This window comes from Acanthochromis polyacanthus, chromosome 3, assembly GCF_021347895.1.
Source record: "Acanthochromis polyacanthus isolate Apoly-LR-REF ecotype Palm Island chromosome 3, KAUST_Apoly_ChrSc, whole genome shotgun sequence".
NCBI lineage: Eukaryota > Metazoa > Chordata > Actinopteri > Pomacentridae > Acanthochromis > Acanthochromis polyacanthus.
Window position 1 is genome coordinate 26,857,704 of NC_067115.1, and position 124,054 is coordinate 26,981,757.

The 124,054-nt window shown below is 39.1% G+C and overlaps 10 protein-coding genes, 2 long non-coding RNA genes and 2 other non-coding genes across 15 annotated transcripts in view; 7 read left to right on the forward strand and 7 right to left on the reverse strand.

Moving 5' to 3' along the window:
- The window catches only part of LOC110964614 (uncharacterized), an 885-nt gene extending 183 nt beyond the window's left edge, over positions 1-702 (reverse strand). Inside the window, exons 1-4 of the long non-coding RNA XR_002596611.2 lie at positions 654-702; positions 485-558; positions 302-370; positions 1-187 (exon numbers count right to left, since the gene is read on the reverse strand). The exon at positions 1-187 is cut by the window's left edge and continues 183 nt beyond it. This is a non-coding gene — a long non-coding RNA (uncharacterized LOC110964614). The remainder of the gene's footprint in view (positions 188-301; positions 371-484; positions 559-653) is intronic.
- A 2,951-nt stretch (positions 703-3,653) lies between these two features.
- odam (odontogenic, ameloblast associated) lies at positions 3,654-5,875 on the reverse strand. Its single transcript, XM_022213386.2, has 9 exons — positions 5,816-5,875; positions 5,685-5,720; positions 5,538-5,585; positions 5,150-5,398; positions 4,982-5,038; positions 4,769-4,891; positions 4,037-4,069; positions 3,861-3,944; positions 3,654-3,775 (listed from the first exon to the last, which is right to left on the reverse strand). Exons 1-9 carry the CDS (start codon positions 5,873-5,875, stop codon positions 3,740-3,742), a joined length of 726 nt encoding a protein of 241 aa, XP_022069078.1. The 3' UTR covers positions 3,654-3,739.
- A 6,699-nt stretch (positions 5,876-12,574) lies between these two features.
- sparcl1 (SPARC-like 1) lies at positions 12,575-19,880 on the reverse strand. The gene is made up of 11 exons (XM_022213389.2): positions 19,737-19,880; positions 18,648-18,703; positions 18,446-18,511; positions 17,352-18,347; positions 16,846-16,954; positions 16,017-16,138; positions 15,809-15,929; positions 15,581-15,717; positions 14,208-14,356; positions 13,527-13,675; positions 12,575-13,207 (listed from the first exon to the last, which is right to left on the reverse strand). The coding sequence occupies exons 2-11, from the start codon at positions 18,699-18,701 to the stop codon at positions 13,179-13,181; spliced, it is 1,932 nt and encodes a 643-aa protein (XP_022069081.1). The 5' UTR covers positions 18,702-18,703; positions 19,737-19,880; the 3' UTR covers positions 12,575-13,178.
- Positions 19,881-21,784: 1,904 nt separating this feature from the next.
- On the reverse strand, positions 21,785-23,319 carry LOC127533236 (uncharacterized). The gene is made up of 4 exons (XR_007941021.1): positions 22,862-23,319; positions 22,660-22,733; positions 22,482-22,544; positions 21,785-22,379 (listed from the first exon to the last, which is right to left on the reverse strand). It is a non-coding gene; the product is annotated as an uncharacterized LOC127533236 (long non-coding RNA).
- A 1,599-nt stretch (positions 23,320-24,918) lies between these two features.
- On the forward strand, positions 24,919-30,690 carry scpp1 (secretory calcium-binding phosphoprotein 1). The gene is made up of 9 exons (XM_022213391.2): positions 24,919-25,802; positions 26,014-26,068; positions 26,739-26,786; positions 27,150-27,203; positions 27,311-27,337; positions 27,437-27,484; positions 28,200-28,241; positions 28,345-28,404; positions 29,579-30,690. Exons 2-9 carry the CDS (start codon positions 26,015-26,017, stop codon positions 30,044-30,046), a joined length of 801 nt encoding a protein of 266 aa, XP_022069083.1. The 5' UTR covers positions 24,919-25,802; position 26,014; the 3' UTR covers positions 30,047-30,690.
- A 936-nt stretch (positions 30,691-31,626) lies between these two features.
- On the forward strand, positions 31,627-31,700 carry trnai-aau (transfer RNA isoleucine (anticodon AAU)). The gene has a single exon. It is a non-coding gene; the product is annotated as a tRNA-Ile (tRNA).
- Positions 31,701-35,039: 3,339 nt separating this feature from the next.
- aptx (aprataxin) lies at positions 35,040-40,882 on the reverse strand. 2 transcript variants are annotated; one of them, XM_022213383.2, is made up of 8 exons: positions 40,732-40,882; positions 39,907-39,970; positions 39,145-39,191; positions 38,631-38,909; positions 38,442-38,501; positions 36,835-37,061; positions 35,572-35,675; positions 35,040-35,484 (listed from the first exon to the last, which is right to left on the reverse strand). In XM_022213383.2, the coding sequence occupies exons 1-8, from the start codon at positions 40,867-40,869 to the stop codon at positions 35,330-35,332; spliced, it is 1,074 nt and encodes a 357-aa protein (XP_022069075.2). In that variant the 5' UTR covers positions 40,870-40,882; the 3' UTR covers positions 35,040-35,329. The 2 variants fall into 2 exon arrangements, with proteins under 2 accessions (XP_022069075.2, XP_022069076.2); XM_022213384.2 differs by lacking the exon at positions 39,907-39,970.
- A 54-nt stretch (positions 40,883-40,936) lies between these two features.
- On the forward strand, positions 40,937-50,520 carry dnaja1 (DnaJ heat shock protein family (Hsp40) member A1). Its single transcript, XM_022213382.2, has 9 exons — positions 40,937-41,066; positions 43,870-44,021; positions 44,107-44,296; positions 45,361-45,465; positions 45,663-45,890; positions 46,344-46,458; positions 46,827-46,942; positions 47,701-47,801; positions 48,556-50,520. Exons 2-9 carry the CDS (start codon positions 43,890-43,892, stop codon positions 48,787-48,789), a joined length of 1,221 nt encoding a protein of 406 aa, XP_022069074.2. The 5' UTR covers positions 40,937-41,066; positions 43,870-43,889; the 3' UTR covers positions 48,790-50,520.
- Positions 50,521-53,883: 3,363 nt separating this feature from the next.
- Positions 53,884-65,802, reverse strand: smu1b (SMU1 DNA replication regulator and spliceosomal factor b). Its single transcript, XM_022213390.2, has 12 exons — positions 65,544-65,802; positions 64,359-64,569; positions 64,124-64,276; positions 63,178-63,294; positions 61,983-62,108; positions 61,089-61,208; positions 60,785-60,901; positions 60,498-60,625; positions 57,846-57,972; positions 57,551-57,712; positions 55,557-55,709; positions 53,884-55,334 (listed from the first exon to the last, which is right to left on the reverse strand). Exons 1-12 carry the CDS (start codon positions 65,567-65,569, stop codon positions 55,236-55,238), a joined length of 1,539 nt encoding a protein of 512 aa, XP_022069082.1. The 5' UTR covers positions 65,570-65,802; the 3' UTR covers positions 53,884-55,235.
- A 1,645-nt stretch (positions 65,803-67,447) lies between these two features.
- trnas-cga (transfer RNA serine (anticodon CGA)) lies at positions 67,448-67,529 on the forward strand. Its single transcript has one exon. It is a non-coding gene; the product is annotated as a tRNA-Ser (tRNA).
- Positions 67,530-68,551: 1,022 nt separating this feature from the next.
- On the forward strand, positions 68,552-72,964 carry LOC127533252 (perilipin-2-like). The gene is made up of 6 exons (XM_051945855.1): positions 68,552-68,572; positions 69,501-69,705; positions 70,735-70,817; positions 70,904-71,153; positions 71,245-71,378; positions 72,538-72,964. Exons 1-6 carry the CDS (start codon positions 68,552-68,554, stop codon positions 72,871-72,873), a joined length of 1,029 nt encoding a protein of 342 aa, XP_051801815.1. The 3' UTR covers positions 72,874-72,964.
- Positions 72,965-73,748: 784 nt separating this feature from the next.
- Positions 73,749-79,319, reverse strand: rps6 (ribosomal protein S6). The gene is made up of 6 exons (XM_022213388.2): positions 79,252-79,319; positions 78,425-78,556; positions 76,836-77,046; positions 75,994-76,140; positions 74,329-74,486; positions 73,749-73,885 (listed from the first exon to the last, which is right to left on the reverse strand). Exons 1-6 carry the CDS (start codon positions 79,255-79,257, stop codon positions 73,790-73,792), a joined length of 750 nt encoding a protein of 249 aa, XP_022069080.1. The 5' UTR covers positions 79,258-79,319; the 3' UTR covers positions 73,749-73,789.
- Positions 79,320-82,616: 3,297 nt separating this feature from the next.
- On the forward strand, positions 82,617-105,261 carry acer2 (alkaline ceramidase 2). The gene is made up of 6 exons (XM_022213393.2): positions 82,617-82,997; positions 83,396-83,510; positions 89,238-89,379; positions 92,200-92,337; positions 101,369-101,506; positions 102,556-105,261. The coding sequence occupies exons 1-6, from the start codon at positions 82,884-82,886 to the stop codon at positions 102,740-102,742; spliced, it is 834 nt and encodes a 277-aa protein (XP_022069085.1). The 5' UTR covers positions 82,617-82,883; the 3' UTR covers positions 102,743-105,261.
- Positions 105,262-107,539: 2,278 nt separating this feature from the next.
- LOC110964610 (tetraspanin-5) lies at positions 107,540-121,509 on the forward strand. Its single transcript, XM_022213385.2, has 10 exons — positions 107,540-107,993; positions 112,022-112,072; positions 113,481-113,627; positions 113,723-113,893; positions 114,033-114,158; positions 116,737-116,784; positions 117,429-117,545; positions 117,633-117,694; positions 119,635-119,687; positions 119,790-121,509. Exons 1-9 carry the CDS (start codon positions 107,910-107,912, stop codon positions 119,645-119,647), a joined length of 819 nt encoding a protein of 272 aa, XP_022069077.1. The 5' UTR covers positions 107,540-107,909; the 3' UTR covers positions 119,648-119,687; positions 119,790-121,509.
- The last annotated feature ends 2,545 nt before the right edge of the window (positions 121,510-124,054 follow it).

Genomic DNA, 124,054 nt, shown 5'->3' on the forward strand with positions numbered 1-124,054 from the left:
TTCCCTATTTACCGGCAGCTGGTGTGGTAGCGGGGGCTGCAGTCGTTGCAGCTGTTGTTGTAGTTGCAGCTGTTGTTGTGGTCGTAGTTGCAGTTGTAGTAGTCGCCAGTTGTGAGATGATGGCAGCAAGTAGCTGGACAAGCTGTTCCTGAGACAGCGTAGTGCTGGTCGTAGTGGTACTGGTAGTCTTTGAGGAAGATGGAAACATTTGTCAAACACACAGCAGAGGATTCTCTCAGAAATTTTACAGTAACAGATGTTCATGTGTGGTCTGAATCTAGACAACGAAGAAGGAACTCACCTCATCAGAATCAGAATTAGAATCAGAACCAGAGTCTGAACGGGCAAATCGTTTGTGCCCCCCGTCCACCTGCAGGAAATACACAAGTTACATGTTGGATATTACCTGCATTCTACTTTATTACAGTAATTATAATGGTAACTACAAATATAATCACTGACAATGATATTGAGTCACACTTACAGGATTGGCCAGAGCGAGGCTCAGGAGGCATCCAAGCACAAATACTATCTTCAGCATGATTTCAGTGATCACAACTTTTGAAAGCAAAAAAAAAAATTACAAAGACTTGATCAAATTAACTGATTGGTCAAAGTAAAAACTTACAAAAAGAAGAGATTTGTATAGTTACCGTCAGGTCTTAGCTTCAGCAGACTGTCTCAGATGATCAGGGAGGTTGTTGTGGTGTTGCTCTGAACGTGGAGCTTTTCTTATATACACTTTCAGGAGCAACATTGTCGGAAAAACTGTAATTATTTAGGAATTTCCCACCAACCACGTTTCAAGGTGTGTCTATTGATGAACCGGATTAATGTGTTCCCCCCTCATGTAACACCCTGCATCAGAAAATCACATAATTACGTTTTCAAGTTTTATTTCGTCAAATTTTCATCACATTTGTCATTGTGTACTGTTGCTCAGAAAAGGGATCAAAATGGATTCTTTTGCATTAGCAAACAAAGTGTTTCGGATATCCTGGTGAGACCATAATTAGGGATGACTACGCTGTGTTGTTTTGCGAAATCTGTGCTGTCTCAATACTAGATGTCTGAGGTGTCAACACATAGTGGGCATGCACATAATTGCACAACGAGTGCGGCAAGTGCTACACTCGGTACGGCTAGACAAACCAAAAATTACAGACACTCTGACTTTTGTTTGATCTTTTAAACTGGTCATTTAGAATTTTGCTTTGCCTTTATGTCTTTCTGTTGCATTTCATGTCAAGACGGAAAGCTTCCATCTTCAGGTAGACCCATGGATGCAGACCCTGCAGAATAGACTTAGTAGACATTCCCATAAAGCATTGCTTCTTCGCTCTGCATATTGTTTTCTTTTTTTGCTTTATTCATTTTCGTTTCCATGGCAACAGCTGATGAAACAAGCCCTAGAAGATGGCGATGAAGAGTTATTTGGAGACTGGTCAGAAGGAAACTCCTGACATCCAGAATGTGGTGTTTAAATTCTTGTGGTCGAATTGTGATGGTATTTACAAATTATTTGGGATTCCTCTATCTTTTCTTGATTTGAGTAGCTACAACAGATAAATCCTTGGCTGCCAAACAGACCCACTAGAAGAGTTAGAAACAGAAATCCACTTTGACTTACATAACCGTTCAACAGTTTTGGGTTACTTGAAAATGTTCTGATTTTTGAAAGAAAAGCAGTTTTGTTCAATGAAGATGGCATTAAATGAATTAGAAATACAGTCTAGACATTGTTAATGTGGTAAATTGCTATTCTCGCTGGAAACGGTTGATTTCTATTTCAGAATATCTGCATCGAGGTACAGAGGAACATTTCCAGCAACCATCACTCCTGTGTTCTGATGCTATATTGTGTTAACTAAAAAGGTTAATGGTTAGAGAACCCTTATGCAATTATGCTAGCACATGAATAAAAGTGTGAGTTTTCATGGAAAACATGAAATTGCCTGGGTGACTAAACTTTTGAATGGTAGTTCAATGATAGTGTATGATAGGGATGGATGGGAATGACTCCCAATGAGTCCTATTGAGGAAATAGTTGAAAAAAAATCTTGTTCATTGTCTTTAATAGAGCTTCATCAATAACATCCTTTTTTTAATTGATTGAAAAATATGTCACTGTTTTGTGTCCACACAGCGTTGTCCCAGTGAGGTCAACCGGCCTCTCCCATGTCTTTGTTTTTGCTTTGAATTTTGTTAGATAACTCGTGATGTTTACATAACAAGTGGTTTCTGAATTGCTTTGGTTAGTAATGAAGGTCATTTCTTTGCAGATGGCCTTTATTCATCCAGAAAGAGAAAGATGACGAGTCATAACCTACATACAGTTTAATGCACCATCTCACGCAAATTAAAATGAAACAAATAAACATCAAAATGGGCTTTTTGACTTAGCTTAGTGCACTTAACAGTTAACAGTGTGCTTTACAAGGACCATTAAACTGATTTCAGACATCTAGAGATGACAAGATATCATGATGCTAAAGAAAGAAAATTACAGGCAATGAGGTGTAAGAAGAATAATGATTAACACATTATATGTGGCATCTTATCAAACCCAGAATATCACCAAAAAAAACCTTTGAAGGAGGTCAAGATATGACTTTTATTAGGTAATTATTCAGTTTATGCCACAACACCACAGTTGTGAAACTCCATTAGGGAGAGTCCATTTCTTATGCCAAAGAAAGATGCAATGCAAACAATTTTATAGAAGATGAAGAAGAAGAAACACTTTTTGAATTGAATACCAGTATCTAATGTCTTATACAGCCTGGTGGAAGAGGATCTCACCAATTTATTCAAATCTTCTGGTGTCTACTCTGGGTTATTTATGTTTTATTTACAGGGTTTGTGGGGAATTCTGCTTGGTTTGCTCTTTGGTATAGACACTGTAATTTTTGCATCTCTTCATTTCAATTTCCAACACCCCAGATGCTCTTATTTCCTTGCTTAATGCAGAAGCAGAATGTAGGTAATTTCTGTTTACTGCACGTATACGGTTTTTTTTTTACTGTCTCCATAACGGTAATCATGATTTCTCTCTTCTTTTTTCTTCTCCATGAATGAGTCTTCATGGTGAAATGGGCTCTGAAACCTGTAAGTATACATAATTTGTTTACTTTTTGTGTAATATTTATCATTTAAATGTATAATTCCTGGTTTCCTCCAGAGTCTAGACTCAAGACTTTCTGTTGGATCGTTGTTATTCAGCCGGATATTTTGTCAGGTTTGCTGGTTTTTCCCTTGTATTCAAACAGGTTTTAGGTGGAATCTTCAATCTTTAAATCATTTTTCACACATTTATTCATATGCTGACAGATGATCTTAATTTCAAGATAAAGGTCAATGTGAATGTCAGACAAGAAGACGATCCAAAAGCAGCTGTCTGATAAAGATAAAGAATCTAATACACTTGCACTTATTGAATTGGCCTAACTGTTGTTTCTTGTTTCGCACTTTTTTCTTCAACTTTGTGAAAGTCTTAAGTAGCATAAATATTCACATTTTCTTTGGCATATTACAAAAAAATCATTCATGTAATTCAGAAATTTCCAGTCAAGCCAATACTTTTGTGTACAACAATAAAAATCCTCACATCATTTAATTTGGCAACATTCTTTATTTAACATGTGAAAAGACAGGAGCAACTTCCAGCATGTGTCAGCGCACCAAACACATGGTAATGAATTTTTGCCAAGTCACTTTGTAGTCATTTCTCAGATGACATCTAAGGCTCAAACAGGAAGGGAAAGCCGGCGTTAGCCTGTAGAAATAATTTAAAAAAAAAGCTGATTATCAATCCAGAATCAAGATAAAATAGATTTTAAGGTTGTAAAAATATAGTGTACCTCATCAATCCCAGGCCCAGATGTGTCGCCACGAGCATCAGGAGGTATTGTAGTAGAATCTTTCTGTGTCCCCTGTGGCCATGTCTGTCATCAATCACAGTTAGACAAACAGTGTTACAAGGACGCTCAGCAATTAAACTGATGACGATTCTCAAGCGGCAAACTGAGGAACTTACTTTTTCTGTCTGTAGGTTCGGCTTGGAACCCTGCTGAAATGAGATGAGACACATGAAAAGTCAATTATAAGACGTTAAAAGTACACATACCGTTTACTCATATTAGCCAAGAGGCAGCAATGCTCGTCAGCATCTGTCATCTCATTTTAGGTTCCCTAAAAACACAAAGCTATTAACAATCCATAAAACAACAAATCTATCAACACACATCTTAAAAGGAAACCAGACCAACTAAATCATCAGTCAGTTACAAACACCATCTACACAAAAGTTATTAGAATTATCCTGAACAAATGAACTTATATCTGTTTTACTGATAAATAAATAAAATCTACATGTTGTCGTTACAAAATATATCTTTAGTTCTTTTAGCAGTCCATAGCTGAGACAGACAGACAGAGAGACAGTGTGGTCTCTAGGGCAGACAGCTGTCGTTGCATCACAGTCACCGCATCCACAGTCATGACTCAGCATCTGCAGCTCTGTTATTATCATTAAGCCTTTGAGTCATCATTGTCTGTATAAGTTGTAAAACCTAAATCAAAGCAAGGCTGATGCTAGACACACTGTGTTTTGATGCTTTTATTCATTTTAGTTATTTCTATGAATATTTCTGTTGTCACTGAAAACACATACAATCAATTAATTCAACAAAATGTCTTTAAAAATCTCTCCTGGTTAGTTCAGATGAGCTCCTCCTTTCTTTACTCGAGGTTATCTGTCATGTCTGACCTGCAGAGGGAGCTGTGGTCTCTGTGTGGTTCTCTCCAGGTTCCGCTGAGCGTTGTTGGGCTGCAGCACTGCAGTATTCCTCTGCTGAGGATAGCCATATGGTGGAACAAAGTAAGGGAAGCCCTGTGATGACAGAAGCAATTCAAATAAGCAGGGAGAACATAAATAAAGAGACTGACATTTGCACACAGATCTGTATGTTTAACTTCATACCTGCTGCCTGTGAATCTGAGGAAATCTGTAAGATGGATACTGGAACTGTGGAAACATCTAAACAGGATTTAGAGCAAATATTAATTCCTGTGTGGAGCCTTGCAGCTGCTCCAATGATAACACAAAGTCATGATGCTATTTATGCGTTCCAAGGCCGCTTTGTTGTACCTGCACGGGGTTTTGGGCCTGCTGAGGGACGTTGGCAGTGTTGGGGTCCTGTGAAGGCCCGAGCTGCTCCTGCTGGCCGTTAGGGACCAGCATAGGTGTTAGCTGGTTGCCCTGGTTGGGAAGCAACAGCTGGGGCCCCTGGGGACCAAAAGGACCTGCAACTTGAGGGTTTAGGTTCACCACCTGCGGGGTGAGCAACACCTCAGGCTGCTGCTGCTGCAGCACATACTGGGGTATTATTGAAGAGCCCTGCAGAAAAAATGAGTAAAACAGATATTATTTAATTCAATTGAATAAGACACAGAGTACTCAGGGTAGTAAACGGCCATGTGGTATTTAGATAAAAGCATCTGATTAGCGGTACAGTTTTTGGAGGCACAGTAGGTACCTGTGTTTGTCCAAGAGCTGCAAGAGTTAATCCATTCAGTCTTAGGATCTGAACACACACAAAGGTTGAATTAGAGGTAGTATTTCCTATCTGACAGAAACTTTGACATGACATCCAACAGATACAGATTCTTAAAGTGCTATTTACCTCATTGCTATTGCTTGCAATGATTCCAATCTGCACCTGTAAAAGAAAGATTAAAAGATGGCGATGAAGCTGTTCTTTAAGATGGTAGAATATGTGCATGTGTTACACAGAAGCATAAGGATGCAACTGACCGGCAGAGCAAAGCTTGTCCTAAATAGACAGATCAACAAAAGGGCAGTTTGCTGCTTCATGATGTCCTGCAGGGTGTAAAAACATGAGACATAAATGCATATATTTTTTAAGTTTTATGTAACCCTACTTTAGAGTGTACCAAGAAATCTATCTTACCGTTTCTCAGGTTCTACTCTCCCTTTCTGTGTCTGTCTCCTCACCTTGTCCAGATCCCTTTTAAATTCTCTGCATGCGAGCTGTTATAGTCCACCACCAGCCCATCCAGACAATATGCGGTCAGTGTGACAGACATTTCTCATGGCATCAGACTCAGACACTTACAACACAGGATAGGTAAGTATGTCATTAGGTGTAAGTCATGTCTCTAAACACCATGACATGGCCTGTTTCAGGTTGTTAGCAAGTCTCTGAAGAATGTCCATTTAAAATACAATGCACATTTTACCTACAGAGATTGCAAAATTACCAGATTTTCACTGTTGTGCTTGCATAGGCCAGAACCAGTTTATATAATTCACTTTTTTAGATGTTGTCTTGGATCGATTTTATGTGTGTGTGTGTTTAAATGTAGCACTTCAGTGTGTAATTATGGACAGAAGAAGAAAAAAAAGAAAAACAGGACTTGGGAGCTTATAGTCAGACATGTGTTCATCATGCTCAGACTGATGTTGGCATCTATTTGGAAAAATCATCACACTAATGGTTGACTTTGTTGGGATTTACACTACTGTTCAAAAGTTTGGGATCACTTAGAAATGTCCTCATTTTTGAAGGAAAAGCAGTTTTTTTCAATGAAGATTACATTAAATTAATCATATATAAAGTCTAGACATTGTTAATGTAGCAAATGACTATTCTACCTGGAAATGCTGATTTTTAATGGAATATCTACATAGGGGTACAGAGGAACATTTGGTACATTGCGTTAGCTAATGGTGCTGAAAGGCTAATTGATGATTAGAAAACCCTTTTCACGGTGAACATTAAATTGCCCGGATGACCCCAACCTTTTGAATGATAGTGTTTGTTAAGGATAGAAAAACAGCAACAGTTTGAATAAGATGGACTGATTTTGCACTTGTTCAGTTATAAAAGTTACTGTTTTTTAAAAAACAGATAATTTTGTGTTTGATGTTGTTTCGTTCTGACTGAAATCACAACTGAGCTTGAACTTGCTCTTGAATGTGGCCAGGAGGTTTTCTTCATAGCAGGAAAAAGTGCAGATCTTATGAACAGTGTGAACAACCTCTGCTCTGTTCAAGTTGTCGTGACAATCATGCAACGTGGACAGTACCAGGATACTGAAACTGAATTTCTGTGTTTTTCCTGTCTTCCATGAAAACAGCCAATACTGTGTCTGACAGATTTTCATGCTTCACCAGCTCAGATCTGAGTGAGTTATGTGTTCCGCGTCCTCCAGCCTGTTTCATGAAACACTGCTTCAGCTTCAGAAAGTGAAACCGAGAGAAGCTCTTTGTAATTCAGGCCTCATTAAGTCTCTTCTGGTGCTATTTTTCACAATAGCACAGCTAGAAAAATTATATGCAACATGCTAGTATAGAAGCTCCTGAGAACCTGTATTTCATTTCTCCCTCATGGTGACATTTTGAGGATAAATGTTTAATAAAGGTGCATGTAGATTATGTTTTTGTAGATGTTTTCTGGCATTTATAACATGGAGGTGCATGCTTTTTGTCTGTTTTTTTGTGCAGTTATATGGCAACCCTTCATTCTGTATATTGAAGTTGTGGTGGGTTTTCTTTGTTGCAATTTATCTTTTAGATGGTAGCAAAGATCCATTATAATAATATATATGTTGGTGTGAAATTATTACAGGACACATTTTCATTTCAAGTAGAATTCCTTCATTAAGAACAAACATGAAAATCGATTAATTGATTTTGTCACCGAAATACTTTTATTGTTGAATCTCAACATAAGTAATACATAAAGTGAGCCAATGTATTCATCCTTCATTTGGTCATAGAGATGTGCAATCACAGAAGTCAAGTTTTACTGTGATATTGAATATTATCAATGTCTTGCATATTTTATTACAAGCTCATGTTAAAGCAACAGTGTCTCTTTAATTATCCTCATAATCGTTGCCACAGGGGGCTTCTGTTGTTGACACAGAAGGGGCAGGAATCTGAGGAAATAATGAGGAAACGGTGAGTGAACAGAGCAAGACAATGTAGATGATGTTTTTGAAACTTTGTTAAAGATGTTGTTTGTGCTTTCACCTGAGTATCCACAGTAGCCTTCAAGGTGTTTTCTGATTTCACATTCTCACGCTGGAGAGTCACAGAGCAACATTTAGTCAATGTAGTCACAATTCATATCACACAAAGTCTATGTAAATAAAAAGTGACTGTTTCTTACCCTGAATCTTCTGAGTGGATCAGCCTGAAGAGGAAGCTGCTGTGGCACAGCACCACCTGGGAACACCTAAAGGTACAACAAGGCAAGTTTATTTGGATTGCACAATTCATAAGGCAATTCAAGGTGCTTTACAGTGGCAAAGAAATGCTTTTAGAAAGAGTATTTAAAGGTAGACATACATTAAAATCACAGAACTAAAACAGAAAAATAGACATTAAATTCATAAAAGTTTAGAAAAAGTCAAGGAAATAGATTGAGTATCCAAGAGTAAGCTGCAGTAAACAATCTGGTTTTCAGGCCTGATTTTAAAAAGCCGACAGTCTGAGCAGACCTCAGGTGTTCAGGAGGTTTGTTCCACAGGTGAGGAGCATAATCACTGAATGCTGTTTCACTAGTCTTGGTTCTGGTTCTGGGAGCACACAGTAAACCTGTCCCTGATGACCTGCAGGCTCTACATGCTTCATATGGAGCTAATAAGTTTGATATATTTTGGTTCAAGACCATTCAGTGCTTTGTGGACCAGGAGTAAGATGTTGAACTCTATCATTTGACTAACATTAAGCCAGTGTAGTGATTTGAGGACCGCCGCTTCATCGATTTCTTATTAAAAATCGAAGACAGCAACACTTAGTAATTCCTGAAATTTCAACAAATGAGAAACAGTGACTGATGTTGCAAAAGGGGTGAGAGTTTACCATCAGAGGCTGCTGAGGAGGATTCACTGGGGCCATTTGAGGAGCTCCCATGAAAGGAAGCTGGTGGTAAATAAGAAAGATCCAAATCAGCACCATCAGTTAAGCAATATTACATGAGTTTTGTGTTGTTAACACACTGACCGTATTGACTGCAGGTATAGGATACACATTGGGCACGGGGGCTGGGACTGCAAACACTGGAACAAACTGTGAGATGAGAAATATCAATATTATTCAGTATTACGACAGAAAGCTCATAATGAGGTTCAGATTTCACTATTAACTATCTCTGTTGACTTTTCAACTATTTGAATACACATCAGTTAGCTTAAAATTGGGCCAAATATGCACCAGATATGCCATGAAGCTATGTCAGTTTTCTAATAACTGACAATATGATGACCTGATTGACTGACCTGAGCGAACTGGGGCTGCCCGATAACACCGGCTCCACCACCAGCTACCACAAGTGGGTTCAGACCTCCAGCCATCATCCCCGGGTTCACTCCATTTACCTGTCCACCGTTCACACCTGGCAACATGCCTCCATTCATGGCCAGAATCAGCCTCTGTATGGAGCAGGAAAAGGAATGTCTTATTGACTACAAGCTGACTTTGATTAATGTGCTTAAGGTGAAAGTCTGATTGTAGCTCACCTTGCCTGCACTGACCTGCAATGTAAAAGATAAAAAGATGTTCAATTGTAGATAGATAGACAGACAGGCAGACAGATACATAGATAGATAGTCCATACTCACATAACAGATGGTTGCTACAAACGTGGCGAGGAGAAGAAACTTCATTTTGCCGCTTTAAACCTGTTAAAACAGAAAGACTTCACAGACCGTATCTCTTGTTGCTTCAAAGCCTATGTGCCCAGGAGGACCACAGTAACTCTCCGTATTTACAGCAGCTTTTATCGGTCCCAGAAAATTGTTAGGAGCCAATTAGAGTGGAGAACACTGACTCGTTCACGCACTATATTTGTCACCTGTGTGTCATAGGAACTTGTGATATATGACACCTTCATTTCCTACAATATGAGATGTAAAGAAATGTAATTCGCTGAGCTTTCTGGTTTCAAAGACTCTTGACCCCGTTCAACCTCTGACATTGTTCTCCACACAGCTGAGCGACCGCAAAAAATAACAGAATGATTCAGTGTCTTGTTGGGGTCTCTGGAGGTTTCTGGACGCTACTGACTTAAAACCAGAAAGAGTCATTTAAGAGTTGAGGGTTGTGGTCATGGGAGGCAAACAAGTGACATCACTCTCAAGTGCTTTTATGGATCAAATCATGAAAAACGTGTGCGTCCTTGAAACATTTAAGTAGTGAGAAACTTCAGCCAAGCTAATATTTAATGAAATCTTGTCATCTCTATAAATGGTCTGTATTTATATAGTGCTTTACTATACCTGCAAGGTACCCAGAGTGCTTTACATGTTACGTCACATTCACACACAGATGGCAGAAGCTGCCATGCAAGGCCCTAACCATGACCCACCAGGAGGAATTAGGGGTTAGGTGTCTTGCTCAGGGACACCTCGGCATAAGCACAATGGGCCGAGGATCGAACCGGCAACACACCGGTTGCAAGACGGCCACTCTACCCACCGAGCCATGCCGCTCTAGAGTGCAGATTTATAATTCAGCAATACAAACTTAAAACGCTTGCCTCAGGCATGACTGAAGGCCAAACCATAATTTGTGATGTGCTTATAATTGTCTCAATTTAAATTTCTCTTACCATTTTGCCATCTCAGCCCTAAAGAACATGCTGCAGCTCTCACATCTTTTAATTTGTAAAATCCTCAAATGCTCCTGATAGACAGCAACAGATTCAGAGTGTCATGTAACCTCAGCACATTTTCTCAGCATGCTTGGACACATTACATCCATTCCCTGTGTGGTTGGCTGGTTATTTGGTCACATACTGAGGCTGTCTGGGAATGGTTTTTCTGCTGCTGACAGGGCAGCCCACAGCAGACCAGGTAAACACCCTGCTCCTAGTCTGGTCTGGAGCTTTGTACTAATTACATACTGTCATGCAGTTCCAATTAAGAAACATTTTCTTCCTGTTTGCAGTTTTATGTTGTGACAAATGGTATTTCCTCGTGCAAATATCATTTTGAGGTTAGATTTATTTTTTTTCTCGTAGCATTGCAGATTTTATTCAACAGGAATCAGTTACGCAAAGAATTCGGCACATGATGGGAATGACGGGTTCAGGATGTTTCTCAGATTTAGAAACACAAATCACCATGTTGCAATAAGATGCAAACAGTGTACTCTAAATAGAAGCTTGCGTATATTTTGACCAGTCCCTTCCATGGAAATAACAGCCATCAGAGGAGCCACACCCATGATGATGGTTGATTTTATTCAGTGTTTTGGTCAAGCACACTTTTGGACTACGGATGATTACGTAGCAAAATAAAAGAAGCAACAAGAGCTCAGAAGTTCAAATTTCAATCATTTATTGGCTTTCACTTGTGATGACAGTGATTTATAGAACTGAAGCATTAACAGCTTTGGGTACATAATCAAAATACAGGAATGAATGGTGAGACTTTAGTGACAGCTGTGTGGTCTCATTTCTCTGGCTTCTCCTCCTTCTCCATCCCAGAGCATTCTTCCTCCTCTTCTTCATCCATCACCTTCACCACCGGAGGCTGTGTCCTCCTGAGGCGAGCTGCAACTGACCGCTGAAACCTCACTCTGCCAGCTGGCTTTCCACCACCACCAGCACCACCCAGCTGCTGCTGGTTATTCAACCCGGCCATGGAGATCAGCTGGGCTTGGCCTGGCATCAACACGGCATGCTGAGGGTCTCCTCCAGCATTTCTCTGTGGCAGCACTGCAAACACTGTGACCGGCCCACCCCTGGCTTGCTGAGCCACCTGCCCCTGTAGATTCAGGTTAGCTCCGCCTGCCTGCCCCACAGGAATCGCCCCACCTTGCTGGAGGGCTACAATGGGGATTAGCGGCTGTAGAGGAGCCTGGCCTCCAAGGTTCCCGACTGGCTGGAGAAAGTACGCCCCACCGAGTTGGACTAAGTGCGCCAAAATGGGTTCAGCGTTCAGCGGAGCCCCATTCTGAGCCCCAGCATTGGCGTTGTTGGCAGCTGCTGCTCCGCCATTGTTATTCGCTCTCCCCTTGGCAAGGGCCTCAGCACTCCCTGAAGACACACCACCCTCCACCGCAAGAGCCAGGGTCTGAAAGATAACCCACAGTATGCAGAACATGTTTGTGTCTCAATGGAAGCAGACGGTCGACAAGCGAAGAGCTGCTTCTTTCTTTACTTATATAGAGAGCGTCGGGTTCAGTGATCACCCAGGAAGGTCCAATCAGAGTCCGATGCTTTATCTCAAAACAACGACTTACTGTAATCATCGTGACCAAGCTGAAGGCTATTTTTTGCTTTGTTGCCTTACAGAGGGCCATTATTCAGGATTAAGTGGCAAACCAAACCCAGGTATCAGTGACTTGCATTTTAAAGCTATTGTTGCAGAGGACATCCATTCATGTCACAGAGACACACAGAAACTGATCAGTGAATAAAACATGATGTTGTATATCATAAAGAAGGGCTTCCCAGGGTCTTTGGGGTTCACTGGGATCAACCAATATGATGCTAATTCTTTACTTCAGGAAAACAAGAAATGGCACTGAAATGTCCTGTCTTTTTTTTTACTGTCCATAAAACTTTAATTAGAACTATATATAAGATCAGAAGACAAACATTTACAGCATTTGTTTCTCAGTTAAGCAACACAGTTACTGATTTACATTTACTAGTATAACACAAGGATTTGAAACGGTCTACTAAACCTTTATAATTTAAAGAGTAATTCTGTACTAAATCACTCTAACAGACAAACCACAGTTTTTTTTTAAAGCACGGCATGCTGCCTTTTCTATTAATATGCTGTTGTAAACTTTCCCCCCAGGTTGGAATGCATCAGAAAGCAGATTCTGGATAAAACTGGCTAAACATACTTATATCCTAAAAAAGAAACACTTCTAGCAGCTTAGTCTAAATTACCGATGAACCACTTAAATGTCCAAGCTTAGCCTGACACAAAATAACAGCCGTGATTACCAACATCTGTTCTTTACAGCAGGAGGTAAAAGGGGTTCCTTTGCCAGGGTGTATTTTAACATTTTGACCTGAAAAAATATAAAAATAAAAAGAGCCAATTGGTACATGGAGGCTTCAGTTTCAAGCTGGAATGCTGGAGCAGCTTCCACGAGCTCGTATGGTTGACATGGTGCAAAACAAAGCTCAGAAAAGCAGGTTGACATCCATATCCTCTGTGGAGAAAAAGATTAAAGAGAATATAAGGGGACATCATCACTAAAATTTTTACACATGTTGCACGTGTTTTCAGTAATGAAGAAAAAGCTTTTTTTCTTTTATCTATTTCGTTAAAGGGAAAACAGTTAACAAAAATAATTAGAGCTGCTTGTGAAATATATTCAAACATATTTTTACAGCAACATTTACAGCTCGTAATCTCTCTAAATATAACATTTCACATAGTAGAACAGTTTCTTGCTAATATGAGGGCTTTGTTGTTACATTTCAGAGCTAAAGTGTATGATTTAATTAAAGGCATGATGGTGTTCTCACCATTATTGATACCAAAGCAAGTGGTCCACTCTTTAAAGGAAACCTGCTTGTCTTTGTCGGCGTCACACTCCTGGAAGAAGCGAGAGGTGCAGTGCTCCATCGGCACCAGAGGAACCCTGAGTGGGGCCAACTCTGAGTGGGACAAGAATCTGCACAGAATAAGCAGAGATTAGATTTGGATCATCATGACTGAGTAGAGGGCGACACTGGACCAGAATTAGTTTTTATACATTTGATTAGATGTGACACAGAATGCTTCCAAGTTCAGGAATATGAAGTTTTACCTTGATCACTAGTAGCAGTACAGCCTATCCACGAGTGTTAGAGGTAATATAAGTGGGTCATTTAGTAGTCTATTATTTTACTACAATCTCTGCTACCCATGCAATATATGTAAACTCCCACATGTGCAATAAAAAAGGCAATAGACTGTAATTCATGATGTGGTTTTCTAATAGGGGGCTGATCCAGATAACAGCTAAAAAGTCATCAGAATCCAGAGTACTGGTGTCTAAAACCCATATTGCTACAAAACCCAGTGCACCAAATTAGATCTTAGTCTCAGTAAACACAGACAGCTGGAAGCTAACTTTGCTGTGATTGCTTTGAATTTATTAGCAACCCCTGCAAAAAAAAAAAAAAAAAAAAAACATAAATTAAGGTGAAACAGTTGAAATGTACCTGTCAGATGGATGCTGGTCCAACTGGGCAAACTGCCAGTGTACTGGGTAGATGTACATGTTGTAGTTTTTCTCAAAGTCCTGTGCGAGAAGCTCAACAGAGTGATCACCAGCGTGAAGGCGCCTCTCGCTCTCAAAGATTTTCTTTACCTAAAGGGGACAAAAGACCACAGTTTGATGCACTGGCACTGACAACATACTGTTCTTTATCACAGGCGTGTCTATTCGCCTATCTGTCAAACTCACTTAAATGATAACAAACAACAAACATAGCTTAAAGCTAACTCTGGTACAATGCATCAAATGGAAACATTTATGTTTAATATTGTACATGGTCCCTTCTTAAATAAACTCATAATAATAATAATAATAATAACTATTTGTTTTAAGTAATGCAGGAAATTTAACGTGGAGCAAACATATTTTTAAGATTTATGAAGGCATAATTTCTACCCATATTTACTCCTCCAAGAAATGTGGCGGAGTTATGAGACGATTATCGTTGGTTTGTCTGTATGTTTGTTCGTCTGTTAGCAGCATTACTCAAAAACAGAGTGAGAGATTTGAATTAAATTTTCAGGGAAGGTCAGAAATGACACAAGGACCAAGTGATTACATTTTGGCAGTGATCCACAGATTTGTTAACAATTTCTGTATCACTGCAAGATAGTAGCATGGTGTCACTGTAACCATGACAACAAGTAAACGCTACATCAGCTGCCTGCTGATGATCACATGATTGCACTCCTACTACTTAGTGGAATTTTTCCATCGGAAATGATACAAGGAACAACTGATTAAATTGTAGAGGTGTTTCTGAGTCTCATCAATTCTTCCCGCCCACTACATATTTAGGTCACGCGATTCCATACATAACATACACATGTGCTCAGCACAAGGGCATTTTGTTTGTGGGTACATCTATATTAAATGGTTGCATTATATCTTGCTGTGACTTCTGATCATCAATAACTAATAAACAAATTCTGCATTTATTTTTTAAAAACACTGCATTTCTGACAATGCCATATGATGGAATGAACAGCCTTGGCAGAGTGCTGTGCTCTCTGAGTGCTTTTCTAGCTTATTATGCACTCATATGGACACATTTGATACAGTATATGTACACAATTTTTTTTTTTTAAAGTGGCTTTGGTTGATGCATTTCTCTTACACAGCAGGTTTGAAACATAGAATAGTAATCTCTCTAAAAGTGTGCTACATGCAGAACAAAATGACAACAAGGTTAACTCTCCAACAGCTTCTTCCTAAATGTGGTTAGTTCAGTTGGACACAGATGCCTGAGGAGCTTTGCTTTGTATCAATTGGTAGATTTCTATATATTTTCTTCTTAATTTCAGAGGTGTATCTTACTCTAAAGCGCTGTTTAGGAGTGAGGAAGCCATGGGATACGGAGTCATGCTCATACAGCTGCAGCAGCACATTTTTCAGCCAATCCCTCATACGCAGAGGAAACTGGATCAGCTCAGTGTCCACACATGCAGGTATCACTGACAAAGAAGAAGAAAAAGAAGGGTCAAACACCTGTTTTTTTCCCCCTCCAACCTATAAAAGCTTAACCTATACAGTCTAAATTCTTACATTTGCATGCCCCAGTGTAGTCCAGATGCAGTCTGTGTCCTCTCTTAGTGCCCTCCAGATTGCATTTAGTGGCAAAAAGTTCACATGAGGTGTCATATGTTTTGTTGTCTGTCCCACAAACCTTATTAGAAACAAAAACGTTGAAACATTAATGCAAACAGAAGCTACATTTTCCAGTCTAGCGATGAAAAAAATTGCGTGGACTCACATGATCAAATTCATTCATGCTGGGAGGACACTGTGACGGCTCTTGACACACACAACCTGGCTTATTGTCTGCATCAAGTTTACACGTTTTCCCACGTTTGCAGCGGAAACTGTCACATGGATCTAGAAGAAAAGGCAAACACTGAAATTATCTCTGGCCCTATAAATTATCTAGCTGTTAAAAACAGAGATATAAATCATATATTTTCCTGACAGTTGGCACCAGTGTGTTATAACCGCTCCACATCGTCCTCCACATTCCTCTGTCATTAGAGTTGGTACAGTGATTAAATTCAACTTGATCTCTCTTATTCACTCCTTAAGCCTGCAGAGCTGTGTTTTGGTAGTGACTGTGAAGCGGAGTGGCACTATTCATGCGGAAGTTTGAGCAAAATGATCCAGTCAGCAGATTCCCCTGTGGGACTGTTGGGATAGTGCATTAGTGGCTATACGGAGAATGCTGCTGACCAGACACTATGGAGGACATAGTATCCGACAAAACTAAGAACTAATTATGTGAAAGATACAGTTTCATGAAGAACTACATCAGTCCATGACATTTTATAAGCCTACATTAACTGCATTTCTAGTTTAAAACATTTAAATCCGCAAGTGAAATGACTAAAAGTTAATATGAACATCTACTGTCCATCTGTCTTTGGATCACCAATGTTACTAAGCATCCTTTTTGTTATTTTATAATCCTCTTGCATTTTTCTTTAGCAGAAGCCAACCTAACATATTCAACTTGTCCCATGCATATATGGGTGTATGAACCAACACAGAAATGCCAACTTTTCAGCAATAAACAATCAACAATCAACACCAACCAGCAGGGGTCTCTGAGGGATGCAGGCCTTCATCAGCGGAGGGTCTGGACCTGGGGTACAAATCTACTGTCGCTCTTATCTGCACTGGATTCATACCTACTAAAGGACCCTGGAAAAGCACAGAAGATATGTAAAAATGTATAGAAATTATTCAGTGACTTATAAGATCAGATTTCAGCAGCACAGCAAAGATAAACATCAAATTATCCTGATGAAAACTCTAATTGTATATTTTTTGGCAGCTTTGGGGCGGTGAAAATCGTCTGATTATAACATAAACATATTAACACCTTTAGTTACCAGTTTACACATCCAGAAGATCCAGAACAACATCAAGATTTTATTTGTAGGTGTGTTTCTGGCCATATATTTTAGTCTTATTTTGGTGTCCACTCACGCCATTTAAAGCTGGATTAGAGGGAATCAAATCAGTGAAACTGTTGGCTGCAAAACTAAAATAATAGAATGGAAAAGTTCTTAAAATGTGAAGTTCATGTGAGCATTACCCATTTTCCTGCCCTTCTCCTCTTGGCCTTGTGCACTGTGTTGTCGATGTTGCTGCCATCAGACTCCGGAGCATCCTGCTGGCTCTGCTCTTTCCCAGCTTGTGTTTCGTCCCTCTGTGCAGAATGCTTCTTTTCTCTCTGGTTCTTCTTTTGCTTTCTCGTCTTTCTCTTGGTGTGACTTCCACTGTCATTCTTGCTCTTCTCTTCCTCCTTCTCAGACAGCCGAGACCTTGATTCAAGCTCTGCACTGCCTTTTGCTTCCTGAGGGACTTTTTCCTGATCAGACGCTTCCTCGCTGTCTGCTGCCTCGGTGTTTTGCATTTCTTGTTCATAGTCGTCAGCAATGCTCGGCAGTTCTTCCTTCTCTTTAACATCTGCTTTTGAATTTGCCTGGGTGTCATTGTGGGCTTTGACTTCAGCAGGTACAATCTGCAGAGGCTGCAAAAGGCCACTATCAGCAGCATAGTCGAGATCGACTGGGATCTCTGATTCTGTGCTGCCATCTGCCTCATCCAGAAGTGCCGCTTGCTCTTCTGTGTCAGCCATTTTGCCAGTAGATTCTTTCTGCTCTTTCTCTAGGGGAATCTTCTCCACCTCTTCCTCTTCTTCATCTTTCCCGCTCTCTTCCTTCACCTCTTCCTCTAACTTGTCCATCTTCTTCTTCTCCTCCCCCTCAGTTTTCTCACCAGTGATCTCCTCAGCCTCACTAGACTCCACCTGGCCTTTGTCAGCCTCCACTTCTTCCTCCAGCTCTCCTTCTTCTGCTTCTTCTTCCTCTTCTTCTGCCTCTTTCCTCAGCAGGTCTACCAGTTCCTCCTCACTCAGCAGGACCGCAGTGCTTTTCTCTCTCTTTTCGGTCACCTCTTCGTCCTCCTTGTTAGCGTTAGCGTTGTCTTCGGAACTCAGTTCCTCATCTTCCTGCTCCTGGCTGACAGCCATAAAAGTGACTAAAGTAGGCAAGATCTGAGGCTTATTGGCTTCCTCTGTGATGACATCCTGAACAAAGTGAGAGGAAGCAGGTTCATTTAAGGCTGTTATATGTTCTGACATTCTTTAAAAACTACATTTTAATATGATTCAATGTGCCACCCTACCTTTTCCTTGGCTGTGTGTAAAGTCTTATGCAATCTGTGATGTTTTCCATGAGGTTTACTTTTTACCTAAACATAATGGGGAATCATTTCAGGTATTCATAAGTACAGTGATTGCCAACACAAAGAACACATTACATCTTCCACATTTCCACAGACCTTAATGACAAATTTCACTTAGAAAAGCAGTAACTTTGCTACTCACAGACAGGGCAAGAGTCGCTGCCAGTAAGCAAAGGAACACCAAGCAGGCCCTCATACCTGTAACATGGAAATTAATGTTTTCAACATAGGGTAAAACAGTTCAGACACTGATGAAATGCAACTCATATTATTGTGCAGCAACTGAATATCTGCGAAACCTTGTTAACAAAAGGTTAAAAAGCAAGTCATGAACAATCAGTGTATTATGTTCTGACTTCTAACTGGTCACAACAAAGATGAGAACTTGGCAAATCTTTCAAAGCTGAGACAGATGAATGCATCCGTATGCTGCCAACACATTCATGACAAGAGGAGCTGTGGGACGGGCCTCCACCGTTGTCACGGCTACGGGCCTCTGAGATGCGCTGGGCTCTCAAAAGTCACATTCAGAGCTAAAGTAAACATCAGAAGCTACCAGACTGGAAAAAGTTGACTAAGTCCACAAACTTTTTGTCTCTCTGGACAGAAACAAAACAGACATTACTGGATCTGTCCAGTGGAATAAAAGCTCAGCACAGTAAACCTGAAATAGGTGCAGGCAGGAGGGATGTGCGTATGAAAACTCACCAAAAGCAAGAAGTCACAAAAATTCTTTGACCTTTATATATAATTAATACAATTTGGATTGCAAAAACACGAGGTGATTTAATTATATAAGCTACCACTCCTGTTACATGGTAGTTGTAAATCTATCTCACATATTTTGATTTTAAAAAATTAGGATATTTTATAGCTACAAAAAGTATGTAAGAATACAGACTAAGCACAGCTGTGTGAGCATCATTTACAATTTCATTTCGTGTGCATTATATTGGTACATGACAGTAAAGGCAGTATTTTAGCAGTCACCCTTTCTTGATAAGTATAAAAATAACTGTAAAATCATTTTTAAAAGTTCAACAAAGTTAAGTTTTCCCAAAAGAGGCTGCAGCATAATCGAGCCAGCATCCGCTGCAGACAAACCCTCAACAGTTTCATTGCAAAGTAATTAGTTAAAAAAAAACATGTCCCACGCACAAATACCTCTACTGTTTCATGAATAAATTGAATTGCAAAACAGTGTAAAGGTTTCGGTATTTAGGATTTTTACCTGAGGCTGGCAGTTTCCAGAAAAATGAGAATCCCGCACAAACACCAGTACGTGCCTGTGTTGAACCTGTGAAGATGTCCTTTTGTATTCAAGACAGCACACACACTGTCCACACAAACTGGCATGCTGTGAGTGCTCTCTCTCACACACACACACACACACACACACACACACACACACACACACACACACACACACACAGAGAGAGAGAGAGAGAGAGACACACACACACAGTTTTTTTTTGTTTTTTTTTTGCCAATGCTAACTTTGGGAGGGTCTTTGGTCTACAGAGAGACAGACAATGAAAAGCCCACACACTGAACTTCAACCTAATATACATATATATACATAATAACATAATCTGCACCAAATCATGTGTTTTCCAAAAAAACACAAGAACTCTAAAAAGGGTCACTCCAGACTTAAAAAAACAACATTTGACAAGTTTAAAGAAATTCTGTTTTATTATTGGAATAAGTTCATTAATTTACCAGCATGTCTAGGCCTGCTGTTAAATTCCAGTTTTCTGGCTATTTTTTTTTCCCTTTTGGTTAGTGAAAATTTGAAAACTGCTATACTGTAGGCTGTTTATGGCAGAATAAAAACCAATCCAAACCAATCTGACCACAGAGTTTTAGTACAGGCACAATGTATTATCCTGGCCACTAGATGTCCCTCCATCACCGTCTGTACTCCTGAAAACTAACAACAGCTACAATTAGAAGTCGGACAAACAGTTGTCTGAAAAGAAGCCTATTCACCTAAAGAACCCGTGAGACCTGGCTTTTAGGTCATTTTTTACTTCCTAGAAACATTTTGAGTTAATTTATAGTGCAGGAATCCGTCACATCAGGTTAAAAAAAACAACTTTTTCACCAACAAAACAATCCTGGTGATAGAACAGCACTTTGATTCTGTAGCATCATCCAACAAAAGAGAAAAGTTTCAATTTACATCACTTGATATCCAAATTTATTCCAGTGACAACTTGGTGATGCTGATGATGAGGATAATGTGATATGATCTATAACTTCAAGCAACAGTGAGACTACGCTGTTTGCATTGTCAAGAAAATTCTATGAACCTCAGCTGCTTCTCAATGTTTTATCCATCCATCCATTATCTACACACCACTTAATAATCGTCATTAGGGTCACAGGGGGCTGGAGTCTGTTCCAAACACCCAGCATCTTCTGGGCAGTGCTGTGATCAGACAGAGGAGTGTGTTCAGCTCCAGGTTGCTGTCTCTGACCTGCTCCACAAACAGGCTCGGGAACTCTATTGTCCTCCTGGCCATCAGACTGTACAACTTATCACTCAGTCTCAGTCATGATCACATTAGGACTGATCCAGTGTGATTGTAGAATGTCTATGCACCTCATGTAGTTTACTGCAATGGTTTTTCTTACTATCTGTCAAATGAGATTGAATCAATATGGAATTTCCCTTCAGGGATAAATAAAGTTCTTGTATTATATTGTATCACTTTAGATCACTTTAAACCACTTTAAATCAATTGCCTTGAAATGTGTAAATACTGTACATCGACTTTTTGTACATTTAGTATTCTATAGATTTTTTTTTAAATAGATGTGTTTTGTTTACAGCATTGTACAGCAAGATTTTTAGAGTATAGATTAGTATGTATACTAATCTATTGTTGTTGTACGTAAGCTGCAAAATATTTGAATTTCCCTTGGGATTAATAGTATAATATATAGTAATAGTATCTATCTATCTATCTATCTATCTATCTATCTATCTATCTATCTATCTATCTATCTATCTATCTATCTATCTATCTATCTATCTATCTATCTATCTATCTATCTATCTATCTATCTATCTATCTATCTATCTATCTATCTAATCTTTTGTAAACAGTCATAAATGTTTACTAACATCAACCACCAGTGGTATTCATAGCTGGAGGTTGGGAATTAAAAGGAGAAATAATCGTATTATAGTGTAACACAGCTGCAATTAGCACACAAACAGAACAGAGTCCATATATTTTACATTTATGAACTTTATTTGGCAGTGTGGTCAGGTGAAAAACATGATTTAAACTTGAGAGCAGAAAATTTGAACAAATTCTCAAGAAACATTTCAAACCAACAGGAAACAGAGCTGACATTGAAAATCCACTTCAAACTGGTTTTCATTCACTTCTTGGTTCCTGGTTACATTTCAGATATTAGAATGGAGCAGCTGTTGTAGTCGTTGCTGCTGTAGTAGTTGTAGCAGCAGTAGGAAACAGGAGGTGTGTTTCAGGACACATTTTAAGATCTTGCTGTTTACTTCTTAAAGCATACTTTCCTGATTTTACGGGAGATGTAGTTTCCTTTGAACTGTCTTTGATTTCTCTCAAAAGTTTTTTATTTACTTTTTCCAACACTGATTTTCATCCATCGAATTGTGTTGTTTTTTTTTTTTCAATCTGACAATTTTTTGATTTCTCTGTTTAATTTCTTTAGTCTTGTGAAGCACTTTAATGAACTTGGAATTTGAAAAGTGCTCCATAACTGAAGGTTATTATCCTTGTAAGAGGGCAAGAAGAGCCTGGAGGATTTGTGTTAGTTGTGCTGGAGACAAAGTGGTAGTAGCACCAGCAGCAGTAGTTGTAGCAGTTGTAGTGGTAGCCTTAATGGAAAACACAAACATTTTGTTGTCAAACAATCAGAAATTTTATAGTAACTGATGTTCATGTGTGGTTTGATTCGAGAGGATGGAGAAGGAACTCACCTCATCAGAAGTAGAATCAGAACCAGCGCTTGAGCGGGCAAATCGTTTGTGTCCTCCATCCATCTGTAGAAAATCCACAAGTTGCAAGTGGAAAATTAGCTGCATTCCACTTTATCACAATGACAATATACTGTACATATTTTATATATTATCATGAATATAATAAAGCCACACTTACAGGATTGGCCAGAGCGAGGCTCAGGAGGCATCCAAGAACAAGTGCTACCTTCAGCATGGTTTCAGTGATCACACCTGAAAACAGAAATAAGAATGAAAACTTGCTCAGATGAACTGTTTGATCAAAGTAAAAACTAATTAAATAAAGATTCTACCATGCTCCTTCAGAAAACACCGCAACAAATAGCATTTCATATAATTACCGTCAGGTCTTAGCTTCAGCAGACTGTCTCACAGATGATCAGGGAGGTTGTTGTGGTGTTGCTCTGAACGTGGAGCTTTTCTTATATACACTTCCAGGAGCAGCATTGTTGGGAAACCGCAGCTGATAAGAAATCTTCCACCTCCACATTTCAAGGTCTGTCTAATGATTACAGACAGAAACCATGTCCCTATTAGATCGAAGCAGAAAAATCAGGGCTCAATAAGTCTTTCTACCTGAGATGACAGGTCTGTTCCTATTATTGTGGCTTATAGGATTCCCTGCTCAGTAACCAACTGATCCAGCTGAACCAGCTGCTCTAGAGGATGCTGACTGACAAACTTTATCCAGCTGGTTTCAAAGATTTTCCAAAAGATGGAAATAACATCCCAAAAGACAGTCCATTCAAATGACTTTATGTTCAGAAATTTGAATTCAGGTCTTTTTCTCATGGTCCTGACTTTATTTTTGTTTCTGCTTTCATTTACATATATTTTTGTAGTGCATTAAGACAACTATCAACCCTATGGATGAGGCTGCTGAGGATATTTTCAGGCTCAGCGTTTACAGTTTGTGTCTCATGTTTGTTTTGCTGTGGAGCTGTGTGTAAAAGAATTTCCAACACACATAATTGAGGATGGTTACTAAACAAGGCCAAAATTTTGAAATACTGGGAGACTGATAAGCTCAAACATTAACATTCTTGCTCATGGCGCTTTAGGAAGTTAGAAGAACCTTGTGTTGGACATTCTATGTCGTAATTGTATGACAGAGTTCTGTTTGTTGGAGTCTATAGCTCTAACACATGGATAAAACACTTACCACATACTGACAAATGTTTGACTGCTGAGCTCGTAGTTCATCACTCAGTAACCAGGTATTTTATGTCTGCTAGCAGCCTACACATGGAGCTAACTAATCTATACAAACATGGGCTAATGATTAAATTTCAGCATTCTCCATCCATTCGTTTGTGGCTGGGTTCATAAATTTAATGTGGGTTCAAAATGCTGAACCCTGTTGTTGCGGTTTTCTCAACAGGGTTTGTTCAACTGCTGAGAAGAACATCACACTGGTTTTTGTTCATTTAGATGAGTTGTTTCTGTTTTAATAATCATCCTGTCTTGGCAGCTTACAGTGGTGGAAAAAGTTTTCAGACACTCCATGCATTTGTAAAATATTGTAATGAGAATCCCTCTTAGGTCTTCAAGTGCATTTTCTTTCAATGTGGTCAAGCTAAACAAATTTGAAAAAACATTCATTAAATACTTAAAATCGAATGGGTCCATAAAACTACCTAAGAAATGTTAAGTTTCTACTCCGTGCTAATGGCAGGACTACTAAATATTAATTTTATAATGTGATGGTTTATTTATTTTTTTGTTCAGTTTTGAACACATTCTCTGTTTTTTTTTTTTTACTTCAATACTGAAGGCCGGGTACACCCTGGACTGGTAGCAAGTCCATCACAGGACTACATATACACACAAACAAACACTCTCACATCCACACCTATGGAAAATTTAGAATGAGCAATTTACCTCAGCATGTCTATGGACTGTGGGAGGAAGAAAACCCACACATGAACGAGGGATGTTCTAGCTGCAAAGCAAAAGTGCTGACCACCAAACCACTGTGCAGCCCCTCAATGATTAGTGACCTTCAGTAACATCAGACTCATTTCCATCACTGGTTTCGAGTCTGCAGACTGTTACTGCACTGTTTTTACATGATTCACTAATAACCCAGATCTTCACTATCTATCTCTACTACCAATCTGATAAGTGTTACATTAAGAGTATCACTAAGAAGGTGCGACAGATGTCAGGGTGAAGGGGTGAATGACATCGCAGACATTGTTGACTGTCTGTGTGCCACAACAAGCATCAATCATCCTCTCCTCCCTCCTCCCCTTGCGGCTTTGGCAGAAAACTCTGCACTGGTGAACATTTAGTCTAATTACAGGCTTCTTTTGCATGGTTAAAATCCAAAGTGAGGTTAAACAAGGAATTCTGTAATCTTATTTTGGGCCTGGCCATATAAGGACATCCAGGAAGCAATTATCAACCTCAGGGAGGAAATGCAGAAGTCTTTATTTAGGCTTTCTACTGTACATGCCCCGTTTCCAAGAACTTGTTCTGTTTCCACTGCCAAACCAAAAGGCAATGTGTTACGAAATATACTTTTGAGGGTTTTTTTATTCATAAATAAATAAATTAGTGCATTTAACGTTAATGAGGTGTATAACTCAGGATATGTGAAGCTGCAAGTTCAGCCCTTATTATTAGAAAAATACCACAGGGCTAATTTTCCCAATTTTAGATGTCTTTTTTAGATTGCCACCCCTGCATTTCCTCTAACCTGTTCTTTGTAATTTAATATTTGACAAAAACAAAACTATTAACAACAAAAAAAAGCAAAGATAAAAACCTTAATTTCACCGGAAACAAGCATTACGCTGTCTGGAACTTCTTTTTTTTTCCCTCTCTGAGTGGGTGAGTTTGTTTTTTCAGCAGGCCACAAACCCTATGGTTGAGTATGCTACACTATATTTCACTAGACTTCAGAGGGGGTGGAGGAAATTTACTGACTGAATGAAACAGTTGTGCGTGTGTGCGTGTGTTTCTGTGTATGCAAAATCTTGAACGTGCCAGTGTGTGTTTGTTTTGAGCTCGCTCTCCGGAACAAATACACCTTCGCATGTCGACAAGATGGAGACGCCCGGAAGGAAGTGATGCAATCGCCGTAATGGAGGCGACTTATATAGAGTGCTCCTCGGAGTTTCCTACAGCAAATCCACACATCGAGCTTTTACTGCCTCAACCACCAGCTTCCATACGTGGCTCAGAACAGACTGGAATCTCCTGTTTGCTGCTACATACCATCTACCAGGACCACTAACAGCACCTTTTCCAGAAGCTCTGACTCTAACAGACAGAAAGGTAAATGAAACTTCACTCATTGATTTGAATTTTTATTCATAATTTGTGTTTTTCTCACAGCAGCATGGGATCTCACTACATGGTCACTGCATTTTTCTGATAAAACTCAACGCATTTTACATTTTTAGATTTTTTTTTTATGTGTTAATGCCAATAAACCACCAAAATCAACTGAGTCAATAACAATATCATTTACCTCTGTCTGTTTCAGAATGAAGGTTACCGTTATAATTGTGTGCCTGATTGGAGCAGTCTTTGCCAATCCAGTAAGTATGAAACTATTTTAAAAGACATGTCAGTTGCTGTAACATTATGCAACATTTCATAACTTAAACATGTTTTCATAATGGCTTTTTGAATTAAAAGAAAAGTCAATTAAACATGCAGAGCATTTTCATATACACTACCATTCAAAAGTTTAGGGTCACTTAGAAATGCCCTTATTTTTGAAAGAAAAGCATTTTTTTCTCAATGAAAATAACATTAAATGAATCAGAAATACAGTCTAGGCATTGTTAAGACATTGTTCCTGTGTTCTAATGCTACATTGTGTTAGCTAATGGTGCTGAAAGGCTCATTGATGATTAGAAAACCCTTATGCAATTTATGTTAACACATGAATAAAAGTGTGAGTTTGCATGGAAAACATGAAATTGTCTGGGTGACCCCAAACTTTTGAATGGTAGTGGATATAATATGTGCATTAGTACAGCGCAGTTTAAAAAATAACAGCACAATAAGCGTAAAACATCGCCCTTTTCCTGTGTTTTTTCTTATTTTTACACATCTGTAAGCTGTTGCCTCCCATTGTAAAATATTTGCTACATTATTCCATGTTGATCTTACTCATATAATGGCTACATGCATGCCTGGAAATCATAATTATTGCAGGGTTTTATCCCGTAATGACAAAGCTCTCTGTTTCCTTCTTAACAGATTTTACACAATGTTTCTCTGGCGTCAAGTCAGCTTGACTCAAACTCAGTAAGTACCATCAGATAAACTGTTATCTGTCCAAATTGTATTACACTTGGTTTTAACAGTACATTGAGGGAACCACACATAATTCATTTGATGGCACTGAAGATACATTCCTCTGTCACAGTCAGCAGAAAACCAAACAATAGGTGTGGGTGCTCATAGTTTCTTCAGACCTCAAGACAATTCCCATTTCAGAGACTATTGTTTACAGCATGCTCTGTCTGCACCCATATATGCAGCAATAGCTAGACCAAGCGAGGGTTGACATGAATGAATCTTAGATGGATGTGATGATTGTTTCGGTAGCAGCTATAGGGTGTAATTAAACACACTGTGGTGTGTGCTTACTTTGTTTTTCCTCCCCAGACTGAAAGTTTGTCTGTTTCACAATCATCTGAAAATGATACCTCAGAGCTTCAGGTAACACATACCTTTATTCCGATAATGAGTAAATGATTATTTTCTGACTTTTTGCCTCATTTTTAATTGCTGATGTTTATCTAAATGATTTTCTCTTTGTGTTGCAGAGTTCTGAGGAAAACACCTCAAATCAAGTAAGTCAATTCTCAAATATCTGCAGGACGCTTAAAGAAACATCTAACAGCAGATCTGAATAGACTAATGTTCTGTAACTGTGTTTCTTTTCTGTGCAGAGTTCAGAGTCAGAATCAGAATCATTGGAATCCACATCAGAGGACAAGGTGAGTTGTACAAGCATTTAGTTTCACTGCATACACTTTACTGTTTGCAGTCTCCTACACTGAGGATTCTATTGGTGGGTTCTTGGCTTTAAAGTTAGCATATTTTTACAGTTATGGGCGTAATTCTGAAAAGTCCAGTAAAAAAAGATACACAAGCAGTTTTTCAATGAAGATAACATTAACTGAATCAGAAATACAGTCTAGACGTTGTTAATGTGGCAAATGACTATTCTAACTGGAAACAGCTGATTTTAATGGAATATCTCCATAGGGGTACAGAGGAACATTTCCAGCAACCATCACTCCTGTGTTCTAATGCTACATTGTGTTAGCTAATGGTGTTGAAAGGCTAATTGATGATCAGAAAACCCTTGTGCAGTTATGATAGCACATGAATATTAATAATATTGAATTTCCCTTTGGGGATTAATAAAGTTATTATTGTATTGTATTGAATAAAAGTGTGAGTTTTCATGGAAAACATGAAATTGGCTGGGTGATCCCAAACTTCGCAACAGTAGTGAAATAACTATCTTAAACGAAAAGAAAAAAGAAATTAGAAAAAATGTGCCCAGAAGTCCAGCAAGACTTTGGCTTACTTAGAAAGAAACATGTATATGTTTCTAGATGCGTGTTCTTATGGCACTACTGCTTTTCCTGTGCTATGTATTTAACATCTGCAGTACTAAAATTTTGCTTTGCTTTCCACAAACAGACTTCAGAGGAGAGTGACAGTCAGTCAGATGAGGACGACGCGGTAAGATGAAATGCAACCCACTATGCTTGTCCAACATTATTATATGGTACAGTATTTTTCTGATGTCCTTTTGGCTCATTTCATTCACTGTCTTTTTTCACAGAATGACTCTATGCCTGAAACCCAAGACGACAGCATGGGTAGCGAAGAGAATGTTCGAAAGGTGAGATAGACATTTTGCAACCTCACTCAGTTATGGCTCATTCCAGAGTTAGAGGACATTTGGGCTTCAAAATTTTGGAAAATACACCTTTTCTTTGTCAATTTTCTGCTACATATTCATCAATAATAGGTAGCAAATTATCAAAGGCTTGATTGGCTCAGCTTACACATCAATAGTGCCATTTTTATTCCATGTTTTATTTGTTTTTTGCCAACATTACTCTAATCACAGTAACAGGGTTGCTAATCCATGCTAATGTTAGCTTTTTGTCAGGAGTAGAACCTAGACATTTAGCTAGCTGTTACTGCTGACCAAGAGGACAAACTTTCTGATGGAAAAAATGAAGAAAGAGGAAAACTAATTAATCTTATTCTAATAATACGCATAACAGGCTTGCATGAGGTAGAGTGAAACATTCAATAAAAGCTGATAATGTTATGAAAATATGACAAATAGAAGAGAGGACATAGCTTTGATCTACCCATTCTTTTGAAAAACTGTTTGATGATGGTAATTCCAGCGTTTCATATGATTCACTGTTTTCTTCTTCTTCTACCAGCTAAGAAGGTTATGCTAACAGGGTTGTTATGGGGCACATATTCCAAGCATAATAATTATTATTTAACCCATAAAAACCCCCAGACCCATTTTTCCTTAAAGGACTGAATGAGTTAAGGTCAGACATAAAGCTTTACAAGGAAGAGACTGGAGCACTCAAAGTGCTTGTTACACTGGTGTCACCGTGGGTTCTTATGGGTTAAAATATTATGTTGATTAAATATAACTTTCCCACAATTACAAGAGACATCAATGAAAAAAATAATACAAAAAAGGAGACTTAAATTTTATTTTAACTGTTTTATTTGAGATTTTGGTCTTGAGCAGGGTGAGACAAGAGAAAATGTCATTTTAGGGGGAACTTCAGACTTATTTGGTATTTTTGAAATATTTTCAAACATTCTTTTCTTCTAGTTTTTTTTTTTATTTTTTAGATTTGGTCTCAGTAAGTTTAGCCAACAAATGCACATTTTAATATTTTGTTGCATGGATTATTTGAAATTTGATGGGTGGGACGTAAAATGTCCTCCAGTTCTGAAATGATTCTTATACTGCACCTGGCTTTAGCTGAGGATACAGCAGGGTAACACTATACTCTGCTTTTTCCCTCCATCAGAGTTGGGCGCGAGTGTTTGCAAGCGTAGTCAAAGTCCTGAGCGCAGAGGACAACAGCAGCACAGAGGTCAGAGGTCAGCCGGAGTCCCTGAGCAACGAGCTGGTGGAGAAGCAGTCCAAGAGTCGCACGAACCTGGAGAACCCCACGGACAGCAGCGACACCTCCAGCAACAGCGCCGACACCAGCGACAGCGCTGACACCACGGCGGCCACCAGTGACAGCAGCGACAGCACCAGCGAAGAAAGCGACGAGAACACCAGCAACAGCAGTGAAGCCAGCAAGAGCGCAGAGGACAGCAACGCCAGTGACAGCTCAGAGCTGGCACAAATCAAAGACTGTGTGAACGGCACGCAGAGCTGCGAAAGTGAAGAGTATTTCTTCCAGAACATTGGGGATGACGGCCATTTCTCAGTGGACAATCTGATGGTGCCGGAGGAGGATGAGAGGCAGTTGAGCCTAAGAAGATGATGACATGTGCAGCTTTAAGCTTCCCACTATGAACTACAGCACTATTACACGACCAGCCTGAAGAGTTCAGGATGACACATTTGCTTTTGCCCATTGCTTCTGAACATTCATTTTGACATTATGTTACTTGTAGCTGAATATTTTTTTAATGCGTGTGAATATTATTATGGTGATAACTACAGCATTTACTTTGTTTTGATAATAAACAATAAAGAAATTATATAACCACAATATTGGAGGCTCAAATGTTTTTCTACGCAACATATCGTACTTGCACAGTGTCAAAACGCCATGAATGATTTTGTATTTTTGCTACTTATTTCAATATGTTATATGAGGAAATATTGCCCTGTGTTTGAAGATTTAATAAACAAAACATGCAGTCTCTAATATATGATTAGCTATAAACAAGCAGGAGTTAATATGTAAAAGGGTCATTCCATAATTGGAGGGCATGTTACATCCCACTCATCAAATTTCAAATAATCCATGTACAAAATATTAAAACATGCAGTTGTTATGTAAATGTACTTGTCCACAGATCAAATCTAAAATAAAACTAGGCCGAAAATGCCATTTTTCTCTTGTTGCACCCCTCTGATGACCAAATTGTATCTCAAATAAAACAGTTAAAATGAATTTAAATCTCCTTTTCTTGGTATTGTTTTTTCATTGACGCTAGTGTAATTGTGAGAACTTTTTTTAAAATCAAAATAATATTTTAAATAATAATTATTAGCCATGGAACGTGTATCCCACAAAAACCTTGTTAGCAAAACTTTTTTTATCTGGTAGAAGAAGAAGAAAACGGTGAATCACATGAAACGCTGCAATTAACATCATCACATAGTTTTCCTAAACGCTGGGTAGAGCAAAGCTGTCCTGTCTTCTATTTTTCATATTTTCATAACATTGTCAACCTTAATTAAGCGTTTCACTCTACCTCATGCAAGCCTGTTATGCATATTATCAGGATAAGACTAATTCTTTTTTACTTTTTTGACTGTTTTCCATCAGTCAGTTTGTCCTCTTGGTCAGCAGTAACAGCTAGCTAAATATCTAGCTTGTACTCCTGAGAAAAAGCTAACATTAGCATGGATTAGCAACCCTGTTACTGTGATTAGAGGAGGGTTAGCAAACAACAAATAAAACATGGGATAAAAATGGTACCATTGATGTGTAAGCTGAGCCAATCAAGCCTTTGATAGTTTATTACCTACTATTGATGAATGTGTAGCAGAAAATTGTAAATGAAAAATTTTCCAGAATTTTGAAGCCCAAATGTCCTCTGCAATGACCCAAAAGCTGTTGGAAATAGCGCTCTCTGTATCTACAAGCAAAATGCATCATATTTACACATTTTCCTCAGAAGATTTTACCATGAAAAAAAGCCAGAATCTGTTTCAGACCTAACCAGATACAGATAATGTTGTCAGTTCTTCTCTCTAATGTTAATAGCTATATGTAAAGCTTTTGGATGAATCGTATTATTCATTATTCTTTTGTTTTCAACAGTAAATCGAAACTACCAGTGTCATCGGACTTCCTTGTAATAGTCACATGTTCCCCTGCGTCGTCGTGGCCGGTTAGCTCAGTTGGTTAGAGCGTGGTGCTAATAACGCCAAGGTCGCGGGTTCGATCCCCGTACGGGCCAATACACTTTTTTTTTTTTTTTTTTTATCAGAAACTTTAGGGTCCGAGCACCGAGGGTCCCAAGGAATCGACGGTGCCGAAGGACCCTATTGAAACCCTAAGGTTTCTTTTTCTTCTTCTTCACTCTTTTCCCGTCTTTTCAAACTCCACTTTGGCGGCTCAAACATACTCCAAAACCTGTCAAACTTTGCATGCACATCAGGACTGGCGAAAAATTTGATATTTTCTGGGAGTTGCTCCATAGCGCCCCCTGTAAAATTGAAAAAGTGGTCATTAGGCCAACTGCCACGACGTTTCATCTACAGCCACAACAATTGGGGGGCGTATGCAACACATCATCCATTCATCCATTCTCTATACACCGCTTAATCTTCATAATCAATTAACCTCAGCATATTTTTGGACTGTGGGAGGAAGCTGGAGTGCCCGGAGAAAACCCACGCATGCACAGGGAGAACATGCAACTGCAACACATCAGGACACACGAAAAGTCAATCACGGCCACACCCCAAACCTAACAGGAAGTCCACCATCTTGAATTAGCTGTAATTTTTTTCTGATTAATAACTCATCAGGGGTAAGTCCGAGAGACCTCAAATTTGGCCAGTATATGCTACAGTCCTTCCTGATGAAAAGTTATCAAAATGCTCCACAAAAGTCAAAAGGTGTGGCCATGGCGTCTCCCAAAAATATTGATCCTTCACCATGAAACAGGAAGTGTTGTCTAACTCTCCTGAACATTCTCCAATCTGCCTGAAATTTTACATGTATGGTCAGAGTCCCGCCCTGATGACATCCATGTAGTTATATACATTCACAGTCATAGGGCCACCTTGTGGTATCAGAAAATATCCAAAGTAAATCAATCCACTGGACTTTAAGAAAGTTCCTTGAAGACGTTTCACCTCTCATCCAAGAGGCTTCTTCAGTTCTGGTAGTGGTTGAATTCAATTCAATTCAATTCAATTCAATTTTATTTATATAGCGTCAATTACAGTCAAATCGTCTCAAGACGCTTTACAGAACCCATATGCCTGACCCCCAGAGCAAGCCCAAAGGCGACAGTGGCAAGGAAAACACCCTTTTAACAGGGAAGAAACCTCGAGCAGAACCCGGCTCTGTATAGGGGGGACCCATCTGCCTGCTGGCCGGGCGGGTTGAGAGGGACAGAGGAGGGCAAGGGGGAGGGATGGGAGAAGAGGGAGGGGTTGGAAAGCAAGGAAAACACAACACACATTTGGATACATGTATGACAAGATATGTGACACAAACAAAGTATAAGCTAGCATTGAAAACTGACTCATAGTTTACTCTTATGATGTACGGCTCTGATATTAAACATACTCCATATATAGCTAGCAGTAAAATTCAAACAGTATGTAAGTTAGCATAACAAGTATAGTGAAGGCGATGCAGAGTTGACTGGTGGAAAAAGGGGAGCTGGAAGCGGAGGGCTGGAGGAAGGTCAGCAGCAGCATCCCACAGTGGACATGATGGAGACTGGACCAGTTGGTGGAACATCGACCGCAGATCTGAAGCATCCAGCTCTGGGACCAGGGACACTCGGAGAAATAGCACAGGGGGAAACAGAGTGAATGTACTGCAATAACGGTATACATATTAAATGTAATACGCTCACCGTAATGTCAGACGTCGCCTGCAGGTTGGTGTTGCCTCAGCTTTTAAACCTCTGTGAGGTGTGTCCAGGGCTATTATTCCAACGACTGCTACCAAAACTCATCTGACTACTTAACGATGGTCGTTGTATCGGAGTATCCCATTGACGTGCAAATGTCCAGCCCATATGACCATAAATGCCCACAAATGACCATAGTCCTGCCCTGATCACATCCATATGCTGATATAGTCACAGTCATAGTGCCACCTTGTGGCTAGACAGTAAGTAGTCTATAAGTGGCCTATACATGCTCCAATCTGACTGAAATTTCCCATGTATGATCAGTTTGGTCCTGATGACATCAGTAGACCAATATGCAGTCAGAGTAATAGCGCCACCTGGTGGATGGACAACAAATGCTGTGTAACTGCCCCATACGTGCTTCAGTCTGCCTGAAATTTTACATGTGTGATCAGAGTCCAGTCCTGATATCCACATGCCGAAATACACTCTTGGTCTCAGCGCCACCTGGTGGACATGTGTGGATTCGCCAAACAGCAACAATGCGAGGACCCGTCCAACGCCGCTTGCAGCTTTCATTTATTTTGTGTTTTCTAGCCCAAGCATCGTTTACCTGCTCAAAACACTCGATCATGCAACAGATGGGCAAAGATTGAAGTCCAGAGCTTTGTATTTTTGTGTCCTTTCCTATATAAAACCCTAACACTAGATGGCGACAAAGGTTCGCTTTGCAGCTGTGCTTCCTGATACAGTCATAGCACATAAAACAATACAAGCTCTGCTTTTGCAAGAGTGTAACAAGAAATGTGCTGGAGACGACAATCAAGTGCTGTATCAATGTTGTTTTAAACTGTTCTTTTTTATATATAACTAATTTGACTTTTAATCAGATATTTAATACACAAGAACACATTGAACAATACGAACAAAAGGGAGTGATCCACCTCATTATTTATATATTCATAGATGTGTAAAACTAAAGTCTGGTCTTTGTGGCATTATGTAATTAACTCAGTTCCCCTGTTGTGATACAAATACTTCCAGTTTATAGTTGACATGCTGTCATCCTCTCCATCCTGTAGATGTCAATTGTTACGTTCATCCATGTATTTAGAGTTGGTCTCTACTGTGATAGCCATTCCCTTGTGGTCGTCTTTCTACCAGCCACCATCAATATATTATATATAAATATTTGCCTTTTTTCAGCCATTCTTGAGTCCGCAATTAAAAGTTTTACTCTCCAAAGGAACATAACATCTGAAATGAAAATACCGTGTAAGGCACTATGACGCTGTCTGCAGAAGTGTTGAATGACAGGACAGTCCCAGAAGGGTTTAAACTTAACTTCTTACAATGTTTTAGACAATCAGTCAAAGCACCAAATGTCTTAAATACTGACTGTTTATAAAGCTTAGCAGGGGCTCTGACAGCAAACTCATACTGTGTGAAACAGTAAGAGATTCGTAATCTTCACAGCATCCCACTCCAGCATCACACTTAAAGGGCGGAATCCTGTAAATCAGTAAAGTTTTCAAAAGTTAAACTTTTTTTGAAAGAATGCAGCAACTGCTTTGATAGTTTCTGCTTCATTTCTGAAAATGCAGGAAATTCTAAAAATTATTTACAAAAGCAGATGTTCTGTAAGACTTACAACAAACCTTTGTTTTTCTTTAATTGGAAATGACCAAAAAATAAAATGTATTTAGTTTTTAGAAAACTTTTAATGAAGCTTATTTAAACATGTTTGAAATTTTAGAACCAACCTGTCCTTGCATCTGGCTTTCAGCATGAACTATGTGCACCCACACATTAACCATCCTCTTGCACATTGCTGAAAATGCAACCACAGCTCCACTCACATAATTAGGAAACTAAAGTAACTTAACATTTTTATAGAACCAGCATCACAATTAACAAACAATTTCAACATAGTATGAATCCTACATTGAACCAATGAGAAGCTGAAGTACTGGAATCTGAGGTCACTGTTGTTATCTGGGAAAATGAGACTTCAGATGCTCCTTCAGAGCTGGTATAGTGGGAAGTTCTTTGCGACACATGTGGCAGCGGAGAGGAAGCTTCAACAGCTCACCGGTGCCTTCTGTCACAGTGATCTTTCCGTCTGTTTCCAGCATCTGAATGACATCTGTGTGAAGGAAAACACTGTGTTGAGGCCAGAGCATGTCAAAACTGTTAGCAACTCTTAGAAATATATAAATAGAATTTTTCTTACCGTGAGATTCGATGAAATAGTCGGTTGTAAATGAGTTCCAGTGCTTTTTGTTTTTTAAGCAGGGAGAGTCAAAGTCCTGGCTGATCACATGGAGGTGAACATGACTGTAAAAAATTTGCAAAAAGTTTTCATATTATTACCGTTTCTGGTGTGTGTTGAGCCTCATTCTCCTCATGAACATCATGCTTTTATTGCATTTCAAGTATCAATCTGTATTCAAGCTTAACTTGCTAAAATTTTACTAAAAAATTACAAATACCTCACGCTTCATAATACTTTACATACTATGGAATTTATGTGTATCTGAGCAGCTGCTCCCTAAGCCCAATGTTTACTTGAGGTGGAAGGTCACTTTACCTCTTGTGTTTGTGGTGTTTAATTACTATCTGCAGTAAAAGTTGGCAATCAAGAAAAGTGTAACTGGACGATGTTTCACAATCATTCCTGTTTCCCCTCTGTCATATTAGGCTCATTACTTTTGCCACTAGGTGTCGGTAGAGTGCACATTTTAGTGTAACAAGCACTACAGAAACAAGAACGAAGCTGCAATAAGCTAAAGGTAAAAATAAAAGCATTTTTCTGAATTTCTCTCTGATGCTTCTGTGCTTAAAGGGGAACTTCAGTTTTTTTCAACCTGGGGTCTGTTTTCATATGTCATTTCATACACGTGAGTGATGGAGAAATGAATTTTCGACATAGCTCCAGGCAGGCAGCTTCGCAGTTCAGCTAGCGAAAAGTATGGGGCAACTTGCCCCCCCCCCCCCCGCGTCAAAGTCCGCCCCAACGTGCTTTTTTCCCCACACTGACTGGCTCAGATAGTCTCAATGAGTGTCCCACAACATACTAGAGATGGGAAGTGAACGAAAACCTCCACATTACCTGGCGATCGCTCTTTGTTGTGGTCTGTATCCAAATCTCTGGATGCTAGAAAGCAAATCTCGTTCCGAAATCGCGCGAGAGCTCGCGAAATCGCGTGATTTTGGAACGACATTTGCTTTCTTTCACTTTGAAACATGAAGAATCTTAATGCCTGCATGCTTAGTGAAATGTCTGGCCCATTTTAAGCAAGATTCAAATCAGATGAATCAAATCACTGGCTGCCTGATATTAAAAATCATTAACTAATATAAAACCTACAGTTGCCTCAGAAAATAGCTGGCAGTGATATAAAGTATAAATAATTAGCATTTTTGTAATGGTTTAAAAAGAACACCAGAGTGGTCTTTCAAAGTAAAAAGCACCATTCAAACAGTTTTTTCTTACCTCATACTTGGGATGGCATGGTAACCTGTGCGGAAGCGTAGCGAGCTGGAATCTGGGCACTGCTGGATCATTTGGTCTCCAACTCGCTGCATGTGTTTGACCAGATCACAGTGTTCCTCACACAAAGCCTTCAGACTGGGAATCGACTGCCAAGGGAGGACTAGCCAGTGGTGCCGAGCTTTGGGGTATTTATCTTTAATTACTACTACTTTGTCATCCTTGTATACCTAGAAAAATGGAAACAAACTCATTAACACTCAAACTTTTTGAGAATCGCATTCAGTCAAACATTCAGCGATGATTCATTAAGTAGCACACAATTTGTAAATACAATGCCTGTCGAAAAAAAAGTTGCACACTAATATTTCATTGGAACGTCTTTAGCTTCAAGAATGACACACATTCACTGTGGCATTGTTTCGACAAATTTCTGCAATGTCACATCATTTACACCCCCTGTCAAAAGGTTTGAGACAGGTTCTAATTTATTTGAAAGATTAAGTGTCTCAAAACTTTTGACAGCGAGTGTATTTCTGACAAGAGTTTCATTAATTTTCTTTCAGGATCTTGTATTGATGATGGGAGTGTCAGGCCGCTGTGCAAAATCTTCTCCAGAACATCCCAAAGATTCTCAATTGGGCTGAGGTCTGGACTCTGTGGAGGACAATCCATAAGTGAAAATGACGTCTCATGATCTCTGATCCACTCATTCACAGTGTGAGCTCCATGAATCCTGGCATCGTCATCTTGGAACATGTCCATGTCATCAGAGAAGAAAACCTCCATTGATGGAAAGACCTGGTCATTCAGTATGTTCAGGTAGTCAGCTGACCTCATTCTTTGGGAACATAATGTTGGTGAACCTGACCAACCCCAGATTATAACCCTAATCCCCACAGACTTGTAGACACTAGGCATAATGAGTGCATCACTTCACCTGTCTCTCTTTATACTCCGATGCACCCATCACTTTGGAACAGGGTAAATCTGGACTCATCAGACCACATGACCTTCTTCCATTGCTTCAGAGTCCAATCTTTATGCTCCCTAGCAAATTGAAGCTTTCTTTTCTGATTAGACTCACTGATCAGTGGTTTTCTTAGAGCTACACAGCTGTTTAATCCTGATCTGTTGAGTTCCCTTCGCATAGTGTGTGGAAATGCTCTTACTTTCACTATTAAACATAGCCGTGAGTTCTACTGTTGATTTTCTCCGATAATCCAACAGTTTGTTCCGACCACATTAGTTCCTCAAAGATGATGCTTCACCACTATCCTTCAGGTTTTAATAATACGTTGGACAGTTCTTAAACTGATTTTAGTAGTTTCAGAAATCTCCTTAGTTGTTTTCTTTGCCTGATGCAGGCCAAAAATTTGACCCTTCTGAGACAGATTAACATCCTTTTCAGGACCACAGGATATGTCTTCTGACATGGTTGTTTAAGAAAAGAGAAGCTCCTTGCTGCATCAGCTAGAGTTAAATAAGTTGCTGCAGCTGAAACATATTCATCACTGCAGTAATTATCCAGTAGTAGGCTCTTACTTATTTGAATCCAAGTGGCAACTTTTTTTTTTGGACAGACAGTGCATTTTTTATGCAATATCTACCTGCATCTTGGGGTCTTGCATTGAAGTCTTCAGGCCTTGACTCCAATGTCCAACATTTTCCTACAACAGATTTTAGGTAATATGTTTCTTACACAAGCTCTATCAATGATTCATACAAGAGACATATTATTAGACACATTAATATGTTAAAATATTTAAAATATGTGACCATCTGCTTTTTCTTCTTACACTTATTGCTTTGGGTTCTCCGTGGCTTACTGACAGAGAGTTCTCTTCTGTCTGTTTGGCTGCTTTCATAGTCTGAGCCTCTCTCTGGCTCTCTCTGTCCTCTGAAGCCGGCTCTCGAGGTCTTTTGGTGCTGCTGTGGTTACCATTTGGATCCTCTTTGAACTGTACTGTGTATGGGTAAAGCTGATTGACAATATGGAGCTGCTGTCCAGGCTTTATTTTGATCTCATTGCCTTTACCCACCACCACAGAGTCTACAGAGGTGGGGTTCAAACCCAGCTTTGGAATAAAAATGAGATGAGAGAGAGTATTAACCAGTAGAACGGCATCTAACAATTATTCCAAAAAAAACAAAACTCATTACAGCTGACAGATGAAACATGTGCTCAAAATGCATAACAGATATGTAAAACAGCAAGGAGGACAGGAGAAATTTAAACAAGTTCAGAGTTACCCTTAATTCTATTGTTTTAACGGCTTTATATTAACAAAACCAGTATTTCATGTGTCTTACCTGTTTGACTTTGACATAACCTTTGTTGCATTCCGCTTTCAGTTCAACTAGTTAGAAAGGGACAACATGAGCACTGGTTAAAGTTTGTTTGAAATACCGGTATATACAAGCTTTTCAAATTTGATTGCTTTTCTTTCAAAATACATAAACACATACGAAAGCATGACACCAAATGCTAAAGATGAAAACAACTGAGTAGTTTTCATGGAGAGGTTTAGAAGAAAAAATATCTGCCTTTATGCGTACTAGTGATTCACCAAAAATAAAATTAAATGTACAAGGGAAATTTGTTTATTTTTAGTGCCGTTTGTTTTAGTAAAACCAAATAGCAATTAAGAACAGAATAATAAAACTAGTGTGATTTTTGTCTACAAATTCTGCTTCTGACTTGACTGTAATGGCAACATCACAACTTATAAATGCAATACTATTACAATATGTAACAATTTTCTTTTCTTGTCAATTTTGTTTCATATTTTTAACATAATCGGCTTGTATGATGATCAGCATCTTTCTATACTCTTTTCCTCATGATATCATAAGTTTTTACATATCCCGTCGCTTAAATTGAATTGACATTAATTTCCAAATAAGTAGAAGGAACAATGTACACCAAGATCAAGTGGAAATTTAATCTTAGCATGCCTAGGTGGATAACATTTGTTTGCTAAACTTGTGTGAAATTTAAGCTTGCTTACTTTTCTAGTTTAGCTACTTGGTAATGCAGCCAGACTAAAAATCTGAAATGCACAGTGTTGTTACCTCGCTGCCAAGGGCATTTTTTGTCTTTGATTGTCACTTCTAGGCTTGGACCAAAGAAAATTGTCTGTAAATGAGGCAGATGAATGGGTTTGTGATTACGCTCCTCACCAATAAGTAATCAACTCTGCATTTTATCACTTTATGAAGATTTTCTGACATTTCTATCTACATTTGGGTCACTTGTTTTGGGACTGCTTTTGTCACATCATTCTACAGTATGTCCCCATAACCATATATTTCATTGGTGACATATATTGAATTGTCAGTTTTACATGTATATAATGCAGTCTAATTACTATGGCAGCAGCCTTGTAATAACTCCTTTTGAGTTGAAGGAATTTTAGTTTAACATAATCCTAATTTTGAAGTCATATTTAATATCTTTGTTACACTAAATTGCAAAATATAGATATTTTGTAATGGCTGCCAAGACCAACAACATAAAGCATTTTGCATAATTTAGCCACATGATGATACACTTTGTTCGTACATTTACTGAAGGACTCTGCTCTCTTTCGTCACAGTTGCATGCAACAGAGACAGACTCCTACCACATTATAACTCTTTCTGAACAACGTGTCTTGACATACCATGCAGACACATTTAAGTGGAAAATGTAAATTAAAATTAAATACAACTAAGGAGAAGAAACAACATACATCATTACCACGTTTAGACGTCGCCTCAGCATATTTACTATTAAGTTTTTACGACATTGTCCTCTTTTTACTTACTTAAGGCAACGTTTTACTCTTGCTTGCTTTACAAACTTAGCTACTAGCTAGCGCAGCATGTCTATGAAATTGAAATGCATCGTGTTTTTACCTTGCTCCCGAGAGCACTTTTTGTCTTTGATAGTCGTTTCTGGGCCACGACCCAGCACAGCTGTCTGTAAATGAGGCAAACGGATGGGTTTGTGATTACCCTCTTCGCTGATAAGCCAGCAAATCGGCATTTTAGCATCTTACGGGGGCTTTTCTGTTTCTGTTGGCTTCATCTACATCACAAATCACGATTGTTTTGGGGGCTGGTCTCGTCGCATAAGAGTGACGTCACGGCGCGCGACATTCCTCCACGGTTAAGAAGCTTCTGGAAGAGTTGCTGTGAACCGACGACTGCCGCCCAGAACCTGTGAGAGTTCCAAACTGTCTTCATAAAAGGTTGGAAAAATGCCCATTGTCTGTCCTGAATACGTCTGTACAAGTGTCACACGAAAATGTTTAACTTTTGTTTGGGAAAACAGCCAGGTTAGCATGTTAGCCTTAGTCGGGCTAAGTCGCTAAAACAGCGACCTAAGGCCTGGTTAGCCCCAGTTTGTGCCCCTCATCCTGCGGGTGACGGGAGTAATTTAATCGTCGGCTTATCTAACGATTAATTTACTTGAGATGTTTTAAAATCTCCAAATGTCGTTTAAAACGTGGCACTTTTTTTTCCTGAATTTATTATGTAATTCATGAGTACTCTTCCAGTCGACTGTATTAAAAAGCATCTCGTCCACTGAATGATGAAAAAATATTTATCGTTTTACTAAGTTACAACTTTGCTTCGGATTCAAAACAAAGATGGTTACCTGACGCTGGATTGAAAACAGAGTCGCTACTAAGTGAACGAGTTTTAGTTTTTTTCCTTTTTTGTTTTCTTTTGTCCAGGGTATTGCTCTTACTCCAAACTGAGATTCTGCTATTGTTATAGGGGCAGTGTATGACAGAAAAACTTTAGCAAGTTCAGAAATAAAGGGCAAAATAAAGTTTGTGGTTTCAAATCCTGGGCATCAAAATTAAAAGGCATGTTTCTCAACCTCTACACTGTCATAGCACACTATATGAACACCTTGTCATCTTCCTATTTAGACTATTCTGCTTTGTTATTATTAGTTGAAGCTACATAGTGCATAGTAGAAGGAAAACAAATATGACATGTACTCAACATGACAAACACGTTTGCAAAAAGAAACAAACCCTAAATATTAACCTTTTTACCGGGTTTTATTTTATTTATTAAGCAACTCACATGTTCTTATGCTTAAGGTTGATCAGTAAAGCAGTGCCTGTGCAAACATATTGCATTATGCAAGATCATTCTGGCAGTAATTGTTGGTGGATTGTGCTTTACGTTTCGAAACGAATAAAATCATACCTTCTTTTGTAGTGGTAATCGCATATAAAGAATGCAAAAGAAAACGGTAGGACATGGTTGCTCAGCAGGCTTAGAGCTGCTGGCCTATTGTGAAATATAATTAGAGCAGCCAGCCCTTTACTAACTAACAGCAAGGCTTTCAGCTGTCAGCAGGGCTATAGATTACCTCTGAGACACCACAACCTGGCTGTTTGTGGAGCTGTTGGATCGTGTTGTGTTCCAGTGAGTGGTGTATTTTGTCTTTTTAAATCAGATTGAGTGGGTAGAGTAAATATTACAAGTTCAATGCAGTTCAGTGACCATTATGTTTACGTTTCAACAATAAAAAATTAAATTAGATTAGATTTTGTTGAACAAATTCAAGAAATCTGAGGACTTTAACTTTCATGAAGGTGCTATTTATTGCATGTAGCTTATAGTTCTAGATGGATGTTCCTAATAAACTGGGAACAGAGTGTAAATGTACACATTTACAGTGTTTCCCCTCCTATATGACTAACGAGGCGGGCCGCCTCGCTGGTATAGGCCACCGCCTCATTACAATTTTGCCGACATTGCCACCTCACTGGTCCGTGCCAAAAAAAAAAAGTAATGCTAAATATTAGAAAGCATTGACACATAAGTCCGGTATATTCGCTGCTGAAATCAACAAGCCAGAATGGCAGCCTTTTCTCGCCGTGGGTGAAGACAGCAAGGCACATCCCCGTTGGTCGGTAACACTCAGTTCTCGTATGACATCCCGTTGTGTTAGCTAATGGTGTTGAAAGGCTAACTGATGATTAGAAAACTCTTGTGAAATTATGTTAGCACATGAATAGAAGTGTGAGTTTTCATGGAAACCCCAAACTTTTGAATGGTATTGCAAAGACATGCAAAATAGTTCAGTGCATTGGATCGTTTTCAGAGCTGGCTTTGCACTTATCATACAGAGTTTTGCGGAACTAATTTCAATTAACTGAGATGGTTCATATTGTAGCAACAACGACACCAGAGACAGAGTACCTGTTTTTGTTACACACCATCCTCTCTGTAGCCAAAACATTTACACACAATTGATGTTTTTTTAATACAACCAAATTTTCCTGTTCAGTGTTTCTTTCCTGTATGTCTCACATGTTGCATACATGTAGTTCCTGCATGTCAACAACTTTTGTCTTGTGAACAAAGTAAAAAAACAACCTTGCATATTCCAAGCTACTAAATTAAAATGCATGTCTTGCAATGTGAATATTGCCCATGTGCAATCACAGTCATAAAGACTAAACGATATATTGTGCAGCTCTGTATTGATTTGTCAGATCAGTAATGAAATCTGTCTAATGCAGTCAATTTGCAATCACAATACTCTTGCAATAAATCTTACTTTCTGAACTTTTCTTGAATTGGAGAGGTTTTGATTCAACTTAATGATACTTTTTGAGGTTACATTTAATGTTTGTGTTGTGTTGACTGGCATTTTTGAAAATATAATTATTAGTTTGTTCATTCCCCATTGACATGCAACTTTCTGCTTTCATTTTCAAATTAAAACAGAGAAACACATCAGTTCTTGTTAAGCTGGATCAAGACTCAGTGTGTGATAGTTTCATGGCCAGCAAGATAAAATCCTCTTTCACAGTGCAGTCACATGAAGATCTCTCTTCTTCCAGTGATATGTGACAGAAATGTATTCATGTTCTACTCCTCTAAACTCGTTCTGTGTGATTATTCTGCATTCAGAGGCTGAGTATTGGCAGGCAGGATTTTCTCTGGTAGCTGTAGAAGTGTTCTGGTGTTAAGTTGGTACAGAATATTTCAATACTAAATTTGTTTTTTCTTCTTCCCAAGGTTATCAGTTAAAGGCAAACATGGTCAAGGAAACAGGTTTTTATGACACACTGGGTGTGAAGCCTAATGCTACTCCAGATGAACTGAAAAGGGCCTATCGCAAACTGGCCCTGAAATATCACCCTGACAAAAATCCTACTGAAGGAGAGAAGGTATCTACATTTTTATTACGCCCATAAACATCAGCAGCATTGCCAGATGTCTTAAAACCCTGTCTTTTTGTTTCTTTTTTCAAAGTTCAAGCAGATTTCTCAGGCATATGAGGTGTTGTCAGATGCCAAGAAGAGAGAGGTGTATGACCGTGGCGGTGAAAAGGCCATAAAGGAAGGAGGGACAGGTGGTGGTGGAGGTGGGAGCTTTGCATCGCCGATGGACATCTTTGACTTGTTTTTCGGTGGAGGCAGCCGGATGCACAGAGAACGGAAAGGTACACAAACATCAGAAAAATAATGCAGTGTATTGACATATTGTATACAGTTGTTAAAGTGACTCGGATTTGAAAGTTTTGTGGTCTGATTGTGTAGTAACGGTCTTCTTTAGTATTGAATTATCAGCTGTTGGCGGTCTTAGTGATGCTTAGCTTTTCGTCAGTCAGCAAGTAAAGTGTTATGTTAGCCGAGATTAACTTTCTGAAGGCTGGTCCAACACGTTTTGCTGCCACAGACGAAGTAAATTCATGATGACTTAAAATCAGCTCCCACCGTTTCATACCATTCAACATCTTCATAGCAGAATAAACAGAAAATCTGCCACAGGGAATAGAATTACTGATCTAGATAATAGAAAAATGCTGTCAGTGAAAATGGTTTGCACTGCTTCTAAAGCTTTCAAGAGTCTACAACTGATAAAGATAATACCACAAAGGTGGCCTTTACATATTATGGTATTTAAAGTTTCACATGAGAAAGAGTTTAAATAATAAAGCCCCTTTTTTTTCCCTTGGATTTTTTGCTAACAGGGTATTTTCAAAAGATTTTCCTCAAAGTCTTTACTCCAAAAAGCTGGCTGATTAGGTTCACTAAATATGTATGCACTAAATTGTGATCAGTTACTGTCTGTCTGGTTTGTTATTGTTCTCTAAGGATTTTCTTTTCAGTCTTTCTTAAAAATTGTGTCTGGTTTTTTTTTTTTTTTTCCCTCCATCTTCCTCAGCCACAACTCCCTCAAGACTAAATAACCTATAAGCCTGGCTCTGCTGCTCTGTGAACAGCATTTCCTGACTTATAGGTCAAAGCATTTAATCCCAAGACATTTCCAAATAATTGGTATTACATAGCACTGAAAGCCACTACACTGCCATAAGATGATTTCATCTTTCAAAAATGATTATTATTACTATTTCAAGAATGCCATTATGCTTCACAGAAATCTGGAAATTAAATAAGGTTTGAAAAAAATAGAAGCCGCTTGAGAATTTTACCTGTCCTTTTCCTAGAGTTCATATCAACAACTTCTGTGATATATCTGATAATGCAACATGTTCTTTTTCAGGCAAAAACATTGTTCATCAGATCATAGTGACACTGGAAGATCTTTATAATGGAGCAACAAGAAAACTTGCTGTCCAGAAGAATACCATTTGTGAGAGATGTGAAGGTATGACTTTACTATGGTGGTGGACTTGTTTGGTAATCCAAGAATAGTTTTTCAGCATAGTTGAGTAAAAGTATCCACTTCCTTCTTACCAGGTCATCTGAGTTTATAGGTTGAGAATAAATCAAACCTAAAACCAAAATAGTCCTTACCTTTATTATGCAGAGTGCTCACAGTTTTTTGTTCTGTTTTTTTGGAAGGTCGTGGGAGTCGTAAAGGAGCGGCACAGATGTGCATGTCTTGCCATGGAACAGGAATGCAGGTCCGCGTGCACCAGTTAGTACCAGGTATGGTACAGCAAGTGTCCACAGTGTGCCTCAGCTGCCAAGGACAAGGACAGAGACTGAACCAGAAGGACCGCTGTAAATCATGTGGAGGCCGGAAGATCCTGCGACAGAAGAAGACCTTGGAGGTCCACATTGACAAAGGTGAGGAAAAAAGGAGAACTAATATATACAATACTGTTCAAAAGTTTGGGGTTTCCATGAAAACTCACACTTCTATTCATGTGCTAACATAATTTCACAAGAGTTTTCTAATCATCAGTTAGCCTTTCAACATCATTAACTAACACAATGTAGCATTAGAACACAGGAGTGATGGTTGCTGGAAATGTTCCTCTGTACCCCTATGGAGATATTCCATTAAAAATCAGCCGTTTCCAGCGAGAATAGTCATTTACCACATTAACAATGTCTAGACTGTATTTCTGATTAATTTAATGTTATCTTCATTTTAAAATACTGCTTCTCTTTCATAAATAAGGACATTTCTAAGTGACCCTAAACTTTAGATTGGTGTTGTGTACATCTGTGTCTGCTGGAGGATGAAAGAAAAAAGTTATTTTGTACTTGTATTACCTGGTTTCTCATTTGCCACAGGAATGAGAGATGGCCAGAAGATCGTTTTCCACGGAGAAGGAGACCAGGAGCCAGGACTTGAACCAGGTGATATCATCTTGGTCTTGGATCTGCGAGAACATTCTACATTCACCAGGTAAAAAAAAAAAAAAACAGTTTTGTGTATTTTTCTTATTGATGCCATATAAATTCTTACTAAATGAGAGCAGCGTGCAGAGGCTACATGCACTGTATTTATGGTAGGTTTAATGATTGCTTTTAAATGCAAAAGTAGTTACTGAATCAAAGCTGGGGCACAAATTGTAGTCAGTGGAGATAAGAAAAAATGAGTGAAATTTTGCTTTTCATTGTGTTTGAATTTCAGTTTGTTTATAACGCAGAATACATTATTTTTTAAAAATCTTCCATCGGTAGTAGAAGCACCTTGACTCTATTGAAAAACCTAGTCCACTCGGTAAAATTACTTGTCATTTTTGTTCAACTTGTTTTTTTTGTTGTCATCAGAAAAGGGGAGGACCTCGTCATGTCAATGGAGCTGCAGCTGGTGGAGGCTCTGTGTGGTTTCAAAAAGCCTGTTCAGACACTGGACAACAGAACTATCGTCATCACGTCGCATCCAGGTAAAGAAAATCAACCTCTTAGATCATTAAATCCTATGTTAGCGATCAGACTAATGCCAGAAAGTGTTCTTTTTAGTGTTCTGAGTTTGGTAATATATAAGAAACACCAGCAGGTTGAGGGACTATTTTTTTTCTTTTCATATTAGAGAATAACACATCTGTTTTTCTTTGGAAAATTATTTGCACCACCAAATCAAAGGGATCAAGCACTAGCAAAGACAGTTTGCAAGGCTGATTAATCGAACAGACAATAGTCAGTCACCATGAATTTTACACTCTGTACAAAAAATGCAACTGGATGTACTTTTGGATGTACTTTTGACCTGATGTGTGCGCTCACTGGTGATGTCCCATGCGTGTGTGGAGAGTTGCTTGGTTTAACAGGTGAACAGTACTTTACAGTCCATCACTGTATAGACGCTCACAGTGACGTGTTTTTGCTACGGTGAAGTTGTTCAAACGTGTGCATTACGACCCTGTTGCTAATGATTGCCAACAGTTAATGTAACTATAGCAGGAATTAGACATTTAGAACACAAATATTGATAATAAATGCAAATGACAGTTTTTTTTTTTTGGCATGAGTATTTGTGCTAGGTTTAGTTCATTATGTACATTTATAAGTTGTCAGTGTGAGTTAACCTTTACATGACTTGCGTTTCTTTGCAATGAGCAGGCATGGGCAAGAATGGTTGAAATGACACAAGGATGTAGAATAGCGTATCATCCCTATTGTTACTCTTTTTTTTTTGTCACAGGTGAACTGATCAAACCTGAAGACACAAAGTGTGTCCTGAATGAAGGGATGCCCATGTATCGCAGACCGTTTGAAAAGGGACGTCTTATCATCCACTTCTCGGTAACAAGTTCCTCAACAATCCAATTCTTTAGCCTTTTTTTTTTCTTTACTCTTACTTTAGACATACACTACTGGTCAAAGGTTTGGGTCACTTAGAAATGTCCTTATTTTTTAAAGAAAAGCAGTTTTTTTTTTGAAGATAAGATTAAATTAATCAGAAATACGGTCTAGACATTGTTAATGTGGTAAATGACTATTCTAGCTGGAAATTTCTAACAGAATATTTCCATAGAGGTACAGAGGAACATTTCCAGCAACCATCACTCCTGTGTTCTAATGCTACATTGTGTTAGCTGATGGTGTTGAAAGGCTAATTGATAATTAGAAAACCCTTGTGTAATTATGTTAGCACATGAATAAAAGTGAGTTTTCATGGAAAACGTGAAACTGTGTGGGTGACTCCGAAGTTTTGAACGGTAGTGTATTTTATTAAAGCACTACTGTCAAGATCACATATACAAACATGCACACATTGAATATCTCCTCTCTTACAATAACAAATCACACACTATTCATTCTCTGTCTGGGTCATTGTCATGTGAAGTTTGTCTCTGTTTATGCTGTGCTACATTTGTCTATGTGTGATCACCTGTTATATTTGGCTACCAGTAAAATACCAACAAGCAAAAAGAGATTAGCATTTATGCACGCACACATGGTAGTACGATATATCATAATGTACCTACAATGGTCAGTGCTGCGCAGCTATGTACATGGTTGTTGTAATTCAACTGTTTGTGGTTGCTTCCTTTAGGTGGTGTTCCCACAAGCCAACTTCCTCCCCAAGCATAAGCTGAAAGAGCTGGAGCGCTACCTTCCAGAGAAGAAGGATGCGGAGCAGCCAGACAGTATGGACGACGACCTGTACATCTACGCTGACCTGGAGGACTGTGATTTTGAGAACAGAAAGCGATCCAAACATCAGTACTACTACATGGATGAAGACGACTACGCTAGCACTGGTGGTGTTCAGTGCCACACGTCCTAAATGACGGCTGATCTCTGCCTGGTCTAGGAGCCCAAATCCTCATCTCTAATGCAAAGCACCTTTTTCAGATTTTGTGCACTTTTTATTTTGCTGCCTTTGTTAAAATCATTTACTCTCTTAAGGTTTTGTTTGAAGCTGAAACTTAAAACTGTGTCTCAGTGCCCTCCTGATTTCCTCTAATATTTTTAGGATAGCGTAGTGTGTGATAAAATTCCAGGATCTGAACTCAGGTCCAGCTGAATGGGGTTCCCTATCATCTCTTGGACATAATTTTAATCCTTTTTTTCTTTTTGTTCCAGTCACACTGTGATTAAAGACGAGGGCTGGTAAAACGGGCTTCAGAGGAAAGGAGAAAAAAAAACTTTTTGCCTAATCAAGGACTGCCTGCTTTTTATGCAGTTACACTGAAACTGACGCCAATATTGATATGAAATAGCCTTTTTATAGTGTTACTAACTCATTTGTTCTGAATCACTTGTTGGTGACTCATCCAGTCAGTCCACTGTCTTTGAGGACCTGATATTCGGATGATGGTGGAGGGGGATGTGCTTTGAAGCTTGAGTTAAACCATTCATGCTGTTTTACCCTTTCAAGGGCTAATTATTTTTATTTTTTTTTTTTTTTAGAAATTTAAAAACAATCTTGAAAATGTGAATTGAGAGGAGTTGCCGGGCAGGCTAGCCTTTAGGTTTACGCCACTCAATTGTATGTCATTCCAGCTAATATTTAAGTTGAATTTAATATTTGTACTTATTCTGAGCTGTAGTCAGTGGTTTGTGCTGATGCCACGTATGCATTGCATCTTTTTAATACATGAAATCTGCGACAGTTTTGTTACATGACATGATAAATAGTCTTTGGAAAGACCCCAGAAGATTATAAAGTGCCATGCTGCACCCACATTCTATTAGTAAGAGTGTCTAATGTGAGAGAAAAGCTGTTTTAGTTGTAGTTTTTACATTATTGCAAGATTAAGAGTTCAGCTATTTCTCTGTTCTGTCTTAATTTAACTGACAAATCAAAGTGGAAAGCTAATTCTGTTGATGGGTTTTGCTGATGTTGGCAAACAAGCAAAAGAAGGTGGAGTATGCCATTCTAAATCAAGACACTTTTTTTTTGTCAGATTCAGAAGATATCTGCTTACAGACAGGTGTTGGTAAACAGAAATGATCTTGGACCAATCTACTGAACACTGTTCCACTTTGTTCTGTGCTTTGGAAGCGAGAGGAACAGCAAATCTGCACATGCTAACTATCTACATAAGCTAAATACCAACAAACTGTCTCCAGAATGGCAGGCTCCATCTTTAGTTGATCCCTTCTTTCATATTTACAGTCCTACATGTAAATGCCAAATGGGTCATGGGAGGCAAATCTGATACCTCAGAAGTGTCTGCCTGTTTGCAAGCCTTATCATAACTTGAAGTTGCTTGATAATGCAGTTTGTTTTCCTCATGATTGTTTGCCTTGGGTATTTAAAACATAGTTTTACTCAAAGAGGAGGGGGTCCTTAAGTACACTGACGGTTGTTCTTAAAAGCAGTTTTTTGTGTCCTCGTAATTTCAGGGGATGTCAGTGCAAAGTTCAACTTAAGTGTTGTCAAGTTTTTAATTTAACTTGAGTTATGTTGGGACCAAGGATCTGTTATTTGTGTTTTCTAATTAAATGTAATTTGAGAGTATTTGTAAAACGTGTTGTTGCAATGAATGCATAAAAAGACTGTTTGACATGAGCAGTCATCTGTTGGCAGATAAACTGTTAGTTTCAAGTCTTTAACTATAAATCTTTCTTTTCTAGGTAAACAGTCTGCATTTTATACCAAGAAAATTATTTTTATTAAGATTAAGACATTCTGCTACAGATTTTCAAAAATGACTCGTGTATTTTTGTCCCACCAGTTCCCTGTATGTGAAGTTAATTTTTCAAATCTAACTTTTAGGTTTTAGGTTCAAATCTGTAAAAATAAGTGTTTGCTGGGTTTTAGTTTACCGTTTTCTTACATTAGATATGTCTACACCATACAAACGGATACATTTTCATTGTTTCCTGAAACTTTGTTGATCACAACGACACAGTAACAAAAGAACACTTGAGTTACTGAGTTTTATGCAGCTCCAGAGGAAATCAAAGAAGGCAGCATGTTCATTGGTTTTCATGTTTCTCATGCTCAATGCTACACTGAGGGCATCAAAAGGCACAGATGACCCCAAAGCCCAGTGGGGTCCATGCTAAAGGTTATGGTGCTGAAGTGGATAAGGAGTCCAGTTTAACTATTCTGTGTAGCTAAACCCTGTTTGTTCTTCATTGTTGTTCTGCAAAAATGAGAGGAAGAATATTTGGTTGCACTTTACAGGAAACATTCAGTCCCTGGATGTGTTCCAGGCAGCAGAGTTCGTTTTTGTTACAATGAGAGGAGAAGTTTGAGCTTCAGTCCTGGAGATTGTTTCAGAATGAAAACTGCTGCTTTGAAATCCTTGGTGTGTGTGTGTGGTTAGTCATCAGAGAAGCTCACACTCTGAGCTCTGCAGCATCACAAAACAACTGTTAGGTATTGCTGCCTGTTTTGTTTCTCCCTGGTGTCGTACGCTGTTTACTGCAATTCTGCAGTTTCATTTAGCAGACGCTTTTATCCAACGTGATCTGAAGTAGATGCAACATACAGTAGATGTCCTTGAACACATCATCAGCTTCGTGGACTGTTTTGGCTCCTTCAGCATCACACGCCGTCATCCTGGACACCCAGGCAGACTACATCAGGCCCGGGTTGTGTCTAGGTGTCGCTGTGCCCCCCACAGGTACCTAGTACATAACATATTGCCTTAATGTACATATTGTCTTAATTTCCTTCAAAATCCAGACAATAATGAGACTCAAATGTGAAGCGTGTTAGATTCACATCTGAAACAGTGATTCTCAGTTTTCACTGAACGTAATTCTGGGATTTGCAGAAACATTATTACACCTCCTGCAGTCCTGTTTTCTGCCCACAGCTGCTGCTTGTCAGATTATTTCCTCTGACTTTAATAAACACCTGCAGCATCACGTAGCTTCTCTGCACATTTACGCACGTGGTGGCACAACAGCGGTGACTTCATTAAGATCAACAATGTTCAGTCCCTTCTACACACCAGATATGTCAGTTGTTCCACACAGATTCTAGGTTTATAGGGTTAAATGATTTGTATTAAATCTTCTGTGGATGAATCCTGAGCGCCATCAGAGCTGCAAGGAGACTGCAGCCACAATGAGTGCCTAATCAACTTGAGTGCTTCAGCTCTGACTCGGCATGATACGGGCCTCAGTGATACTGCGTGGATGCATCAGCTGCTGAAGGACTATAACGTGATTTTAGTCCAGTCATTTGCATTTCAGGATCTAGTTCCCACTATGGATGCTTCAATCAGAGGCTGATCTTATCGGGAAAGGTTCAGGTTGCTTTGAGGCTCTGTACATTTCTGACAGCTGATGGAAACTCATGAACATACATGGAAAAATGTCAACTTTAAAATTAAGAAATTGACAATATGGATCATTGATTTGGCTCCAGATCAGAATTGGTTAAGCACAGTAGCATGCGTGCATGATTTATTTAAGTCATAGCAACAGAAAGTGATGCGTACCTATACAAGGCCTGCTGACCTTCATACTTTTGCATTTGGACATTTACTTGACCCCTTGCAAATTGACAAGCCTGCTGTTAATCTAGCTATTTTTGGAAACTTTGAAGATTTTGGACACTTCACATACTTTAAAGCAGAACCTCAGCGGATTCAAGTAGAAGCTCAGCCTGCCAGAGAAGCCACCACACACCTGAAGAAACACCTGAAGTTTAGAGACCTGCCGGATCGGCCATCAGCATGAAGGTAAGAAGATTCAGTTCATGCTTTTCTCATCAGCTGATATTCTCTGACCACTTCAAAACACTTTCAGTCCCAAAACGAGAATCACTTATTGAATGTAAAGTTAGTTCATTAACACAAAACATGTATTTACGGACATTTAAATTCTGCTTTCAATTCATGCAGTATTTTGTTTAAAAATCTTGACTACAGCAACTGAAAAGTAGCCTAGCCGCGCAAGACAACCCACGGCAACGAATTTAATTCTCTGCCAGGGTCGACAACAAAAACGACAACAGTCGTTGAGCTCCATTAGCACCGACTCTGAATAATCTTTCTGTTAACATGTCTGTAATATACTTGAGCTTCACCCATTGACTGTATAAATAAGGCTTGACCGAACTACCGCATCCTCTGATTTCCAGCGCTCTAGCAGCCTATTCGTTGCGCTGATTGGTTGTATACCTACCCAATTGCTGCAGAGTGATTTGATAGACAACCTTTTAGCCCGCCTCCCTCCGTGTCGAGCGGAGAAGTGTATTGGTCGAGCGTGCCCATAGACTGTATATATCAATGACGTATATATAGAGCTCTATATATACGTCATTGGTATATATAGTGGACGTAGCATCTGGCTCCAGAATTGAAGCCAACCCGGAAGTGTCAAAAACTTGCAATATCACGCCGTCTGCTAGGGTTGGCTCCAAGAAGCTTTTTCTCCATAGACCCCAATTCATTTTTGGAAAAAATAAAATTTGATAGACTGATTTTCTACAGCTCAGGATTTTTTTCCCGTTAGTTTTCATGGTCAAAATGAGAGATCAGGTGGCCGATCTTAAAATAAATCAATACTGAATTTTAAATAATTTGTTAAAGTTGGCGGAGCCAGGGGGCGTGGCTATACTTGATAGACAGCAACAGAAGCCTCTGCGGTAAAATGTGGGCAGGATAAGAGAGTCCTCAGCCAATCCTGCCCCTAGTTGCTCTCCGGTCCAGTCTGTTTGATGACGCTTTTTACTTCACTGGCTCCAAAAAAATCCAAAACGGTGACCAGGAAGTAGCAAAATCAGGGCTTCATTTTCTCGCCGTTGAAACCAACGGGTGACGTCACGGTTAGTTTACGCCTGAGCGTGCCTAGACCCTTGCGTCTTCAGAGCATGGGTCTAGCACGGCTAGGCTAACTGAAAAGTGTCACTGATGAACAAGTCTGATATTAAAGTGAATCCTTTTAAAGGTGACGCAGAAACACTGGCAGCTGTGAAGATTTTTTGAATTTTATTGATAATCATTTTTAATGTTCAGTGTTCTATACATGTGAATGGATATACCAAAAATAGAGTGCAATGACTTCAACATTATTCTGCTGTGACAGGTAGCTGATAGCACACAGACATGGTAGTACCAGATAGTACAAATACTAAACACTGGTAGAAGGAGAAGCTGTCTCTTGCAGGCGTTGCACGTCCTACTAATGCACAGGAACACCGATTATAGTCAATGACCACATTTAACATTATTTACATACAGGATACAGAATGTGTCACTGGAGCTCCATTGAGGTTTATCAGTAGTCATCATGCATATTTTGAAGGAGTACTAAAATTATTGTAGAGCCACATTTACACAGTGCACCGAGGTAGCATGCAGGGAACACGGAGAACCAAACAAGTCATGATCATTGCATTAAAGATACAAAACATTATTATAAACCAATGCTGACCAATCGTTTACCTGATATTGTTTGTTTAGGCCCAAACAAGAGGCGGCTGTTATTAGAAATGTTTTCACGACAGTTCACCATCATGCATTTTCATGTCTAATAACGACAGAAGAGATGAAAATGGGGATTCAAACTGCACTGGTGAAGCTGGATCCACGAGTGTGTACAGCATGGAGGACCTAGACAGCGTCGCATAAGGTAATAAAGCAAAGAGTTTATCATTGAATCGATAAATAAAACTCATTTTAAATAAGCGTACAAATAGCTAACGGTAAGATTTGGTAAAAGTAGGTTATGTAGATGAAAAAAGAAAAGACATGGGAGGTAATTTGGAAAGTATAGCTGGTTGTGGTCTTTTTTTGTAGCATTTTTTGACGATAAAAAAAGTATCGATAGCTTTATATTTTAGGTTTTAAAAGACTGTTTGGGAAAAAGATTTTTCCATTTGTTGCAAAATGCTGGCATCGGCTGTACTTGTTGAATAAAGTGATTAGTAGAAATGACAATGATTTTTTTTTTTTAATTACATGAAAAGTACAGTTTAGTATCTGTCCTGATCTGCAGCTTTTGGTCATCCATTTGAATCTATGAATCTCTTTTTTCAGAACCAACATGGAAAAACAAATCCTTAAAGTTCTTTTAAAAAAAAAAACTTGAGCGTCTACAATTCCATAACTAATTGGAAAATCCACCTGCTCATGAAGATTATGTGAATTGATCAAAACGGCCACAAAATAGACCTTACCAGTGCACTATAATCATTTATCGGTGGCATCCAAGTGTTTTATTAATATTTGTTACCTGCATAGTTAAACAGAATTGAATGAGCTGCTCTATAACCGTATCAGCGGCTGTCTAGGTCCTCCTCATTACGATGCAGGCGACGGTTTAAGGTTTCCATAGCCTCAGCAGACCGTCCTCGCTGTATGTGGCGATCAGATTCTCATGTGGGTGGTGAGCGATGCCAATTACATCTTTCTCGTGAACCTGTGGGTGCAGAGGAACACAGACAAACCACACATTACCCATCAGCCACCTTGTTTCCTCGATTCAGGGTTGCTTCTCAGCTGCAGCGACACTTCATGCATCAAGTGAGACAAAGAATAACTCGATGAAAAACACTGGCCGCCCGGTTTTTAATAAGTTGGATAAAAACTGCCTCCCCTCGCAGGCTTTGATAATGTGTGAATTTTGAGCAGCGGAGCTTACAGTCAGCGTTTTCTCCAGCCTTCCTGTCGTATAGTTGAAGCAGTACAGCACTAAGTCCTCTCCCACACAGTAAATCCACTCCCCACGGGGTGACAGGGTGCAACACACAAAGTCTGCGCTTTCCTTTCTGTTTGGGCTGAAGGTCTTCACAGTCTGAAGAGAGAGAAGATATTACGTTTCTACAAATACACCCAGGTACTACGTGGGTACTAGTGAATCAAAGACACCAATAAAGACAGATAAAGAATGCACTTGTATAGTTTTACATTTTAAATACGCTTAGGTAATCACTTTCTTTGCAAAAGTATGATGAGAAGATTGAAACCACTCTACTTCACAACAAACTGCAGCAAGTACAGATAGACTACTGTTTAAAGGTTTGGGGTCGCCCAAACCTGTTTTCATGGAAAACATGAAATTGTGATGGTTGCTGGAAATGTTCCTCTGTACCCCTATGGAGATATTCCATTAAAAATCAGCCGTTTCCAGCTAGAATAGTCATTTACCACATTAACTATGTCTAGATTGTATTTCTGATCCATTTAATGTTATCTTCATTGAAAAAACTGCTTTTCTTTAAAAAATAATGACATTTCTAAGTGACCCCAACTTTCCTTTATGACAAATCTTATAGTTAGGGCTGACCTGGGTGACCCTGAGGAGATTGGTTGGAGTCTGGCTTCTTCTTCGACATCCTTTAGCTCTGCCCCTAGTTCTGCTGCTATAGTCTTTGGCTGCTGGGGGACCTCTCTGGAAGCACTGAGCCTTTCTCTCATTGCCTATGCATTTACTATATATACCGTTATTGCATTGCATTCATTCTGCTTCCCCCTGTGTTCTTCCTCTGAGTGTCCCTGGTCCCAGAGCTGGATGCTTCTGATCTGTGGTTGCTGTCCCACCTACTGGTCTAGTCTCCATCATGTCCACTGTGGGATGCTGCTGCTGACCTTCCTCCAGCCCACTTCCTCCAGCTGCACATCTCTAACAATCTACTCTGCATCGCCCTTACTATACTTGATATGCTCATCTACACACTGTTAGAATTTATATCTATATATGTAGTATATTTAATGCCAGAGCCATACACCGTAACAGTAAACTATGAATCAGTTTACATGTTGGCTTGTACTTATATGCATCATCTATGATATTCTTATCATGCATGTATCCCAGTTGTGTTCTATGTTTCTTTGTCCCTCTACCTCGTCCTCCCCCTCCCCTACCCCCTCTACCTCTTCTGCCCCTTTCAACCCGCCGGCCAGCAGATAGATGGGTCCCCCCACATAAAGAGCCAAGTTCTGCTCAAGGTTTCTTCCTGTTAAAAGGGAGTTTTTTTTCTTGCCATAGTAGCCTTAGGGCTTGCTCTGGGGGATCAGGCACACTGGTTCTGCAAAGCGTCTTGAGACAATTTGAATTGTAATTGGCGCTATATAAATAAAACTGAATTGAATTGGTGTAGTTTGGTGTAAATATTGCACATTGTTGGTTTTACTTTTTTTCTATATTAAAAAGGCATAGCGCATTAACTAGTGAACTTTAAAGGTGTTGCTGGACAACTTTTGTTTCATTTGAAAAGAGCCAGAAAAATGAGCCAGCAGCTGGCTGTAGCATCAGGATTTCTCTTCTCATCTAACTCTTGGCAAGAACGAAATGCCCAAATATTCTTTTTAAAGCTGCAACAATTAGTTAATTCATTGATCAGGGAATTTAACTGGTCGAGAACACATTAAATGCTCTTGAATTGAAAAAGTTAATGGATTTTTTTTTGTGCGGGTGAAATAAAAAAGCAATCTGAATACATTACAGTTTTGGGAAATGATAACAGGTGTTCTACACAATCTCAAACATTCTACAGACTTTTAGTGGTGATTAACTGTGAATAGGTTGATAATGAAAACAATACAGCCCTGATTCTTTTAACAAATCATACGGCAGAGTCTTCCTTCTTAGATTTGAGATAATGGTTGAGATTGGATCAGTTGCAGGTCTCTCACCTGGCCGTGCATGCTCAGGACCACCACTGTGTTTGAGTGGTTACAAACCACAAAGTGCTCTGGGTTTTGGGGCAGAGGGAGCACGTTATTGACGGGGACATCTGATGTCCTTGACAGAGACTTGAAGGTGTGGATGCATTCGCAGGACTTTGTGTTCCAAATCTAAAAAGAAGAGCACAGTGATAATTCCACATTTCTGTACACTGCAGCACTTTCCTTGTACAACAATACAGCCGCAGCACAGGCCTGGACTGCTGTGTAGTGTTTGGCTTCACACTATTAACGGTAATTGTACCTTGACAGTGCCGTCAGATGAGGCGCTGATAATGTGACATCCGTCTTGAGTGAAAGACGCATCATTTACAAATGATGAGTGGCCATTTAACTCCTTTAGCGTCTTGCCTGACCTCAGTTCATGGATTCTGAAAATGAAAGCGTTGAGTAATTTACTGGATTACAGACGCTGAAATTAAGTCGACTCATTCTTACAAGCTGTTATCTTTTTTCTTTTTTTTCTTCTGGGGAGCAGAGAAAACGTGCTGCTCGGCTGGCGTTGTGATATTTTTAGCTCCTGTGAGTGACTGGGTGCAGATTAGCTTCACTGTGACAAAACGCCTTAATGCTCGCCGATTCGCCTCGTCTCCGAGAGGATGATTTACCGTTTGTAAACATTTCTCCGAGCTAGTGGAAGTGCAAGTGGAGGAACACGTTGCAGCTTTGTGCCTGAGCACATGGCGTCTCAGCTACACCCACACAGCACATGTGCTTCCAACACAGTGGAGAGGCTCAGCTCACACCCCCCAGGAGTCAGAAATAATACTCAAGTCATCATCTGTGAAGGGGATTCGGTGTGTGCGTGAGAGAGGAAGTGAAACTCAGACATTCTTGTACTTTGCAAGCAGTGAGGAGCACTAAGCATCTGAAAAACACGTGCCATCGGGCACTGACTGTTTATATGTGTTATGGAGCTTTGCAAATGTTTAAAGAAGGAATCCCTATTACAAAATACAACAAATAAAATGTCATGCATGAATAATTAAAAGAATTCAAGTAAAAATGTCATCTTTATTTGTTCATTTGCATTTTTGCTAATAAAAACTCATTATCCCTATCATTATGTGCATTACATCCTATTGCTATATCATTATACCCTAAATTTACTTAATTAATCACATTTTTTTAATCACAAACTCTAAAAATGACCTAAAAAACCCAAAATACTAATTTGAGCAAATGTCTTTAAGTTGCATTCACATTAGCTGTATTCACTGTTGGCATTACTACATCTACCACTTGTGCATGTCTTAACTCAGACTTTTTAGGTGCAGTTATTTACATTATTCTCTGCAGTAAAACCACTGCATCAAATTAATACAATAACTCTTAAAAATTTCACAATAACCATGGATTTTGTCTTTTTTTCTCAACCGCAGTGCCTCAGTCGGTTCACATGAGTCCAAAAAAAAGGTTAAATAAAGACACTGACTGAAAACTTTAGAAATATAGCAAAACTTTTAAGGGAGTTTTTTTGTTTGTTTATTGTTGTTTTCCATCTACTTTCCCGCACTTTGCTAATCCACCGTGGGATGTACAAAGAGCTCGCTGCCTTCCTTCAGCTGAACTGACGCCCATGTGGGAAGCTTTGAAACTTTTGTGAATCATGCATGAGGTCAGTCAGATCTCTCGCTTTCCTCCCACAGCAGACAAGACAACTTTTGCCACAGCAGCGCTCGTGAAATCGAACAGGTCTCCTGCTGTGTGTTTTTCTTTTGCTATATCTGTAGATACGTTTCCCTTATTGAAAATTTTGTTCAGAAAATTTGAAAGCGGATTGACTGAATCTATTCTAATTCACTTGTTTATCACAGTCAACTTTATATGTCAGTTTCATTGTTTCCTCTTTTGTTTACAGTCAAGTCAATGTAATTTTAACCCCTTGTGTAACTGTCTAAATGTCAAGGTAGGAGTAAAGTTGCTGTTATAGTCAAAGCTGCAAGCTGTGTTGGTTGGGTCCTTGCATCCTTGCTGGTGAGCGAATCCAAGCATGTCCACCAGGTGTAATTTGGGTCTACGGCCTTGTTGATGGCAAACTAAAAGTGTCCACTAGGTGGCACTATCGCTGTGAATGTATGTTGACCAATGTACTGGATGTTATCAGGGGAGGAGTCTGACCACACATGTAAAGTTTCAGGCAGATCGGTGCTTGTTCAGGCTAGTGGTACAGTGTTTCCTGTGTCATGGCGAAACATCGAAATTCTGAGGCCGCCATTTCCACGCCCTCAGACATTTTGATAACTTTTAATGCTGGAGTACCTCCTGGCCAAGTTTCAGCTCTGTCGAGGTTACCCTGTTTGACTTTATAGCTTTTGAAAATGTGCAAAAATTGGTCCAAAATCATCTAAAATATGAAACGTAAGTCAAAATGTCCGACTTCCTGTTGGGTTTTGGGTGTTTGTGTAGGAGGCTTTTTAGTGCATTCTGATGTCTTACAGGTGTGTACCAAATTTCGTAGCTGTAGGTGAAACGTGGTTTGGGGCTGAATTTTCATAATATTGCGTGGTGCGGTAATGAGCCATTTTGCCACATACGTATGTATTTCCTTTAAAATATCTTTTTTTTTGCCAGTCCTGATGTGTGTGTGTGCACATTTTCTCATTTTCAAGTATTTTTAGGACCTCATAAAAGCAATTCTTTCATTCAGTGAAGAAAGTAAAAGAAAAAAAACATGCATTACAACAGGTTCCTTCCACCGTTGGTGCTCTGATTTTAAATATCAGTCAGCTGTACCGAATCACCTACGCAGAGCAAATTTATATTAATCCTCTCAGTAGGATGACACAGAGCCTCACACCTGCACAACATAAATACGCATGCAGACGCTCTGGTTCTATTTTGGGAAACCTGCAGCTGCGCTTTATACAGAAAACACGACATTATCGTATCCCACCTGAGGGTCTGGTCAAAGGAAGCGCTGAGGATCTGGTTGCTGTCCTTGGAGAAGCTCAGACAAGTCACGCCTTTGCTGTGAGCGTGCTCAAACCTGCGCAGGCACAAGCCACTCTGGATCTTCCACACCTTCAACACCGTCACACACACACATTTCGGAAGCATTATTAGCTCATCTGATGACATCGTGTTTCAACACTGCTGTAAAATCTCTTCTGTTTCCATACAGTGGTAACATTTAACACAGATAACGGTTGTTTATATTGACAAACACACATGAATATTGACCTTTATTTTGCCATTCTGAGCTCCAGTGGCCAGCAGGTCTGTATCCTGGCTGAAGCACATGCACAGCACAGCGTCATCCATCATCATGAAGCTGTCCTGGGCCTGATACTTTAACTCCTAACACAAAACAGGAAAAATAATGAAATAAACAGCATTCTTTAGTTGGCTGTTTGAACAGATAAGGTCAAATCATGGTTAAACAATAAATATAGACCAAGAAAAGAATGGAAAATACAGACTACGTGATGTAATGCGTACAAAATCTGAGCATTTCTTGTGTCATGATTTGAAAAACAATATCTACCTTGCTAATTTTTCCAGTGTAGAAGTTCCAGACCTCAATAAACCCATCCACTGAGCCGGTGACTAAATACTTTCCATCAGGTGAGAAACGGGCACATTCCACATGTGACCGTCGTCCAAACTGTAGATTCAAACCACACATGCAAAGTGCTTGTCAACGCTTTCAGACAACTCGATTTTCCTGTTTGATTTGCAGTCTGTGCACAGAGAAATAAAACACAAATTAATAACCGGTGACCTCAGGGAGACATAAAGTTCTCCACTGGTCTGCTGCTGCGTGGGCTGACCGTTCTCACTTATCACCTCAGGCGGCTCCATCTGGATGCAAGGCATGAGAGCGCAGTGAGAGACCAGAGGAGGCGCCTTCAGGTGAATAAACTAATTAGTTTGGGGTGTGTTTGTGTGTGTGTGTGTCGGGCAAGAAGAGGAAAAAGTACACTACATGAAGAAAACAAGTTCTTCTTTGCTGTCAGTGCACTATATACAAAATGTAATCTCTGTCCAAACACATGAAGACGGTAGAATAAATGATGCTACACTACTGTTCTAAAGTTTGGAGCCGCTTAGAAAAGCAGTTTCTTTCAATAAAGATGACATTAAATGAATCAGAAATACAGTCTAGATGTTAACGTAACAAATGACTATTCTAGCAGGAAATTTTTAATGGACTATCTCCATAGGGGTACAGAGGAACATTTCCAGCAACCATCACTCCTGTGTTCTAATGCTACATTGTGTTAGCTAATGGTGTTGAAAGGCTAACTGATGATTAGAAAACCCTTGTGCAGTTATGTTAGCACAGAAATAAAAGTGTGAGTTTTCATGGAAAACATGAAATTGTCTTGGTGACTCTAAACTTTTGAACAGTAGTGCATATTAGTCACAACTTGTGTACCTTGATGTGGCGGTACAGCTGCGTTGGGAAGCTCTCTTTCTCCACATGTCTCCCCTTGTTGTTGTTAGATGTTTCTATGGCCATGTCAGGGGAGAGATGTCCTGGATACTGCTGCAGTCTCAACGACTGGAACACAGGTGAGAAACAGTCGACAGAAAGGTAAAGTTGGAGACGCTGTTCTCCTGTGTTGAAGCCAAAGTTTTAACAAAATCAAAAATACTACAAAATGCCAACTTTGGCTGTTAAAATGACTTTCTAAACTGATTATCCATTGTGGCTTTGTTATTCCTGACAGCAAAAGTAATGCTTCGCAGCAATAAAATTGTGGATTGTGGCTCTTACAAAGCAAGGAAAGCGATTGTGATAAGTTTTTCCAAGTCAAACTTTGAATAACAGCCATATTATTTAGTGTGTCACACTGGATTAGACAAGTTTTGGCTAACAAAACAGTACTTTAGTATCTTAAAATGTTTATATTCCAAAAAAATAAGAAAATGCAAAAGACATTAACATGCAAGACCAACAATAAGTTACATGGAAAATTAGCATATATCACTTACCTCATATTTAAAGAGAATATTTAATATTAGTTTTTTTTTTTTTTGAGTTTTGGACTTTGTTCCCTTGGCTCCAGTCAATGACGCTTAACTGCAGTCATTAAAACTTTAACCCCCCTGAAAACTAGCTTCAACTGATAGTATTTCTTTGTAACGTTAAATATTTATCACTAAATATTTGGTATTCACAGTAATGATTGTAAATATTACCATTTTTCATGAGCTTAATACTCAAACACTCAGGTAATGATCTTCATCAGGACTGTGTTGGTGTGATCTATCTGACTGTAATCGATAACAGAGCAAACAACCAGCGACTGTCATCATGTTTTTGTCTCAAATTGCTGAACTCTGATGTATTAATGCATGAAAATCTCTACGATTTAACCAAAAACTGTTCAGGCTTTGAAGAATATTGTGTGTTCTGTGTTGCTCAAAGTTAGAGGCTGACTGAAAAAAACATGTTTTCAGGACCTTTAAGAAACACTAATTCAGGTTTTTAAATAGCGTGTTAATGACCGAAAAAAGATAGAAATGAGGGAGATTGGTATCTTAGGAACAAGATGCACCGATTAAAAGGTGTCCTTCTCTGTGTAACTGGAGTGAGTAGTGAGAAGGATATTGATCAGTTTACTCACGCCGACTTGTTCCAGGAGCCCCATGAGGCGAGAAGGAGGCACCACGCTGACCTCCCTCACCAGAGCCTCGGCGATGGCTCTGCGGCGTTTCTCCTTGCTGCTGCCTTTAGGATACGCCTGCAAGTAGAGCAAAAGGACGTCACCATCTAAAGCAGGGGTGTCAAACATGCGGCCCGCAGACCAAAACCGGCCCTCCAGAGGGTCCAATCTGCAGGACGACTTAGTAAAGCGTAAAAATTGCCATTTTGTTTTGCTTTATTCATTGTTTTGTGTATCGTCATTTTGTGCTTTTTTTGTCTCATTTGTGCTGTTCGTCTATTTTTGTCATTTTGTTCCTTGCTTTAGTCATTTTTGCTCTTGTTTGTGTCAATTGTGTATTTTTTGTCTCATTTTTGTCGTTTGTCCATTTTTTTAGTTGCTTTGTAACTTTTTTGTTTCAATTTCTGTCTTTTTTTGGTTTTGCTTTGTGTTGTTTCTCTCATTTTTGTCATTTTGTGTCTCATTTCTGGAATATTTTGTCTAGTTTTTGTTGATTTTTGTCTTTTTTTTGGTCTGGCTTTTGCCAGATATATGTGGGTAAATATTTTGTGCTTTTTGTAGGCACTCTGTGATCTGTAAGTTGTAATGTGTAAATGATAAACTGAGGCGTAATGTTGTTGAAATTGAATTTATTTTTCTTAAGAGATTTCAGGTTGCTCATGATGTTTTGTAGAAAGATAATTCCTTGAATGTGAACATTTTCAGAATGTACTTTTTTACACTAAAACAACGGAAAAACTTAGAGTTGTGGTTATTTATAGGTGATTATGCTGTGATTTTACTGGTGTGGCCCACTTGAGATGAAACTGGGCTGAAGGTGGCCCCTGAATTAAGATGAGTTTGACACTCCTGCTCTAAAGCACTCTCTGATACAGCTATTCCAATGGACAAATGTTCGTTTTCGTACCTCGCGAGGGTCAAAGTAGGAGCACGTCAGCAGGTTCTCCAGATGGCTGAACCTCTCTGGCTGGGTCTGCTTCAGCATGATCATGGGGTCGGTTTGTCTGAGGAGAGAGCGAGCTGCGCCCACCTCACGCATCTCAATGAGCTCCATCACAACCTGTTGAAGGGATCAGAGCTGATCGGAGGCCGCCGATAACAGAGCAAATCAAGCCAAGAGAAGAAAAACAAGAGAAGCTCACCTGCTCATAAAGGTCAATGAGCGTGTTGTCGGGCAACTTGAGGGACTCGATGGCCAGCAGCACAGAGTCCCAGTGGCCCCTGTTGATATCTGCGATGAAGCTGTCGATGCTCTCCACCGTGTTGAGGGAGACGGTGGTTTCCTCTTGCAAGGTGGTCAGCGTTCGGTAGAGGTTGTTCTCCTTCAGGTACTGCATTATCAGGCGGATCACACTACAGAGACCAGGGGCGACTGTTAACCACAAGCTCATCAAAATGACAGAAACACTGTCTTACGTGCAAATTGTCTGACTGAACCACAAAACAAAAGGCTCATATGTGAGAAATCCAAGTGAAAACAAGACAAGGGCAGTGATTCTGCCTCATGTGGACCCATTTCAGAGCTACCTGCTGGACATAATTCTGTTGCATCCGATCCTCCCCCTCTGCTGTCACTCCATCAGCATATTCCTGCAGGACTTTCATTGTTTTTTCACGTGCGCTTCTGATGCAGAGACATGCACCAGTGGCACCCGCTGACCACATTAACTTCACCCACTGATGCTCTGAGCCAGTTCCTCTGCTGGCTTTACTGTCATTTTAACCTCCCACGATAAGAAACCCACCGAAAGATGAGTTTGGCACAGATGCCCCCCACGTTTACCCACAGGAGGACTAAATAAGAAGCCAATACAAAAAAAAAGCAGCACACTCACATCCTCAGCAAGGGGTGGAGAGAATATCAGATCAACAGGCACATGTGGACGGAGCAGCCACTATGTACACTGACTAATCTCATTAAATGTCTCCGTTTAACCATTTCTGCATTACGAAAATTGAGTATTTGTGCACCACAGCGATAAAAATACAATGAAACGATGCTTGTTATTGGATGAGACGTTCCACAAACGCCACATGGGCGCACAGACAATAAATAACAGCGTCATATGAGGACAGGGAATTATCAGCAAAGTTGATTTCTGCAAGTGAAACATTTAAAAACATGCGGCAAAAATACAAATTCAGTTGGACATAATCTTCCAACTAAAAGCCGCGCACTTGCAAGAATTCAGAAAATCTGCAGTTTTCTTTAAGGTACAGTCAAACAAGTGGTCAATTAGTGTCCTTATTTTGCTTCTTCAGTACCAAACCATCACAGAGAAGTTGACATTTACGCACGAACAAATGAAAACAGAGCGCGCACTTACTCGGAGGGCTCCATGTCCACGGCCATGCTGATGCTGTCTCCTGCTGCTGCTGCACCGGACTGACGGTGGTTTTGCTCGGCTCGGGCTCGGCGCTCGCTAGAGCCACGTGAAAGCCGTGTGCCCGGGACCACCCACTACACGTGCTTTTTCTTGTGCCTCGCATTTTTTTTTCTGCCTCCCCCTCCTCTCATTTCATGCGGCGGGCAGCAGTCCCAAACCTTGTGACTGCCACACAAAGTCTGGGAAACCGCGCCTCCTCCCTGACGCAAGCCGATGCACACAAGAAAGGCGTTTCTGGGCACGTTGCGCGCAGGAGACGCGGCTCCGAGATGCTGCAGCGGCCGCAACAGCAGCATCAGCACCACCGACAGAACCTCGTGGCTCAAAGCGTGCTCCCCATCTTTTTTCCTTTTTTTTAAGGAAACCATTGTTCAGCCCCCAAAACAAATCGTCCTCTAAAGGAGGATCAGCTCATCAATATGCAGACGCAGAGCTGGGTGCGTCTCTTCCTCCACATACGGCATCATTAACAGTGAAGCCTGTCTTTCCCTCTAATTACACACTGCGGGGGTTTGATGCTGGAGTGGGTCGTGAGTGTTAATCAGCATCGGTGTTTGCCACTTCACGCAGGGCGTTTGTTTTAATCCGCCTGCTTCTGTTTGAGCTCACATCTGCAAATAAACCTGTTGGTGAGCATGAGCTTCGTTAATCCAAATTACAGTGTTTACCGGCCTCTTATTCTGCAGGGACTCACCTTGAGAGGCCTGATTGTAGGCTAAAACCAACGTGGATGCCGAATCCCAAATACACACCTGGATATTTAAATTCCCGTGGGTGATTACTAGGCAAGGAAGATCGATGAGAAAATGAATAAAACACAGAAGCTGCAGTAGTATTTACAACAGGTCAGATATGAGGAACGCTGACAGGTGTACTGGGGCCTGTTTCACGAAGCAGGTTCACTGAAAACTCTGAGTTTCTTAACCCTGAAATGAGAGAAACTCAGAGTTTTCTATCTCAGAGTAGATCAACTCAGAGTTGCGGAAGAAACTCCTCTTACAAGTTACCGAGTTTCTTGAACCTGCTTCGTGAAACAGGCCCCTGAAGTGTCTACCTGCCGATGAACCATTAAAGGCATTATGGAGGATGTTTTTTTGTTTGTTTAATTTGTCTGATTCACATAAAATGAATATACTGATCTTTAGTGGACTTGTATGTATGGTTTCTAAAAAAATAAAAAATTTAAAAAAATAACTGTGGACATGGCAGGACCTGAAAAACAAAAGCCAATCAACGCGCTCGGACCGAGGCGTTTGGTTTGCTCCCTTTCCTGTCAATCAAAAATCTTCCGGCTCAGGCCTAGTTGCGTAGATTACGTACACCTTGGCACCTTGGACTTACGTGTTTTCTGTATGTGTTGCTTTGGTATAGCTTCGTAGTTAGCTGGCGACTTGTTTTTCTCATCTTTTTTTGACATAATGGCAGATAAAGATCCAGGGGGACCCAGCCGTAAAAGACAACTTCACGAGTGCTACGCAAGTTTCTGGAGGGGGGCGTTTCTTCGTAAATGTTAAGAGGGGGGAGGTTAGAGGGGAGTGAGGGAGAGGTTGTATATGCGCATCCGCATGCGCATGCTACGTTCAAAGTCGTAGGAAATTAAAACTCCTCTAATGCATTAAAAAAGATACATATGACCCCACTACAGGCTGTAACACTTAAAAAAAATCACCTTTAATTATCTTAATATTTCAGGTTGATGCAAAAACACACCTGTTAATGAAACCGAATTAAATTAGAGACAGTTATCCTTTTACCTGTTCCTAACAAATGACGAAAGCCACACGCGAAAATATCGGATTGACAGGATTTTGCTCCTGAATGCATCATTTTGCCCATATAATGGAGCTGTGATGGCCGAGTGGTTAAGGCGTTGGATTCGAAATCCAATGGGGTTTCCCCGCGCAGGTTCAAATCCTGCTCACAGCGTCGATTTCTTCACCTTTGTACATCCTGATCACGACAGGTGAAGTCTTACTCACACAGTTATTTCTTAGCCAACGCGAAATATCAAGAAACACCGAGTCAGACATCCAGGTACGACTCAAATACAGAGAATAAAATGCAAAATCCATCATAAGGGCTTTTTATGAAGGCTACAAAATGGACTACTCTCACAGTGTTTGACCACATCACCCCTGTTCTCCGTCTACTTCACTGGCTCCCTGTCACCTACCGCATACAGTACAAGATCCTCCTCCTCACCTTCAAGTCCCTTCATAACCTGGCCCCGTCCTATCTCTCTGATCTCCTCGTCCCCTATATCCCCAGTCGTTCCCTCCGCTCAGCTGAAGCCCACCACCTCTCATGCCCCTCCACAACCAAGCATCGAACCCGGGGGGACCGGGCCTTCTCTGTTGCCGCCCCCACCCTTTGGAACTCACTCCCCATCTCTGTCCGTGCTTGCCTCAACATCACCAGCTTCAAGTCCACCCTTAAAACCCATCTGTTCCGACTTGCTTTTACTTCAACTTTTTAATTTTACTATTATCACAACTTTCTACTGTTTTATATCTTATTTCCATATTGTTTTTATATCGTATTTCCCTACTGTTCTTGTTTTTATATCGTATTTCCCTACTGTTCTTGTTTTCTGTGTTTTTGATTATGTTTCTGATGCTTTTTATTCTATCTTCGTAAAGTGTCTGAGTTTTTAAAAAGCGCTATATAAATAAAATGCATTATTATTATTATTATTATATTAATTTATCCTTAACGATTAATTTAGTGTCGCGTTATTAGGTATTTTATCGTCACGTGATTTCCCGCGAGATTAGGAGGAGGTAGCTTCTGCAGAACAGGTGAGTTTAATTAATCAGGGGACCACGCCATTACAGCTCAAGAGGCAGCATTTTTGCGCCATGATTAATATGTTTCCTTGAAGCTTAGGAAAAGTGTTCAAAGAAGTTCAGATGTTAACTCGCTCCCTGTCAAACAGTGGCCTGGAAAACATGCCAGTGAACAACAACCAGGTGAGTGCAACGGAGGAAAATGAACCCCAGAGTATCGAGTCAGTCTGGAATTGGAGGACATTTGGGCTTCAGAATTTTTGAAAAATGAACCTTCTCTTTACAGTTTTCTGCTACATATTCATCAGTAATAGATAATAAGCTATCAAAGGTTTGACTGGCTCAGCTTAAACATCAATGATACCATTTTTATTCCATGTTTTATTTGTTGTTTGCTAACCCTACTCTAATCACAGTAACAGGGTTGCTAATCCATGCTAATGTTAGCTCTTTCTCAGCAGTAGCAGTTAGCTAGCTGTTACTGCTGACCAAGAGGACAAACTGACTGATGGAAAAAAGTAAAATAATTCCTCTTATCCTGATAATATGTATAACAGGGTTGAGTGAGACATTGAATCAAGGCCAACAATGTTATGAAAATAGGAAAAATAGGAGAGGTTTGCTCTACCCATTCTTTTGTAAAAAAAAATATATATATTATGTTGATTTAAAAAAAAATGTTCCCACAATTACAACAGACATCGACGAAAAAAATACCAAAAAATGGGGATTTAAATTTAATTTTAGCTGTTTTTTATTTGAGATTCAATTTGGTCGTCAAGGGGGTGGGACAAGAGAAAAACGGCATTTTAAGTGGGAACTCCAGATTTATTTAGTATTTTTAAAAAATTAGCATTCTTTTCTCCTCGTTTTTTTTTCTATATGTTGGGTCTCAGGACAAGTAAACTTACACAACAACTGCATGTTCTTGTATTTTTAACGTGATCAAATGTCTTCCAATTCTGGAATGACCCTCCTAATGCTCTTACCTGTACCCACACCTCACCTGTAGGATTTAGTCTTTTATGTTTCCAGTTGTTTGACACCCAGCTGAAACTCCCTTCAAGGACTGTATTGAGCCCCCCCCCCCCCCCCTGCTGTGTTCCTCCAGACAGGACAGAGTGCAGCTACCAGGTTGGCCTCTCTGCCTGTGGTTCGATCTGCTTGTGCCAAACTGTCAGTCTTGTACGCTGTCACTAAATGCAGCCATCCCATCCTGAAGTCAGCATGTGACATGTTGGAGAGCAGCGTGACAGCTTTGGGAGCAGCGGCCCGTAACAGAGTTTCACCTGTCATTGCTAAACTGGAGCCCCAGAGTGAGTAATGTAAGCATTGTGGTTTGTGTGGCTAAAGGCTATACCTATAATAGTCTATAAAATATCAGAAGATTGTGAGAAACGGCCATAGTCAACAACATCCCAGAGCCCAAAGTGATGCAAATGGCTTGCTCATAATTCTCAGATTTTAGAAGTTTATCAGAGAGCATATAGATTTTTTTTTCAAATGTTCCAGTTCTAATCTTGGTGACATAAAAGTTTTATTAACCCTTAGATGCACGAGTGATTGGATCCTACACTCTTCCAGAAGTGGGTCAAAAATGACCCATATAAGAATCAATGTGGGTTTTTTGCCATTTTGTTCATTTTTAAAACAATCATTTCTATTATTTGTTTTTGTTATATTTTTGTCCACACAAGAATAGTTTCATGCTTAAAATGTTATTTTTTCAGTTAATAACAGATTTTGAACATTTTGATGATTGAAAAAGAAGAATATTACACAGAAGAGCAGTAGAAGAATGTCAACATCTGTTGCGTTGACATTTTTTCACTCTTTTCCTGCAGCTGTTGCTACTATCCGTCACTCCAAATTTGTGCACTGCATCACCTCTTGAATGTTATCTGTGATAAAGAGCTTGGGGTAGTGATACAAATATTACAGTTTTTATAAAAGTATCAAAGGTAAATTAAAAAACTAAATGGAATGATATCAAAAACATATTTTTGAGGAATAACCGGAAAATTAAATAAATGCTTTTCATTACAAAGATATTGCATAAAAATCATCTCACTGGGTCATTTTTGACCCACTTATTCATCTAAGGGTTAAGGTTTCAAAGGCAGGTCCAGCTTTGTAAAGTCTGTGTAGTGGAGGACAGAGAGCAGCTTTCAATGTTCTATCGTTTCGATGCATCGAGTCACCAGCGTTCATTACCAAATGATAAATTAGTCCTTGTGAGGCAATGCATCTTCAGTGCACAAATGAATGCATTGATGATTACATCTAAGTTGCAAGTTTGACTAAAATAACGCTTCATTTATTGGCTTCATTGGTGTATTTCATAGTTTCCATTGCAAACGATGTTGCCTGCAAAAGTCTTGACTGGTTGGAGACTTCGTTCCCCATCCTCCTATCACCTACAGAGCAGGTAATCTCTTCTAAAAGCAGCATCAGCTGTGCAGTTCATCTGAAAAACGTTTTTAAAAGACATTTCTGCTCTGGTTTTGTCTCCAGATTGTTGCCACTGCCAAGAACAAAATGCACGAGATTCAAGATGTGGTGAGCATCACAGCCAATGGCACTAAGGAGGTGGTGCAGCACACGGTCACATGGGTGGTGAGCAGGATGCATCAAGCTGGCGATGGAGCGGACGGTTCGCTTGTGAAGAGGGCGATCGGAGCAACCAGTGAGGGGCTGGACTCTGTTCTGAGCCTGTCAGAGGCTCTGATGGACCAGCTGCTTCCCCCCACCGAAGACGAAACAGGTACAGTGTGTAGCTGAGAGACGCTGGTGGGAAACTGTGTGAAGTCACGTTAAAAAAAAAAAAAACTACATCTGTCTCTGTCTGTCATTAGAAGAAGCCCATCTGGTGGAGGGGTTTGAAGCTGCCACTCTAAGAGGACGTTGCTCTGCTCAATTAGTCTCACTGACTACCAGATTGTACAGGAGGAGCTGCCACGTTGTAGGATCCAGGTTTCAGTGCATTCAGGTGTGCTGTGAGTATGATTCAATAAGAGTGTGTAAAACATTAGTCTGATAAAAATCTGAATATCCTATTTTTTTTAAATCCATAGATAGATATATGAAACTCACACTTTTATTCATCTGCCAGCATAACTGCACAAGGGTTTTCTAATCATCAATTAGCCTTTAAACACCATTAACTAACACAATGTAGCATTAGAACACAGGAGTGATGGTTGCTGGAAATGTTCCTCTGTATGGTAATGTGTATGTATATTTTTTAAAATGAGATGCAATTAGTGACAAATGTCAGAAAAAGAAATATTGGCTCTGTGATTTTTTTTCACAAATTTTTTTTGTGTGATATCTTCTAAGACTGCAGCTGTTTTCTGAGTCTAGTACTACTATTGATCTGTCAGAATACATATATTTTAAAAAATCATCACGTCATCCAATAAATATTTCTATATTTATTATGGCCAGATAAACATTAAAATATCGTTCATTAAACAAAAAAAGATTTCAAGTAAAAGACTAGAACATGTATTTTAATAACACAAAATTACATTATTTTTATGGTTATTTTCTGAAATTTTAGCGTCTGTTTTATTTTCTATCATATAATATTTAATAAATGAATTGAGTGACATAGTGCTAGTTTGTATTTGCGGTATGTTTCTGTATTTAGTTTTCTGTATTTGATGCTTTTATACGCTCTAAAAACTGCACCTGTGCTGTAAATGTTAAAATGTTTTCTTCATTTTCTTGTGTTTTGTCTGTTTGGATGTTTTTTTCCCCCAAAGTATTTGAGCTATCATGCCAGCATAAAAAGCTGTGAGATATTTTTTTTAAAGTTTAAATCGATGACATTTTGTTCTGAATTGGTTATTAGGCTCGTCACATAATCTACTTTTTTCACAGCATACATTCTGACTTGTCAGAGCAGTAAAAGCACAAGCATAATTAAAGTGTCAAAGATAATGAGGCAGCTAAATGGATTTTAGCTTTGAATTTTATTACTTACACCTCCACTGCTTTTCTGCAGGGATCTGTCAGAACGACTGACTCTGAATGTGACAAAAACCAGTTACACTGTTTCTGTCACTTCACACCTTGTTGAACTTATTTCCAATTGAAAACAAATTGCCATTTTTGCTAAACAGACCCTTTTGTCTTGTGTACAGGTTACGGAGACTTTATCCAGATCTTCAGCTCTGGTTCAGGACCTTCAGGCCAGCTTGGTGACCATAGTCTGGATACTCCAAGGCCTGCCTCAGTACCTGCAGCATCAGGCTGTATCTGTGTCCTTCTTTATCTCTCAGATGTACATCACCTGCCCACCGTTCCAACAGAAGCAGTCCAATAAAGCCAGAAACTCTGTCAGCACTGCCGAGGACTCATCGCTTCAGAGGCATGTGGACCAGGTTCACCAGCAGCTTGGACCAACCTGCCGCATGAGGCCTACCAAGAGGTCCATCTTTGAGAACGGGTGTAACATCAAGGGCTGCATGCGTCGCTGATGTGGGTCATTTGATATGTATATGGATTTGTGTGGTATATTTCTTCACTAGTTTTGTAAAAGAGGTGCAACTAAATAAAATTGAAGACTCATTAACTTATCTTTTTGTCCTTTGGATCAAGCAGCTGCTCAGTAAATAATCATTTTAAACCAGTTAAGATGACTAGCAATTAAACCTAGATGACCCCTTAAATAATCTACATTTATGCTACACGGTTTACAGTTGAATGGAAGCTCATAAAGCAGTAACATTTTTTTCAACAGGACATCATGACATCTGCAATCTGTGCCGCATAAAAATGAGAAATGTTAACTGAATTCATGGCTGAGTTGAGCCGGTTTGACAAGTTGTATCACGAAAACTAAAATATCTCAAGCATCTGTTTCTCCAAATAGAGTAACTTATTTGCATATTTTTCAATTTTGGATGAGAAACTTTGAGCTCAGGGATGGAACTTCAATTTTTTTGTGTGCCATTTTTCAACTCGCCAATGGCCAGACATCATTTTGTGTATTTTTTTAGTGTTGTGGATTCTGAGTTTGGCTTGGTCGGGGACGGTGGAGAGAATTTCAATCCATGTTTGGATTCATAAAACATTCATAAAGGTCAAGCAGCTCACATTTTCAGAGCGACTTCGTTTACCACTTTGCCATTAAAGTGAGTAATCTAAATCTGATCAAACAATCTCGTGGTATCAGATGAGCAGAACTACAAGAAAGTTTAAGTTGTGCCATCTCCAGTTGAACCTTCAGTATCTGGTGTTGATTTAAAGCAAACGTTAAACGTTAAGTTCTAACATTTGTTCAACCAATGTTTAGACAATATTAGTGAATGGCTGAATACCAAGCACTGATAATTAATGACAACTACATGAGCATTTTTTCAACAAACCATTTCTTTATTTGACTTAAGGATTTCACTTTTGGCTGGACTCTGACTTGGATGTGGATGCCCTCAGAGAAGAAAGGCGGCGCCTCTTGGCGATCTGTTCCTGGCGCTTCTCTTTGGCCTCCTGTTTACAAGAACAAACGTTTGTCAGTGAAAATGCTTTCACAAACAGCAGGTATGTCTAACCAAAACAATGTTTCTTTAAGCCACTTCACACTGATTTCATAAGACAAGAACCTGGTGTATGATAACTACAGATTATAAAAGGCAGTTCAAAAATAAACTGCTGGTGAAAACACATTGACCTAAACTTTAACTTCTACTCAGTTTCACATCTAAACATTGTTGGTAACTGCTATTTCATGTCAACCTGCACATACAATCCCTGTTTGTTTTTTTAAAATTAAAGGCCACAGCAATCCAACCATAATTTAAACCAACAAATTTAAAGAAGTGAATGGCAAAAAAAGACAAAATCTCACGATAAACATCACTGAGAGGTGCTGCATTTTTCTTGGATATGTACTTATTCTTTATGCCAATAAATACAAGTCAATCAACCCATACCTTCATCCTCTTGGCCAGCAGCTTGGCGTACTCAGAGGCCTCCTCCTTGTTCTTCTGGGTGCGCTGTCTCTTGAGAGCAATGCGGCGGCGCTTGTGCTGCAGCACACGAGGCGTCACCAATCTCTGGATCTTGGGAGCCTTAGTTCTGGGCTTCTTGCCTGTCAAAGTGAAGGGGGAGAGGCAGTTAGTACTGACGGTGTAAAGAAAGTGTGGTAATAAAGGAGAAGCGACTAGGCAGAATGTTCCCATTTTCTGCATCTGCACACCGATTCCAAACTACACAAGTTAAGAGTATATTGATTCTGGTCCAATAATCTGATCTTTGGCAGGGCACAATTATTTTGCACTATGCTACTAATGTTTAACAAGTTTTTAGCGGCTTTCTCTGTAATCTCTGGACAAGTCAAAAGAAGCAGCGCGCTACCATGCAGAATTAGTACCAGCCCATTAGTAATGAAAAAAACTAATTTCTATGTTTTTTGCAATAAATTATAATCCAGCAGCGCTAACCGACCTTATCACAGTGTCCCCGAGTTCATACAGGAAATGAGCATTACCTACAGCTTTTAGCTTCCCTGAATCAAGCAAAACTCAAAGCAATCTGAAGATCTTATGGCATGGACGTTCTAAATAAGGCACATGATCTGCTTCTCACATGAATCATACAGGTTACATCATTAAGTCAGTTGTATTTTTGTTGATGTATTTGAAAAGTTCTGTTGCTGCTAACCAGGCCCTGTCAAGACTTTCTCCAACTGCAGGCTGGCTATGGTGCAGTCGCAGCTGCCCTCAATGTCATTCAGCAGCCTCATCAGTCAGTCTTGTCCTGTAGTCAACACACCTCTCCAAGTCTTGGACTGCAGCTGCTGATGCTACTCCTTGCTCTGTCCTTGAGGAGAGCCACTGCAAGCTGCAGGGTCACTAACTAGAACCTGCAGCAGGAGGACTGGTTTATGTGCCACTACTTCAAACTCACTGAGGCTGCAGAGCTAAAGAAGAGAGGTCATCCATGAGACAGTCAACAACCATCACTAGCTGCAATCTAAAACAGTCAACAGGAAGTGTGTTCACAGGACGAGACACTCACTGGAGAGGCAGCTGAATGATATCAAGCGCGACCACAACACCAGCACAGATGTTGAGCAAATAAGGGCTTGCATTTTAAAAATTCCTCTCAGGCTTGCTTGTACGCACTCGCCAGGGTACGATTAAAAGTTGCATGTTTATTTGTGTCTATACAGAGATGAATGGATGCAAAGATCATTGTTTTGTATTATTATGAAATCAAAACACTTTGATCTGATGTATTTCAAACAACCAAATGATCATGTTACAATCTATAAATGAACCAATGTTTCAGAGAACAGGCAGCATTTCCCACCACCACTGCCAATCTGTTTCAAGCTAAACCACCTCGTAAATATTTCAAATTTAAAGCAATTAACTATAAAAAAAAGTATAAAGAGCAGTTATGTCAAGCTGTGCAGACACTAGCAGTTTAAGACCTCAGCGTAGCCTGACTTTGGAGGCTGCAGCAAAACCACTAAAATATCAGCATGTGTCTCATGATCTTAAGCTTCAGTGACAGCAAAATCCATACTTCAGTAAAAATCACCTACAGTCAGTGATCCCAAGCACATTTACAGGCTTAAGAGCAAAGCTTACCTTCTTTAGTCAGGGGTCTCCTCACAACATACTGCCTCACATCATCCTCCTTGGCCAGGTTGAAGAGCTTGCGGATCTTGCTGGCCCTCTTGGGACCAAGACGGCGAGGGACGGTGCTGTCAGTCAGCCCGGGGATGTCCTTCTCACCTGAGAACAACAACATCGGAACATGAGTCAAACAAGGTGATTAAAACCAAGTTCACTTAGAAACTCCACTGTTCACAGCTTTACTTTCAGTTATCCCTATAGCCAATGGTCTATTAGTGCATGTATTTGTGTAGCAGTTCTTGTGCTCAGCTATAGCATGTTAACAGAGGTAGCTTTAGCTAAAGAGCAGACAAAAGTGCCTTCCAGCATGACTTCTCTGCTATATTCTACAGGCCAATCATTAAAAAAGCAGACCTGCACATCTATGTACAATAAGTGCAATAGGTACAATCTTGCCCCAACAACATGTCTATTGTATTACAGCTTTAAATTTGTACAACAGCATACAAACAATACTGCTCTTTTAAAAAGAGTGAGGATGTTATGTGCGTCACTATTGTACTAGTGATCACAATGACAGAGCAATGCAGTTCAACCATCCACTGTTATGAGGTCTGGTCGCATCTGGTAAGCAGCTCCACAATTACTCTGGCAGCACGCTGTCCCCCCTTAATGACTACAGACCAATCAAAAAGGGTCTACTGGTGTGCCATCTGCTTAATTCACAGACAATATAAAGAGATGTTCTAAACTCTGATTTTCTTGGGGTGCAGTCACCAACAGTCATTTGTTGGTTCCATCAGTATCAAACTGAACAGCTCCATTAAAAAGCACATGAGAGCCTAATTTAATACCTTTCTTGACGATGACCAAGTTGAGAACGCTGAGGTTGGCGTCAACGATGCAACCACGGACAGACTTGCGCTTGCGCTCGCCAGTCCTGCGAGGACGGTAGCAGGAGTGACCCTTGCTGAGGAGCAGGCGCACACGGCCATGGGTCAGCACACCCTGCTTCATGGGGAAACCCTGCTTGTCGTTGCCTCCACTGATGCGCACCACATAACCCTACAAAGAGAGAGCGCAGGTTACTACACGTTTTAAAGTTTAAACTCACGATGGAATCTAATTTGTTTAGACCTTTTCCAACTTTAAAGTTTCGCAAATGCTGGCCAGATGTGGTACTATCCCTCAGGCAAAAAAACTAACAAAAAAAGAGTGGTCCACCAGCTTCTTCTTCTCACACTGACCCAAATTTGACTATTTAAGTTATGCTTTACTAGCACAACATTAACTGAGCAGTAGGACAGAAATGGGAGAGCTCTGCAGTTTCAACCAGCCATGGTTACGGTCTGGTCGCATCTGGTAAGCAGCTCTACTGTTCCTCTGGCAACACGCTGTCCCCCCTTAATGACTATGGATCAGTCAGAAAGGGTCTACTGGTGTGCCATGCTACACATTTGTTGCAGGTCAAAATAGAGTTGGGCATCGTTTGTATTTTGACGATTTTGATTCTGCGTATTGACTCCGATTCTTAATGACTCCCGATTTCAATTCTTTGAGAGGTGTTACTGTTATTACAGCAGCAAAATCCTGCTTTGACAAACAATGATTTAAGATATTGTTTTATGATATGACAGTCACCGGAGAGAATTCTTCTGCATCAAGTACTTTTAATGCACATTGTGGTATTACTAATTTTAATTAGGTCTCAGTACTTCCTCCATAACTGCTCATCAAGGAAAGGCTTTACGTTTCATTGCAGGAAGTGAGTCTCATCTGGTGTGGGGAAAATGCCAACATGTAAAGAAGTAAGATGTTATTAGGGTAATCTCATCAGTTTACTCAGTTGTAACATATGTAGGTAAGCAAAACAGTTACTGACAGTCTGTGTTGTGTTTACTACCAATGAAGAAAAAACAGAGTTCATGTCAGGTTAATACATCTTCACTGCAGAGTGAAGCGCCGCTTACCACAGAAGTTAGCAGCAGAAACAGAGTTAGAAATATGAATCACAAGAGTAATGACAGTGGTTTCTACCAGTAAATAAATTCATGTTTGCTTCAGCTATTGTACTGTAATGATAATATGGTCCCATCCCATTCTCACAAAGCAGTATTTGTTAAATTGAGGCGATTGTTAAAGAGACAACCACACAATTTACAACACACATTAGCAAAAATGCATTAAAAGCCTGGCAGGCATTTAGCTGGCATGACTAATGATGCAGATGGACAGTGGTACATACATGCTGGGTGCTTACTGTACACTTTATAAAGTTGCATGAGTGAAATGTGTTGAGGAGTCGATATGCAGAATCAAAATTTAACTTCAACTCCTCCTGATTCGTAACTTTGGAACCAAACTGGTTGCCGATGCCCAACCCTGTCGTATCCCACAACCCCTGTTCAGACAAGGAGACAGGTGTAGAGACGATGGTTCTTACCTTCCACTCATCTCCCAGAGGGTCAGCAGCCACCTCAGTGGCCATACGCTTCTCATAGAAGGTGCGCAGCTTACGCTCATCATCGACTTCAATCAGCTTCTGGCAGCCAGTAGCGGGAAATGAGATGTTCAGCTGCAAGAGTTACAGTAGATTTGTTACTGGATGTACATGGTCATGCTGAGCTCAATACAAGTTATGACAAGTAACCCCAAAGTCATTAAACAGGCAGGTTAGCAGGTAGCATGGTCTGTGTGTAATGAGCATTTGCACGAGGTACAGACTGACTTTGAGGTAGCTGTGAGGATTGACACATTTGTGAAAATTACCTCTAACCTTGAAATTGTGCTGTATATATTTGGTTAAGCCATCTGGGCTGAGCTAAAGTTTGAATCGGATGGTGATAAAGTGGCTACTGGGCCTGTTAGCTCCTCTGCCGGCTCGGAGTTCAAAGCCTGCTAACGTTAGCTACAGACACTGCTACCGATATTACAGCAGGTTTACCGGCTAGCATCACCGGCGTTGTCATACAGCACAGCGCATTCATATTACTTTAGCTCTAGAAAGTCAGAAAACTGGTTCTTGGAGTACATTGAAACCTAAACTCGGTGCACATTTCCCTCAGTGTGCGGCCATGTTTCCACAGCTCACTTTCCAAGCGGCTCGTCAGTTAGCTTCCATCATAATCAAAGCTCATCCTGAGCGGCGGAGCAACAATATCTATTTTAAACTCGTCCGCTTTAAAGTTAGAAATCATGGCTTTAATCACACCAGACTATTTCAGATAAAACGGCTTTAATTAAGGAAATATATTTATTGAGATGTTGTACCTTCATTTTGCCAAACCGACCCAACGACGGTCCGCCACGGAAAAGAGACCGGATATCCGCTTCGTGGTCTCACATAGGCCCGCAAAGTCATCGCGAGAATTGGTTACATGTAAATTTAAAGGTTGAAAAGCATATTTAATTCTTTAAATAGGCTAAACTGCGGCCAAACGCCTGTTTTGTTTTTGTTTTTTTGTTTTAGAAAACTAAGTGTAAATTATTTAAAATAGGCTTTCCACACACGAAGAGACATTTTGATCATTACAAGCTCTGTATTTATGAATACGGTTTATTTTATTTTCAGATTTTGTCGCTGCTATTACTTTAACTGTAATCGAAACGTCAGACAACACAGACAGAAACTGTTTTTGCCTTCAAAAAACGGTTAAGTTATTTCCAATGAATTTAGAGCTGGTGGCCCTATAGAATAAATCATAAATATGTATTTTTTAACTTCGATGTCGTTTTTTGTTTGAATTTGAATGAACAACAACTTCATTAGACTAAATGATATAACAAGGAACAAAAATTGGTGTTCAAATAATTAGTTTCAAAAGTGAATATCTGTTTATTCCTATATTTGTCTTTTTCATGTGCATATAAACTACTATAAATATAAGCTGAGGCAAAACCCTTACAGAAAAGATGAGGACCTACCTAAAGTCTTTTTTCGAGAATCAGATTAACTGATGAATTATGTCAGTTAATGGATCTCACAGTGAAAGCATTTAATCAACACAATGAGGCGATTATTGAGTCACTGAGCATGCGTCGACCAGAGGGTGCCAGAGAGTAACTGAGGAGCTAAACATCAAGATAAACATCCCCCATTATTTCAACTCCACACAAAACATCTTGAATTATAAGTAACACTTTGGACATGCTTACACTGTCACCCAAATATTAAAGATTGCCTCAATTAGCTGTGATATAATGGACACTTAGCTGCTGAGTCATGCAATAAAGTATTTAATACAAATTTAATACAACGAAAATCAAAAAAAAAAGTCAGTCTGAGATGCTTGAACTCAACTCTGGCTACAATTAAATGTTATTTTCATCAATGACTAATCTGCATTTTATTTAGTTTTAATGCAGTGCTAACAGATCAGAATATGTCTTATTTCCAGTAATATTTCTATTAGGTAAGAATGAACTAAGAGCATTTTGCTGTCAACTTTCAGAAAATGTTTAACTACATTAACAGGACGTTCTTACACCAACTATCCATAAAATGTTTTCCAGATGTTCTCAAGACCTAATTTCTATTAAATGTTCCTGTACTATGATTTGTTATCAAAGGTGGAACATTCTAACTGCAATGCTTTGAGGTTGTTTTGGGGGTGTTCTTGAGGAAACACAGTATACATTTTGAAAAAAATGTTTACTGTATATTGTTCCATATACAAGCTGTCAGTGCGACATTTGGTTTTGACAATGTTGGGACATAGCTAAACACAAATTAATGTAAATTTAAAGTAACTTCTACATCTTGAAGTCAAATCAAGTTGTAAAATATTGGATTGTTCAGTTCCAGATTCCTGTGACTAAATGTTTTGTGCCTTTTGTAAACACACTGTGATCTGAAAGTTGTAATGCAAAGCTGAAGTTTAATATTGTTGAAATCACACTTACGTTTCTTATAAGTACTAGATTTTTCATTGTTCTGTTGTCAGTTTGTGTCTCATTTTTGTAATACTTTGTCTTGCTTATGTTGTTTTTTGTCTGGCTTTTGTCATTTGCTTCATGTTTTTGTCATTTTGTTTCCTGTTGTTGTCGTTTTGTGTTTCCTTTTTGTCTCATTTGTGTTTTTTGTCTTAGTTTTGCCATTTTGTGTTTTTTCTTTATTCATTGTTTGGTGTGTTTTTTTTGTTGTCATTTTGCTTCAGGCTATTGTAATTTTTTTGTCTCGTTTGTGTCATTTGTCCATTTTTTGTCACTTTCTAAGTTTTTTGTCTAACTTTGTGTCCCTTTTATGTTTTGTTTCGTGTTGTTCGTCTCATTGTTTTTGTCATTTTTTTCTCGCTTTTGGTGCTTTGTGTCTCATTTTTGTGATATGTTGTCTCGATTTAAGTGTTTCGTGCCTTTGTTGACACTATGTGATCTCGAAGTTGTAATGTGCAAATGATAAACTGAGGCATAATATTGTTGAAATTGAATTTTTTTCTTAACAAATACCAGTTTTTTCATAATGTTTTGCAAAAAGATAGTTAATTAACCGTGAACATTTTCAGAATGTACTGTTTTGCGTTAAACAAAGGAAAATGTTGGAATTGTCATTATAGGTTGTTGTGCTCTGATTTTACTGGTCCAACCCACTTGAGATGAAATTGGGCTGAATGTGGCCCCTGAACTAAGATAAGTTTGGTGCCTCTGGTTGGTTTAGACCTGAGGTGTCAAACTCATTTTAGTTCTGGGGCCACATTCAACCCAATTTCAACTCAAGTGGGTCGGAACCGTAAAATCATAAAATAATAATAACTGATAAAGAACGACAACTCCACATTTTTCCTTTGGTTTAGTGCAACAAAGTACATTCTGAAAATATTCACATTTAATGAATTATCTTTCTACAAAATATTATGAACAACCTAAAAATTTCTTAGGAAAAGCAAGTTCAATTTCAGCAGCATTATACCTCAGTTTCTCGTTTGCATATTACAACTGACAGATCACAGAATGTCTACAAAGGCACAAAACATTTAGTCACAGGTATCTGAAGCTGAGCAATGTAGTATTTTACTTTAAAAAAGACAAAAAAAACAACAAAAACAAGACAAAATATGACAAAAATGAGACCCAAATGACAAAAGCGAGAAACAGATTGACAAAAAATGAGACAAACGACACGAAACAAAACAAAGAAGTTACAAAGTGACAAAACATGGACAAATGAATCAAAAAAAATGACAAAGCGTGAAACAAACTGACAAAAATGATGCACAAAACGATGAAAAAAGCAAAACACAAAATGACAAAAATGAGACAAAAAAACACAGGTGAGACATAAAGGAAACATGAAACAACATAAACAAGAAACTAAAATGTCAAAAATGAGACAAGCGATAAAAATCAGACAAAAAAACAGCAAAAACAAGACAAAATGCTACAAAAATGAGACGCAAAATGACAAATATAGTATTTTATTTTATGATCAAAAGAACTTGTGATGGTGTTGAAATGATTTTAAATTCATAGTTTTACAAATTTACAAATTGCAGTTATTGTCTTCAGTATGTAATTCGCAGGCCGGATTGGACCCTGTGGAGGGCCGGTTTTGGCTCGCGGGCCGCATGTTTGACACCCCTGGTTGGTTTATACACATGGAGACCCCGTTGAGGCGAAGCATCCGGCAGGCGGCAGTGAACTCTCTCGCTGCCCCTCTTTACTCTTTGACCAGCAGCTGTCAGTGGACGGAGCGTCACGACGGAGTCTTTGTGAAAGGACACGCTGAAAATGCAGCTGAAGAACGGTCTGTCCACTTTACCGCAAACTCGGATGCACGATACGCTTCTAGGTGTCGGGCGTTAAAGTGTAGCCGACACGCAGCGACTCTCCCCCGGGCGTCCTCAGCCTCCGGAGCTCCGTCGGCTCCCCTCCGCTCCTCGGCGTCCAGAGACTGAACTAGTCCGGACATGAGCAACGTTAATCTTATTTTTTGGGACCAGTTGCAGGCTGGCAGCTCCGAGGTGGACTGGTGTGAAGGCAATTACCTAATTTACCCCAGCATCGCTGAGTTTTACAACACGGTCGGTGTCCAGAGCTGCAGCTAACGTTGTGTGCTTTTTGTTGTTGTTGTCTTTGCATAATACAGCTTTTGTTTACAGCCACAGCTTCTCTGCCTTTCTTTTCTCTGAGCTGCTCTGCTTTCTTCCAGCCCCTCATGTTATTCTCAGGTTAACTCTAGCTAGCGCTGGAAGAGATTCTGGCTGCTTTTCAGCTTCAGCATCAGGATGTTTATTGTTAGCATCAGGTTACGAGTTTTTCCCCTTTTCCTTCATTTCAGTTGCAGTTTGTAAAAACAAAACCAAAAAAAAGCACTGAGGCCTGATCTACTTCTGAGCATGTTGTCATTTTGCTACACGATCAGTTCGGATGTGATGGATTATTTTTGCTCACATCTTTCCTTTTGTTTTTATCATTTCAGATCAGCAACATTTTGTTTTTTGTTTTGCCACCGATATTAATGTGCTTGTTCCGCCAATATGCAACACATTTCAACAGTGGGATTTACCTCATATGGATTCTACTAGTGGTGGTTGGTAAGTTACCTGAATGATGACCAGTTAGTGCTCTGTCCTTCACACACACACACACACACACACACACACACACACACACACACACACACACACACACACACACACACACACACAGATATGTATTAATACACACACCACCACTCAAAAGTTTGGGGCCACTTAGAAATACCCTTATTCTTGAAAGAAAAGCATTTTTTTAAGAAGATAACATTCAGTTCATATGAAATACAGTCTAGACATGGTTAATGTGTTAAATGACTGTTCAAGCTGGAAATCTTTAATTGGAATATCTCCATAGGGGTACAGAGGAACATTTCCAGCAACCATCACTCCTGTGTTCTAATGCTACATTGTGTTAGCTAATGCTGTTGAAAGGCTAACTGATGGTTAGAATACCTAGTGTACATATACGCTGGTATATTGTGTGTTGTACAGGTGTGGAGGAATGCCTCAGCCGTTTATTAGGGTTATGGCAGTGGGGAAGAAGCTGCTCATTTCTTGGAGATCACTAGTGCTTTTGTATATTTTGGTTTATTTTTTTACTGCATTCCTTAATTGTTGCACCATCTTTGGCCCAAATTCCCCCACGGTGGGAATGATAAAGGCTTATCTTATCTTAAACAGAAACCAGCACCAGTTCTTCTCCACATTCAAGTTAACTGACATGAACAAAAGCAAAAGACAACTATGGGGCAATTTCAGGCCCATTTGGAAGCAGTCTGGTGCAATTTTCCTTATCAGCAGAGCTTGTGTTGTGTTCTTGCTTTACAAATCTTTGCCATATAGTTGCATGAACATGGAGTTTACCAACAGTTCTGTTCAAAAAACACAGAATCAACACCAAACATGTTCGCTGGACTCTTAGTCCTCTCTTTGCATTGAGTTTCTTTTAAGATATTTGAAATGTAGGTTGCATAAAGCATCTTGAAGAATGTGCCACAGTTTATTTTCACAGTTGGTTTATTCTGTCTCCATGATGCTCAGATCAGAGCTCTGTGGGTCTCAGAGCATGTTGTTGCAGGACTCCTTGTCCTCCTTGCTGTTAAAGATGATTCTTTATGACTCCCGCTGTATGTTTAGGGTAATTATACATAATGTACGCATATGAGTCGAGCAGATCTGTAGAAATATGGACTAACTCACCACTAATACTACACTGACGTTGTAAAAAGCTGCTGAGCTTTATGTGCATCATAAAAGCAGACTTTATGGCAGAACAGTTGTATGTCAGTGCAACAAATCAAGTTGAAAGTGTCCCTAATTACGTCACCACTGAGTGCATATGTATGTATTTGATCAGTCAGTTAACAATCAATCGATGAACAGCAAATGAATCAGGAACAGTTTTGATATTTAGCTGCTTCAGTCGCTCTGAAAATGTGAATGTTTGCTGTTTTTCTGCACTTATTATCGAAGAATATTTGAGTTTTGATCAAAACAACAGTAAAATGATATGAATTTTCACTTTGGGAGAATGCATAAGGCATTTTTGCTCTGTCTTATTATTTTAAACCAAAACAGTGTTTAATTTGTTGAGTAAAAACACAAAAAGACTCAAGTCAAGAAGCAAATCAACACTGTCAGGATGCAGGTTTTCTCAGATGTTTTAGCCCTAAATCGTCCTGAATCAACCCTTTTCAGAAGAACACTCGGTTGTGCAAATAAGCCTGCAGACTTCATTTGACTGTGTTTATGCCAAAGTGCTGCTGCTGTATGTAAATGGAAGCAGAGACCTTATTACAACACTTGAGTACATTTAATGTTTAACAGCAAAGGTGGTACTCTCAAAAGGATTTGCAAGACATGCCATCTACATGCACCAAATGGAGCTACTTATGAGCAATTAAAGGGATAAAATGAAAACAAAACATTCATTTTAGAGCAGGAATAGTATTAATACTTTAATATACTAACACACTGAGAATGATCTTGTCAGTGCTTTATTGTTTTGTATCGCAATCTCTTATTGTTTACTACTTTATATATTAGATGTCATTCAAACAGCCTCTAAACTTTGCATATGGGTGTAAAATGTAATGACGGTAGCTGTCAGTGAGTCTGCAAGTAATTCTTTTCTTAATTATTAGTTCATTTCTGTGTTGCTTTTTTTTCAAAAAAATCATTTGATCCCTTTTTTATACCAAAACAGCTTTTAATCTGTTGCGTAAAAACAGTGAAAGACTCGAATCGAACAGCATTTTTAAGCCAAATCAACGCTGTTAGGATGCAGGTTTTCTCAGGTGTTTTGGCCTTAAGTCATCCTGAATCAACCCTTTTTGTAAAAACACTTGGTTGTGTAAATAAGCCTGCAGATTTAAACTGACACAGTGTTTACGTCCTAAGTGCTGCTACTGTATGTAAATGGCAGCAGAGACCTGGAGAGATTTGTGAAAACACTCACCGTCAGCAGAGATAACGCTCCACCACCACCACCACCCTGTCTGTCCCTGGGATGTGACCTTAGTGGCTGTCAGATAAAAACTGTAGCAGCTGAACAGAATTTGCATAACTGACTTAGCAGCAGGAGCAGCATGTCGTCTGGTGTCTCTTAAAATCTGCCTTTTATAGAAGTGATCAGGTTTGAGGGGGAATTAAAGCAGCCTCTGTGTTCTGCTCACTTGTTGGATCCTATTAGACAGCCCAACATTTCTTGGTTCTTGTATCTAAGCAGCTCTGACTGTGTCCATTTTTAGGAATCTGGCGCCTGTTCAAACATAAAAGCAGTGCTGACAAGGGGTCACGTGGTTTCATGTCTCTGCTTCTGTGTCTGTAGTTCAGATTATCTCCGGCTCGAGTAGAAAAACAAACCTGTAGGTTCTAGTATGAAAACATTCAGCGGCTTTTCTGTGGTTTTGGCCTCAGCCCTGTGTGTGCACAGTTACTCATAAAGCCGCACCGCCTGTGACGAATACAAGTACATACATGGTTTATTGTTGCTTATAAATCTGCAGAGTATTTTCCTGAATAGTTGTATCTGTTCGCTAAAATGGTAGAGCAGGGGTGTCAAACTCATTTACACATGACAACTTACAGGTCAGTGTTTCTACAAAGGCACAAAACATTTAGTCACAGGTATCTGCAGCTGAATGATGTAGTATTTTACCTTAAAAAAGACAAAAATGAGACACAATCGACAAAAGCGAGAAACAAAATGACAAAAAATTAGACAAACGACAAGAAATTTGACCATAAAGTTACATAGAGACAAAAAAATGACATAAATGAGATTAAGAAAATGACAAAAGCGTGAAACAAAACAACAAAAAGGACACACAAAACAACGACTAAAGCAAAACACAAAATGAGAAAAAATAAGACAAAAAACACAAGTGAGACAAAAAGGCAACACAAGATAATAAAAATGAGAAACAAAATGACAAAAGTCGGACAAAAAAAAGACAAAATATTACATAAATAAATTACAAAATGACAAAAGAACAATGAGCAATCCAGTATTTCCTTTATGATCAAAACAACTTGTCATGGACCAGAAATTATTTGAAATTTATAGTTTTACAAATTGCAGTTAATGTCTTCTCTGTAATTTTTGCACTTTAAAAAGTCGTCCCATGGGCCAGATTGAACTCCGGAGTGACGCGTGTTTGACACCCCTGTGGTAGAAAATGCAAAAACATGGCGGTGACAGCCTCCAAAAATCAGATGTGATGTATTTAACTTTGGGCTGCAATTACTATTTTCATTATTGATTCTTAACTGGATCATTGTTCAATTAACTGGTTAAATATTTAGCCCACAAAGTATGCTTTAAAAGAAATGCAGAAAATTTGCAGAGCTAAAGGTGACATCTTCATTTTGCTTTGCTAAAACCCAAAAACGTGACCAAGAAAGCATTGATTCCTCTTGTCTGAAAAGCATAGGATCTCATTTTCTGAATATTCTAAGTAGAAAAGTCATGAAAAGGACCAATCGATTATTAAAATAGATACAGATATCCAACTTATAGTCCAAAAACAAAGTTCTCTATGTTTGGGGTCACTTAGAAATGTCCTTGTTTTTGAAAGAATAGCTGTTTTATTCAATGAAGACAACATTAAATGGATCAGAAATACAGACTAGACATTGTTAATGTGGTAAATGACTATTCTAGATGGAAACAGCTAATTTTTAATGGAATATCTCCATAGGGGTACAGAGGAACATTTCCAGCAACCATCACTGTGTTCTAATGCTACATTGTGTTAGCGAATGGTGTTGAAAGGCTAACTGATGGTTAGAATACCTTTGTGCAGTTATGTTAGCACATGAATAAAACTGAGTGACCCCAAACTTTTGAACGGTACTGTAGAACAAAATCAGTTTGAACTGATTTTGGCTCAGTTTCATGTATGGAACAGTTTGGTGTGTTAACATTCAGTTAAAAAGTGACTGTTTTTAAGATGCAGATTACTCATGGCCACAGTTTGAGCCCCTTTTCAGGGACAAACTTTCATTTTATCCCTATTTTACTTTACTGAACATTTTCATAACAATGACCAGGATATTTTAATAGCCACAAATGAACTGAGAACATCTCCCGTCTGTAAAAGAAGCATTTCAGAGTCCTTCAGCTCATTGCTTTGGTTTTCCAACCAAACGAGCTTTAATCTGCATCAGTTTTGACCATGAAACGGCACCCTTTTTTTCGTGGACAAGCTCTTATGAATCCACTGTACCCTATGCAAAGAGACAAAGTTAGCAAATAGCTGGTGTAAATACCCAAGTATTTAGTAGCTAAAGAACCGGATGTTTCCCTTTGGAGTTGATGGACACTAAATGGAAAGTAAATCTTGGTGACATACATCAGTAACTTCTGACTGGAAGAAGCAGTCGCCCTTTGGATAAGAAGTCCATTGAAATGCTGGAATCTCCTGCAGCGCCTGTTATGAGAACAGATCATGCAGATAAAATAAGGCCTGTTGGTCCATGATAACAGAGGGGCACTGACACGTCCGTCCCACCGCAGCGTTTCACTGTAACGCTTCTTTGCAAGTAACTGTTGCAACTGCAAAGAAGAAGAATTGTAACTGAAGATATCCTGTAGAGTTTTCCTCATAGACAGGCAAAAGTTCTGTTTATCTTCAGTGTTTCCTTGATGTCTGACAATTCGAAGCATGCCTTTCCTTCCTCGTAAAACATTTACAAAGCCGATTTTTGTATTTAAGTTTCGCAGCACACATTGCTTGCATTGATGTTTACTGCCTTCCCTGTCTTTGCTGGCGCGTTGCTGAGCTACTTAGGGATTTATTTGCACCTGTAGATCAGTGGAACATTGTGAAACCACTGGTTGTTGTGTGTCCTTGTGCACGAGACAAACTAAACAGCGAGCCACTCTTTAAAAACATGATCCACAGCTGAACAAGAGGTCAAAGCTCCAGAAGCCAGCAGTTACTTGTCATTTCCACTGAGACTCTTTGCGAAAAACAGCTGAAATCAATCAGCTTTGGTTCACTGGGCTGCTTTTGTTTATGGCAAGTGGGTTTCTTAGTAGAACTAGACGAACTTTCAGCACTATTTTTATGTTTTATGTTTGAGCTGCCTCTTTATTCAGAAGGGAGATTTTAACTTTCTGGAAGTTTCCTTTCCGACTCCACATTGATCAAAATGCACAAGTTCACAGACTTTCTTATGAAAGGACACAACTTTATTCATTTAGCCTTTTTAAACACAAAATTCTGCCATTCTTCTTACAAAATCTCTGCTCTTCTGTGTTTGTTTCTTTCCTGGCAGGTATCGGGTCAACCTATTTCCATGCCACCCTCAGCTTCCTCGGCCAGATGTTGGATGAACTGGCCATTCTCTGGGTGCTCATGTGTGCCATCGCCATGTGGTTTCCCAAGAGATACCTACCAAGGATGTTCAGGAGGGATCGGTATGTTCAGTAGCTGCGTCAAAATAACAGCCTTTGGGAGGTTAAAACGGGTATGTGGGTTTATGGAGGGATTGGGCCAGCTATGTGGTGCTCTGAGCTATATGTGTGCACCTATTAGCTTATCATGACAGCGGCTCGTTAGCTGTTCGGTGAAATCAGAGCAGGAAGTTCTTTGAATGGATTAAAACTGTGCACACACAAGAGGTGGTGAAAGATGTTAGAGGTGGAGGCTCAAGCACATTTTTTCAACATTAAATGAAAAGCAATGTACAATATCTCATATTCTCACATTTCTGCAAATATTTATTTGTATCTTTTCATGGGACAAAACTGAAGAAATGACACTCTGATGCAATGCAAAGTACAGTTTTATTGTGTAAATTTACTTTCCCCTCAAAATAGTTCAACACAGCTATTAATGTCTAAACCGCTGGCAACAAAAGTGGGTACACCCCTAAATAAATGTCCAATTTGGGCCCAGTTAGCCATTTTTCCTCCCAGGTGTCATGCGACTCATTAGTGTTATAAGGTTTCAGGTGTGTTAAATTTGGTGTTATCGCTCACATATGCTCTCATAATGGTCACTGGAAGTTCAACAAGTTCAACTCTCTGAGATGAGGAGTATAAAGACAAGTGGGTCTTGGCTACAGTCAAGCATGGTGGTGGGAGTATCATGGTCTGGGACTGGGGAGCTACAGTTCATTGAGGGAACCATAAAGGCAAACATGTACTGTGACATACCGAAGCGGAGCTTGATCCCTTCCCTTCAGAAACTGGGCCACAGGGCATTATTCCAACATGATAACGACCCTAAACACACCTCCAAGATGACTCCTGCCTTGCTAAAGAAGCAGAGGGTAAAAGTGATGGAGTGGCCATGCATGTCTCCAAACCTAAACCCTGCTGAGCGTCTGTGGGGCATCGTCTAACGGAAGGTGGAGGTGGACAAGATCTCTAACATCCACCAGCTCCTTGATGTCGTCATAGAGGACTGGAAGAGGATTCCTGTGGCAATCTGTGAAGCTCTGGTGAATTCCATGCTCAAGAGGGTTAAACAGTGCTGGAAAGTAATGGTGGCCACAAAAATATGGACACTTTGGGCCCAATTTGGACATTTTCACTTAGGGGTGTACTCACTTTTGTTGCCAGCAGTTTAGACATTAATGGCTGCATCTTGAGTTTCTGAGGAGACAGTAAATTTACACTGTTATACAAGCTGTACACCGACTGCTTTACATTGTATCACAGTGTCATTTCTTCAGTGTTGTCCCATGAAAAGAAGCAATTAAATATTTGCATAAATCTGAGGGGTACAATACAATACAACGTCTTTATTAATCTCAAAAGGGAAATTCAATGTTTCTGTGTGTTACTGGGCTTACTCTTTTGTGAGATACTGTATATGAGTCACATATTAGCACGCATTAATCTGCTTGGTGCTTTGTGTGTTTAGCAGGTTCATGTGCTGGAGCCCTCTGCTTCGTCACATGATGTGTCGACTGCTGTTTAATAATAGGCCTCTCCAAGATAGCTGACGCCAGTAAAAGCTGCATCACATGTCTTCACTTCTCTTTCCATTGTCACAGAGCCTCATGGCTGCTCTCTCACTTCAGGCTGTCACTTACTGTCCTTCTCCCCCAGATCTGTAGCCGAGCAGAGCCTGTTTATTTACTCTTTAGTGCAGGGGTGTCAAACATGCGACCCGCGGGACAAAACCGGCCCTCCAAAGGGTCCAATCTGGCCCATGGGACAACTTTTTAAAGTGCCAAAATTACAGAGAAGATATTAATGGAAAATTGTAAATTTGTAAAACTGTACATTTTAAATGACTGCTAGACCATGACAAGTTGTTTTGATCATCAAGTAAAATACTAGATTGCTCATTGTTTGTTTTTTTTTGTTATTTTGTGTCTTATTTTTGCAACAGATGTCTTGTTTTTTGTCTTTTTTTGTCTGACTTTTGTTCTTCCTTTTTGTCACGCAGGTGTTTTTTGTCCTATTTTTGTCATTTTGTGTTTTGCTTTATTTTTGTTTTGTGTGTCGTTTTTGTCGTTTGGTGTTTTTTGGTCTCGCCTATGTTGGTTATCTTTTTTGTTTTGTTTTTTTTTATTTCTTTTTTGTCATTTTTTATCTCCTTTGTGTAATTTTTTGTCTTGTTTTTGTCCATTTTTTGTTGCTTTGTAGCTTTTTAGTCAAATTTTTGTCTCTTTTTTTGTTTTATGTTGTCGCTCTCATTTTTTTGTCGTTTTGTTTCTTGCTGTTGCCTTTTTGTGTGTAATTTTTGTCATTTTGTGTCTCATTTTTATAAAATTTTTTGTTATTTTTGTCTGACTTTTGATCATAAAGTAAAATACTGTATCATTCAGTTCCAGATACCTGTGACTAAATGTTTTGTTCCTTTTGTAGACACTCTGTGATCTGTAAGTCGTAATGTGTAAACGATAAACTGAGGCATAGTGTTTTTGAAATTGAATTTATTTTTCTTCAGGAATTTCAGGTTGTTCATAATGTTTTGTAAAAAGATAATTCTTGAAATGTGAACATTTTAAGAATGTGCACTAAAACAAAGGAGAAATTTGGAGTTGTGGTCATTTACAGGTTATTATGCTGTGATTTTACTGGTCTGGCCCACTTGAGATTGAGGTGGGTTAAATGTTGCCCCTGAACTAAAGTGAGTTTGACACCCCCGCTTTAGTGTGTTTAGAGGGCTTTATAGAGAAAGTCATCCAGACAGTCCTCTTGTATTTCACAATGGTGTCCACAGAGTACAAAATTGCAACAAATTCTTGTCTTTCTGGCTTGTTTTTCTTCTCCATCCAGGTCGAGGTTCAAAGTGGTCATTGGCATCTTGTCTGGGATCACCACTGGGCTGGCCTTCGTCAAGCCTGTCGTCAACTCACTGTCACTCATGACTCTGGGCATCCCCTGCACCGCGCTGCTCATTACTGAGCTAAAAAGGTTAGTGGAAGGGGTGATTATTTCTGCTTTTAAACAGCAGAGATGAGTGTAGGCAGATGAATGTTCAGACCTAAATCCAGGAGCACCGTAATATGTTATATAACATGTAGCTGCTAATATTTGTAATGGAACAAATGTTGATAAATTTCCTCATGATACACTTTTTTCTTCTGGACAAAAAAAAAAAAAAAACAACAAAAAAACAATGTCAGGCAGGTACAAAGTAACAAAATGTTTTCCGTTACTAAAACGCCTCTTCTATTAAAGTCAGTATAGACCATGTCAAATCAAAGATACCGTAGAATTTCTTCCTATGACTGACTCAAGCTTAAGGGAGCAAATCTGGTGGCACTTTAATGTTGAATTGTTTGTGTTGATGGCTTTCTCAGTCTGAGCAATTTGTCTTTTCCTTTTTCGATGTGTTCCGTTTCAATATGATTGTGTTACTTTGCACCCACCTTGCATCATCTTCTCCTAGTGTGACTCATTATGACTGCACTGGATCTGGCCTTTTGACTGTGGGATGTTTGTTTGACTGTTTTGTGTACAGAAACAAACAACAAATCCTTTTCACTATGAGGGGGTTGAATCCGTTCATAAACCCATTACTAATTTTCTGTGAAAGGCCTTTCCAAAGGGCTTAATATCTGGAGGGTAGATCAAACTTGTGATTTCGCTTTACAAATCTGTTTGCATCATTTAGCCTCTTGGGATTAAAAGGCTCGTTATCTTTAAAAATACCATCATTTATTAGTCAGAAACTGTAAAAACGGCAACAACTGTTGGATTTTCAGCTTTCTGAAGTCCTTGAGTCGTGTCAAAATCGGAAAACTTAACTGATTCTAAGCTTAAAATTGGGATTTTTTAAAAATCAAAATCACTATATCTTCCATTCCTCATTTAAAAATTTGCCAAAAATGAGCCATTTGCTCTAACCTGACTCCGTAAAAAGTAAAAACATCTGCCCTCCTCTGTACAATCATGACATCATTAGTAATTTAACTGTAACCAACAGCTCCATAACAAAAATTCTGAGTGTTCAGCTGAACTGCAGGATGTGTTTATACTGATATGGAAACAAATTTTGAATGCAAATAGTTAAATATCTGTAGTTTTAGAGTCACCGTTTTCCCACAATAGCGGTAACACCTGTGGGCATAGTTGTAAAATTAATAATCAAAATGTCTTTTCTTTCCCTAATGATTTCTGACATTCTAACTTTGTCATGCTGCACAACAGACACTTTAAGTACTCTCTGTTCAAGTCATGGTTGCGTTCTTTTCATCGAGGTGCAGGACTTGATATTGGAGTCAAAATTGAGGTCACAATGTATAAGAGGAGAAGCACTCAGAGTGTGCAGTACTCCGCCAAGGCTGCTCAGTCTTTGCTAACAGACAGACAGACAAAAGTACAACAATTGTCACATAATTCTACCGTTACTTGGTGGATTAAAAATGTGACGGGAGAATAAAAAACACCCAGAAACTTCTTGGGGTTAACATAAGGGATGGGAATGTCCCAGCTAATAATGTGTTAGAAACATCTATAGTGCATCGAGGTAAATCGATTAACAATGTGTGTAAATAAGAAGCGATTGTTGCAGAAATTGTCAAAAAGACAAGTTTAGAGAAGAGTCAATCCTCTACATATAAATGGTTTTATTTCATTTTTTTTTTTACCTGCATACATGGAGATCCATTGGCTTCAGAGTTAGTAGTATTTCAACAGTTTAGAATGAACACTAAAACTAGCTTTTTCACTTGTTTTGTAATTTTGCATAGGTTGTGTTACTCTTGTAAGACGTTTTCAACATTATTACAGACGACTCATATATTAGCTAAACTGGACAGTCAGTTTTACAACTGTGACACCTGGCAGTGAGTAGGTTTAGATATTTTGTTACAACTGAATTCCACATAAGAGCATAACCTGTTTTAGTTAAGTAATAAATAATCATTTGAACTGAGATATTAGTGGCTATGTGTGTGGTTGTTGAACAAAAGTTAAATGAGATGGAACATGTGTCATCTACAGTACACCGACATACAACCTTTAAACTTTTCTACTTGTACTGTATGATGACATGTCTGTTCCAAGCTAATTATTGGGACTTATGATGTGAAAGAATGTTCCTGAAAACACACAACAAGCCTTTCATGCTCCTTTGTGCGTGTCAGTATGTGTTTGTGTCTCTAATGCCTTCCTCCGTCACACTAATGTGGGCCTATGTTCTGTTGTTTCCGTTTCCCACAACCTCTACTCACCACCATCAGTCCTGAAACCTTAAGTCATCCATTGTTCAACCTGTTAGCAATTCTTGACATTACTGCCAGTGCCAGTCACCTATTGAGCCCGCTTGTTTTTGTTCCGCTCAGTGAGAGAGAATTCCTGTTGCCCTGACTGATGGACTTCTGCCCTCAGACAGGACGAACAATTTTGTTGTTGTTTTGCTTTTTTTCTTCACAGTACGGCTGTTGGCACCGATTCAAATCACATTCAGCAGAACAGAAACAATGTCTCCAGTGTATCACTTACGCACTGCATTATTACATAAACTGGAATTTTCAGAAAACTCAGTCATAGTTACACTGTAATATCCAAGACAGGTTTGGGTTTTTTTTAAGAAAAGTGATAATGTAGCAAATGAGCAAAGTTCATTTTCACATTGCAAAAATGATGGATGATTGATTGTTGTTAAATTAACAGAGATAAAAACCAAAGCAATAAAAACATATTTTTATAAAATTATATTAAAACAAGAAAAGCACTTGGAGAGTGCAGTGCTCCACCAAGGCTGTTCATTTCCCCATATGGCATGGTCAGAAATGCAGCATTTTTTTTAAAAAATCAGCATTTGTTTATTAGTTATTGATCAAAAATCACAGCACTATAGAATGTGGTCATTTGATACAGATGTACCCACAAACAAAATGACCTTCCGCTGATCACAGGCGTGTGTTTTACATGTGTACGTTATGTACGGATACCAAATCATGTGACCTAAATATGTAGCAGGTGGCAGAAATTGATGGGACTCAAAAACACCCCAACAATTTAATCAGTTGTTACTTGTTTCATTTCCCATGGATGAGTGCCAATAAGTCCACAGCGGTCGATTTGTAGTAGGATCACAATCATGTGATCGTCTGCAGACAGCTGATGTAGCGTTCACTTGTTGTCATAGTGGTACAGCTGTAACTGTCTTGTAACGATACAGAAATTGTTGATAAATCCGTGGATCCAGACTATAAGCTGCATCACTGCCAAAATCTAATCACTTGGTCCTTGATTCATTTCTGACCTTCCCTGAAAATTTGATTCAAATCCATTAGTCTGTTTTTGAGTAATGTTGCGACCAGACAGACAGACAGAGAGATAGACAAACCAGTGCCGATTGTCACATAACTCCACCACGTTCCTTGGCAGAGTAAAAACTAAACCATCACATTTATATATGCATATTCATCCTTATAATTTCATATTCTGACAAACATAAACACCCATTTTGTTCTTTTTCTCATCTTTTATCACAAATGAAGTCTCATTTTTGTGTTTTTGCCAGTCATTTCCACTAATGTGATAACAACATTCTACTCATGAAGTTAAAATGCAAAGAACATACACTACGTTTCAAAAATTCTATGGTCACCTAGACAATTTCATGTTTTCCATGAAACCTCACACTTTCATTCATGTGCTAACATAACTGCACAAGGGGTTTCTAATCATCAATCAGCCTTTCAACACCATTAGCTAACACAATGTAGCATTAGAACACAGGAGATGGTTGCTGGAAATGTTCCTCTGTACCCCTATGTAGATATTCCATTAAAAATCAGCCGTTTCCAGCTAGAATAGTTATTTACCACATTGGCAATGTCTAGGATGTATTTCTGTTTAATTTTATGTTTTCTTCATTTAAAAAACTGCTTTTCTTTCAAAAATAAGGACATTTTTAAGTGACTTCAAACTTTTGAATGGTAGTGTGAGGCATTTGTTGAAAGTTACTCCTCACTCTCATTTTTACCGTCCATCTCTGCTGTGACCAGGCCAATAAAAGATAAAATAAATCTAAGATAATTCTGATTTATGTCATTATCACAGTTTGGCTTTTATACAAGATATTGGCGTCAAATAGGAAGGGTATGCTGTTGTAACTTTCGAGTTGAACTCAAGAGCTCTCTCTCTCTTTCAGGCTGTTTTTTATAGTGTCCGGCTTCGTGTTTCTGATCTTATGGAACCATTTCCTTTCTATACAGTCCAACAACAGTTGAACTCTCCAGCACATTCTGTCTCTGGGGAGAAGTCCTGGTCCCATGTCATGTTTCTTATCTTTCATGCTTCTCTCTGTGAGCTGATGGCGTCAGTGTTCCAGATGTCCGGCTGATGGTCTTGTCAGCGTATGTTTATTGGCAGGAAGAGGCGTTGGCTGACTCAGGGCAGTATATATATGAATGGAAGGTCAGGTATGAGACCAACTGGCTTTAATACCTGATGCACAGCAAGGACCCCCCCCCCCACCCACCCAAGTGAATATAATCGATTGAAACACTTACACGATATTACAGTATTGATGACACTTTAACGGCCTCTTTCCCTCTGGGAAGACGCATCATTGTACATCTATTTTTGAACTTCCTGTTGCCGATAAGGACGCGCTGTTTTTTTTGTTTTTTTTGCTTCCTCTGCGGACCAATTATGTAAGACAGAGACAGCTTCGCTCATCAACTGAGTTAGTTTTGGAAGGAGCAGCGCAGTTTTTACCTTGAAATAAAAGGCTGAATTCATAAGGCGTCAAACAGACCCTTCCTTAATTCAGTATACTCTGGGGTTGCTTGGTCCCTTAGGATCAGTAGCTTATATTTATGAGACAGTTCATGGGTTTCTGATATTTATGCAATGTTTGCACTGTATTTATATTTTAAAGCTGCCTGAATTCTTACCTGTTGTTGTTTTATTAATAGTACCAGTAGAGAACAAAACTAGATTTATGCCACTGGGGTCACTTGAAATGAAAAATGCAGAAAATTAAAACCCAGATCTGCATTTAATTAACTATTTAACGCCAGTGTTGCCTGTGCCAGCACTGTTTGCTAACATGTTTGTGATACCAGCTTTGTGGGGTGATGATTACTATGTTGCTGTCCAGAACTAGCCAAAAAAAGAGAGAGAATTTAAAGCAGGCTTAATCATCGTCATCATTAATTTCCTACAGATTCCAGGTGACGAACTAGTCCAGACTCAGATTTCATGCTTTTCAGACCCGGACCTATGATCAGTGAATTATGAGGGGATTGTAATTTTGACGGAATCTTCTATTTTAACCAGTACAGCTTTTCTAGTGTTTATAATGTTGGTTTAGTAGATCAGAAGCTGAATTACGAATGACAGTTCGACTTAGTCAGGCTTTCTTTGTGGGACTCGGCTTGACAAAAACTGAAAGTTCAATGAGAGTTAACAGCTGTGAACGTGGTTTCCAGCTTTCTTTGTTAACGCAGAGTTTCTGCTTTAAACTCGTCACACAAACAGGAGCATTCAAGGCATTTTTTGACTCGTTTTCCGCACAAAGCAAACTGATTGCGTGCAGCTGCTTCAGTCATCAGGTTGTTTTAACGGAGAACTGTGAGGAATATGAAAATTTATGACGGTAAAAAATGCTGCGACTTGAAATTATGTAAGACAGGAATGCTGGTAGAAAACTGTTAAACATGTATAATGTATTTATTTTACTAATTAATGCAGCTGATTACCTCTATTAGACAGCTGCACAATACAACTATCAAACTTCATTCTTTGATTCATACAGATTTATTACTCTGATAAGGAGGCAGAGCCTTCACGGAGTTAGCAACATTACTCACAAACAGATAAAAGGATTGGGATAAAATGTGGGGTGGCATGGCTCAATGGGTAGAGTGGCCGTCTTGTAACTGGAAGGTTGCCGGTTCGATCCTCGGGCCGTCGAGGTGTCCCTGAGCAAGACACCGAACCCCTAATTGCTCCTGGTGGGACGTGGTTAGCGCCTTGCATGGCAGCTTCCGCCATCAGTGTGTGAATGGTGAATGTGACGTATCATGTAAAGCGTTATATAAATACAACCATTTACCATAAAATTTTCAGGGAAAGTCAGAAATGGCACAAGGACCAATTGAATATATTTGGGCAGGGATGCAGCCTATAGTCTGGATCCACAGATTTTATAAAAATGATTTCAGCTGTTGTGAATGAGCAGCCTTTGTGGACTACTGTGCTCTCTTAGTGCTTTTCTTGTATTCTTTTTTGTCAGTTATTGATTACATGCAGACATTAATGCAACTACCAGGTTACTAGGGCTGGCCCGAATAGTACTTTCTGGGCTCCGGATATTCAGTCCCTATTCATGACGAATATCTGAATATTTGGTCCGGTCCGCTCCGGATCTTTGCTCTGACTGGACCTCTATGAGTTTTAGTTGAATACCCCTGCTATAGATGGATTTGGGTTGTAGTCAGATGTAGTTGCAGCTTTCATTATCACCGCTATATATTACGCTCTAATGTATGGGCAGGAATCTCATTGTTTGTGTGGTTTTTTTGTTAGTTTTTTTAATTAATAAACTAGTAAAATTAAGTCGAGGAAAGTTTAACTTTATAAACAACAAGAAATAGAAGCCCCAAGCCCGTGCTTCATGAAATAAATGTCACTTTTATAAATTTAAATCCTGTTGTCAGTGGCATTCTGAGCTCCAGGCTGACCAGGAGGCGCTAAAGACGGAACAAATTTCCTCCAGACGGACCTCCAAACACAGATCTCGCCAGCTTTGTAATTCACTGAGTTTGATTATTTATATACGAAATGTCCAAGTAATTCCTTCTGCGTTTGCTAAGTTTTCTGAATGGAAGTCCAGACGGTGGAGATCAGTCAGGAACATCAGACGAGTACTTTTCAATTTCGCACTTCCTTCATCTGTCACATTTACACTGCGAGTGGAGATGTGTTCAGCTCCACTCTCCCATCACACTAATATAGCAGCACAATAAATCAGATACTGGGCATCTCTATAAAATATCACAATGTTTTACTTCTCTTTCTGTTGATTCAGAGCCTTCAGCCTTAAAATATTCCATCTGTTGTTGCTATCCTGGATGTTATTGTGTTTTAGAGCTTTCTGGAAAGAGTTTGTGTCATCCAAAGATTAATTTCTACTTGAAACAATGGCAGCTCAATTTAGAGGCTTGTAAAATAGCATGACTTCATCAAATGCTCTGTCTGAAGGGAAGGTGACACCGTCGCAGTGACCAACTGCTGCATCATCAGTGCACTTTAGTCAGTCAGGCTCCTGCGTATTTGTCTTGCCTCAGCTGTGCCTGGTGTGTAGAAGGAGGACGGGACTAAGAATAGTTTATCACTCTGGATTAGCTGTCTGTAGGTCAGTGGTGTGTCCACTGGGAGACATTGTTATGTGCCCATTATTTGAATCGACTGATCAGTGATTAGTGCAACACCAGAACTAAACCCCCAATAATTTCCTGTTTGATCAGGAATTACTGATGCTCAAGATGGCAAGAAAGAACAGTTTTTGAAACTGAAATTGAATGATGATTAAAAATGCAGTTTACTTATCCATTTATGGAAGAAGACACCCCATCATTTATCTTTGTGCATGCTGTTTCAACAAAAATAGCAACAAGAAGAATAACAACACCAAAAATAATAACAGAAATACTAACAACAAAAATAGCAGGAATAACAACAAATCAACAGAACAAAAATAACAAGAAGAACAATAACACCTAAATAATAATATAAATAATAATAAAAACCTACAAAATAGCAAAAGACAATAATAACAGTAACAGCACAAACAATAATAATATAAATACTAATACCAACAAAAACAATAGCAATAACAAGAAAAGCACTCCAAGGCTGCTCAGTCGTATAGTTTCAGACGGATAAGTCCCGATAAGTCCTCAGCGGTCGATTTGTAGTAGGATCACTATCAAGTGATAATGTAGTGTCCACTTGTTGTCATAGTTACAGTGCCGCTGTGCCGCTATCTGGCAATGATACAGAAATGTTTACCAAATCCGTGGATCCATATTATAAACGGCATCACTGCCAAAATCTAATCAGCTGGTGCTTGTATCATTTCTGACCTTCCCTGAAATTTTCATCCAAATCCATTAGTCCGTTTTTGAGTAATGTTGCGCCCAGAGAAACAGACAGACAAATGTACACCTATCATCACATAACTCTGCCGCGTTCCTTGCGGAGTGATTTATACAATGAAAACAATAATCGCAAGCTTCAATTAAATAACATAATCGGTGCATAAAATGCAACAGAAAGAGCTCCAGATTGTCTTAATCATGCACTCTACAACACAAAACAACTGTTTCCACTACAGCGAATGATAAAGTTACATACTACATCATACTGGTAGAAATAATGATTGCCATCATCAAATGGGAAGACATAATGACTTCAGAGCTACTATAATCGATATTTCAAATTTTACAGTGGATTGTTTGACCTCAATATGTAGCTACAAGTTGATGAGCATAGCAGAGCATTAGCAGCCTAAGAGCTAACAATTAGTTACTGGAGACCAAGACAAGCTGAAGGAAGGTGGACATTGGACTTGCATTCCTGAGATGGAAACAAACACAGCTCCAAAGGCATTCTGATGTTGCTCCATATACGCTGGGCCACTGTTTCATAACAGTTTGCCATTTTTACTAAAAATGACAATGTTGGGTTAATGATGTAAAGCAGGTTTGAAAATGACTTTTGATGTCAAAGGATTTCTGGATAAATAGCCACTGTCACACATGTCAAAAAATCTGTGAAGTTGGCTTTTTGGGTATATGCATCGACAAATACTACATTCAAAGGTTGGCACGTACAAGGAACCAAATGGAAAATAATAAAAACTGTGAGTCCCAAGTGTAGGCTTGATAATTATGTTGATGTGCATGTAAGAATGGACCGCGGTATAAGAAGGTCAGACCCGCTGTAAAAACCTGAATGTGTGTGCTTTTCATCGCAGGTGTGAAAATCCACGTGTGTTCAAGCTGGGTCTGATCTCAGGGATCTGGTGGGCGCTGGCTCTGCTCTGCTGGATCAGTGACAGGATATTCTGCGAAATGTGGTCATCAGTCAACTTTCCCTACTTACACTGTGCTTGGTGAGATCAAAGCCAAAAGCATTTGTTGACAGCATGTGTAATCTTGTGACATTCAAAGGGAAATTAATACTATAAAACTAATGTTCCCACACTTTATAAATCTCCATCATGTCTTACATGCTCATAATTTAGTCCTAAAAACCTTGTTGGCTTGAAGCAAGTGAGTAATTGTGACTTGGCACTTTTGTAATGTCCACCTGTTTTCGGCTTGTTTCAGCTGTTTCAGAGGTGATAGTTCTAGGTCAGGGGTGTCAAACAGACGGCATGCGGGCCAAAACCGCCCCATTTGAGGGTCGGATTAGGCTCACGGGACGACATTGCAACGTGTAAAAATTACAAAGGCGACATTAAGTACAATTTTTCAATAAAATAACTGCTATTTTAAATTTGCACACTGTACTCCCACAACTTTCATGTATTTTTTATGTATAACTTAACACATTTACAAGGCAGTGGGACAACTTAACAGTCTTTCTTTATAGTTCCCACTTCAGTTTGTATGGTTGGGTTAGCGCACAGATGTGCAAATGAATGTAAATGTAAAATAATTTCTAGATTTTGACAAGTTGTTTTGATCATAAAGTAAAATATTCGATTGATAACTGTGACTAAATGTTTTGTTTCTTTTGTAGACACTGTAAGTTGATCTGTAAGTTGTAATGTGTAAATGATCAAGTGGGGCTTAGTATTGTTGAAATTGCACTTAATTTTCTTAAGAAAATTGTGTTTGTTCATAATGTTTTGCAAAAGGTTTATTAGCTGTGAACATTTTCAGAATGTACTTTTTTACACTAAAACAAAGGTAAATATTTGGAGTTGTGGTTATTTATAGGTTACTGTGCTGTGATTTTACTGATACAACCCATTTAAGATGAAATTGGGCTGAATGTGGCCCCTGAACTAAAATGAGTTTAACACCTCTCCTCTAGGTCTATCATGGAAAACTACAATGAAGATTTTTTGCACTTTTATTCTTTAATTTCTGAATAGCTGCACCTGAACGATCTCACAAATTGTCTGGCTTATTCATGGTGCTTTTGCTCTTCTAGGCACATCCTCATTTGTCTGGCTTCCTACTTGGGTTGTGTTTGCTTCGCCTACTTCGACGTTGCTACCGAGGCCCCGGAGCGAGGCCCCGTCATCATGTTCTGGCCCAACGAGAAGTGGGCCTTCATCGGTGTGCCGTACGTCTCCTTACTCTGCGTCCACAAGAAGTCTGCCGTCAAGGTGACTTAAGGTCTGCTGCTTCAACTCTTTGATACCAAGATACCACCAGCACGTGTGTGAGTCGTGTTGCATCCACTGGTGCTTTTTGTGACTTGAGGATGTACGTGATGCACAGTTTGGCCAACCGCGAGGATCTACCTTTTCCCTTTTCTCCTGCCCTGGTCTGGTCTTTGTTACACAGCAGTGTTTATGCAACTAGTCAAAGAATGAAAGGTGCCACAAATCTGCCAAAAGAAACACCTGATTACTCTTTAAATAGCATAATATCAAAGCCAAGAAACCTTTACAGTGTTCCAAACATATCTCAGGCTTATCAGGAGAGATCATGTGCTCTCTTAAAGGACCAGTGTGTCTGATTTTGGTTCATCTAGTGGTGAGACTGCAGGTTCCAACCAACTGAAGTCCTTTCTTTTCCCAAACAACTTTCGATTTTTTCCCAGTGATTTCTGGGCTACTGTAGAAACATGTTAGCCTTAACAGAAGAGGCTGATTCTAAACTGAAAACACAGTGATTCAAAGTTACGGCTGATTATTATTCACTAATGAAAACACAATTTTGAATACTTTATTTACATTTCTGCTAAATCCTAGATCCTAAATCCTGCACACTGGTGCTTAAAAAGGGAAAGTGTTAATATTATGCATTTGAAACTTCTTTAAAGAGAAGATTTTGTACATTTTGTGGTAACTTCTAAAAACCTCATCATAAAGCAGTGTCTTGCCTTTACGAGCATAAATATAGCATCTCATAGGTGTAGTCTGGCCATTCTAAAACCATTTAGAAACAATAAAGCACTGGATTAATTAACTGTGATGGATGCGTAATGCATTGAAGCTTGATATCGCTCAGCCAGTCTTACTACACTCGGTGAGTCCACAGGAAGGTTCATAAAATGTAAAAGAAGCGTTACAAGACCTCACAAAACCATAGGCTGTTGTATACCTGCCCTCTGCGTTGACAGGATTTCTAGATGGACAATGCCAGAAACAGATAGGACTTTGTTCTGTTACAGACGTGTTAAGTTTTACTTTCAGCATGCTACTGTGATTGTTCAGGATAATGTATGAGAAATGTGTTTAATATATTCCTGTACATACTTTAACTAACAAGGTAATACGCAGTTATTTTCCTAAGAATATCATTCATGTGTTACTGAATGACTCGGTACCTTTTGCTTTTGGCCAAAGCCCAAATTAAAGAATAACTGAATGTGAAATGAAGAATTGTTCTCAAAGCCCAACGGCTACATGCACAGGACATTTCAGAAAGTGATAATTGCACCTTTTTAATCAAAAAGTTTGCTCGCTAATGTTCCGCTCTTGATGCTGAAAGATTTTTGCTTCCAATCTTCTTCTTTTTTTTTAACCCAGACATCTCAACTTGTTAACGGCTCTTCAGGGTTATTATTGAGCGTTTTAGACTTTGTGCTCATGAGAACGGTGCAAAAAGCCTTAATCGAACAGCGGGGTTGAAAGTTTGTGATGTGGGTACTGTTTGCTCTAAAAGATGAAAAACTGCTTTAGTTTCATTAAGTAGAAATTCATTTAGCTTATATCAAGTAAAATACTAGGACAAATGAGGATTTATTACCTTTGATCTAAAACCAAAACTCTTATTTAGCAGCATTTATTGGATCAAAAAGAGGATATTCTGATTGTAGAATGTAAAAGGGACATATTCTGGGTGGTGCAAAACAAAACATTAACCCTAGAAAGATAAAAAAAAAAAATCTCCAAAGTTTCTTTTCACCTCAGACCTTTTGTTGGATGTGTTATTGAAAACTGCCTCATGCTGTTAATATTATTTTACTCCTGCAACGACTTCTGGGAACTTTGAAAACAACTTGTGCACAAATTAAAGGTGAAATGAAGGATCACAATTTATGAAGAAAACAACTATTTTACTGAATTTCTGAATGGATATTTTGAAACGGCATCAAGTATTTTGTTAAATATTGCACAGTTTCTATTTTTGTAAGTGAAGTGCACCAAAATTTGATGAGTGAATGATTTTGATATTGTCTTATTACTGCCTTTTGTATCGCCAAACATTCTTGTTTTCATTAACCTTCAGGACAAACTTTGGGAAGTATTGATAAAAGCGAACAAATCTAAGAATACTTATATTGTGCTGCAAATCGTATTGAATTGTACAGGTGACCCATGATGGTGGCTTATTTTATGATGAAGAGAAAATCTGAATATTCAGGACTTGAAAAGAGAGTCAATGAATGCACATCAGATTGCAGACTTGGTGTGAATAGAATAGCCTGTTTAATGCTCGGCTTTGTGATGTTTGTCTTGGCATGAGGTGTGAGTATGTTAACAACGGCCTAATGGGTTGTGTCTTTTTATTGACTTACGTGTACATAGAGCTCAGTGTTTCTCTGCCTGCATTGACAATACAGATAAACTGCACAGAAATATTTATTTTCATAAATTATCCTGTTTTGTAAACCAATATTTGTAATAGATTAGAATATTAGTATTTTATTTTATGCAATAAACCAAGCCAATATTCCAAATGACTGCTGGTGATTATTTGTGTTCCACTTTTGAAAATTACATTGATCAAAAATTCACGGTTCATTCTACCTTTTGTGTTTTATGTTTGGAATGGTGCAGATGACAGGTTTTGTCACCAGGGGGCAAAGTTTTCCCACATTTCCTTAATTTTACTTCTACACAGAGAATCTATACAACTGTCACTTCTCAGCACAATAAAATAGTTTTTTGTTTTTTATTTTGTGATTTAAATAAACAGAACTACCAGTATTCTCCACAGCAGACTGTCCTACAAATGTACAGATTTTGAAACATAATAAATGTGACATCTTAGACCATACGGTTGTGAACAAAAGTTTAAATACTGTCGTAAAGACAATGTATATCATGGCAATCTTGAGTTTACAGGGACATTTGTAACTCTTATGTTCTATAACAGAATGATTGAAACACATGCATGTTTGCCACACACACAAAAAAGTAAATCGCAGACTTGAACAAGTCAGATAAATCACTTAGACCCATTTAAAAGCAGCTAGAAATCCCAAAACCAGTTGTGCTAGCAACTGTAAGTATAAAGTGCATGGTGCAGCTGTATGACTGTCATGATAAGAAAGAAAATGCTATCACCTGCCGCTGAGAGACAAATTGTCACGATGGTCAAGAATCATCAAAAAGCAGATCTGCAATGATTAGAAGCTGCATGAACACAGGTGTCAGTGTCCACAATCAAATGTTTTCAACATCCCCATGAGTTGAGAGGCTGATGTGCGAGAAGGAAACGCTTTCTTCAGAAGGAGCACTATATGGGTCAGCTGAAGTTTGCTGTTGATCACATGGATAAAGGGAAAAAAAGCTTCTGGAAGAAAATTCTGTAGTCAGATGAAACTAAAATTAAGCTATTTCAACAGAACGACCAAAAATATGTTTGGAATTATCAACATGGGACCCTTAACCCCAAAAGCACCGAATGTACTGGCATGGTGGTGGCAGTATCATGTTCTAGGGCTGCCAGTGGAGCTGGTTTTTTACACATCGCAAATGGAAAGATGAGGAAGTAGGATTACCTTTACATTCTTGAGGAAAACCTAAAATCATCCACCAGAAAGTTGGATCTTGGATGTAGTTGGGTGTTCAAACAAGACACTGACCTGAAAGGTGAAGGACAGAGAGGATACACACAACAGCAAAATAACATTTTATGAAAGGTACTATCAATAATATGGGTAAATAAAGTGCAAAATACAAAAGTTCTCACTTCACCTTTACAAAGACAAATTGCATACATGGTCACTAAGCATATATTTAGCTGCTCATTTTGACAGTAGTGATACATCTCATTGGGGCAGTTAGTTACTGAATTGAATTGGATCTTTGATGATCTATGTACATGAGTAACCATGGACTGAAACATGAAACCACTAATGTTTTAATTCTGTTTTCTCTGGATTTCATTCTGCACATCAGGGTTTAGTATCCTTTATAAAAACAAAAGAGGTTGGACGGTGTGAGCCATAAAAAAAATCAAAAAGAAAAATTTAGATGCACTATTGTAGCATAAAAAACAAAAATGCAAATTTCAATAAATGAACTCTTTTTAACACTAAAAGAAAAAATGTGATGTGTCAAGCTGCTTTACAGCAAACCAGATGAAGACAGAACAATAAATGAACACGAATAGATAATAATGATATCATGAAAAAAAATCCAATAGGTTTTTAGAATTCAATTCAGCAATAAAATGCTACGTTACCGGGATCGATGTATTTTTTTAAAAAATTCCAGCACTTGCTTAAAGTGTTCCATTGTGCTACAAAAGTTATTACAATTATTACTATTACAATAATAATAATAATAATAATAATAATAATTATATATATATATATATATATATATATATATATATATATATATATATATATACATTACTTTTGTTAGGCAAAATATCAAGATAAATTACATTTTGTGGTATAGAAGGACTTAAAAAGTTAGACTCTGTCATATTTTTCAATAATATATGTTGTTTGTAATCATTATTTTTTGATGGTGTATTCCACATGTGGTTGGTTAATTACTGATTAATCCATTTGGGTCTCTATGCCCTAATGGGTGTCATAAAATGTATTTCTAGTCTTATCTTCTATAATAGGCTCTGGAGTAATTAGTAAGTCATTAATAAATAATATTACAAGTGATTAAAAGGCTTGTGTGATTTATTTCATTGTCATGTCGGGGCAGAGACGCTCCACAACCGGAAGTCCCGCCTTCTCGGACCACCGGAGCTCCTCATTGGTGCACACGCGAGCCAATCCAATCAACACAGCCATGTCTCGATTATGGGTCAGATAGAAGACCATCGGTTTTAATCTGGTTCACTTCATTGGATGTGTTTCAGCGTTACACCTTCAGAGATCCCTATCAGGTATAAAGTGTTGTTTTTATTCGCGGATTCATTGAACGCTTCTTTGCGGCTCCATCTGCGCCTTTTGTCGCCAGAGATCCGGGATGATGTTTATTATGAGGGGCTGAAACAAATGACGGCGCGATTGTCGAGCCTTAAAAAAATAACAAAAAGGGTGTTTCCATAATCGAGCTGTCAAACATAAGAGAAGCGTAGATGTGATTCCTTCTCACTGCGGGCGGCGATCAAGACAAAAAAAAATCCATCCAAATGATGTCCGGAAAGCATTTCAAGGCTCATGAAGTGAGCTGCTGCATCAAGTATTTCATCTTCGGATTCAATATCATATTCTGGGTAAGTCCCTCTGTTTGCTGTTTGCTGTTTCAGGCCTGGATCCTCGGTTTAACACACCGATGTGACATTTTTATTATTGTTATTATTATTATTATTATTATTATTTCATCCCCCACCAATGATCAGTGTGGTTTCTGTGATGCTGTAGTGGTGTATTCATGTCTGCTTTGTGCTCTCTGCTCCTGTGCACTTGCTGCCTCCGTCACCTACCAGCAGCCTTTTGTTTTTGTTCAGCATCACACCAGAGAGCAGCTCCGATGAAGGGCTTTCCTGCCTTATTTACATCCACACAGTCTCAGTCTGGGGACGGTTTTACTGCAGCTTCAGAGGTGTTTGGCAGAGAGAAGTGTAGTCAGAGCTGTCATCACCCTGAGCTGAAGGAAACCCAACAAACAAACACCTGCTCTAAAGGTTTAAAGCCACCAGAAGCTTCATCTTTGTGGGCCTCCAGTGATCAGGGTAAACACTGCACCTGGGTGTGGAGAAAAAAGGTGTTCTTAAGCCTGAAAAAAGCCATTAATCTCATTAAAAGAACTGAATAGAAACTGGATTGGATTCAGTTCAGTTGGTTGATTGATTAGGTGACTGTTTGTATTATCAATTCTACAATTTCTTTTCGCAAGTAGATCCAACTCAAGCAAGGATCTAGTCAGGAGAAAACAACTCAGATGAGTGCCATCAAACAAGTCCAAGTGTGAATTAATTTCAGTCAATTTCCAGATGGGGCTGCACAGTGGAGTAGTGGTTAGCACTTTCGCCTTGCAGCAAGAAGATCCGCGGTTCGCGTCCCGGCTTTCCCGGGATCTTTCTGCATGGAGTTTGCATGTTCTTCCTGTGCATGTGTGGGTTTTCTCCGGGTACTCTGGATTCCTCCCAAAGTCCAAAAATATGCTGAGGTTAATTGATGATTACTCTAAATTGTCCATAGATGTGAGTGTGATTGTTTGTCTGTATATTTAGCCCTACGACAGACTAGCGACCTGTCCAGGGTGTCCCCTGCCTTCGCCTGAGTCAGCTGGGATAGGCTCTAGTCCCTCCGCAACTCTAGTGAGGATAAAGCGGTGTATAGAGAATGGATGGATGGATAGAAGTTTCCAGATGTTGAGACTTCAGGGCTTCTCCAGTCGTTGCATTAAAGTCAGTCAAAAACATGGGACTGTTAGTCAGATAGCTCAGGAATCACTTCGGGCTGAAAACCAAATGATTCAACAATGAATCAGTTGGCTTATTCATCAAGAAATGAAAATAATTTCTCCTGCAGCTCTTTTAGCCTTTTATCCACACACTAGCACTGCAACAGAAAATTACATTATTGATTCATTGTTTGATCACCTTTTATATTCTCTCACCGACAGCCCCAAACTCTTATGATCGTCTAATTATCATTATTATTATTGATTATAGTACTATTTGTTTTTTCAATCGGACCAGAAGATGTTGAGTCAAGATGTCCCAAAATGCTCAGTCAACACAGACACATTAAAGCATAGTTAATTCACAATAATTTAATGAAGCTAAAAGGAACAACTATGTTTGTGTTAAGTAAGCAGTTAATTATTAAAATTATCACCAGGTAATATTCTGTCAGTTGGCTGCTGGGATTATTGCCTAATGTAGCTTCTTTTTACTTGTTAATGGATTAAATAAAAACCATTGTGAGTGTATGTTTTTTTTTTTTTGGCTTCTCCAGTAAATTAAAACGGTCTTTCTCATTTATCTGTAACATTCCTCACAAATCCCCTTTTTAACAGCACCTGTTCTGTCATGTAGGAAAAGCTCAGGTGCTACTAACATTTACTAGAAAAGCACTCAGAGAGCGCAGTACTCCACCAAGGCTGCTCAGTTGTTGTATCGTTTCTGATGGCTGAAATCACTGCCAAAATCTAATCAGTTGGTCCTTGTATCATTTCTGACCGTCCATGAAAATTTCATTCAAATACATTAGTCCATTTTTGAATAATGTTGCAAACAGACAGACAGACAAAACAACACCAATCGTCACGTAACTCTGCTGAGGCTCCACCTCCTTTGGATAAGTCACAATAAGTCCACAGCGGTCGATTTGTAGTAGGATCTCAATCATGTGATCATCAGCAGGCAGCTAAAGTAGTGTCCACTTGTTGTCATAGCTACAGTGATGCCGTGCCGCTATCCCGCAGTGATACAGAAATCTTTAGCAAATCCGTGGATCCAGACTATAAGCCGCATCACTGCCAAAATGTAATCACTTCGTCCTTATGTCATTTCTGATCTTCCCTGAAAATTCCATCCAAATCTATTTGTCACTTTTTGAGAAATGTTGCTAACAGACGGACGGACAGACAAACAGACAAGCCAACGCCGATCATCACATAACTCCGCTGCGTAACAATGCTATTAGTTCACTCAGTCAGTTGATTCAAGTGTTCCGTTAAGCACCTAAACAGAATCTACTTATTATCAGTTGTTATTAATTACGTCCATGATTTTCTTACTGTGACGTGTAAAAATGTGTCCAGTGCCACACAATGTAGAAGAAACCCTGAAGTCTGAGGAAGTTATATGCCTCACAGTTTACATCGCCATATCTGAAAGCTGAGCCATGAATAGCAGCAGTGTGTTGTTGGCCCTTTGGCGGATCTCAGGATGATGAAGAGGAGGCCTGTTGGGCCCTAAGAGGCTCTCAGCCAACTGTGCAGCCTATGACCTCTCTGAACCTTCCGCCATTCATACATCATCAGCGGAAGTCGGCGGTGTCGAAAACATCTGCTTCTCCTTCCCTTACATTTGTCTCATAAGCAATAAAAGAAGTTGTGCATCACCAGACAAATGTTTGTATTCAGTGTTTCCGTGTGAGTCATTAAAAAATAAAAATAAATAAACCAAAATATACATAAGTACTAGTTCTAAAAAATAGCATTATTGTGCATATCAGCGGCAGTGAATGGATGTTTTGATTGAGTATTATTATTGCACATAGTGTACACTTGTAGAAAGACTAAGAAAGTAGCATGTGTAGTAGTGTAGGTAGGAAAATGGATACTGCACAGGGGTTTTAAAGTGCAAAATGTTTAATTATACTCAACTGAATATTCATCCTTTGGGAATCTTTACAGTCATTTAGTGGAGTTTTAAATGCATTCTTCGAAAAACCACAGAGCAAAAAAAAAAACAATCACATTTGTTAGCTGCTGATACCTGAATGAATGCTACATAAATGTTGCAGAGTTTATAGAAAACATGAACACAAGATTCACACGAGATCATTTTCTTTCCCCGCTGTCTTCATCAGCATCCATCCTGCGGGTTTGAATCTAATAAAGCCGCCGCACTGGTTGCATAACAAACCCTGGAGATATTAATGTTGTCTAATGTACCTCTGTGCTTGGTAGAAAACCAAACAACTACACATCTCATTCACATACCTTTTGTTTCTTTAAAAAAATAGAAATGTTCACTCGACAAAAATCATAGTCTTAAAAATAAGACGAAGATTTATTTGCCTCCTTTAATAATGAAGAAAAATGAACTGTTATGAGCAAATGAGGAGTTTTATTTACAAAAGAACGTGCCTGATAACTTCCAAATACATGCTTGGTAGTTTATAATTGTAATGACCTAATTACAAATAAGCCTGCTGTTTGTATTTGTATATAAAAACACAATAATGATAATGTACCAGCAACAAATGATCATTTAACGTTAAATTGAAGCAGACATGATGCAGTAATAATCATAGTAATAATAATAATAATAATATGAGGCTACCAGCCAGCTATAAAGTGCCATCAATGCACTGATTCCTGCTTTCACGCTGTAGATAGAAACTCGTGCAGTCGTACAATAACGCATTCAGGCTGTTTAAAGATGCTTTCTAATGTGAGAGCCTCCTGGTGATTCTGCAGACTGAGATGAGAAATATTTAGTAATGGACGGCTGCCAGGAAAATCTCTCTGTGGTTGTTCTCTGTGTGATGACTGCATGTTGCAGTCGCAGCAGAATTACCCTGCTCTTATGCCTCTCTTATGTTTCTCTCTTGTCTCTGTCAGTTCCTTGGAGTAGCGTTCCTCGGCATTGGGCTGTGGGCATGGAGCGAAAAGGTGGGTTTTCTACGTCTGCGTGGTAGCAACAGTATTCAGATCATTTGGATTCACCATTTGTCATTTATACCCAGTTGTCTGCATGAAATAGTCGCAGTGGCTTTACTGAATCAGAAAGGAATGTCATGCTTTCCTGTGGGATGCCCTCTTGAACAATGGCCTGTGAATGGATCTGATTCATTTCTCAGATTCATTCTTTGTGTCCTCTCAGTAGTACTGGGGTTAAATGAAGTAGACAGTCCAGTGAGAGCGTCTTGATTTTCACTGAAGAGCACTCAAAGATGATTTCTTTTTTCATTTTGTGGTACTCTGGAGGTAATTTTCTCCATGACTTGTCTTTGAGACAGTAAAAGGACCGATCCCAATGTCCTAATCCCCAAGGTGACGTCTTTAAATGTCTTGGTTTGTCCGAAATAGTCCAACGCCCAAAGAAAATGTTCACATTCGAGATACTGGAACCACTAAATATGTAAAGGTTTAAAGGAATGGTTTGCACATTTACACTCATAAGTCTATATTTTTGCCTCTTAGCTTAGCCAGAAAAGCCTGACTGTGTCTAAAACCCACCTACCAACACCTCTAAAACTCATCACTTTACATCTTCAATCTCCTTTGTTTTATCTGTACACAAACTTTAGTGTAAATGTTATGTAGAGAGTTCTTACTTGGCCCAGAATGGCTGTCTGGCAAACAGGGTAGCTTTGAAGAGAAATAGTCTAGCATATAGTATTTTATTAGCTTTGGTTTTTCTACAGATCAGACAAACAAGATTGAATGTAAATCAGTTGACTGTAAGGGGTTTTGTTACCCTTTGAAGGAGGCAGGCAGCTGATTCCAGTTTTCTAGTCTTTGAGGTAACGAGTACATCTTTTTTGTATATACACTACTGTTCAAACATTTGTGGACACTTAGAAATGTCCTTATGTTTGAAAGAAAAGCATTTTTTTCAATCAAGATAACATTAAATGAATCAGAAACACAGTGTAGACATTGTTAATGTGGTAAATGACTATTTTAGCTGGAAATTTTTAACGGAATATCTCCATAGGGGTACAGAGGAACTTTTCCAGCAACCATCATTCCTGTGTTCTAATGCTACATTGTGTTAGCTAATGGTGTTGAAAGGCTCATTGATGATTAGAAAACCCTTATGCAATTATATTAGTAAATGAAAAAAAGTGTGAGTTTTTTGGAAAACATGAAATTGTCTGAGTGACCCCAAACTTTTAATTTCCTCAAGTAACTGTCAGTAAAACTTTCAGTCAAAGCAGTTAAATTTTAACAGACTGTGACAGCTTTGAGTTTACCAAATTATTCCTTTACTTAACACCAGTTCATTTTCATAAGATTTTTGATTATCCTTCTTTCTCTAACCACTCACTCTTGATGTCTTTTACTTCTCCTCCAGGGAGTTCTGTCCAACATCTCGTCCATCACCGACCTGGGGGGCTTCGACCCCGTCTGGCTCTTCCTCGTGGTGGGCGGCGTGATGTTCATCTTGGGGTTTGCTGGCTGTATCGGAGCACTGCGAGAAAACTCTTTCCTGCTCAAGTTTGTACGTTTCCCTGAAGGCTTTCTCTGGCATTTTTATATCTCCTCTGGTTTCAGAATAACATTTGTTAGAGTGTTGTGAATGCTTGTGTATTTCAGTTCTCCGTGTTCCTGGGTATCATCTTCTTTCTGGAGCTGACTGCGGGAGTCCTGGCCTTTGTCTTCAAAGACTGGATCAAGGACCAGCTCAACTTTTTCATTAACAACAACATTCGGGCCTACAGAGATGACATTGATCTGCAGAACCTGATAGACTTCACCCAGGAATATGTGAGCATCGTGTTTCTTTATCTGCTGGACTGATTTCACTCCACTGTTCATCTTACCTTGTGGTAATCATAGTTGCTCATTTCTATGGGACAGTGTTGACATATATGTGAGGGTTATTTATGTCTGTTTAACCTGGTAGTGGGAGTGTTGTGGAGCTTTTGGAGCAGACGACTGGAATTTGAACATCTACTTCAACTGCACTGATTCGAACCCGAGTCGTGAGAAATGTGGAGTCCCCTTTTCTTGCTGCACCAAAGATCCAGCGGTATGTCTTTCCATCCCACAGCCTTTTTATTCCCATTGTGGTGGAATTAGATGATTTTGTGTCTCAAGAGTTGGAATGTCTGCTGAGTAGAACACTTTGTGACATGCTGAAACCCTCAAACCGCTCCAACTACTGCTGTATTTGGAGGGGAAATCGTAAAGGTCCACCCCATGACAGATAGCTCAGTTATCTGTGTCCTCCAGAAGGCTGGCTGACGCTGTCAACTGTCATGGCTGGCTTCCAACAGGACGTTCAGGCCTCAGTGTTTAGTCGCCTCAGACTCTGCCAGCACAGCAGAGTCTGAGAGCGGATGGGAGGAGATCTTGACCAAGGCGTTTTTTTTGGCAGAAAAAAAAATCTCTCAACTGCTGTTCACTGACAGCACCCTGCTTCAGCAAAACAGGCTTGTTTCACTTAAAGGAAAGCCCTTTTTATTTGCTGACCCAAGGACATGCTGCTCCGCCAAGGTCATCCTCTTGAAGAGAAATGCTTTATAACAGTTAACATGGATATAAAGTGGTTGCTGAATGTCACATGATGTTCCCAGAGCTGTAACTTAAGGCTAGATTTTCAACAAAAAAATTTCAGTCTTAAGGCCAATTCATGGTTTCCACATGACCGGTGTGGCCTGTGGAAGCATAAACACAGTTTCTGTTCATTTTACAATAGGTAAGAGTCCATCTACGCAGATGGTTGCACTGAACTGAACACAGGAAAACACTCAGGGTTCCTGTAGATGTTTCTAAAAGACTGTTAATGACTTTGCACCTTTAAAACTTATACAGCAGCTAAAGACTGGACTGTTGCGTTGTGTCAGTGTGGTTATTCATGAGGAGTGCTGAGCATAGTGGGGGGATAGAGCACAGGATTTCTGGAGAATTTAGACCTTCATACTGTGTTTGGGCACCATCAATGGAAAGCAACTCCAAAGTCCTGCCGCTGCTTCTTTTTTTTTTTTTTTTTTTTTTTTTTTGGGTTTTCTGCCGCTGCTTCTTTAAGCATGCCTGTTTTGATGATGACTTATAAAGGTGAGGATGATCAAGAATCTCACTGTACAGTCTTTCCTCAAAACAAGCATTTGTTTTAAGCAGTATTTGTGTTCCTGAGCAGTTCACTAGTCACAAATTTTGAGCTGCATGTGGACATCTGCTTAGAGCTCTCTGGACTTGGGTGAATGAGGAAATAGATGTCACTTGTACCTCCATGCAGATGTGTAAAGCATTAATTGGTCTTGAGTTTTAGATCTTCATGGTGGCGTCTTTTGGAGCAAGTCCAGGTTACATGTTGCCAAAACACATCCCAAGTCAAGTCTTCATTAGTAAAGCACAAGTCAGATGCAAGTCTTTTGTGTGTCTGAATGCTGACACAATTTAAGCTGCAGTCAATTCCAGCGATTTTCAGTACAAAAAATCGCTAATATTCTATTTGTAAATAAAAAATATGACGAGAAGTACAGGGAATATTGGACGCGCATCGCGAGGTGCATTTCCTTGAAAACGACCAATTCGTGGATTATATACCGACTTCAAGACATGTTTTGGACAAAATAGTTTACTGACTTGTGTCGTCTGGATGTCCAAGGTTGGATTATGGCCGTTTTTTGTGGAATATTTTCATCTGTGTGTAATAATGAACCCGGAAATGTGAGTCACGCTGTGTATGTTGAAGCCGTGTACAGAGAACGGATGGATGGATATTCGTTGTTTGTCGGACAAATGTGTTTTTCTCACCCGCTGTGGTAATCACATCTGAAAGCGGTTTATACCGGCGGATTCATGAGAATCTAAGCTTTCCATCGGCGTATAGTGTTTGTATAATCGGGTTTGCAGCCTTCGGACATTCATTAAATTCCTATGCAAATTAGTAAGTGTACCGCCGGTGGGACACTGAAGCTTAACGGGTTAAAAAGATAAGGCTCCCATTTTCTGTATATTTTCTATGTTTTACAGACATTACCCAAAGGGAACAAATAGTTTACAAATAGTACAATTGAGCTCTGTGGCACTGAAGCATGAGCTACTGTATATAAAGCTTGGCAGGAGGTAAAAGGTCAATACACCTGTGTCTTTGTTCGTTCCGTACCATTTGTGACCGACTTATACAACCCTGGTTTCACAGCTACAATTACCACAGTTTTACATGCATTGAAATAAACTACAACCAAGTTATTTCCATGTACAAACATCAGAAATACATTTTTTAACACTTTATGATAAGTCAGGCCTTAAAGCTTTTTTTTCACGAAATCTGACTCCAATCCAAGTTTCTTCTTCTTGCTCTGGCGGTTTTTTTTGAAGATTGAAGTGTTGCTGCTCAGCTCACATGCTGCACATCAAGTGAAAAAACATACAAATAAATGCATATATCATAAACTTATTTAACCTTGACAGTGACAAAAGGTTCCAAAAGCTTTCAGTTGAATACAGTTTGAGGTGAGGAAGAACATAAACAGTTCATTGCTTTAATGTACAATACATAATGCCACCATTGTTTTACATGATCTCATTATGTTGTATTTTGTTTCCAGTTGCTATGATATTTTGTTTTTTCTAAAAAATTAAACTTCTTTTCTCCTCAGGAGGACGTCATTAACACGCAGTGTGGTTACGACATCCGAGCAAAAACGGTGAGCTACGAAAGAAACTTACATTCATACCAGAGATTGAGACCTTCATCTTAAAGGTAACCAGGAATTTGAGAATAAGAAGAGCAGAAATTGAGTCGCTCTGGTTTATTTTGTCTCAGGCCGGTTTATTTGGCTGCATGAGGTCATCAGGTACTCCACCCTGGTCACAATATTTCTCTTTCACTATGTTTCCCAACTCCTCGCTCCTCGAAATACAGCAGCTGGCTCTCCATCTGCACTTGGGGCCGTGTGGTATTACTCATGCGGCAGCAATGCAATGGGAATTGAATCCCCTCCCCCCGTCATTAGCTTTGGCCGCACACCCCCGGTAGCATAATGTAAGGAAAAGGCTCTATTTGTCTTCTTGACTTTACGTTTGAGCCAGAGCGGAGCAGTTTTAACGAGAGTCAGAGCAGCAGCACAGGCAGTCGAGTGTGTGTTAACAACCAAATAACATCAGATCAGAGGGAGGGCTTTGGAGGAGACCACAAAATGAATAAGGGAATCATGTGCTGCATGTAAAAATATCCGTGTTATGATTCCAGCACAGTTACATTTTAAAAGGGTGATCAAAAGTAAAAATATTTCTTCTGCAGTGTGTTATTAGTGGGCAGTGTTGGTCTGACTTGTGAATGTTCTGTTAGGACTCTGAGCAGAGGACCTTCATCTACATCAAAGGCTGCGTCCCTCAGTTTGAGAAGTGGCTTCAAGACAACCTGACAGTGGTGGCAGGCATCTTTATTGGAATTGCATTATTGCAGGTGGGAAACTCTGCCAACACTTGGTCTTTGTGTCTGAACTCTGTTGATTTTTGAATCACATAACTTATTGTTTGTTTCTGGTTTTAGATTTTTGGCATCTGTTTAGCGCAGAATCTCGTGAGCGACATCGAAGCCGTGAGAGAGAGTTGGTAGGTAGCAAGAGATCATCCATGTCATAATGTCATTTGGGCTGCAAATAATGATTTTTCAGGAATCAGTGACACTGTTGTAAATATTACCCAGTTTGGCACGCCAAATCCTAGGGGCAGAGCTCTTGGCACACATTTTAGGTCCAAAGACAAAGTCCTATTGATTTTTTGACCTGTGACGTTTCCTGTGGTGCCACCAACAGAAAGCTGTTTTTACTGTGATAACTTTGGTAGTTCCATGACTTCAAAGGTAATATTTTTTTTAAATGCCAAGTCTAAATAACAGTAACAGCAGACTAGATACACTTCCAGTCAAAAGTTTGGACAACCTTCTCATTTAATGGTTTTTCTTTATTTTCATAACTATTTACATTGTAGATTCTAACTGAAGGAATCAAAACTATGAATGAACACACGTGGAATTATGTAGTAAACAAACAATTGTAAAACAGCTCTAAACATGTTTTATATTTTAGATTCTTCAAAGTAGCCACCCTTTGCTTTGATTACTGCTTTGCACACTCTTGACATTCTCTCCATGAAGCTTCATGAGGCAGAACCTAAAATAGTTTTCACTTCACAGGTGTTCCTTGTCAAGGTTCATTTGTGGAATTTCTTGCCTTCTTAATGTGGTTGGGACCATCAGTTGTGTTGTGCAGAAGTCAGGTGTGTACACAGTTGACAGCCCTATCTGACAACTGTTAGAATCTGTATTATGGCAAGAACCAATCAGCAAAGAAAAGAGAAACGACAGTCCATCATTACCAAAGCAGTAATCAAAGCAAAGGGTGGCTATTTTCAGGAATCTAAAATATAAAACAAGTTTTGACTTATTTCACACTGTTTTGCTGCTACATAATTCCATATGTGTTCATTCATAGTTTTGATGCCTTCAGTTAGAATCTACAATGTAAATAGTCTCGGGAAAAAAAAAAACACTAAATGAGAAGGTGTGTCCAAACTTTTGTCTGATCGTGTACAAAAAGCACAAAGTAATGACAGGAATAGAAAGACATTAAAAAAACTATTTTTAAGTAACAATCTCGCAAATCAAGTGTGATGAACGGGGAGGATAAATACTGCTGGGGGATTGAGGGGAGAGGAAAAAGGGGATTGAATGGGGAACGGGGAGCAGGTGAGATGGAAACAGCAGGTAATAGGATGATCATGGTCACAATCACTGAGGACCTCTGGTGGGTGGAAGAGGTGATACAAAGCAGAACAAACGCGACTCAGAGCAGAACGGTGGCAGTCCAGCACTTTGGTTGATACACAAAAACCTGCAAAACTAAACACAATCTGACTCCGTTGTATTTATTGTGTGATGCATGCTGGCAAATGTTTGCATGTGGTAAACTTTTGGGCAAATGGCATGTTGGTGGGCTGCACAGTGGCTAGATGGTTAGCCTTTTAGCTAGAAGATCCCCGGTTCACGTCACGCCCTGGGCCTGGGATCTTTCTGCATGGAGTTTGTATGTTCTCCTTGTGCATGTGTGGGTTTTCTCCAGGTACTCCAGCTTCCTCCCACAGTCCAAAAATATGCTGAGGTTAATTGGTGATTCTAAGTTGCCCATAGGTGTGATTGTCTGTCTCTATATGTAGCCCTGTAATAGACTGGTGACCTGTCCAGGGTGTTCCTGCCTTCACCCTAAGTCAGCTGGAATAGACTCCAGCACCCCATGACCCTAATGAGGATTCAGTGGTGTATAGAGAATGGATGGATGGCATGTTGGCATTGTGAGCATATTAGCATGTTGAGGGTGGCTCAAAAAAGAGTCAGGAACAGTCTCCACTATATATCAGTTTAATGAGGGTCTTTTTACCTTTCAGGCAGGTGAAGCTGAGCCTCTCTCTCACACAGCTGCGAGCAAGTCTTGTTACATTTGCGCATTTTATGTCTTGATTTTATTGCCCTTAAATCTGCTCTCCGTTTTGTGCAGTTTGTTTACCTAAGACCGCCACGGAGCTTTCAAAGGCAAGAAGGATGTACCAGGTAAACACTAATGGATTTCATCATTACCTTTCCAATAAAAAACTATTGATTCTCTTCCTTCCTTGTGGACTGTGTACTGACATTTTTATTTTTTTTCTACAGGACTCTGCAGTTTGGACGCCAGCAGCAAAGGGAAACAAATTAATCAGCTAAAGTGTCCAGTATGTAGAGTTTCATTCACATGTAAATAGTAAATTTAGATTATTTTTAGAGTTATTTGTGGCTCCATTTTAAATTAAGCTCAACCTCTGAGATAGAAATTTTAAAAAAATGCGATGCAAATTTGTTACATTACAACCAGCTCATAGCTGTGCGGAGGAACCGAAGAGGAGAATATTATTTGTGCACAGGACAAAGGAAGGTAGAGTTAACTTTTTCTCTGAGGTAGTGCTTCATTTAGACAACAAAAGGGGGCTTTGGTTTTCTATGTCTCACAGCTGCAGTTGTTAACAGCTGCATGTAAGGGTTGTGTACAAAGATATGAGTGATTCTGGAAATGCACTGCATGCCTATTGTCTACTGACAGGACATTGGCTCTCCTAACTGTACTTCAGTAACGTTACGTATTTGAAAATATTTGTAAAATAGTCACTAGTTTAGAGTGAAGTGGCTGGTTAGCACTTTGTTGAATGTCATATGAAATCTACTTTAAAGCTACCGAGAATTAACTTTAGATTTATGTACGTCTGTGGGAAGATCACACACAGACAGACACGTGCAGCTTGTCAGAGTTTTGTGGGGCGGTAGTGACTCGTAAGACGTGATGGATGTGGTAGGCTTTGTAAACTTGCAGTTTGAGAGAGTTTTGGTGGCGACATTAAAAAAAAAAAAAAGTTAAAATATACTGAAAGAACCCTGAAGATCTAATCAAAACTCAACCTTAAGCACTTTAATCTTCGTAACGGAGCGATGAAAGTCGTTGCAGCCATTCAGCTTTTGTCATGACGGACTGTTATTTGAGTCAAGCAGCAACCACTGGAGGGGACACTTTCCATTAAAAAAAGAAACAACAAAAAACATGCAAACTGCAGCTGCATAATTATCAGATAATTTGTCCAAAAAGCAGCTTGACAGAAAATATCTTTCAGCACGTGTTTGGTGCCATTCCTTGCACATTATACTGTTGATTTATTCTTTCATTTTTCCTCTATTTTTAAGTGTTGCCAACGTGTTTCTTTGAGGAAATCCGATCATGACGATACGCCTTTGTTGTTTGATTTGGGGTTTTCACTGAAAAGGAGGCTTTTTTTTCAGAACTGCATGCTGGTACTGCTTGGTGGCACTTAACTGAACGCAGAAATGATTTATAGCCTGCATACATACAGTACTTGAAAGTAGAGCACACAGGCTCTGCTACCAGCAGTATTTCTAATGCAGACATTGACATTAACAGAACCACGAAGCAGATAATGTACTGTTAACCTCAAACAGCCATTTCATGTGAAGGCTGCGTGGAGTGACAGCGAGTTTTGCAGAGCTTTTCTTTTGCTGTCTGATCTTCTGCAGCCTTGAACTGAACATCCTCGTACAAAAAGAATACAAAACAGTCTCTTTCTGCTTTTGTCGGATCTTAAGCAGTAAATGTTCGAAAGCAGAGATGGTGTCAAATATTATTTTATTACACTAACAGCTCCATATGATTGTCAGTGTTTACTAATCACACTTTCTTACCACTCAGTGCCATATTTGTGATTTCTACATACTCCGGATTACAGACAACTATGCTTTTGTTTCTTTTGTGCTCTTGATTCTTGTAAATAACTGGATCGTGACAAGATGTAAATATCTGAATAGTATCAGAATAAATGTGGTTCTTTGTATACTTTTGGCTGTGTTTACTTTGTGTAGATGGTGAGGTGATTAACTTACTGATCACTTGAATTTTGAAAAAAAGAAGGCAGAATAAATGACACAGTGGTGCATACAGGGAAATATATCAGTCTTTTTTTAATCCCAAAAAACAAACAATAAGCTTAATGGTGATGTGACTATTGATAAATGAATAAAATGCAAATTATTGTCGGCAGTAGTGATACTGTTAAAAAAACATTTGATACATGATTCATAATACAGGTATGTACACTACTGTTCAAAAGTTTGGGGTGACCCAGACAATTTCATGTTTTCTATTAAAATTCACACTTTTATTCATACGCTAACATAACTGCACAAGGGTTTTCTAATCCTCAGTTAGCCTTTCAACACCATTAGCTAACACAATGTAGCATTAGAACACAGGAGTGATGGTTGATGGAAATGTTCCTCTGTACCCCTATGGAGATATTCCATGAAAAATCAGCCGTTTCCAGCTGAAATAGTCATTTACCACATTAACAATGTCTAGACTGCAGTTCTGATTCATTTAATGGTATCTTCATTGAAAAAAAACAACTTTTTTTTTTCAAAAATAAGGACAATTCTAAGTGAGCCCAAACTTTTGAACAGTAGTGTAAATATATAAATATAAAAGTATTCATTGATATATTTTTGTCTGTAATTATTTGAGCAACAATAAGTGCAAGCTATTGGATAAAGACACCTGTAATATAAAATGTCTTCACAAGAAAAAATGTTGTTCCAGCATTATACAACTACAATACAGCTTGTAAAAAAGCCATTTATTAAATATTCCTCTGCTTCCTATAAAAGATGATTGTTTGACTTTAAAGTGCTATCACATGAAATAATTCACTTCCTCGAGGTAGGAAATAAAATTCACTTTTTGGAAGTTGTGTATGGTTACAGTACACCTTAAACTACTGATTTGATCTGAAATAATGAGATTTGAATTCTTCTCTAACTTCAGTTTTTCTGTCCATGTCTTGGGTTTAATGGGATAAATACCTTCTGGCCCATGTCAGACACAGAAATGATCTGTTCTAACATGAACTCAAGCATTAAATCATCTTATAGGATTATTTAAAACATAACGAGGCTGGTTAGTTATACAGTGTACTGTTCTAAAACCCTATTTTACACCAAATTTAGGCTAAACGTAGTGTGAACATAGAGACCAACAATGACTAGTACCTTCTATTCCAAGATTAAATAAAAATATCTCCAAAAAAACACAAAATACAGAGGTTTTGGCAGCGAGAGCACTGAATCATCTCCTTCCTGTCTAAGGCTGTTTTCGGTTCTGTAACTCTTATTTGTTGATCAGACCGAGGTGGATTAGTCACAATCTGTGGTCAGAGAGGAAAAGCCACACTGTTGTTTGTCTCTTAAAATAAACCCTTTCCACACAGACAGGGACAGAGATTAGTAGGTTACACACGCACTCACACACAGATAGTTTGTAATTTAGATACCCAGCTTTGATAAGTGTATCTGTTCGCTGTGTTATCAGGTATTGATTGCAAACTTGTTATGTGACCTTTGTCCAGATGCTCCAGTGTTACATCTGAACCTCTTGTAGACTGAAAAGAGAACAAAAATGACTCGCCCCCACTGATGTAATCATTCTTTCACTCAAACACATTCACTCACTCTCTAATATCATGACAATGTGAAATAACAAGAGTTTTTAATGTAACGCATGTAAAAAGTTGCCAGAAATTTGTCCAAAAACAGTCCTCCAGAGGGTCCAATCTGACTCATGGGATGACTTTGCAAGGTCTAAAAATTACAGAGATGACATTAACCGCAATTTTTCAATAAAAGTAACTGCTATTTTAAATATGTAGACTGCACTGCCACAACTTTTATGCATATTTTATTTGTCAATTCAGTACATTTACAATTCAGGAGGATAACTTTCTTTGTTATTAATTCCCAAATTAGTTTGTGTGGTGGGATGGTTGGAGTTACTACACAGATGTGGAAATGAATGTAAACTTAAAGTAATTTATAGATCTTGGCAAGTTGTTTTGATCATAAATAAAATACTATACTGCTCAGTTCCAGACACGTATGACTAAATGTTTTGCGCCTTTTCTAGACACACTGTGATTGTGTAAATGATAAACCGAGGCACAATACTGTTGAAAATTCGCTTATTTTTCTTGAGAAATTTCAGGTTGTTCATAATGTTTGGTAAAAAGATACTTAATTAAACGTGAAGTGTACTTTTTTTTGCACAAAAAAAGGGAAAAATTTGGAGTTGTGATTATTTATAGGTTCTAATGCTCTGATTTTACTGATCACATCCGATCAAAAAAGGCTGCATGTAGCCCCTGAACTAAACATGAATTTGACACCCCTGATTTAATCCGTGTATTATGTCAGATAGCAACAATGAAAACAGTGCTTTGTCTGTGTGTCTCAGACAAATGTAATGTACAGATGACTTCCACTACTCCCTCATTTATCTCCTGCTTACTTGTAGCTGACTTGTTATTGTTATCAGGCCACTCTTTGTCTTACTC

Excerpts from the sequence above, each read along its gene's own strand:
- LOC110964610 (XM_022213385.2), top strand. The coding sequence starts at position 107,910 with ATGATGTCCGGAAAGCATTTCAAGGCTCATGAAGTGAGCTGCTGCATC. Across the intron at positions 114,159-116,736 it reads GCTGCACCAAAGATCCAGCG|GAGGACGTCATTAACACGCA; the intron begins GTATGTCTTTCC and ends TTTTCTCCTCAG. Across the intron at positions 116,785-117,428 it reads ACGACATCCGAGCAAAAACG|GACTCTGAGCAGAGGACCTT; the intron begins GTGAGCTACGAA and ends ATGTTCTGTTAG.
- dnaja1 (XM_022213382.2), top strand. The coding sequence starts at position 43,890 with ATGGTCAAGGAAACAGGTTTTTATGACACACTGGGTGTGAAGCCTAAT. Across the intron at positions 45,891-46,343 it reads GGAGGTCCACATTGACAAAG|GAATGAGAGATGGCCAGAAG; the intron begins GTGAGGAAAAAA and ends CATTTGCCACAG. Across the intron at positions 47,802-48,555 it reads GTCTTATCATCCACTTCTCG|GTGGTGTTCCCACAAGCCAA; the intron begins GTAACAAGTTCC and ends TGCTTCCTTTAG.
- acer2 (XM_022213393.2), top strand. The coding sequence starts at position 82,884 with ATGAGCAACGTTAATCTTATTTTTTGGGACCAGTTGCAGGCTGGCAGC. Across the intron at positions 89,380-92,199 it reads AGGATGTTCAGGAGGGATCG|GTCGAGGTTCAAAGTGGTCA; the intron begins GTATGTTCAGTA and ends TTCTCCATCCAG. Across the intron at positions 101,507-102,555 it reads CCCTACTTACACTGTGCTTG|GCACATCCTCATTTGTCTGG; the intron begins GTGAGATCAAAG and ends TTGCTCTTCTAG.
- odam (XM_022213386.2), bottom strand. The coding sequence starts at position 5,875 with ATGAAGCAGCAAACTGCCCTTTTGTTGATCTGTCTATTTAGGACAAGC. Across the intron at positions 5,399-5,537 it reads CAGCTCTTGGACAAACACAG|GGCTCTTCAATAATACCCCA; the intron begins GTACCTACTGTG and ends TTTTTTCTGCAG. Across the intron at positions 4,070-4,768 it reads GACCACAGCTCCCTCTGCAG|CAGGGTTCCAAGCCGAACCT; the intron begins GTCAGACATGAC and ends ATCTCATTTCAG.
- sparcl1 (XM_022213389.2), bottom strand. The coding sequence starts at position 18,701 with ATGAGGGCCTGCTTGGTGTTCCTTTGCTTACTGGCAGCGACTCTTGCC. Across the intron at positions 15,718-15,808 it reads CTACACTGGGGCATGCAAAT|TGATACCTGCATGTGTGGAC; the intron begins GTAAGAATTTAG and ends CTTCTTTGTCAG. Across the intron at positions 13,208-13,526 it reads TTGCTTTGGTATCAATAATG|AGGATATGGATGTCAACCTG; the intron begins GTGAGAACACCA and ends TTTTCTCCACAG.
- LOC127533252 (XM_051945855.1), top strand. The coding sequence starts at position 68,552 with ATGCCAGTGAACAACAACCAG. Across the intron at positions 70,818-70,903 it reads TCCTATCACCTACAGAGCAG|ATTGTTGCCACTGCCAAGAA; the intron begins GTAATCTCTTCT and ends TTTTGTCTCCAG. Across the intron at positions 71,154-71,244 it reads CCCCACCGAAGACGAAACAG|AAGAAGCCCATCTGGTGGAG; the intron begins GTACAGTGTGTA and ends GTCTGTCATTAG.
- aptx (XM_022213383.2), bottom strand. The coding sequence starts at position 40,869 with ATGCTAAAATGCCGATTTGCTGGCTTATCAGCGAAGAGGGTAATCACA. Across the intron at positions 37,062-38,441 it reads TGCAAGACCCCAAGATGCAG|GTATACAAGGATGACAAAGT; the intron begins GTAGATATTGCA and ends CCATTTTTCTAG. Across the intron at positions 35,485-35,571 it reads CTATTTCATCGAATCTCACG|ATGTCATTCAGATGCTGGAA; the intron begins GTAAGAAAAATT and ends TCCTTCACACAG.
- smu1b (XM_022213390.2), bottom strand. The coding sequence starts at position 65,569 with ATGGCCGTGGACATGGAGCCCTCCGA. Across the intron at positions 63,295-64,123 it reads CCTACTTTGACCCTCGCGAG|GCGTATCCTAAAGGCAGCAG; the intron begins GTACGAAAACGA and ends CTCTACTTGCAG. Across the intron at positions 60,902-61,088 it reads ACACTGGAAAAATTAGCAAG|GAGTTAAAGTATCAGGCCCA; the intron begins GTAGATATTGTT and ends GTTTTGTGTTAG.
- scpp1 (XM_022213391.2), top strand. The coding sequence starts at position 26,015 with ATGAAGGTTACCGTTATAATTGTGTGCCTGATTGGAGCAGTCTTTGCC. Across the intron at positions 26,787-27,149 it reads GTCAGCTTGACTCAAACTCA|ACTGAAAGTTTGTCTGTTTC; the intron begins GTAAGTACCATC and ends TTTCCTCCCCAG. Across the intron at positions 28,242-28,344 it reads AGTCAGATGAGGACGACGCG|AATGACTCTATGCCTGAAAC; the intron begins GTAAGATGAAAT and ends CTTTTTTCACAG.
- rps6 (XM_022213388.2), bottom strand. Across the intron at positions 77,047-78,424 it reads CTCTGGGAGATGAGTGGAAG|GGTTATGTGGTGCGCATCAG; the intron begins GTAAGAACCATC and ends CTCTCTTTGTAG. Across the intron at positions 73,886-74,328 it reads TGCTGGCCAAGAGGATGAAG|GAGGCCAAAGAGAAGCGCCA; the intron begins GTATGGGTTGAT and ends TCTTGTAAACAG.